This window comes from Schistosoma haematobium, chromosome 2, assembly GCF_000699445.3.
Source record: "Schistosoma haematobium chromosome 2, whole genome shotgun sequence".
In the NCBI taxonomy this organism is placed as follows: domain Eukaryota; kingdom Metazoa; phylum Platyhelminthes; class Trematoda; order Strigeidida; family Schistosomatidae; genus Schistosoma; species Schistosoma haematobium.
In genome coordinates, this window is record NC_067197.1 from 30484850 (window position 1) to 30629028 (window position 144179).

Sequence of the window (144179 nt, forward strand, 5' to 3'; positions counted from 1 at the left end):
AGAAATTTTATTAGTTGAATACAAAGTTTAACAATTCTCAGTATAGGTATTGTGGAGATTATTAAGTTTTTGATTGAGATCATGAACCGATTGATGTTAGACAACCGTTGGAAACCTGAAAGCACTGGATGGCCGGTTCGTTCTGTTGTGGGACTTCTCAGCAGTGCGTATCCACGATCCCGCTCACGGGATTCGAACCCAGGGCTTTCTGTCTCGCGCGCGAACGCTTAACCTACTGGACCACTGAGCCGGCATCCAATGGTTTTAGTGTCTAACATCAACCAATTCACGAAATTGCGCAACCATCTTCCATTGTACTAAGGTAGATATCTGTCCCTACCCGACACGGATTAGCTCCACTGGTCGAAACGGCCGTCCAGTGCTTTCAGGTTTCCAACGGTAGTCTAACATCAATCGGTTCATGGTTTCAAAAAAAAAATTTAACAATTCTATCTGTTTATACCTTAGTTCTTCGAATAATCCTTTAAATATCGTATTATATTTCAAAAGAATTTTGTTTATTCACATTTTGTGTTTCTTTTCTATTTTTTTTCTCTTCTAAATTATAGCGTATTACAGAAATTTATTTAACGGAATTTTAAACAACATCAACAACAACAAAAATATTTTTCACTCTACACTTTATTGATTTTTTGTTTTAACCATGAAATCGGATTTACTTTTATGGGCACAATTATTTAATCAGTCATCGAATGATTTATTACCAGAACAATTAACTGATGGATTATTATTGAATACAATATTTGGAATTATGTAAGTTCAAATAAGATTCTGATATATCTATTTTTTTATTTCTTTTATTGTTTATAATTTTCCTTATTGACCCTAAGACGATTGATCGAAATTATACAAAAGAACAAGATCAGATTTGTTATGGGATTCTTTGAATTATCAACACAAGAATGACTTAAAATAATTAGTTTTATGTCAAGTTATTATGTAAATGTGTATACACTTTGAGTTTCAAGTTTAATGATACATGAATTTGTCTTTTATCTAGTGGATTGTAGTTTTGAACTCTACCATAAATAATACTATTTATTGATTATCACACTAATATGGATCATAGCGTATAAAATATTGACCTATACAATTACTGTGTATATCTTCTCTTTCAAAATTGTATCTTATGAATATAACACTTAGTATAATGAAGTTAGTCAAGATAGAAACTTGATTTTGTTAAGTGTGTGACTGTTGCTTATTCATTATCTAAACTGAAATAATCACTAATTGTTATTTTTGAACTTTGTATTTTATTTTAGTGACTTTTATTGTATTAATCTTACGGAAGTCGTTTTTTTTCTTCTTTCCTCATGAAACAATATTCCTGAAACAGAATTTCATTTAATCATCCATGTATGAATATGTAGACTGAACTGTTATACGATTTCTGAAGAAAAAAAACAGTCATAAAAAATCCTATTGAGATCGATCAATGTGAACGGACTATTTCTCATCATCAGAATTACGTAGCCTATGTGATAAGTTTTTGAGGCTGCATCAATGAAGATGGTCTAAATGTGTATCACAAAAGTTCATCTACCGCTTATAGTCTTTTGTGAAATTTCTAGGACAATTAAATCAGCTCATTAATTTATTAAATTATTAGTTGGATATGTACAGAGAAATCCCAAGTTTTGATATAGAGTGCATGAAAAAGTTTTTGTTTGACCGAAAGGAAGTGACCGGAATTTGCTTTAGATGGTTGATTTACATTTATTATTTGTCTGTCTATATCTTCAAAATACTACTATTTCATACATTTTTACACTTATTGACTGTTATTACCTGCTTTGAGTACCTTATTACCTTGTATATTATTAATTTGCACCTCATTTAACTCATATCTATTTCATCTAAAGTTATCGGAAACTATCCGTTAAAAGGATGTCCAATATAGCGTGACTTGATATGCCGGATGAAAAAATACATATATAGCCAAAGTTAGGGCTTGAAATAAAATATTTAGTGTAATTTATGCATTCTCTCTTTATGTGGTTTAGGGAAAAAAAATGACCGAACACAATGAATATGACACGCTCATTGAATATTGAAAACATTGACAGAAAACCCTCAGTCTTCATTCACACCCCATATACTGTCTAGTAAAATTTGGTAAAACATTTTGGACTATACTACTCAACTAAAAAAAGACTAAAACTGAACAGAACATTCTTTAAACCATAAATCACGTGGACCATACTATTGACAAGCAAAATTGTATATTTAGTACATTTCTGTCTACCAAAAATTCAAGTTTAAAATGGTTTATTAAAAAGCTAAATAATTGATGTGTGGACAAGAATGATAATGATTGGTTGTCTGCTTAGTCAGACATGTAGATAGTCTGACTGGTGTCAGATGAGTTATGTATTCCCCTATCCTTATAATTATTATTGATTGATTGTTCATTGTTGTTGGATTGTGTCGGGTTTTTGGTGTGGAAATATATTAACGTTGTAGTCAGGCTAATCACGTGTTCTTGGTCTGAGTTATGTTGAAGTCCTGTAGATTAGACACTGGGAGGGAACCTAGTGTAGATATTCGTCTAAGGTAAATTAACGTCCCATGCGTGTAAACATGGAAACTCAACCGTCATAACATTAGACGAAGTAAAACCGACCGTTATAACAATAATAAAAGTGAACTTTTATTGTGAATTATAAACAAGTTCTGACAAGTTTCATTGTTTGATAAAATACAAATTCAGTATGTCTATATGGATACTAATATTGGATTGGAAATGATGTGTATATGAGATTTTTTCAAATTATAAACTTGAAAACACATAGATTCTCATTATAATTTTGTATATGAGATAAATTGTAACAGTTAAAATTGTTTACTTGAAATATCTTTAGTTTCACCAAACTTCTTACTAACTACTATATAATAACATTTCTTTGATAAACTATTCCAAATTATTTGTATTTGTTTAATGTTAATCTTATATATACTGAATTCCTTCATAGATCTAAATGAGGACTATCAAGTAGTTTAGTGGTCACGTTCGATCTAAGTAAATAAGTTAAATGAAATTTTGAACATATTTCAACATCAACCGATCCATTATAAAACAATCAATTTTTCTCCCGTACTCGACATATCTAGTTTCCACGTTGTTTAAAAAGGTCTTCAAGACAATGCAAGAAATCTAAAATGATAATACATTATAGTGTTTTATATCCATTTTGATTACGAGTTGACATGGACTAGAAGAAATAAAAAGAACAGAAAGATCAACTGCTCTTTTCCAATGAGCTTTTCTTAGTGAATCTGAAGTAATGGTGTAACCCACTGCTAACCATCATCCAATATTATTATGATTAATAAACAGATAAGAATTTATTCGACTAGCAAGTCATACTAGCTGATTTTCATAGATTAAAATTTGTCACCTCAGTAATTCAATGTAGAGTGTACTTACTTCCAAGAGGTAACGGTTTATTTAAGCATTATCTCTGGCGTCGCGTTTTCACACTCATCGATAGAGGAGTAAATAAAATTACAAATAGTAATTATGTACATGTTTTTATGAATTCTGTTTCATCTACTTATGAGTAGTACGTTTACTATCAAATGGTAAATATCATGAAGTACATGTACTTCATTTGTTACTGAGCCTCTGTGTATATAGCTTACTGATCACCACATTCTGATTGTACACAAAGTCCAATGGAAATTCTCGTGACTTAAATTTTTTAGACTCATCAAATGAGATCAATATTGCAGTTTTGAAAAAACTGGCTACAATCCAAGAGCTGATTTGTGTACTTAACAAATCATCATGTAATCACAAAAATCTGTTCAAATTTCGAAAGAAATTCAATTATCCTATCTGTTTACAATAACTTTTTTCACTTAAGCACTAATTCAAATCAGTCCTGTCTTTTGAGTTTACAACGTAAATGTGCTACTTATCAATAACAACTAGCGCTTTATCGCCAAATGATATATCAATGAAAGACTAAAATCACTAAGATTATTTTCAGAATTTCAATACGATCTGTGAAAATAGTGATATAATTTACCTTGACTGAAATGGATGAGTATGTAATTTCCTACTGTATGATAGTCTTCATGGTTCTTTACTGAAACATAACGTATGTATATATCATTTGTAGGATTTCAGATCAGAATCGAACTGTTAGATTATATGTTTTCATTTCCAATATCCTTCTTCTCGTAATTTACTACATTTTTCATGCTTTCGAATTCCATTGGTCTTCATTTCTCAATGAATTAATATGTGCTTAATGATTAAAGTGCTCGTCTTTTAAGCAATAATTTGTAGATCCGGTAAAAGTATGGAATAAGGACGAGCCAATCAGAATTGTGGAGATGACCTGGGTCATTTTGCATAAAATTTAAAATTTGAAAACGAACAGCAAAAATATCTTTGTATGCTGTAAAGAACTCTTGAATTTATGATAAAAAATTTTTATTATACAATAAAAATGAGTGTTAGGTGTATCTAAGGCTCAATTCTTTCTATGTAGATTTTATGTATGGGTACTTCTGGGAAATTCTTTGCTTGAATATGGAAGTCGAGAAGATGAGTGTTTTGTAGCAATATAGATGAACGTAAATTTAATTGTTTCTCCGTATTACGAACAGAAAAGCCTGTATGAGACTTAGATTTAGTAATTATGTGAAATGTCTAAAATATTACTGTTTTCCTCATAAATTCTTCATTTTTAATGAATATTGTGAATGGGTGACAACCAAGTGAAATTTTCCACAGTTATTATAAGAATCGATGTAGCTTGTTCTGGCTGAGTTCATCTGAAAGTGAGTTTGTAACACATCCGACACATTTTGGTCATTTACCTACAAAATTAACAAAAAAAAGTTATATGTAGATAGCCTCAGCTCTCGTCTATCTATTTCTTTACAGCAAATCTTAGCACTTATATAGTAATACTGTTAACCGTTAAACAAAATCTTCCAAAGCCGCAATAAATATAAACTTATAACCTGTTAAAGTTATGCAAAGACACAAATAATGTACCTTTTCTGTCAATGTTTTATGTTGAGAATTAAGAAATGTATTGTTTTGGTTACAGGGTTACGTATTATGGATGGTATTGGTTAGAAATATGGTTAAATACACACTTTTGACAATTATAAAGTTATTTTCATGCTGTCCACCTTGAAACTTGAACGTTCTAGGTTCAATCAATGGAAGCATAGCAAGCAAGTGCTACCGACATGAGTCTCGAACTAGAAAAAAATTGTCTACCACTTCTCATTAAAATCGGATAGTGTTCAGGAGTAGGACCCATAATACGCGTTTTGTTCTGTTTGGGATTCATCAGCAAGATTTACCTTCATCTATTTTTATGTCCACGATAGAGTTCGAACTCAGTACCTTTCACCTTAAACTCCAATATGTTACCCACTGAACTACTGAGTTCAAGTATCCACTAAGTTGTTCAATGAGTATAGATTTTACTTGTAGGAGTTTGCATTTCTTCATTGTTAATAGAGACTAATAAATAACTGGAAAATATAAACCCTAACTGACTTTGATATTGCATCGTTTGGTTGTTTGTCTTGTCATTGTTTATTTGAGTCTATTTAGTTCTCAATCAGTTACTTTTTCACTATTAAATCTCTTTCTTTAGTGATGAACGGATCGATCCAGATGGTCGTCTATGTAAAACTGTAACATGCGTAAAAGATAGATTAATGAATTGGAAAATTATCATTCAAAATTTGAGAAACTATTATTTGGTAAGTTATTCATCATTATTGTCCACTTTTTTTTAAAGAAGAAAATAAACGAATTCTAAATGTTTTTGAGAAATTTAAATGTGTACAAAACAAAAATTTAGACTCCCTTGTCTATAACCTCACTTACTAATTCCTGTGAACGTTGAATTTCATTGTATACGTGTAATTATCACAAGTTTATACTATAAACTAAACTGTAGTGATCGATTCTTCCATCTTGAATTAAATTTTCGTAATGGCTTATTCATTCCTGGCTTTATGGTTTCGATTACAAGACTTTTAGTTATTATCATCAAGTCAATAAATTAAAATTCTCTTGCTGCATGATACTGGTTACGAAAAGATTAATGATAGTCTATTGTTATATAAAATTTACTTAAAATAAAGGAGATAGAATTATTATTCAGCTCTAAGTTACTTTTCGTCACCAACAAGAAAATCATTGCAAACTAGAAAGTACTGAAGATCTTTTTTGTTGTAGCTTTGGAAAATGGGCTCTGTGAGTAAGGTTTTCAACTTTCAGCAACTACGTCACCATCTACCTCTGTTTAAGCAATCTGATAGTATCACCAGCTCTTACATTCAAAATATGGTTTGAAAATAAGTGCATAAATCTATAGCTGACTAATGAGTTAATAAAATATCTCCAAAACAAGTACATCAATTTGTACCTGGTTATTAAATCGCATTAAATTAAGCCTAATTATATTTCTCAGTAGAAGGTTGTGGATGTTGTTAAGTTTTATTGAAATCACAAGCCAATCTAAGTTAGACAATGAAAGAAAACCTGCAAGAACTGAACAAATATTTCTTTCTAGTACGGAACTTTTTAAAAGTGAGCATCGGTGACCCCACAACCAGGATATGAACCTAGGACCTCGAGTTTCGAGCTGAAAGACTTATTCCCTAGACTTTGTGAACCGAGACCCGGTGGTTTATAAGTTTAACTTCAATCAGTCCACGATATTTCATGACTATATATATACTTTTCACCTACTGGAGTAGTTAGTAGGATACATAAACTCCATCGCTTACAAGATCAAATTCGATAACTTCCTCATAAAGTTTATTGAATGAAATCATGTCTTAAATAAGTTAGGAATTCTCATTTTAATTTTTCACCATCTCTGTAAAATTAATATTGATTCCGATTTTTGACATTATTTTTATGATGTGCAATAACATTAAAAATTTCCATGATGTAATTTCAACTTTTTATGGAAGTATTAATGTTTCTTGAAAGTGCTTTTCGTCACAAATTGATATTATCTAAGCGAAACATTGTTCTGTCATCATAAATTGACTAAAGTCTTAGCATTCAAACAATCGAATTCCCGACTCTACTGATTTAACTACATCATATATTCATAGTCATATCTCAAGTTCCTGAAGTATCGAATGTGTACTGTTGATAAATCTCAAACTTGACTGTACCAAATGTCCAGAACTGCCTGGCTCTTATTGCTTTTTTAAGTTGACGTGAGTTTCTGAAGACAAAAATTATTTTAGAAGAAATTATTGTCCATTAGTATTCAACTATCTATAAATACTTTCTCAGGCTAGATGAAATGATATGGACAGATTTTGATAGGGTTATATAATATGGGATTATTATCATGCAATCGTTTACCTACCCAAAACCCCCACCATGAAACCTAATATTCAGTTCATTTCTCCTATGATTACCCCCTCTCTCTCTCTCTAACTCTCTTGGCTTATCCTTCTAATAAGTTATAATTTGAATCAGTAATCATATCATCTATCCATTTCGGTCTACATTATCCTTAACTGATTTTTTCCCTAAAACCTGTTTTTGAAAAACATTCTAACTTTAATTCTTATAATAAATTAAATTTTTAATGTAAACAACAATATTATTTGCTAACTATGAATCATGAAACTGTTTTTGTTTGTATGTGTATTCACTAACAATGAGTTTGTCTACTAATGCAACTGATTAAAAAATAGCATGTTGATTTTTCATGACTCATTTCCAGATACTAGTGTCTGTTTATATTGGTGTGTGTGTGTTCTTACATTTGGGCCACTGCCACCACCACATCAGCTAATCTAATGGTGGTGATAGTAATAATAATAATAAAGCGTATTAAACATGGCGAACTGATAAACGGATAAATCGACAACTAGATTCCTTATTTTATTGCTTTTTTGTCATATCCATATGTTTTTACTTGAAATACGGACGGTATTCACTTACATACCCACATTTACTTTTAAATCGAATCATTGTGTTTATCATTAAACAGATTTCTTTCGTCTTTATTACAAATGAAATGAATCTAAGATGCTTAGTCATGAATAATAATGATTTATAATTATGCATTAAAAAATAAACGAGAATTAATTCGAATTGAATTTGATACGGATTGAACAAATTCATGATTGGTTCATATAAATTTTTATTTCACAGCAGTCATTCGAATGGATTACTCATTTTGAATATTTAACAGGTCTTTTTTTCCGTAATTGGGCAACTGTTTGTAATTGGTAGTTATAACAATAATAATAATAATAAAATTCTAAGGATACTCAATAAGGAATTAACAGCATCTTCTAATTCAAATTCATTAAATAGCAAACATTCATAATTCCTTTAGTAAAAAAAAATTGGTATTGGCTAGCAATGGAATTCAGGACGCGCGTTTCATCCTATTTGGGACTCGCTAGATGAACATAGCTGCATTTCAGAGTTGATGTTCACTTTAGGACTTGAACCTAGTACCAATCAGCTTCAAATGCCATCGCGTTATCCACATAGCTACTGAGTCCTGATAGCCATTTGCTTGTGCAATGGGATAAAGTTTGAATCCACTTGGTATTGTTTATTTGAATCTTCCCATTGATGTTTAGGACTGCAATTGATCAGTCTCTTATTGACATATGTGTATACTGTGCATATTGCCTCGATCCACTATCCATTTTTGCTTATAATGCTTATGAATTAAGGTAATATCGAGGCAATAAGCACATAATGGACATATACCAATAAGAGACTGATCAATTGCAGTCCTAAACATCAATGGAAAGATTCAAATAAACAATACCAAGTGAATCGCTACCAAAGTTTGACTCGATAATTTCAAATAAACTGAGTATTTGGTAGAATATTAATAAGAAAATAATGATATATTTATGATATCTGAATTAATAGGAATTAGAGTTTCCAACATTTCGTGATTGTTGTACCCAACCTTCTTATAAATTACTCATTCAATAGATTGTACTGCAGTTGGATAAGAAAAAAAAATAATAACTAATAGCTATACTATCAAACTAGTTAGAATATTAATTTAACCATTTTGGCGCAATTTCATTAGCCTTACATAAAGTATTTATAAGACATACTACTCAGTCGATTTAAATGAAACAAAACGATTGCTATATTATTTGCTTTAATAATGAATGATATAACAAATGTTAATACTAAGAGTTGAATCAGTGTAAAATCGAATTATTAATAAGATGAAACTATACTAGAAAATCACTTCAAGCGTCAGATAACGAGATTTGAAGTAAGATTTAAACTGTTATTGTAAACTATCATTTGTTTGATGAGTAATTTTAGAAAATTTGCTTTTAGAAAGTTATTAAAAAGTCTTGAATTAAAGTATATATGTCTAATATGCCGTCATGTTGTACAAGCATTGTTCTAATGGGAAGCGGTGGCCAGTGGAGTTCAACCGACTGACCGAAGACAATGGTAGACGGTCGCGCAATATCGAGTATCAGTTGAAGTTAAACACTAACACCGTTGAATACCGGCTCAGTGGTCCAGAAGTTGAGCGTTTGTCCGCAGTACCAAAGGCCCTGGGTTCGAGCCTCACATGCGGGATTGTGGGTGAGCGCTACTGAGGAGTCCCATACTAAGACGAAACGGCCGTCAAGTATTTCCAGGTTTTTAATGGTGGTTTAATATTGATCCATTCATGATATCAATCTAAACTCAACAATCTTCACAACCGTATATTGACACATAAATTTGAAGCTAGTTTAAAAAGTATTTACAAGATAAAGATGGCAAATAATCTGGACTCATGTAAATGAGCTTCCTTATACTATTTTCTTCGATTTTAACATTGAAAAATATACTATGAACCTTGATGACTCAATTAAACATACAATGATTAGTAACAATACAATGCTGAATTATAATATTGTGTTATTGTTACTTAGTGGAATTTCATAAAACTATACTTATATCCATCTGGTTAAAATAATTACCCAGTACAACAAGTGAAAGTGACTCATACATGGGTGTGTCCAAATTTATGACAAATAATGTTTTTGGAAAATTTGTAATTAACTGTTCTACTTTATTTTAAATAGACATTTTCATTTATCCAGTTCTTTTGTATTTTTTTCTCTTCTTATTATGAAACACTTCATTGTTAATCTATGTATACTTCAAAGTTATCAAATTTTATATAATATGAAGTAGTGATTATTTGATGGGAATATCGTTCATTTATTTACGTAACCATTAGTGTAAAAAACGTTTCCAAGGTGTTTCTGCCTATCTACTGTTTACTTATTTGAATAATTACCTGATCACCGGATATTGATTTGTAGATTTCAACATTTAGACAACTAAGTAAATTCTCTGATATAAGTACGTAGTGTAGCTAAGCTTCATTTTAATTTCTTTCACATATGGAATTACTGGAAACAACTATTTCACATTAATTTGGAATTGCTTTAAGATGAGTATCTCCGGTTCCACATAGAATCAATCACTGGAACTTCCGTTCTCCAGGTTGTCGAACATTCAAACTAAATTCCCATTGTAACCTCTCAAAAGTTATCTTCAACTTATTTGTATAGTGGTTACTTAGCGTTTGAAACCCTCGATTCTTTACAACAGCTTGATTTGGACAACTGGGTTGTACTACTAATTTTCACATAAGATGTGTATTCGTAAGCCAAGTATATAAATTGGTACTTGATAGCTGAGTTGCATTATTTATTGAGTTTATTGATACCTATGTTTATTTATAATGTATATTAAACCAGCTGTAAAATTAAAAATAAACTATGAATAATTGACCTTTTTATCTAAAATGTTAATACATTTTGGCCTGAATGTAATTTGATTGTTTACAGTAAAAGCACCCTCTCTCTCTTACTTAATACCCCATCATTTCATTTTATTCATATTAATAGAGACAGATTGATTCAGTTTTTGAATTGAAATGTTACGCAAATGTCAATTTGTCATGTTAATGATTATTTAATTAGTCAAACCACTATACTGTGCCCTAATTGGTGAACAAATTCTGTCTAAACAACATAGTTTGTTGAATCACCAAGACGTTAAATATATGAGCACTAGTGATTAAATCAGAGATAGATTTGCCGAATTCGTATTTTATCACTAATGTTGGATAATGTTTAGAGTGTATCATGAATCGATTACGCAATATCACACAGTGACTGAAGTTAGAAATGAGAACAATTAAATAGTAATTTGGCGGCCTGAAAGTTAAACTCCCACTATAAGACCTGAAGATCTTTAATTCAATTTCTAATGGAATCGTCGATAGTCACTATTCAAGAGTCCCGTACTGAGATAAAATAACTGCTTCTAGTTTCAATTGATTATCTAACTAAAGTCAATCTGTGATGCTAAAATTACAATTGTAGCGATCTCTACAGCCTCCAACTAAACTAACATATTGATTGAAATGATATTATGCACCAATAGTCAACAGTGCAAAGATTTTGTATTAACTGAGGGAGCCTGAAGACCATGAATTTGATCCAAAGTGAAGTCATGGGTGCATGTTAATAAGGAGTTCGTTATTTTGACAAAACAGCTATCTAATACTCCTTGTTTTACATTAGTTCTCTCATTAATTTCATCTTATATTGAAAAGCCGTTAAAATAATGACTAGAAATGTTAATACTCAAGTTTCAATACACAAAACACAATTTTTACGTGTATACTTAAACAATAAATTGTACTATTAAAAATCTAAACTGTGATAGAAGTGCATTGTATAATTGAATAAGACTATCTGCTTGACTATCTAATAATGTTTTTTAGTACATAAATATTAATTCCAAACTGAATATGACTAATGGTACATTATTTGACTACTTAGATTTATAGAATTCGAATTAGACGAATTTACCTATTTACCATTATTGTAGTGAACGAGAACATCAGTGGGGACAACAGAATGTATTTGAATACAACATTACAGAATATCATGGTAAAATCTGAGAACCATACAGTAAATACTTCATTTGTAAAATGTCAGTCGATTGTCTCAGACTTCATTGTTCATTCGTTTCTACACATTAGAATAGTTAGAATACTTATGAATAATTCTATCTAAAGGATTGAATACTTGATAAACCAAAAAGAAAACTTCATGATCTTAATCAAAAATGTTTCCGAAGCAACAATTTTGAGGTTAATAGTAGAATACTAGGTAAAGAAAGTAAATCATTCGGTGAAATTACGAATCTCTATCAGTTGAGGTGTATGAATTATACGTTCTCACATATTTAACCATTACGTACTCTAACTTAGCTCTTAAAAGAAATGAAGAATAGAAAAAAATTTAACGTGATCAGACGGAGGTATCTCACCTATCTGATTATTGCTCTGGGTTGACAAAAACTATATCAATTTGTTTGGATGCGTCATACGATCTCTGTTCTTAACTGAAATAGTCTTGAAATTTCTAGTGGTCACCTTTGAGACAAGTTCTTGAAAGTCTAATAAGAACTCGTGACTGATGCGGCTTAATCATGTCTATGAATGAAACAGTAGCCGACCATTGGTTCTAATTATTAGTTTCTCTTTATCACAAATTAATTTAAGTAATAAATTGGATTTCAACCTAATAACGTTCTTGTTGCCAAAATTCATAGTTCTAAGTTTGTCTCGATGTTTTGGAAATCATCTTCTAATTGAAGTACTTTTCTCAATTTTTATGGCTTATTATATTATAATAATTAGGTACTATTATTTAGAGAAAATCCATAAAATAGAGAATATTTATTGACAGCTTAAAAACTAAAACGATAGAAAAAAAAGAGAAATCAGTTGTTTTGTTTGCATTAATAATTATTTCACCTTATTGTTTTAATGTTCTCATCATTTCATATCATTTAATTGATTGATGTACTTCTAAATATGACATTAATTAATATAAAAGTTAGTTAACTTTTCTAATGTCCCTGATCTATTCTCTTCCTGAAAACTGGTAACTAGTTATTGTGATAAGTTAATCACAGATTACTCAATTTAAAATTAGAAATTTGGAGCGTGCAATCGACTGCGGGAAAAAAGAAAGAGGCACGGCCGGCAGGACAACCACAAGAGAGACCGTTTAACGGGAGATGAGTGTGATGTGTGTTTTTTATGTTGACAGACATTTGTAGTATATAACACCAATCAGAAGTGAAATGCCTGGTAGCAGGTGGTTGAGTAGTTCGAATTGAAGAGAACAGGAATGTAAATAGAGAATAATTGTAATAACAACAGTAATGAAGGAACGATTAATTTTGTAAGAGACAATTGTTGGGAGATGTGTGAATAAAATATTTAATGTATGGTTTTCATATTTTGCGAAGACACTTTATAATTTGAATTCAACAATAAATCGGTTGTCTCCACCTGAGTATCCGTTCACTACAGTATGATATATGTCTAAACACGTCAATTTAAGAAGCTAAGCTGTGAGTCGCTATCTCTGATACATTTAAGCTTTTTGCTAGTCCAGTTTTACAAGAGATTGAATAATTATCAATATTAATATTTTTCCAGAAGCGTGGAGAACTTTAAGGTCATTGCGAAAATTCTCTTTCATATACAACTAGGCTAACCTTGCAAGCACACTCTCTGCCATATTTCCACTTGATTTTGTTCAGAGTACGAAAGTATTAAACCTGTGGAAACTTTGAAACTGTCAGGAAGTTCAAGTCACAGGGGTAACTTTTAAATTAACTAACTATACATATGAATGTGAATAGATCAAGTTAACTGAAATAAATTTGTTTTCAAAAGGAAGTTTTGTGGAGATTGGTTGAAATTAGACATTAATACTGTCGACTTAGTGGTCTAGAGATTATGTGTTCGCGCGCGAGACCGATAAGTCCTTGGTTCGAATCCCGAGTGCGGAATCGTGGGTGCGCGCTTCTGAGGTGTCCCGTACTAGGACGAAACTACTGTCTATTGCTACCAGGATTTTTATGGTGGTCTAGCTTTCATTGACTCATGAATTCAACCATTAAATTATAAATTCATTTCTTTGATTACTTATATATAAAGTAATGAGAACGAGTTAGGTGAAATAAAACAAGAAATAACTGAGAGTAGTATGAAAAAATGCAAATGTGATACAAAGAATAATTTAGGAAAGTTGAACATTTTCAATTATAGAATAATAAAATGAATAGCTAAAGACCTTAGTATATTAAACAGTTGGTTATGACTAAGTTTTATTAGATTTTAACAAATTCTGTATATAATTTTAAAATTAGTATATAGGTTAAATAAGTCATCTTTGTGTTCTCCCAACTTTTAATCTTCTGAATTCTTCATGTCCTTTTTCTTCTCTTTTGAAGTTTATTTCACTGTGTTATACTCCTTGAATGACATTTTCAAACCGTGATCTTTCCGATTACTGCTCATACTTTTACTATTTCTACCACTATGAGATTTGAATCGACAATTATATCTCTGTGCTAATGTGATATGTCAACTTGAACTGATTTACGTACGTACGGAGTTCTATGTTGTTGTTCACTGACTGAATCAGTCATCGAAATTGATCAAATAATCAATTATTGAAATTATAATCACTTCTCATCCAAGTTACAATATTTTTTTGTATACTTATTAAAAGTGAACATTGGTTACAATTAATTTATCTTGTTCTACTATACCAAATAATCAAACAAAACAATTGACTCATGATCTCAACTATTAAAAATTACTATAATATCTACAAAACTCCCTCTGATTATAATCATCATATACACACTAGTGACGGTCTACAAGAGGTATTTCATGCAGTTCTAGTGAGTAGTGACCAGTGGAGAGTTCAACTAAGTCTGTTGTGAGATAGTAACTCATTGAAGATAATGATGGATGTGTCGAGCAATTTCGTGAATTAGTTGAAGTTAGACATTAACATCATTGGATGCCGACCAGCTCAGTGGTGTAGTGGTTAAGCGTTCACGTGCGAGACTGATAGATCTTGGGTTCGAATGTCGTGAGGTGGGATCGTGGATGCACACTGCTGAGGATTTTTGTACTAGGACAAAACTACTGTTGAGTGTTTCCAGGTTTTCCGTGGTGGTATAGCTTCAATTGACTCATGAATTCCACCATTTAAAAAATTATATCTTTGACGAAAACAGAAAATAATCTGTGACTTATAAAAGCAAGTCAATGTTTATTTGCTTGAAAATATTATTTAGACTTAAATCAATCTTATAATTCAGTATGATTTTCTTTAATAATCAAAATAAATTTTCGTATTTTATTACAATTTTTGTCAATATGCAAAATAAGTGAGTCAACAGAAATGTCTTTTTGTTTATTTTTTTTAGGAATACTTTGTTTGGTTATATGATTTATGATAAATTGATGTTTTATTTTGTTTTCTCCTTTATCAACCTGAAGTTTTCTTCTTCTTTTTAATGAGCATACATACATTGAATTAAAACAATCTCCACTAAACCCATTTCTGATAAAACATTATTTAGATTTGTATAATTTCTGCTGTCTTTGAATAGTCTTAGGTATGTAAGAAGAGATTAGCATCGAGTTTAAATATCCGTCTATTAATCTTATTGGACAATATAATACTATACTTATTTCTCAATTACAAGTATGGTCTGATTGAACAAAATATAATGATCAATGTAAATGATGAACAGTATAAATAACTGATTAGGTCATTCGAATTCAAATCCCTTAACAATTGCGTATATTTAGTTTAATAATGAATGATTCAAGTTATTAATTTATCAATTTACCTTTTCTCAAGAATCAGTTCAAAAGATGTGTCTGTATAAACGGTACGGTGATGACATCATTATCATAAGAGATAAACGTGGAGATATTGAACTGCCTGTTAAAAAAAGACGCAAAACAAGTCGAAAGCATATTTTTCTTACATGCGAAGAAGAGAAGAATAACCAACTGCCTTTTCGAGACATAATGATTAGTAGGAAAGATGATCGTTCCATCCAACGTTCTGTAAATAGAAAGCCGACATTACTCATGTCAATATCCCTTAACAATTGCGTATATTTAATTTAATAATGATTCAATTTATTAAGTTATCAGTTTGCCTTTTCTAAATTCATATTTTGTTCATTAAAAATTATGATCAAATGAGAATAAAGATAATTTTTATGAAATTTCAAAATTATTCCTGGTAATTTGTAGTGTAAATGTGAGACTGTAAGTTGAATCTCCAGTGGTTTAAACCCGTTTAATACTCATTAGGCAGTTATTTATTTTTCAGGATTCAATTCTATACAATAACTATTTTTCTTACATTGAAATACGGTGACACTCAGTCACGTTCAATTGATGAGTCACAAATGAGTTGAAACATGTGTCCTGATCCCCACTACTCAACCTTAATAAGAACTTGTGACTAAATGGCAATATCATGGCAATCCACTAATGACACACAAAAATCAATAGAGACTGACTAGAATTCATTCCCTAACATCAACAGCTGGAAAATGCCAACCCCGTATAAATGCCGCGTTGTATATTTCAAGTTTTTTCAAGGGAAATTTTCAACAATAAAGCTGGGTTCCCTTACTGTACCAATGAATCAGTTTTCAAGTTGTCTACTACTTATTTCCTACCAATAAGAATTAATGTTCGATAATATAAAATGTTAGAAAGTATATTTCTCGGTTTATAAATTACATTCTAAAAGACTTTTGAAAGTCAATAACTCTTCAGAATAATTTCCTACTATTGTATATCAATAAATAATTTTAATAGTTGAATTCATGAGTCAATTGAAGCTATACCACCACGGAAAACCTGGAAACACTCAACAGTAGTTTTGTCCTAGTACAAAAATCCTCAGCAGTGTGCATCCACGATCCCACCTCACGACATTCGAACCCAAGATCTATCAGTCTCGCACGTGAACGCTTAACCACTACACCACTGAGCTGGTCGGCATCCAATGATGTTAATGTCTAACTTCAACTAATTCACGAAATTGCTCGACACATCCATCATTATCTTCAATGAGTTACTATCTCACAACAGACTTAGTTGAACTCTCCACTGGTCACTACTCACTAGAACTGCATGAAATACCTCTTGTAGACCGTCACTAGTGTGTATATGATGATTATAATCAGAGGGAGTTTTTTGGATATTATAAGTAATTTTAATAGTTAAATTCACGAGTCATAGTAGGACGAGACGGCCGTCCAGTGCTTCCAGGTTTTCCATGGTGGTGTAGCTTCAATTCACTTATGAATTCAACTATTAAAATTACTATAATATCCACAAAACGCCCTCTGATAATAAATGATTTGTTGTTTACTTTCCGTTCTACAATGACTAGAAACAAACTTCAATTTGAGATTTTAATAAAATTGTAAACCAAAAAAATAAAATAGTTGGGAAATCGGCTTCTTTGTTGAACGAAAGAAACTCATGAACAAAGAAAAAAAAAAGAAAAATCTATCAAAAGCGGGTATAAAATTGGTCTGACTTATTTTAGCAATTTAAGCGAGGTTATTACTATCTCTAATGTTTTATTGTTTACAAGAACTGAACGTAACACAAGTATATCGAACTGATCTAGTTCAGTAAATAACTATAATTTTATGTAATTGGCTTCAAGCTGAAATTTCTCTCTCGTGTGTATCTGTGAGCTACTAGTTAGAATTTATTTTAAACATCCAATTTATCAATTGAAGACCCGACCGTTGTTGATACCTTGACGTAGTGGTCGGGCTTGCCTATCGTGATGAAGCAACCGAGCTATACTGGCTGGAACGACCGTTCCTCAAGGTCCTACCATGTCAGACAGGTCGGTTGAAGAGCGGTAAGACTAAAAGCAACAAATCTAAGGTCCGAAGGCGAAGTTGTACTGCTGACTGTACAGAGATGTGACAGCAGTAAGGTGTTTCCTTCAGACAACCAGCAAGACAGCGATGCTGCCTTCCCACAAGGAGGAGTGGGGTGGAGTTAGAAAAGGTCGACCCTAAAAATACACACCTCGCCTTATCCCACGGATATCCGTCTCCAATGGTAAGGTCTGAACAGGTACGGAGCTAACACAAAAATTACTCATAAAAAGGTTGTGTGTGACCGACCTCAAGCAGTTATCCTTTGGGCACTGCGGTCACGCTCCTAGGTCACTAAGACCACCTCTAATCCAATTTCCTTTTAAGGTACCTCCAGAACAACCCTTCCTCGGTATGGGCAACCGGGGAGTGATAACCTCCCTCATACCTCTAACAGCATTCAAGACCACTGTATTCATAATCAACCTACCTCTTCACTTTAATTGAAGAACTATCCATTTAGATACTAATCTATCGTTTTTATTAGTCAGATATTATGTATTAATGTGATGTACACCAGTGAATTTAAAAATAGTGCGAACTTCTAAAGTTCATACTAGTAGTGGATAATGAATTATGGTGTCATGTGTCGTTTGTTGAAAATTCTCGAGTACGCATGTCCTTATGTTGCCATTTTTAGAAACTTTAATTACTTTATTTTATTTTGATATGTGACAATTTGAATCATTTATTGTAACATGAAGAGTTTACATTTTTTATTTCTGTTATCACTACTGTTTTTCGCTCGATATCATAAGAAAATCTTATTATTCTTTTATTCATCCCTTTAATTCCTTTCTATTGAGAATATCGGCTATCTGTCGATAGTAATAATAATAATAATAAATACAGTTTCGTAACTCAGATTGTACTCAGGTCAATATGCTGAGCTTAAACTTTGTCCTTTCATATAGAGCTAACAATGTTGCCTGTTGCTTGAATCTTTGTAATTAGAGAAGACTTTCTCGATAATTATCAAATATCATCAATATCAACGTTTATTTGATAGGGGAAATTCATGCATCCTTTATTGTTTGAACCCAGTAAACTCTGAGAAAGTAAATCGTGACTTTTATTAATTTTGTGATTGAGTGCTTTCAGAAACTGATTAATTAATTAATTAATTAATAGTGTTCCCACTACCTAACAATGTTAGCTAGAAAATCACAATTTAAAATATGATAAAAACATAGAAGTTTTTAACTTAGTTATTTATTGTTACCTTATAATTTGAATGATCCCGAAATTCAGTCCATTTATATCATAATATTAATATTGATTTCTCTATAATTTAATAAACTTTACAAATACTATTCAATTTACCACAAACCATTAAACTTCATTAAAACTGAACCTAATCATTTACAAATCTGACTACAGTCGATTATTGCAAACTATGCTCAAAAATGTAGAACTCTTTCATTAGTTGTCTTGCAAGTACATATATTTGTTAAACAAACAGTACTTTTTTTAATAGGAATAAGTTAGTTACTCAATATTATTATTTGATAAGATATGGGTGAGACTATAATTTATGGACGAACCAATCAGATTTACGATAACAGGCCTTAGATTTGGCTAAATAGAATCCTGGCATTATAGCTGATGTCAGTTCGTGATGAAAACCCTAACCATCAACTATAAATCATAATCCTTATTCTTCAAACTGTTATATAACCCTCATTTAGCCCTAGTTAGTAGGTAGACACCTTCAAGGTCACTTGAGCATCTCTCAAAGGTTGTCCATAAATTATAGTCTCACCAATAAAAGAGATTTTTTCATAAGTTGTCGAAATGAATGATTCTACGATAAAATATCTACATAATCATTTAGTTTTTATTGACATTTAATTTTCTATAATCCATATTACTAATTATCATTGACATTTATTCTGTTATCCTGGACGAAGTTTCAGTTCATTCAACAACAACAACAAAGAACCCCTGTCTACTTGAATGACTTTTTCTTAAAGATTTTCTGTACATTTTTTAAAGAAAATTTTGACTACTCTATGTGATATGTGACTGGAGAGAACCATTTAAAACCAGTAAGCACTAAACAAAATGCTCTGTTCTTATATAATAACCTATTCTTTGTACAATCACTTATAATCGATCAAGAGCCTGGAATAAATGTGGTTCATATTAATTTGCTATACTACAATTAGCACGGTGACAAAAAATTGACAAGATGGAAATACTGGTCGCATTAATTACAGCAAAAAAGACTAAAAATTAGAGAATCCGGTTCGGAAGAAAGATGAATGAATTAAACGTGAGAAGATAAAGAGTAAATACGTTCTCACCGCTATGATCGATTCTGACTCATACTGACCAATGTTTCCAATCACTGATTGCGTTTATCTTAAGCTGCAACCAGATTATCCCACGTACCTACACAACACAGTCCAAAAGTTAGTGAGTTCATGAAGTAGTGATGCTTTGTTTTGGTTTGATCTCTCGTAGATTTCATAAAACCTATTCCTACTCCAGCAAACATTCCGCCTTTATATATTATACATGACAAACTACCATATAATCCTTTAAAAAGCCGACATTATTATGAAGTTTGGTTTCTGGAAAAAAAAGTCAAACATCAGCCTTTTAAACATCCTACTAACTGATCATTGATTTTGTTTATCAGACTTTTGTTATTTATGTAAAAAAAGAAAATTCATTAGATTCACTGTTTATATATTCGTTAGAATTTTGCATGTAGACAGAAAAAGTGTTGTTTTGACTAATATTCTGTCTGAAAATTACAGTGTTCAAATTTGCCCAGTATTTCGTTTGTTTTTATTCACTGACGTTGCTGTTGTAAAACTTTGTTAACAAGTGAAACAATGTAATATTTAAGAAAAAAACAAAATAAAACCAGTTATTTAATCTATATGTAATATTTTGTTCTACTGTAATGATGAAAAGTAGAAACCTCACTTCTTTTATTAAACTATGTAGTACATAATATTTAAAATATTGTCTCACTCAAACCAGCCAATCACATTTCAGCATAGATTTAAAGTTCCATCTATCACTTGGAGGGGAGGGTTTTTTCAGAAGATCAACTTAATTTGTAAGTGATATTTTTCATGAATTGATTTGAGTTGTTGTGTCATTGTAACTTAGGGAGCATTGAATAACTAATTCATTCTGGTTTGGTACTTTTTCAGTAATATTATCAGATAATCGCTTAGAGCATCGATAGTCACTAGTTCTTCCATTGCATACTTCATGAATAGTCTGGTACAGCTAATTGAACATATTCTATCTTGATTGTTTTATTATTGTAGGATAATCATTCGTTACTTCTAATTCGTACTTTTTCCCCGAAAAAAACCCTCTACTCCTTTTTTTCTTCACCACTTGTTATTTAATTTCAGTGTGATATAATACTTAGTACCCTGTTATAACAATAAACATTTAGTGTCATTAATAAAGAAATAACATTAAGGATCATTAGTATTAAGAATCAATTCACTGACATAGAAGTGAATAACAAAAGTTATAGAATGTGGGAAAAGTTGAACTGTTTAGTAATTCAGTAATATTTTCACCGTTACTCTAATCCCCTATAAAGAGATGTTTTTTCTTGTATCAAATGTTAACCTAAGAAAATTACTGAAAATAACCTATCTCAATAATACTTTTTTCTTAATTTCTTCAAATTAAAACTTAAGATTTACTGATAATCATATTAAATACCAATAAATAGTTGTATTACAATTGTCCTCTTAATTACCTCTACACTCCTAATTCAATGGATTATCAAATGAAATTACTAAATAACCTGTGTATTTGAAAGGAACGAAAGTGATAATTTGACCAATATAAATTGTTTCTTTTTAATTCATATTAAATGTTTACAACCTGTATTATATGTGTATATTAAAACTGCAAATGGAATTTAATGTATATTTTTAATTCCCAGGACTAATATCAATCCTTAGCTTATTGTAAACTACTATGACGAAATAGACGAATTTATAGTAGGCTTATGTATTAATATGTTACAATTATTATTATTATTATTATTATTATTATTATTATTATTATTATTATTATTATAAGCTTTATTCAATATTATATTTTTGGTACAATATAGAATTCTCAGCACAAAGTATTCCAACAAGTTTCCGTTTCTTACTTCTTGGTCGATCCTGACGATAAATATTTAGTGATCGCCAATTAGATGTTAGCAGTCCAGTAAATAAACATCTGAATAATGTATATTTTCTCTGCATATTGCCAGCGACCACATTATCTCCTATTGGGCTTTTTGTAACTTTGACAACGAAAGGTTGTACGCTTTTCAGAAATGCACCAGGATAGGTTATGCGATTAATAGACATAATGATATATTAAAACAAACAAAAATAGTATAACTTGTTGAAATATCTAGATGACAGAAACAGGTAGCCCAGATGATGTATTCAAAGGAAAATTGAAGACAAATAACTCCTAAATGTATTCATGAGTATGTGTTGCTATGGGGTAGCCTAGACTCAAAATAAAACATTTCTTAGTCTTCCTTTCATTAGTTTTCAATAGTTCCTTGACTTATATTAAGTTATGATAAAACCAATGGTGTTTAAACTAACAGCATATTGCAATATATATTCAAACGAGAGTCTGAATTATAGGTTAAATGAATTTTAATTGTAATTCAATAGCTTGGCAATATGCCAGATATCCGAAGATGATATTCAATAGATAATAGGAGTTATATTCTCTGTGACTTAATAATACACAAGAATAATCATGGAGTCATACATTGACATAAATGTATCATGCATTTCGAATTGTCGTAAACACTCATATTAAGATAATTTTTTATATTCCATCGTTCAACGGTGTTATTCACACGTTGTGCTATAAACATTGTGCTAAATAACAGTGCACATCTTCCTACAAACAGTGCAATATAGAATTACATATGTACATGTTTTATGCCTATATTTGTGCACAACCACACACCTTTACTTTTGATGTTGTTTATACCAAAAAGCTATTCAAAGTATTAATATTAAAAGACTAATTTTCAAATTATGTTTTATTGTCAAATACACGCAAAATAACTTTAAATCTATTATTCGTTTGTTCATTGTTTCAGGTGTTATCCAATTTATTCTTGGACATCTTTTTTGCCTTTATTTTTTCTTAAGTTTTCTGTTGTTTTCACTATGAGTGAATCATACTTTTTCGAACAAAGAATACAATTAAATTCCCTTCATATTGTTTGCTTGAATCTTCTCATGGATGTGTTAGGATTGCAATTGATCAGTTTCTTATTGGCATATGTGCATACTGTACGTATTGCCTTAACTCATAAGCATTATAAGCAAAGATGAATAGTGGCTTGCAGTGGAATCCAATGGAATCCAATTGTACATAGTTTTTTTTTTAATGAAATAACAAAAGAAGCATAGAAAATAAATACTAATATCTAAATTCTTATATTTAGTTTTTTTTTTTCAAGACAAAGGCAGTTTTCTTCGGTTGGGAAGATGGACAATTTCGCAGAAAATAAGTGACATTGGTACCCTAGTTTGACTTCCCGTAAAAACACCAATAGACTGAATCTTGATATACCATGACCTTTATAAATTTGACCTTTCGTGATTTTTAGCCAATCATGTTCATAATATTTTAAGTCTGAATTCCACATATGTAAATATATTTACGAATGACAAGAGATTAAACTGACATAAATTATGTAAATATTTACATTTGTAGTTGTTACAGTGGTCTTATTCTCATAATGTCAAATAGGCCACTCACTTAAGTCTGAATATTTTAATTTTAAACCTCAGACTTCAGTTCTTTCAAATACCTACTTCATTTCTGTACATCAGCATTTCGAACAAATTATTAGCTGAAATTATGGCAGTTTGAGTGATTCTTCATTAATATATACAATGCTGAGTGAATCACTGATGAAATCGATCTCCCTCTAGTACAGCGAAATCCCTTTTAAATGTTTTGACAGTCTCTATGTGGTCATTTACACCAATGGCTACATGAGTTGTGTGTATGAATACTTCTCTTTGTCACAGGTTGAAATCATGAGTCAATTGAAGCTAGACCACCATGGAAAACCTGGAAGCACTGGACGGCCGTTTCGTCCTAGTATGGGACTACTCAACAGCGCGCATCCATGACCCCGCACCCCACGGGATTCGAACCCAGAACCTACTGGTTTCGCGCGCGAGCACCTAACCATTAGACCACTGGGCCCGGCATCCAACGGTGTTAATGTCTAACTCCTATTTGTTTCATTTTTATTAGTTAGACAATCATACTTACATTCTCACAAAACATGTAGCCTAAAGCTCAGGACTTATTCATTTCATTAATTTAAGTTGGTATGGTTGTATAGTAATGTAGATCAGTACCAAAGGTTTCCAACAAACCATGTTTTACACTTTTTCTATTCTTATTTTTAATCAAGTGATCAATGTAAAAGTATACTATACACCTAATACAAGACAAAGATACAAGTGTTAGTATTCATTATGGTTCCCCACTGACTAATAGTCATCTTACTTACGCCTCTTACCCCTCATGGAGGAGCATAGACCTTCCACCAGGATCCTCCATCGAACTCTGTCCTGGGTTATCCTTTCCAGTTGCTCTTCATTCTTTTGATGTCTGCTTCAAACTCCCGACGCATTGTGTTTCTTGGTCATCCTATTTCCCATTTCCCTTCAGGAATCCAAGTTACCGCTTGCCTTGTGATGCAGTTTGATGATTTCCGTAATGTATTTCCTATGCAACTTCAACGTATTTTCTTAATTTCCTTTTAATTTGGAAGCTGGTTTGTTATCTCCCGCAAATTAATGATCATATTGTGTTATTTAATAAATTACATGATACATACTATCTGATTTACAACAGTTGTTCACTCGACAACAACTTGTTTTGAAAGAAGCTTTGAAATTCTCATATGAGACTTCTATTTTATAAGGGTTTGCTATCTTTCTTGTCAAAACAATGCAATAGTCATTGAAATAGTTTCACATTCTAGAATATTTCCATTTAATTAATGACATTTCAACTCAAGATATTTGAAACAAAATCCGAATATATTCCTCACGAGATGTGAAAAAGTATCGTTTAAAAGATTAATATATACTACATGACTAGGTAGTTTCATAGGTTACATTATAGATATGTCAGCTAGTCCCTACTGTAATTCATCTTGATATCACGAATAAACAAAAACTCAATCATTACAAGTTGCTATCAACTAGAGAATCATTAAAAAATCAAAAAGATTTGCCCTCAAATGTCTTCTTTTTTTCAAATCTTATTCTGCTACTCGTCAACAACTTGAACTGTTGAACAATTGACATTGTTTCTCAGTTTTCCTACTTGTAATTGGTGAATTACAAACACTATTGACCTTAAAGTTATCTACTTAACAGAAATATTGATTTGCCACTTTTTTTTACAATAAAATAAATAATTATTTACTTACCTATTATTAAAAGAACACATAAATGAACAAACAAGAAGCTTCATTCATCTTGATGTTTGTATGTGTACTGAAGCTTACTTATCAATACACTATGCATTTTGAAACTCCATACGAATTAATGTATAACAAAACAAAAATCAATTATTTTGGAAGTAATTTCAGGGTCTTTATTAAACCGTTCCCTATGAGTGTTGTTAATTAACTTACTACTAATAACCATGTATAACAAACACCGTTAATCGTGACGTTTATGTTTAGCTATGCTAAAGAATATATCTAGTTTGAGTTAAATTATTTTGACCTACTTATAATAGATAATAAGTAGTACACTAGACTTTTATATTTATTAATGACTAACTTCTATCATATTAAGGAACGGTACATTGATTTGAAGATGATTTTCATTTATTATTTTTAGTAACTACGACCCATCGGTTATTTGTCAGTTGTTTATTTGACTTGTAAAACTCTTCAGTAATTAACCATTGAAAATTCTGTTTGAACATTCTATTTTTGTAGGTTTAATTACTAAGGTTTGACTTGATAATTTTGAATAAATTGAGCATTGGGTAGATTGTTATAGATGAAAATAATATATTTGTAATATCCCAGCGAGTAGAGTAAATAAATTTTCCGATGTTTCGTGCCTTAGTGTAAGCCACTTCTTCAGAGAATAAATAACCAAATCAAAATTAATTCAAGTTTAAATACTACAACGGAACAACAAGAATATTATATTATATATTATTTATCTATTCTATTTTTGTATTGCCTTTCTATGAAAAATTACATCATTTGTACTTGTCAGTATCACTAACTGGATGAGTTTGAAACAAACAGAACATTGAACAAGCCGGTTTTCACGGTACATGCGATTGCTTCAGCATTGAATCGTGTGTCACTCAGTTTCGTGGATTGGCTGATGTTAGATACTATCACCATTGGATGCCGGCTCAGTGGCCTAGTAGGTTAAGCGTTCGCGCGCGAGACTGAAAGCCCTGGGTTCGAATCCCGTGAGCGGTATCGTGGATGCGCACTGCTAAGGAGTCCGACAATAGGACGAAACAGCCGTCCAGTGCTTCCAGATTCCCAAAGGTGGTCTAGCATCAATCGATTGATGGTCTCAATCAAATATCTTGTTTTACTCAGATTTTGGGAATTTTTCCTTCTGATGTCACTTCTGTGTGATTTATTTATCAATAACGGGGTTTTATTTCCTTCTTTGATAAATAAGAGTAATTCATCTGTTTATCGAATAAAAAGTTTATTATTAAATTAAATGACTATGATTATATCTAGACTAAATCAATCGATAACTTTCGACAAACTAAGATGTGATAATCAGGTCATTTCATAAATCTAGGTAAAATTGCTTCTTGGTTTCCATTGGTTGTCTATGTTTTATAAGTTAACGATTATTTCCAATACAAGTCAGTGTAAACTCGAAAATTCACTAACAACGAAAAAGTACCATGATTTTTTTCGATTTTATTATAAGCCTCTGCTGAAATTTACGCAACTCCGTGGGTGGTCTTGTTTGTATGTACTATTGATCATTTCAATAGTTGAGATCATGAGTCGATTTAAACTAGACCACCATGGAAAACCTGGAAACACTGGACGACCGTTTCGCCCTATTGTGGGACTCCTCAGTTGTGCGCACCCACGACCCCGCCTCGCGATATTTGAACCCAGGACCTATCGGTTACGCGCGCGAACACTTAACCACTAGACCAGTGAGCCGGCATCCAACGGTGTTGGTGTCTAACTTCAAATAATCCACGAAATTGAGTGACACATCTAGCATTGTCTTCAGTGAGTTACTATTTCACAATGGACCCAGTTGAACTCCACTGGTCACTACTTCTCACTAGAACTCTATGAAATACCTCTTGGAGACCGTCACTAGTGACCATACGCTGATTAGTATCAGAAGGGGTTTTTGACTCATGAATTCAACTATTAAAACTATTATAATGTCCACAAATGTCCCTTCTGATATTACTGATAAGTTACAAAATATGGTTGAAATAGCTACTCATTTCCGAATGGTTTTAAAGCTAATTACGATTCACAGAGAAATTATTTCTAAAATATCCAATAAATCTCAACTGAAACCTTTTAACTTGATCACTTACAAATGTTACTTTGTTGAACAAACTTGACTGTCTGCTTTCAATGAGTTAATTTAATGTCTTTGCTTTAAACGTTTAACTTTTCATATTTAATGATCTTTCTTCCTATTCTAGGAAGTTCTACAGGAAGTCATTACAATTCGTCCACCAAATATTGTCCTGGTCAGTAAAATACCTGATTCTGGTAAGTACATTTATTTAGCATATGGTTTGGCAATTACTTCAAGATGTAATCTATAAGTCTCAATTAAGTTGTATTGATTATTATTAGTAACGAGCATCATGAATGACCTACAAAGCTCATATTATCTAGCAGTCAATGATGTTTTAAGTAAATTTTAATCATGTTCATTCTGTGTCAAATGTTTTGTGTTGAACTACATCATTTTTCCTGTTTGTGATATCTGACCGATTATTATGTCTCTAGACCTTCGATCATTAGGTAACTTTACGTTAATAAACTGGAATAGTAAGTAGTTGTCATTCGGATTTATTGATTATATTCTATTCTAGTAGTTGTACAATCCATATAACCTTTTTAAACACTATACCACTTATAATCAACACTGTCCACGTGGAAAGCTGTATTTTCCGGATAGTTTTTATAAGGAGATATTGTGGATTTGAAATTTGTACAATAATCTGTTATGTGATCCCGGGTAATTTTCATCACGAACTAACTTCAGCACGAGGAATCATTGGATCTGAAGTCAGTTTATAACCAAAGCTGTCGCAAAAATTGCAATAATCTTTATAGCTAACCAGCATTATGTATATATGGTTGGTGGATTGTAGCCAACAGTGGGATTCAAAATACTCGTTTCGTCTTATTGGGATAGTTGCAGTTTCAGTTTTGAATGTTAACAACGGGATGGCTCAAATACTTAATAATAACAATATACATATCATACGCCTTGAACGAGTCAGTGGCTATCTGCACTCAGTAGATAACGCTTTGGTGTTTGAAGCAAAAAGTGCTGAGTTTGAGACCGACATGGACATCGAAACTTGGATGTAATTATATTCGGTTAATGGATTCAAAAATTAGACGAAACTCACGTCCTTTATTCCATTGCTAGCCACAATCCATTTGCCATACTGAGGCAACCCAGATTTGACCTAAACATAGAGACTAAGATGGATCAAATTTCAGTAGCATATATCATGGTGGCGTAATTCGAGCCCTTATGTTACAAACTTTATAAATGATATTATTATCCCATTGTGCCATTCATTTACACTAACACAATCGAATCTTGTCAATACATACATACGCAAGCATGTTTACACGATAGTGTCTGGATTTTGGGTGTTACCCTCTTATTTTTCAATCCATAGCCTCAATTTAGGCTTATAATCATGTTAACTTACAATCATCTATGGCATACATTGTGGTATTTTTTTCGTGTTATAAGATTAGGGTGTGGTTATTTCCGTTTTTATCCTAGGCCTAAAAACAATGCAAGTATGAATCATTTGGCATACTGCATAAATTTACGTGAAATTTTCTCTTGGCTAAACATTATAGGTTGCTAAGGCATTCTAGAGTGTATTGGGAAGGCGAGGTGAGCTTACCTAGATCTTAACAACATATGACTAAGGTTATCATTTAAAGCATGAGTTAATTATGTGTTTATACAGTCACTCATTAAGTTATACTTGCTTGGCTATTTTACAGGTGAATAAATAATCTTCCAGATTAAAACACATAAAATAATGAGGGTGATAAGAGATTTAGATCTCAGTTGTGTGTTGTTTTTCTGCTTTGTTTGATACTACACACATCATCTTTGTCTCCAGTAGGAATTTTTTGGTAATTTTTATTTTCTTTCCATTCGCTGAATCATTACAGTGTGATATCTTTCTAGAATTTCCTACATTCTTTTTGCTTTCCTTTTTTGGTAATAAAATCCATGGTATGTACATTACAAACAAACCAAACACAGATGTTCGTGGATTTTTCAAATAAATTGTTTCATTTACGTTTATCTATTTTTTGCAAGGAAATATTTCATTTTTTTTATTGAGATTATGAACTGAATAATGTTAGACCACCATTGAAAACCTGGAAGCACTGGACGGCCGTTCCGTTTTATTGTGGGACTCCTCAGCAGCGCGCATTCACGATCCTGCCTCAAGAGATTCGAACCTAAGGCCTTCAGTCTCGCGCGCGAACGCTTAACCTCTAGACTATGAGCCGGCATCCAACGGTGTTGGTGTCTAACTTCAACTAATCCACGAAATCGCGCGACCATCTTCCATTGTACTGAGGTAGATACCTGACTCTATCCGACGAGGATTATCTCCACTGGTCACGGCTTCTCACTAGAAACCCTGGTTTCGAATTCCGCTAGCGGGATCGTGGGTGCGCACTGCTGAGGAGTCCCATACTATTAAACGGCCGTCCAGTGCTTCCAGGTTTTCAGCAATACCCTCCTGTATACTTGCCAGTGATCGAGGCCGGGACCTGAAGATTTAATACGTACTAGGTTTCAATGATCATCAGTGCCGGATATCATATTCGTCAAACATTTCACATCATGTTCATGCAGTTTGCCACAATCGCTTGTTTTATAGATGTCCGGTGTGGCACATCCCGACATATTGTATGAAAAACGCAAATATAGTGCGATTTATGGCTTAAAACAAAATCTTTAGTAAATATTGCTACCCAATATGTAGTAGTACTCACCCACTAAATGATCCAAAGAATGACTTAAAATTCTGGGAACGACACACTAGTAGACATTTCAAATACTAAGGCTATTATCAAAACAGAAAAAACCGACTATGTAATCGACCCGACCGAAAAAAAAAAACAAATTTCTTGATTTGATTTTGGGGCATGTGAGATCACGCCTTAATTACATTTGTTCAATTGTATTGATCTAGTCAATGTGTTAGTTAATTATTCGTCTAGACTATATTTATCTGGTACCAGTGACCTTAGACTTACCAGTGACACTATGATAGTGAAATAACATTAGAAAATAAAACTTAGCGACTGTCCGTTCAGAATGCAGTTCTCCCACACACGCTGATACAGTAGTCAGGATAGAACACAACACAGTAGGTAGAAACTTCTAATTACACAGTTCACTTCATTTTGCAACTCACAATAAAATAAAGAAACTCTAGAGCACATATAGATATTGGTACAAGGAGGCACCAAATAGATATGCGCCACACAGATCTCATTTGATACGTGTGAGGGCTGTAATACTGCCTGGGTCCCCAAACAGAAGCAGGGGAGCACACACCAGCAGTAATAAAAATTTTAATACTTGCATAACTATGCCATTAGTGGAAGAGGCTAAGCAATAGGTCCGTAATAAGGTAACATTAATTTAAGAAAGATGCAAAACCTACGGTTTCTGCATCACCGTAAAGCTTACAAGTAGGAGAAAACAAAAACACGATAATTTAGGTATTTAGTAGTAATATGACAAAAACGTAAACGATAAATTCAGGTAGGACAGTTCCAGAAATCCAATTTTTATTCCTATTTATCTTGTTATAGAACTCAGTCAATCAGCTACAACGTAGAACCAGGTACATATATACATCGGTCCAAGTTGCCACACCTCATTAGCACAACAAGATGAACACCGAATTCATAGGAGTAGTTACTTCAATGGTAGTAATATATAAAAGAAAAATAGCATATAAGGATATAATACAGGAAGAAAGAATTAGTTCGTAGAAAGAAATGCATAAAGTGATTTTCATCTCACGATTTAAGGGAAGACAGAGTGTATATACCTACGCCATTTTGATTGGTTCTGAGCCATGTCACGCAGTCTCCAACCATTGGTTACGATAGTCACGCAGACCCCAACTAAGTAGTCTGCATCTACCAACATGGCTCAGACCAGAAGTTAGTAACTTTATAGACTGATTGCACGTTTTGCTTTGGCTGCCCCTAACTTTCTTCCAACCGTCTCCAACGCCGTGGCAATCGGTGTCCAGGCATACGTAACACGTGACCCACTAATAAATACATATTAATTTTTCCTGAGTTTTATGCTTCAATTTACTCACATTTAATTTATAATAAGTCTAAAATGAACAAATAAAAATCTGGCTTGCGGGGTCGTGTATGCGCACTGCTGAGGAGCCCCGTACTAGGACGAAACAGTCGTCCGGCACTTCCAGGTTTTCAATGGTGGTCTAGTTTAAATCAACTCATGAATTCAACTATTAAATAAATATTGTTCAAACGGTACCAGAATCAATATTTGCATGATACAGCAACCTCTTTTTTAATTCATATCACTTAATTGTCTCATAGATCCCAATCAGAAGTTTTTATTTCTAACTGAATAGAACTTAAAATCTTGAAAATAATCTTACTGTCGCTTCATAGACGATACTTTGATAGTATTAGAAAATAAACATGAAAAGAATAATTTACTTAATAAATGTAATAACATCCACCTATCTATTACTTTTACGCTCAAGGAAGAAGAGAATAATAGCATATTGTTTCTAAATATCCAACTGACAAGAGTAGATATAACATTAAAAAGAGGGATACGAAGAAAATATATAATTGGACAATATAATCGTTTCCATAGTTCTACTGTCTGACTGATAGTGCTGTGCCAACCATATATAGAAAAGAAACTTAATAAAAATTCTGACTCATTGTGCCAGAATGATTTTCTCTGATGACATCATTGAAAATGTGTAGTGTCGGCTATTGCGTTAAGCTCATATACCTTATTCTAGCTTTCGGACAGCCCAGTCTATTCATTCTACTTGAGTCACATTTTGACCTTGTTAATTATTCGCTTATCAATCTTGACTGTTTTTATATGAGCGCGTACATGTGTGTACATATCTTATCCCATTATTCATCACATGTCTGTAGCTTACTTTTGCGTAACTATAAATATTGACTAACGCTTGGTTAAAGGGGAGTTGGCTTACCCGCCATCTCCACTGTGCGTCGTTTCTCTTCTCTCTGTTCCATTCACTTCGTATACAAAATATATGTGTTCAAAAGTCCATTCTCGTTATTTGACTTATTTAATCCCGTTATTGACCAACGTGATTTAAGTCGATGATGGTATACGAGAATAGGCGATGACAAACATTCATACGATCTAATTGGAGTCAGATCCATGGGCCACTAAAGTGGAGAGCCCGTCAACAAACATCGTCCGATCTAAATGACGACAAATAAAAGGGCCCCACTAAAAATAAATCAAGTAATATCTGTAGCCTGCTTCTTAGGTGTGGATATCTAACAGAAATCACCAACAAACACATGAATGTAATGAAAAGAAGACCAAACGTAACTACCTCTCTGAAGAAGGTGCTGTTCTTAAATGACGTTTTCGAAGAAATTGTAACTCATAGGTTAAGAAATGTGCAGAAAAAATTTACTGCAGCCAAGTTTAATACGGTCTTCTACAATCGTCCGATAATGAGAATTGCCAATCAAAACAGACTGCCTAAATCCTCCATATCCATGTGTATTTACCAAGTTAATCGCACCTGTGGAATCAGTTTTATAAGGTGTACAATTTTGCAAGTACATCATCGCATAGCAGAACACCATTCGTCTTGGTTGAGCAAATGATAGGTAAGAGTGCTTAAGAGTTCTATTCTTGTTCATTTGATGAACACAGGTCATTAAGTTGACTTGGATAAAGCTCTTGATGTTATACACCATATTCCTTCCTATTTACCACATTGTTTGCGAGTTCGTCTTTTGCATATTCCTGAATCTACAGGAATCTATGTTCACAAACCTAACTTTTGCATTCAAAAGAAGCTTGTGTAATCTTACTAGTAAACGTTTCAGTTACCGTATGAAACATATTGTTGCTTATCCTTCTGTATTATGATGTTGACAACTGATGTTGTTGTCGTTGTACGAAACTTTCAATTGATCCCAAAAGACGATAATCTCTAACGCGACCTTGAGGCAACCCATCCTGAAGTTAACAATTCGCGATTTTTTTTTGTTTTTCCATCGAATATTTTTTACATTAGTAGATTAGACCCATAAATTGTCGAAATCGTCTGGTTTGAAAAATGTCTCGGAATATAAAATGAAGTATTTGTCAAATATTATGTAATTTCCTTCGAAAACTTCACTACTGATATTGTCGTATGACTGATTTTTGAGTAATGAAATTTATTATGTTTTTTACTTGGTTTGTAGTGAATTTCTGTGTTTTCACAGACACATTCACATAGAGATATATGTAAATACTTATATAACCATCTGTTTCGTGTTTGTCTACATTAAGTGAAAAGGATACATGTTTTTTGTACTCTACGTCTAGAATAAAAAAGTATGTTTACCCCCCTCTCTCAATGTTATTATCAATCGTTATTTTGTCATCTTCACTGTACTGTTTATTATTACAATCTCTACCAGTATTATTGTTGTTAGAATTGTTACTTTCCTTCCTTATATCTTGCTTTGATAATCGTAACTTGTGTTATTTCCTAGACTTAATGGTTTACAACTCTATTTCATTTGGGATATGTATGAGTCATCAGAATTCATTGCAGTTTTTATGTTGCGTAGACATGCATACACATATGTTCTTAGACCTTGTCTGTATGTACATACGGTATATCATTTTAGGAGATATGGTTGTTTATTAACTTTATTGTAGCTACAACCAGACAAATAATTGGAGAGAAATTATGTCGGATTTTTGGAGGTCCTGTATAATTTAAAATATATTTATTTCGAACTAACTAGAACTGGAAAATCAATAAATATAAGGTCACATTGAATATAAGTCTCACTGCAGCCTAGGACGCATTAAAAACAGTACATATCCACCAATCCTTACAGACTCATATCTCAAAGACAACTCAATACCGTTAAACTACGTAGAAGGAATTTATAATTATTGATAATTTCAGTGTTAGACCACAGCTAACTACGGTTAGCTATGAATAGTTGTCTGATTTTCAATGCTTCAGTCCAAAATGAGTGTTATTTTCAAACCTTGTTTTCTAGGTTAGAATATTTTTATGGTAATCGTATTCAGTTTTACATTTACTTACTTACGCGTTTTACCCCCCCCCCTTCAATGGAGCATAGGCCACCAACCAACATTCTCTAACCCATTATATCCTGGGCCTTCCTTTTTAGTTCTATCCAATTGTCTATCTCCATTTCTCGGCGTAGTATGTTCTTTGGTCTTCTTCTTCTTCTCCTTTGACCGTGAAAATTCCAAGTAAAACGCTAACCAGCAAAAAAAACTAATTCAATGATTATTAAAGATCCCCATTTTGAAAATTAGAACAACATATATAAGCGGACAATTGTTTTCAATTAGATCGTCATCAGGCTTTACTCTAATATACATGAATATTTATACGAAAATGTTAAACCGATCAAGGAAATTTGGGTCTATAGTCACAATGAAATACGATAGGTCACCACACATAATGAGTAAAAATACAAGTTGATAGTAGGAAGACAGGTGTACTGATAGTAGTAATAATAATAAAATATGATCACAAAAGTCTTATCAGTAGTTAAACGTTGGTAATAGAAGGTCAAACGTGGGTAAATAGACTTAGAATAGTCATCACAAAACATTAAAATCATTACGCGATAAGAAGTGTGTAAATAATTAAATAGTGAAGAATACAAACGAAAAGAGGCGGAAAATTACAAACAAATAATAAATGTGTGTTGTGGATGCGGAGGAATAGACCAATAATTATCATGTTAAGTCCAATGGTGTCCTTGGACTTTAAATGGATATTTCCTATTGGTCGATATCTGTTCACTTGTTGAATATTGTACAAAATGTTGTTTTCTATATTATGGTACGATGTGGTATGCTTGATTGGTATATAAACAAAGTATGTTTGAAATATAATGATTCATATCTCCGAGGCTGTGGCTTGTGTTCTGGACTCAACTGGCTGGGCTGGACAGGGAGGCAGGACCGATCAGAACTGTAGGCCGTTCGTTCGTGTTTACGTGTCATTGTCACCGAATCGATCAATAAACGCTGCTTACCAAAACCTGCAGTCACACCCGTCATAACAATGTGAAAATAAGGTTAATGATAGCAAAAATAGAATAAAATAAACAAATTATAATCATTACTAGTTTAGGGGTTGTGGAGGTTATTAAGTTTTTGATTGAGATCATGAACCGATTGATGTTAGACCACCTTTGGAAACCTGGAAGCACTGGGCGGTCGTTTCATCCTATTGTGAGACTCCTCAGCAGTGCGCATCCACGATCTCCGTTATAACTGGCCATGGAAGTGATAGGGGGATTACAAATTCCTTCTGTACATATAAATTGGGGTTATATGTACGAATTCCTATGGCTTCAGCTATACGTAGGAGGCGGGAACGAACTCCGTTGGGAAATGACGGAGCTATACGATAGATCACTCGAAATGCATCCGATTTATCTACAGTATGACCGCTATCAATAAGATGATTGATTGGCTTAACATTTTCATATAAATATTCATGTATATTAGAGTAAAGCCTGATGACGATCTAATTGAAAACAGTATTGTTCGCTTATATGTGTTGTTCTAATTTAATGATTGTATTCAGCTTATTGTTAATTTATTCGACATAATACCAATTATCAGAATGGGTTTTATGGAGATTTTTAGAAATTTCACAGGTTTAAATCATGAGTCAATTGAAGCTAGACCACGACGGTGGCGCAACTTCGTGGATTGGTTGAAGTTAGACATTAACATCGTTGGATGCCGGCTCAGTGGTCTAATGGCTAAGTGCTCGCGCGCGAAACCAGTAGGTCCTGGGTTTGAATCCCGTGGAGTGCGGGGTCGTGGATGCGCGCTGCTGAGGAGTCCCATACTAGGACGAAACGGCCGTCCAGTGCTTCCAGGTTTTCCATGGTGGTCTAGCTTCAATTGACTCATGGTTTCAACCTGTGATAATACCAATTGTATTTTAACTATGAAATCTGAAGTTTTTTTCTTCAGAAATCTAAAGTAATTTAATGAAATTCTGTTTTTTTTCTTTTTCATAAAAAGCAATAGAATAATACTTGAATTTTTAATGAATAAATACATGAGTGTATGTGTGTGTGTGTGTGTAATGTATCCGGACATAATATTGAATCCCGTTTATGGAATTATTAATTATTCTTTGTTGTTTTGACTCAGAATCTAGTAAGAGAAAAACAATAAGATAATGTGTATGGTTATTATAAGACAGTAAATCCTCTCATGTGTGTTTGTGTGTGCAGGCTACAAATATTAGTTTCTACAATTAAAAATCGATAAACATTAAGTTTCAATTTCTTTCTTGTCTTTTTTTGTTTGTTTGGTGTAGGACTGGTATTATATATACATGAGTCATACTTTCCTTTAACTAGTCACTAGGTTCTAGTATTAATTTGGCCATTTACAAAATTGAATCTAATTTTATGCATTAGGTTACTAAAAAATTAATTGTTTTATTTAAAAATCACTAAGACATGTATTATGCCTACAAAAAGAAATTCTACTTTTTGATATAACATTTCTGGCAATCAAAAATAAATGAGACGAAATGTGCGTTCTGGATTCCATTACTAGTCACCAACTATCTTTGCTTATAATATTTGTGAATTAAGGTAATATCGAGTCAACATGTACAGGTTGCACATACGCCAATAAGAGACTGGTCATTTACAGTCCTAATCATCAGTGAGAAGATACAAACAAACAATACATAATGAAATTTCAATAGTTGAAATCCTGAGTCAATTGAACCTAGACCACCATGGAAAACCTGGAAGCACTGGACTATTGAAATTTCTAAAAATCTCCACAAAACCGCTCTTGATAATAATCATCTGCACACTAGTGACTGACTTCAAGAGGCATTTCCTGGGGTTTTAATGAGAAGCCGTTACCAGTGGAGTTCAACCAGGTCTGTTGTGAGGTATCAACTCACTGAAGACAATGGTGTACAGTGGCACAACTTTGTGGATTGGTTGAAGTTAGACATTAACACCGTTGGATGCCGACTCACTGGTCTAATGGTTAAACGCTCGCGTGCGAGACTGATAGGTCCTGGGTTCGAATCTCTTGAGGCAGGATCGTGGATGCGCACTGCTGAGGAGTCTTATACTAGGACGAAACGACCGTCCAGTGCTTCGAGGTTTTCCATGGTGGTATAGCTTCAATTGACTCGGGATTTCAACTATTGAGATTTCTAAAAATCTCCACAAAACCCCTTCTGATAATACATAATGAATTTAAAAACATGTTCACTTGACCTTGAGACCAACGTAACCATGATGATCTAATTTTCACTCATTATTTGTTAATTTCTAGTTAAATTAACTAATATCTCTTTAATGTTATACAATTCGACATTTAAAAACACTTTACTTCTTAAGAAAATTACACGATTTCAACAGTTATTTTTGTTTTTATGTAGAATTTCTATCAGGAACCTGTTTCTCTGATATGTAGAAAGAAATTGATCTATGTAGATTTCAACTGTCAACCAGTAGTAGGTCAACTTATTTCATTTAAGACCTATAATTCCTGTCACCATAAGATCTTAAGTCATTAATTAAATTAGTATTTTGATTAAGCTCTCAGTCAGAAAGTTCACATTCACTTTGTGAATAAGTATCGTGTGTTAGTATGATTACATCCGCCTTTTTTCTACTCAACATTACACTTCTGTATTGATGCTGGATTAATCTGCTCTACATAGTATCGAGTCATTTTGGCTATTAAAACTTAATTCGTCAATCGAATGACAGCTTTTGCTTGCCAAGACCTCAAATCGTCATTTTCAACTCTTTAACCTTCTAATATTATTAACCTCTTATAATGATCTCACAAATGTAATTTAACATAGCAATGTGTTACACAGTGTACTTGTTACTTAATGCTTATTGATATATTATGCTAGGCACTATACTTATGTGGATTGTCACATGCCAATAGAAGACATTTTATAGTTGGCAATTTGAAGGGAATCTTTATAAAAAATTACTAAAAACTGAGTTTGACTCAATCTTATATTTTAGCGATGTTTCGAAATATAAAAGAAGCTAGTTATGTCAGTATCGAAGATAAAGGAGACACTGAAGGTACCTCTGATTTTTTTAGCTTTAGTGTATGAAATGCTGATCGTTGGATCCTGATTTAGTAATTCAGTAGTACGATACTAACGTAAATGTAGGAATTTCCTCATTTTAGTTCATTAAGTAATCTAGAGTTATAAAGATTCGGTCATTATCAAATTACAGTAGTTCGATTCATATAGTTCGAATCGGTTATCACATTTTTAATCCATTCCATATCATTATCATGTGAGTACTGAAGCAACTTAAATTAACAGTCTAAGCTTTAACATACTCTTTTAACCGTCTAATGTTTAATTAACGTGTTTTGTAATTCTGAAGTTCTAGGCGTGATTTTGGGGTGAGAGAGTGAAATAATATCGCGCCGGTAATCTTGGGTTAATGCTGATGAAATTTATGAGAGTGGGTTTTAGACCTAAAGGTACCAGAAGACCTAATCCATGCAGCGAGACATACAGACCTTGGTTTAGACCCTAAATTGGGTGGTGGATGCACACCGCCATATAGTACGAAGGTTAAACGAAACAACTGTCAAATACTCCCTGACTTTGAATAGTTTTGAATCCAATATTAGTTCTTAATGAAAATCGCTTTCAATCAATGATACATTTCTGTTATAAATTCCAAAATAATCCAAATCATTCATAGTTTTTTTCGTTAAAATTTTAAAATTTCCCTCATAATGAATGGATTAATCGACAGTTGTATAAATGGGTGTGGAATCGTTATATTGTGTTTTCTGTTTTGTAATACTCCTTTATAATAATACTTCGCTGCCCTTTCACTACCCTGTTTTATTAATTATGGTTCGGAAAAAGAAATTAAAATTAAATATTGTGTTCGTCAGTTAAATTCAAGCCAAATATTATTTATCTGTCTACCTAACTGCCTACCCATCTGTTTTTTTATTATCTATATATGATTTTCGGACAAATCGATATTGGTTCTAAGGTCAATCTTTGAACTGTTAGGTTGTGACCTTTCTATAATAGAAAATTTACTTAATTTCACTTCCAGACTTGACTTTAATTTCTTTACTCACTACTGTTGATTGTCTTATTAACGTTGTACAAACCTCGGATGACTAGTAATTTGAAACATTGATTTCACCGTAATTAATTAAAATCGAAAAAGCGATGGGAAGTGAGTGGTAGAGAGATTTCTGACAAATTTGACATTCATTTGTCTACTATAGAATATGAAGAAGGAATACGGAAAATTGATTTTATTCTTATATGTGAAGTCTAAACACTTCTTAAACATTTCAAGGTGAACACTAGAAACTTGAGTAAACACTAACTTTTGGGCCGTCACATAACATTTAACTCATGTTTTGACATTACTAATCTTTTTCTGTAATATACATCACTGGCGTTTAAAAGCTTAATAATAGTCTTGATAACCTGTCACCTTTAAATGTTAAACTGGTGCATATATATATCATATTCTTGTATTTTGTACGCTGTTAATAGGAAGTATCACTCGATGAAATCTTCAGTTATTTATGTACACCTAACTGGATTGAATGATTTATTGCTCTTTAGTTTTACTGCAACTTATATGGGAATTTCAGGATTGTGTCCATGACAAGAAGCTAGAAAGGGCGGGTGTCTATACATTTGTTGACCCCACTGAGAACTGAAACATTTATTAGAATGCCAAATTGATATGATATTGATGATTTTCTTCTCCTTTGTCGATATATCCACGATTGAATTCATTAGTCTTTGTTGAGATATGGGCATATGTTATTGAATTTAGAGTTTAAATTATAAAATAATAGTGTGTGCATATAAGGTAAAATAGAGCATTAAAAAGAAAGAGAGAAACCAAATATTGATAACATAAAACCATAGTACTCTTCGGCTTTATCTGTTTTGTGAAAAAGGGCGTTTTTCCACAATCACTGTTCGAATCTAGCTTCAGATTCACTGGATGATTGATTCGTTCTAGTACGAGACTCTGTAGTAGCACGAATTAGAAAAAGCTTCACAAGGATAGCTACCAGAACTATCCAATCCTTCCCTACAATCCATTTACCAGTATAGGACCCATTAAGTTCAAATCCTACGATTCTCATATTTCCAAACTCAATTATTTCATAAATTAGTATAACCATTACCTATTTATTTAATTAAACAACATTTAGTCGTGATGCTATCAGCAGTATGTGATGCACATATATATTAGAAACTAAATTTGTTGCATTTACCCATTTTTCGCCTTTTATACACGTATTGGACATTGGTTGGGTTTTATTCTCTGAGCTGGATGGTTTGATCGTGGAGCTTTCATCGTTCTTCTGAACGACATCATCAGTACAAACTTCAGATAGAAGTGAAGTGTTCGAATTTCTCCATATATGTTTCACAGCTTGTTCTGTGCACCTCGATGTTGGTTGGTTCTTATTGACCTTAAATTTATCATTGTTTACTTCTTTGTTTTGGTTGTGTCTCCCATTGGTTTGACTTGTGAAAGTAGGATATAGAAACTATTCCAATACTTCTTTGATCTTTCAATAATTTTTATTCCTTTCGTAAAACGACTTTCACATTGGATTATGGATAAAATTTAAGTGAATTTTACTATTATTTGGTATTGTGAAACAATAATAAGTGTTCAATAATAACTAGTAACTAGTAACATTGGAATACAAGTAGTGTGTTTTGGTGCATGTTAAGTATTTCCAAACTGGTACCAGTTTGATATTCGCCTTTCTCATCACAAGTACTTTGATAAATTCATTTCGATAGATGAATAGTTAAAAAATTCAAATCATTGCCATAATTAGTTTCTTCTTCTCATTGTTTTAGTAAATTTTAACTACATAATTAATCTGTGGGTTATTTAGTTATTTTTTTAAAACAACAGGGAATGTATTTGTTTTGTTTAAATCAACAGTTGTGTAGAAAAATCGGTACCAATAGTTACATTCAATTATAGGAAATATATTAGTTTCAATGTAAACTAATTTAAAGGTAACTCAGAAGGGTTTTGTGGAGATTTTAGAAATTGCAATAGTTGAAATCATGAGTCATTGAAGCTATACCACCATGGAATACCTGGAAGCACTGGACGGCCCTTTCGTCCTAGGTTCGAATCTCGCGGCCCTCCAGTGTTTCCAGCTTTTCCATAGTGGTATAGCTTCAATTCACTCATGATTTCAACTATTAAAGATAACTGACAATTTTATTTCTTACAGGTAAATTCCAGTCATTAAATAATTCGTCGATAATAAATCTCCGGAAACGACTCAAAATAACAATGCCTTAGTTTAGGCAGTAAACGTTTCCTTTCAATCTACGCTTGGATTAGTCAGTATATTTGAGTCGAACTTTCTGAATAGTAGGATTAATTGACTATTGAGGTTTTTTGATTTATTATTACTATTATTATTATTATTATTACCAATTACTTTAGTAAATTGGTCAAAAATACAACTGCGACTGACAATTTGGATTTTACTGTCATTAGATATCAAATAGCCAGGGAATAATAAAAGTGAACATTAGTTTGATAAGTTTTGTCTTTTAACTTTTTAAATATATATAAACCATACTACTGATTGCGTGTTAGTTAAGTAGTAAAAACAGCACATAAAAACTGTAATTAAATTTTTGCTTTTCAGCTAATTGAGAGGAAATAACTTTGAAGTAAGATAGCAATTGCCCTTGTTCTAATGAAAAATAATAAAATTAAACAAAAAAACGTCTTATGATTAACTGATTCATTTTTCTGCAATTTCGAAATCCTTTCTTTTACTCCCTCTTACTTTAACTAAGTGATATTGTATACTTTTGATTTAAGGTCAGAGTTTTGAAAGTTGCTTGTATCAATTCAAGCAATAATAATTACTAGGGTGCACTTTTGTTTAACCAATCATGTGTTCAGTATTAATGTGTTATTAACTTTCAAGTTGTTAATATATATTTGATATTGTTTTATTGCTAAATTAAATCTCTGGTGAAATATTCGAGAAACATTAACTATCTTATTACTTGTTCAGTTCAGTAGATGAAAATTGGTTAGGAGCAACCATCAGAAAATCCTAAACCTGGATTTCATGTTGATTGGTACTTATTTAATATAGTAGATTTGGTAGCCATTGGAAGAAAGGATATTAATTTCATTTCATTCTAGAACTTTTCATCAGTATTCCGATATACTAATATTTTCAAGGTCAAACCTAAGTTTATACAGTGATTCTAGATGTTGTAATGGAATAACAGATTAGTATTTAATGTATATGACTGTAGGGTTACCTATTCGAACTTCATTCTACCAAATATCGGTTTCTAAAAATTGATTGTATTTTAGTGAATGAAAACTTGGTGGAGATAACCAATTTAGTTATATAACGCAAAATTACAGAGTTTTTTTTCCGGTAAAATGTGAAAACCATATATATTAAATACTTCATTTGCAAATCTTCCATCAACTGTCTTTTACATTCTTCATTATTTTCTCACTTCTCAGTTCTTTTCTGTTCTCTTCAGTTCAGTCTTTTCAATCTTCTTTTGACAGGCCTTCCACTTCTGGGACTATACTAAAAAAAGATAAAGTATTTACTGTAAGGTCTGAGGATGTAAACTATGGTCTTTACTATTATTTTTGTCCAATATTTACGAACAAACACGTTTAAATCTGTTGAAGGCACATCTTTGTTATTCATTACAAATTCATAGTGTAAAATTTTTCGTTTGCATTGGCTATACTTACAAATGATATTGATTTTTCGGCATAATTAATGTCGGAATTTCCTAATGTATTAAAAGCAGAGATGTTTTATTGACTAATTTACAAACTAGATTTATTCATTGTTCTGTAATAATTTTTTTGTTTTCTGCTTTCAATACCATTTAGGCGCCAGGATTAGTAGTACTGGGAGTAGAAGTTTTGAATGATTGTAATATTTTTTATGCTATTTGGTCAATAAAAGGTTAATACAATTTTGATAATTGAATGTCAATTACAGGGAAAGTAACTATGAATAGTCATAAAATTAGAGATGTATATATACTATGATTAAATGTACTACAAAATAAACTTATCGAAATAATAGATAGTGAATTAGATGCTTAAAGCTGTACAATATTGGTCTTTCTTAGTGATAATATTCTTTAGTGTTTGGAAAGTCAAATCAACCAATATGTTTTTTTTTATATTCTGTACATAGCAGAAACTTAGAACTTCAGTTTTCTATTTAATAACTCACCAGGTATAAATTTATATATTTCACCACGAGAGAGAGAGAGAGCTAAAGATACTGCCAAGACAAACAAACAATAATAATATTAATAACATAGATGACGAACAATGTACTTCTTCTGAATGACAATCTATGTAGTTGCTCATTGTATTCTAGTTGGAAGTATGACACTAAGATAAGAAAATTACGTTTCTAAAAACATTTAACGGAAAAAAGTGGGGCTGATCAAATTTAAATTCTAAAGTTGATTTTCATTATAAACTAATCTGAACAGGATTTTCGAAACCCTCCCTATAGAGACACCTTCAGTTTGCCTTCCTTAATCTTAACAGTTACGTCGAAGCTGTCAGTTTGTTCTAATATGTGTCGCAGCATATACATACTCATAATAATGGTACGTCCCTGACCTTTCTATATGTCTCGCGAGCCTTTAGCATAGTATCACAGGTCTATTGTTACAGCTGCCGAATGATTCGGAGTTCCTGAACTACTCTGCTGCTATGTTAGTAATTGCTATCAATTTTTTCAGAGTCGTTTCACCAACGCTGAGTGTCATCTAATGTGTGGTGTGAAACAAGAGATCCTGTATTTCCACTGTTACTCATAATGGTCCTACATGAGACTCTAGAAAGCCTTGACCTATTAACTCATCTGAATGTGGACGGAGAGGCCCTGTATTACCTTGCCTACCCAAACGACCTTGTCACATTTGAACCATATTCAACACTACTCCATAAGAAACTAGGTAAGATCATATAGTTACTGGAGCAGGTGGGTTGGTCTGTAAATGATAGAAAAAACAGAACTATAGAACTACATTCTGGGAGACATTATAAGTTAACGGCGCTTGTGCGCATTTAATTCTCCACCGGTGGAACCTATATCCCTCAGCTAACACCTACTACTAATACATTTGAATACCTCGGTGTACTCTTTAACTACAAGGGCCGTGATATGACGGGATAAAAAGGTAAAATTACATTTTGACTCATCGTGGTTTTTCGTGAACATTGCTTCAGTTTTTAATTCAGAATGATGATTATTCGGTGTAATATTTGTTTTATTTTCAGTGTGATATTTTATTCAGTATAACATAGATCTATTTCAGTGTAATGTTTATTCATGATATGATTTACTCATATTATATAAAAATGAACTATGCTCTGGATGATATGCAAATGGGATTTTGCTATAGCTTCATATATATGACTTTTTCCTAATTAATAATCAACTGAGTGTACAAATCAATGTATAAATGAGTGTATTTTCGACTAGCATCATCGTGTTTTCGGGGTGGAGAGATTTTCACTTGTACCAGTCTTCCGTGTTCTTGCTTTGCCTCATGGTAATTGCAATCGTTCTTCGTTTTCAAGTATAAGTAATAAGCAAAGATAATATAACATGTCATTGTTCAGCAAACCACCTAGAGTTGCTACAAGACTACTTGATGAAGGTTGCTCACATAAAACAAAACAGCGAATGAAAATTCTTAGAGGAAATTTATTCGGGAGACTATTATATCTATTGACATAGGTTGCCGTTCATAAGGAGACTTTAAGAACTGTGGATCGGATGGCTCATGCTTCGGTGGGGAAAAGGTTAGGACTACCTTCTAGTACTACAGTAGCCTATTTATATACTTCAGGTGCTGTAGGTGGTCTGGGCATCCCACATTTCTCCACTTCTGGCGTCAATGTCTCGGAGCTACCACTCATTTACTTCGAGGTATGCCATTATTACCGGCTCTGTTCTCATTTAGCAAAGTTTTTCGATTACTTATTTACATTCGCTGAGACAATACATTCCAAAAAGTAGGCCTTTAAATGCTAGACAAAACATTTCCACACTTCTTGTGACGGAAAAGGCCTAAAACTTGCGAATGATAGTAATGAATCACAACATGTTAGGATTTCTATGGGCTGTATACCCGAGGCTCTATATCAATACATTTAAACTCAGAGTTGTGCATACATGAGAGACTCTTAATCCCCTAGACTATGAATCCTGATACCTATGGTTATTTTTGAATTCATGTCTTCTCTTGTTTTCTCTTTAAAAGAAGTACACTGTTCGTCACCTATATTATTTTTATTGTTATTGTTTTTAAAATTTTAATTCAACAATTTTGATAACGAACAGTATTTTTTAAGCTTGTGGAATTGTTTTAATATTTATAACATGTAAACTTCGTGGGTTCATTCCAAGCAATGCCGTAATTATAAAGTAATCATTCTTTACTTATTAATTTTCCCTACCTGTTTAATTAATTTCATAAGATGTTACAAAGATAATCACATAATAATATACACAATGCTAATCTTATCGAAACGTCCACTTGCACGATTAAGATACGCGCGAAACCAAAGTTCATAAAACAACGACTTGTCTAAAAACGGTTCTTTATTGTGGAATATACATAAATTAGTTACAAACATCAACTATCGAGATATCTGTGATGAATAACGGCTCTGTATGTCTGTTAACACAGTATGTTAACAACAGTTTATCAACACTAAGAGAACTAAGAGCACACAAATATAGAAACCATTGAGTTTAAACCAAGAGTCAAGGAATGCAGGAAAGTCAAAGTAACTGTTAGAAGGGTTGAGAGATAGTAATTTATGATAATAAATACAGTAAATGTTATTAATAATTATGATTACTTTAGTATATTACACAATAAATAGTGTTACACCATACCCTTAGAAATTATAAGAAATAGAACTGTTTACTTAATAGTAACAAGTAGTATAAAGCAATGCACAAAAGGCAAGTTGGATGAGCAGTGATTTGGACCAGAAAATACAACCAAACTTGACAAGCAATATCACTCTTCTTATGTTTCATTTGGATTTATCAATTTACTTAACAATATTTTTCATTAAATTTTATCATTTGACTTGTTTTCTTGAGATGTCAAGATCTATAGATATCTGTGATAAATAAGTTTCAGTGATAATATTAAAATATTTGGTCTGATTTTGGTTTTTAGTTATCACCAACACGTTCTGTCATTTCCTTTAGTTAGTCAATTAAAAACAACATGGGCACCCGAAACAAATAAGATTTGAGGTATATTGTACCCACCTCAATTTAGTACAGAGATAAATTTAACTGGATGTATATTAAGAATGATGGAATAATATTAACATCAGTGGCGGCATCTTATCGTAAACGGATTTAGAATCACTGGGAAGGTCTTACAATATTTAGGTTTTTACTTCCATAATAAAAAAATGGTGTGGTCTGTGCTACTGATGTTGACAAATATAAGTAGTATGTATGACCAATAAAATGTGAAATGTCTGGCGGCAGAAGGTGAGGAAGATCTAAGAAAAAAGAACGAGAACAGTAAGTGATTGGTGTAGAAACGAAAGATTAATGAAATCTGAGACGATTAATTGACATTTTGCAAATGAGGTATTCACTGTATGTAGGTGTCATTACCAAGGTTTGACTTGGTAACTTCGAATAAGTTGGGTAGATTGTTATAAATAAATCAATATATTTGTAATACCCTAATGAGTAGAAACAAAATTTTTCTATTGTTTCGTGACTTAGGCCACTTCTTCAGAGAATAAACAACTGTGTGGTTCTCAGATTTTTCAATGATATTATATAATGTTGCATTCCAAAACATTCGGTTGTCCTGATTGGCGTTCTCGTTCACTACAATAGTGTAATAAATTTTAGTTCTGATAAAACACGAAGTCGTCAGTAACTTTCTGGTGGATATTATCCTAATGACTTTTGCAATCATCTGATCAGTTACTTTCGCCTTCAATTTGCTATTTTCGTTAAATATCTCAACGTCATTGTTGTTGTTGTCTAAACAAGGTTATTATATCACAAGTTTAACCTCTTGAAACATTTAGCTTTTCCTAACTTCTTATCTTCTCTCTTCAATCGTATGGAGGAGATTAATTATTACTGAAGTATTAGCAATTAATCATAGACTTCTCTAGAACATTCAGATCTTGCTTTATATTAAGCGATATCGTCTAACTATTTATAATACAGAATAATCGTAAGCTAACTGAGAATATAATGATACCAGCTAGAAAATTCTATAATCCAAAGATCTAATTAGACCACCAGCTATAGACCTGGTATTACTATTTAGAAAAATGGTTAAGTACACATCTTTAATGAATAAACAAATTACCATTATCCATAGCAAAAATCTGTTTGTTGAACATTCATCTTATTTAGGTAGACTGGTTTCCCTTCTCTATCTCTCTAACCCTTCCTCACTCCCACATCTATACTTTCCTTCAACACTGAATAATAAATATTATTTATTTTTAAGTTAAAGACATCAGTTGAACATAATAAGTATTTTTAAGAAATAATAATAACAAAGGTATTTATTTCCTTTTTTTGAAATTTTCACTGGGTGGTCATCATGGTTGTATCAAACGATTCGACTAATCCATTCTGTACGAAAAAATCAAGGCGAATTTTTTTCATTACTTAATGGCTTTTTGGTGTATTAGTTCTTGTTGTGTTTATCATTTTCTCTGTTACTTTCCTTTCTCTACTTTGAAAGATACAATTTAATTTGATCGAATAAAAAGTATTTTTGGTCATTTAGTGGATAGTGGTACTGAATATTAAAATGTAATTTTAAATGGTTGGAACTTTTTTGAACTGACTGCTATCAACATGTAAAGTGTAGTCAATCCTAAGATAATGAAACTAAAGAATTAAAGAATGAAATCTTTAATGAAAACTATACACTTTAATATTCAGTATTCACCGATTAAATGAATGAGCTTAGTGTACTATAAAGCCATAGCGGATAACCTCGGTCAAAATGAAGCATATCTGATGATTTTAGAGAATTGTTGGTTTTTACGCTGCATTATACGTATATAAATAACTGGTGTTGAAGGAAAAGCTTAAGTTTTTACAAAACTATAAATTGCAGCATTTGACGTATAGAGTTATTGTTTTACACCGGTTAACGTACTGGATTATTCTATCGATATTACTTTCATTCCAAATTATCTTCATACAAAAGTGACTTGTATTTTTTTAGGAATAATTTCAGAATTAAGTAAAAATTCTTAATTTAAAAAGTACGTTTTCTTTGTATGCTTTATATTTTCAGCTCAAGCTGATCAAGAATTAGAAAAGATTCTACTTTTCTTATTATGTGCAGCTGTACGATGTGATCGTCGTGATTATTTTATCCGTCAGATTATGGAAAATTTAAATCCTGACGTCCAAACTGGTATAATGACATGTATTAAAAATGTAAATAAAGTAACAACTTTTATCTCGTTCTTTCCGATAAAATCTGCTTTCTATAATGAAGAGTTGTAACTCGGGTGGAGTTATGTCCTCTAAGCTGGACAGTTCTATCGTGTAACTTTCATCGTTATTCTGAACGAAATCATCAGCACAAACTTCAAGTAGAAGTGAAGTGTTCGAATTTCTCCACATATGACTCCCTGCTTGTCCTGTAGACCTCAATCTCGATTGGTTATAATTGACCTTTAATTTTTCTACAGTTCCTTATTCAATAATAAATTAGGAATATTTTATTTTTACATCCATATATATATTCAAATGTAATGTCGCTTGTAATTCAGTGTCTATCCAAGATGTTTTTTATCTCGGAAAACTCATATTATTGCTTTGCTTCTGTATTTAGTCGGAGATTTCGTAGTTGTATTCATGGTTTTATAGACAGAAGCTAATTTGTTGTGAAGAATAAACAATATGGTGGAGGTATATTCCTACATTATCAATTTTCGAATAATGTTCACTTCTAGTAAAATCATATTTAATTATATTACATGTATTAAAAAAACAACTCTGCATATTAAGGTTGGCACTAACATAGCTAACTCTGTGAAAATAGTCTTTCAAACGATTGGATATATCAAGTTATTTTTACGCACCAAAAGACCAACCTACATATTTTTTTGTTAGGAATTCGTTCATTCATAAGCTACTGTTGTATCAGATCTAACTGTTCACAATGCCGAGATTCATCCATAGCTTTTTGAAAATAGAGTGTAATGTAGCTGTCGAATACGCATTTCATGATACACGGTGTGTGGTCTGACGGCTGATTACTTTATATTTTAGATTCATACTACTACATAGTAGCTCAAAGCATCAGATAAAAATAAGTTAAAATTTTGAGGTTTTTGGCTTTTTTATATAGTTGTTAGAATTGTACGTCAGTATTATCAGAAACCATAGATAAAGTTGGTCCAGATTAATCAATCTTCAGTCGTTTCACTTCATTTTTTCTCTTGAACCTTATAGAGCAGGTTGATAGTTTCTCACATTCTTCACAACATCAGTTGATCAGCGTTCGTTGTGTTTTCAGTCACACTGACTTTCTTCGTTTCCATTAGTATATCACTTGGACGGTTAAAAATTGTTATGTTCAAAGTGTTTTCAAAAGCAAAGATTCACTTTTTTCGACCGTACATCTACGAGTGATATCTTTAAGTCCACTTTGCCTAACAATACTAGGAAGTGATTGTACATATCAAAGTAGTGAATATTCAGATACAAAATATGGGATTCAAACCACCGTTTATTCTTCTTCTTCTTCGATAATATAGATTGTAGAGGATTATTTAGGACTTAAAATAGTGGATAACTTTTCTTTTAACTAGATTGGAGAGTGACACTATACAGAATGTTTAAGATAGGACAACTTGCTCAATTATTGAGAATGAATGCAATTTAATACGAATATATAGATGAGTTACGGTCTAAGCATCTCATTACTTATAGATTACATTCGATGTCCGTACTACTATTAACATTTTTGTTTCAAGTTAAAATTTATCATGAAATATTCTATTTTGTAATTTACAGGTTACTGAATGTCCGGCAAGTATCGTAAGTTTTGAAAAACTTCGATCATCTGATGCTGATATTTTACGAACTTTTCGATCTGTAGTCAATCAACTTGAAGATATTTATTTAGAGGTATGCTATTCTAAAAAATATATGATGATGAGTTTCTGGAAATCAATTACCTATTATTTGTAGATTATCATTGAATTCAGGGTTGATAAAGTTTAATTTTCAAAGAATAGTTACTTTCGACATTTGTAATTAAGGTGATATATAAACGAAGAATAGATTGGCTTTGCATAATAACATTTGCAACATTTGTAGAAGGATTTGTAAATGAGACTACGCAAATATTACTGACTTTGAATCCTGTAGGTCTACTTGGAAAATTTTAGTAGCTTATCTGTTGTAACAGAAATGTGCCACACGACTCCTATATTCATTCCAGAAATTCATGAAACTGTGATATATTTTATGTTGCTAACATATTTGGTCTGAACGCAGAAAACGATCAACAACCCAAGATTTATTTGATTATACCGAAGTACTGCGTTATTCTGCATAGTGTATGAAGCTTCTTTGAGTTAACCAAAATCGTCGATTATAACAAAACACGATTTTTGTGCGTAATTTTTGTGATACTATGTCATGAAAGCGAACCGTATAAAAAAAGCTCAATGGTATCATTAACCCACCAGACACTTAGAAGTTTCTCTGAGGCAAAATTACTGCCTATAGAGAGGAAAACGATCGATAAATACAACTGTTAAGTAATTGTGGATCAACAAGAAGGTTGTTAAAAAACTGAGATCGAATTTCTGTCTGCTAGAATCAAAGTGGTCAACAAACGTTTCTAGTAAACAGTTAGGGTTCAACAACAACCAAACTCTGCTCTATAACCTTGAGTTCGGTTAGACAGGAACTTATTATCGATTGTCGGGGTTTATATAACGAAATCGAGTAAATAAATGCACATCTTACTTACTTGCTCCTGTTACCCCTCGTGGAGCATTAGCCGTCTACCAGGATTCTCCATCCAACTCTGTCCTGAGCAATCCTTTCCAGTTGCTACTCACCCTTTTAATGTCTGCTCCTATTCCAGTCGCATTGTGTTACTTTGTCTTTCGCTTTTCAATTTCTCTTCAGGTTTCCAAGTTAGCTCTTGCCTCGTTATGCAGTTTGGTGGTTTCCGTAATGTATGTACTATGAACTTCCAACATCTTTTCCCGATTTCCTCTTCATCTGGAAGCTGGTTTGTTCTATACCATAGTTGGTTGTTGCTGATGGTGTCCGGCCAACGGACACTGAGTATCTTGCGTAGACAATTGTTTACAAATACTTGTACCTTCTTGATGATGGTTGTAGTAGTCCTGCAATTTTCAGCTCCATACAGTATTTAAGATCCTCACTTTAATATTGGTTGACAGTTGTCTTGAGTTCTATATGTTGTTCAGCTGTGGGGATGTGGTCCTTGTTTTGCCAATCCTTGCCTTTACGTCTGCATCAGATCCTACTTATTCATCGATGATGCTACCCAGATACCTGAATGTTTCCACATCTTCCAGAGTTTCTCCATCAAATGTGATTGGGTTAGTGCTCTCTGTGTTGTATTTGAAGATCTTGCTTTTTCGCTTGTGTATGTTGAGGCCTACTGATGCAGAGGCTGCTGCTGCACTAGTTGTCTTCATCTGCGTTTGTTTGTGTGTATGGGATAGAAGGGCTACATCATCTGCGATGTCCAAATCATCTAGTTGAATCCAAACTGTCCACTGTATTCCGTGCTTCCCCTCAGATGTCAAGGTCTTCATAATCAAGTCAACCACCAAAAGAAAGAGAAAGAGAGAGAGTAAGCAGTCTTGTCTGACTCCGGTCCTCAATTTGAATGTGTCTGTCAGCTGTTTCCCATGCACGACATTGTTCTATAATCCGTCGTATAAACTCTAGATGACGTTGATGATTTTCTCAGGTACACCATAATATCAAAGAAGGTTCCATAAGGTTCTATCCACACTTTCAAATGCTTTCTTAAAATCTAGGAAGTTGAAGTATAATGAAGAGTCCTATTCAACTGATTGTTGAACAATGATCCATAGTGTTGCAACTTGGTCTATACACGACCGATTCTTACTGAATCCGACCCGTTAATCTGGATGCTGAACGTTCACTGAATCTTTCATTCAGTTCAATAGCACTCTGTTGAAGAATTTTCATGATATCGGTAGTAGTGTGGTTCCACTATAGTTCTCACATTTGCTCAGATCTCCTTTCTTTGGTATCTTGATGAGGTATCCTTCTTTCCAGTCTGTCGGCATTAGTTTTTACTCCCAAATCTTCCTGAATAGAAGATAGAGCATCTCTGCTGTTACCTGTATGTCTGACTTCAGTACTTCAGCCTGTATGTTGTTTGGTCCTGCTGCTTTCTCACTTTTGATTTGTCTGATGGTCATACTGATTTCTTTGATCATTTGTGGAGTGAAATGTATATGAAGGTTCGTAGATGCCGCTTCGATGTCTGGTGGTGGGTTCAGTAGGGCTGGTCTATTCATGAACTCATCAAAGTTTTCTACCGAACTGTTCCTGTGTTCTTGAGTTTCCGTGCTTGGTTTGTCTTCTTTGTTCTTGACTAATTACTCTGGTTTGCAATATTTCCCGTTAGTTTATTCGTTTTATCATATAGTTGGTATTTGTCACTGGATAACATTCATTATGATCCTCTCCTCTGTCTTGAAGGATGCTTTGATAATGATAACCATCCTACTGTATCCGAACTTAGGACTGGGATAAACTCTAGAATAGCTACGGGATCAGTTAAACTCACACCTTAACCAGGGTTAACTAATAAAGGTTTAGTTAAAAGAAATTGAAAAATATGAAAAGTGGCTACTGTGAAGTCTAGAATAATAGTTAACAAACAAATCAGGGATAAAAATTTAAGAACTAATAATTCTGTTAAAGAGGTACTCTTGATGGGATTTTCAGAGCATTCATTCCGTTACAACACTATAAGTGTAATTCTTTCATTTTTTAAATGTTGTTTTAGGAAATTATTCAGTTATTAGATGAATTAGCATCATTACAAAACAAATTTATCACATTACAAGCAAGGTACCAATTAGCTTCGCGATCTAAAACATTAGGACCTAATGGATTAAAAGAACGATCTGTTTCTACCATATCACTCGGTGTTGATAATTCACATAGTAATAGTAATGGTCATTTCGCTATATCTACACCTAGGCTCGATGAACAACCATTTTTATCACGTAAAAAATCGGATATCAGTGATTTAAACGAATCTTTTGAACAGACTAATGAACATTTAAATGATGGAGTTTTTATGAATGATAATAAGGTTAATCAAAATACTACGACCAATAATAATATCAGTAATATAAATGAATTATCAGAAATTGGTCGAATGGATTCTGGTTTAGAAGTGGAAACAACAGAGTTAGACTCAATCCGTTCTTTATACCCACCAACTGATAATTTAACACCTGAAATTCTTGTAATGGATACGGATAAGCATCATTTATCGGTTGAGTTGGCTGAAACCAAAGCTAAATTACGTCGAGCACATATTGAAATGTAAGTTTGTATTCTTTGTTTAATGTCTACTTTATGTTTATCCATTTTTCATTAACAAGTGATGAGTTCCAAATAATATGATATCTTGATTTATGGTTATATCCCGATTGTCTCTAAGCCCCTAAGAAAAAAGTATGTTGCCATTTAGATCACTTAAACGTGTGGCTACATCCCAACTTGATCGATAGAATTTTGTCAACACGAAGGACTAGATATGACATCATTTATCACAGAATAATCAATTAGCCCAATTCTGTTTCTTTATTTATTGTCTTTACAAACTTGCTGATACACAAGCCATCTTACTGATCAGTACTCATCGGTGAATTGTCTTATGATAGATTTCTGAATGTCTTTTAGGAAACGTGCGACATATGGTGTTAACCAGTCCAGGGCTGGGGAGAGATACTTAGTAACTATATTTGGTAAAGCTCACACTTCTGTGAACCATATGACGTAAGATATCGATCATTATTATCAATATTATATCTGATTCTTAACCAAGTCATGGTTCTACACTACATGAAAGTCCAAAACAAGAGGATCTCTCAAATTCCTGGTTTTTCACTTGTCTTCCATCTACTATCAAAACTTAATCAGATATTTACAGAAACTACATTAGGCTTAGGGAACTAATTGAGATTGAATAATAATTTATGACTGGTTTGTGTGTGATTCACTGAAAAGATATAAACAATTTACAGTAAATTTATAGCCAATCAGTTCCGAAATTAACGATAAATACTCAATGATAATATGTCAGCATTTACAATTTAGCATATCAACAATATCATGCCATAGTTATACAACTTAAATACTCTGTGCTGTTAATCTCTGAAATGGTTAAAAGTGTTTGTTATGCAAGAAATATTGATGATAGTATAAAAAATTAATTCATCTCTTTTATTTGGAAGCATGTAATGAAAGCTCTCTTTGAAGCTAGTCAAGTCCCAATTCTAAATCCATTAGTTAATGTTGTAAATGAAGAAAATTTTGATTTATGTAGTTTTAAGGCGGAAATAAAAATTGAGACAGTATTATTATCACTGAATTACGAATGAGGTTAACTACAACGTTCTTACTGTTCAATAAGTGTATTTTGTCCATCACTTTCGACCATGTTTTTTGTGCATTAAATAAGTGAATACTGCATACTAGTTATTTTCACCATAAATTTTAGTGTAAACGTTCAGAGTTACCTGTAGCTATCTATTATAAACATCTTTGTTTGGCTGCTTCTGACATACTGGGTGGAAAACTCAAATATGGGGCAATTTAAGGTTTGAAAAAAAATTTTGTAACTACACTTACACACTAATAAATAACACTCATCTAGTAAATGACCTACGAACTAACGGAAAATGATGAATAAAACATACTTATTGAATATGGGAAAAGTTGCTGATAACCTTAACCCTGATCGACTGTAATTGAATTAAAAAGAATAGAAATTTAATTCATAAGTTATGGTTTCAATGGATCGTCTATCCAGGTTACAATTCTATTTAAGTTTTCTTAGTGATTGACTACACAAAACCTTTTTTGAATTAATCTGATTAAACTATTCCTAGATTTAATTGGTTTTCTATGTATTTATGTGTATTACAAGACAAAAAGTTATGATTTATACTTTATCTTACGATACAAATAAATTCACAATTGATTGATCACTAGTTGATGATCAATATCATGTGTGTCAGGTCCTTCTGTGTGCAGATTGAATCCTATCGAACAAGTTGCAAAGTGGCCACCAATCTAGGTGACTCGATATTGCGACTGTAATTCACTGTGCCTATTTTTGTATTTATTGACTATGAAGTTGTTGCATAATCATATTAATCTACAAGATATGACTTATACTAAATTTTCTATTAAGATTTTGAAGAAAATCGTTGAGAAGCATATTAATCTATGTTGTTTTAGTGACAAAAACCTATGATATTCTTTCTCTCATCTTATTTTAAGTTATAATTACTTAGTGATATAGTGAACTAACAGAATAAAAGGCAAATAATTTGAAATAATAATATCAATTAGTCATCCATAGTCATAATTGATATGGTGTCTGGCACAAATGTTTGTTATCTTAGCTTACCATACGACCTTAGCATGATAATTTGAAATAAACAGAATGAACAGAAACCATGTCAAAATAGTTCTTATCAAATTGTAATTGTGAGTTTCAAGTATTCCATATTTTTTCATTACAATTCTTTCATTTTTTTTTATAGTGAAGATCAAGCTGATCAATTAGTCGAACTACAAGATCATTTATTTGAAACACGTCGTGAATTAAGTCAAGTAAAAGAGGAACGAGCACGTTTAGCTGATGCAGCTTATACAGCAAGACATTGGCAGGATGAAGTGGATGCATTAAAACAAACAGCAGAACGTGTTATTAACTTAGAAGCAGAAAATGAAAAACTCAAAGAAAGACTACATGAAATCGATTATTATAAAGTAAACTAATTTTTAGATTTATTTCAGTAATATCTAGTTTCGATTGTAATTTACCTAAATAGAATATAATTTTATAAATTAAGGTATTTTTAACCAACTTAAAAGTGATTACTAACGTAAAATAATATCACTCGGATAGCTTTCAACATTTTAACATTAAATAGCAGTTACTGAAGTGCCAGCTCACCTAGCTTAGTGACTATCTTATAAATTCTATTGGGAAAAGAAGACGACCTACCACAAAAAATACTTTGTATGTGTTTTCGTTTGCTTCGCTGTTAACAGCTTAGATTTCTCCTTTTCACATATAGATTGCCCATTTAATTATAGGTTATAGTACTTATGGTTAAGGTATTTGGCCTCAGTTAGCTGAATATGTTGTAAATTTGTCAGTTAATGTTGAGTCCATATCATAACAGTTGCATGTTGATTGTTTTTAAATGAAGAAGTTATCTTTGTTTTTTTTCTTCAGTTAATTGCCATCCTAATTGAGATTGGATGGGTCGTTGAATGAGTATCAAGTGATATATATAGAACTCAGATCGGCTTTATCAATGAAAGTGAATTAGTTACATGGGGTGTTCCTGATCATTGATTCAGTCAAGCGTGAATTGTTAATATATAATGTCAATCATGAGTATAGCATCATTATTGTTATCATTCGATTTGAAGTTAATGTTTTGACCGTGAAACTACATTGCGCTTGTCATGTAACGTTGTGTTCCTGGATTTGTGTACGGTGATGAAGAAGAATCCGAAACCAGGATGAAGCAGATGCCTGATATTGCATGGTTTACTATAATATCTTAGCCAATATCAATTCATAATAAATAGTAACTTCAAAAATATTACGACATTTATCATTATATGAAAGTTCTTAGTTTACCTTAAACGAAGTTATTTTATTAAAAATATGACTGAATTTATGCCGTATATAATAGACTGTTATCAGTTGGGAGTAATTTCCTTGTTTATATATGTATGTGTATTTACGTTGCTGCCTTCAATTCAATCATGATAGTTTGTAAATGTAAGATACGTTGTTATGTACAATTAAGCAAGGGTATTTAAAAAAATCTTATCCTTTTTTTGACAGGCTCGATGTCAACAACTTACTGAAGATTTAGAAATTTTATCTAATGAACATTCACAATGGGCAGATAAAGAAGAAATCACTCATGAATATCATCATAAAATTACAGATTTAGAGAAAGAATTAAATAAAACACGATGTCAATTGACAGAAACAGAAAATGTATGTTTTTGTTTTCCATTATAGTGTCCTATCATGTTAATTTTATTCCTTCATTGTTTAATTTTATTGTTTATGTAATAGTTTTTAGATAATAGACAGTAGTCATAGATTTGAAACCATTATGGTTTTTTTTATTTTATAAGCTAATAAATCATTAGCTGATATGCATCTTAACAATTTAATGATGACCAATGTATTTCTAATTCGATTGATTCAGTAATAATAATAGTATCATTAATGTCTGTAGTATTATTTGCATACTCTAATCTCAGTGAAAACCTGAGTGTTTTGTCTAGTATTGTTGTTAAGATGGGTCTATTGAAATAATTCTTATCAATCTCAATTCGGAAACTATGATAATATTTGTGAGTTATATCTTTCACAGATTGATCTCAACTTCCGTACCATTGGAAACCAGGGAGCACTACATCCTATCCCAATATGAAACCCATTAGTAGTACACACTCACAACCCCATAACGGACTGAACCAGAGATCTTTACGTCTCGCTTACAATCATTGATTATTATAGCAACTGGGTTGGTGTTGAATAGTGTAATTTCAATTTGAATCAATTAGCGACATAGAGCGTTAATCATTCAACGTTACTCAAGTTCTAAAGATAAGTCTCGACTAATGAAATTCAGATATTTTTTGATTGGAATAGTAGTCCCTATTAGCATTATTATCAAGTACTTTCTCAAATTGTATACTTGTTTAAACAAAGAGATTTTTTTCAGGAAAACAACAAACTCTTCAGACATTCACGTTTTAAACTGCTTACTACGCATCAATTTGAAAAAATGTATTCATAATAGTGTAGAGGGATAATTCATGAAATTCAATTGACTTCATTGTCTCATTTTCAATAAACAGGTACTAGGTTATTTACTTAATAGTTTAAAATTAATTAGATCAATTGAGTTTAATTTCATATATCCAATGTATTATACCGAATCGTAGTAGAAATAGATAATTTCATTGGTGTTATCTCTAAATACAGTGATATGAATAAAACAATGAAGTTATGTAAATAACTATAGAACATTATGTTACTGATAATAGTTGCTTGAATGAAAACATTTCCCTTCTATATAGAAGTAATAATTTTACTTACTGATACTCACTTTAAAGTTTCATTTCTTCCCTTTAATTAAACTTCTTTTTCTTTCTTTTTTAAAGGCTCGAAATTCAGATTTGGATTTAATTAAAAATCTTCATGAGGAATTAGGCAAACTTAAGTTAGAACATTATACACATAAAAAGTTTATGAATTCACCTAATAAACTGGCTAATTCAAAAGACATTGTAACTAATAATAATAATAATAATAATAATAATAATAATAATAATAATAATAGTGAGAAAAGTAATCAAATTATACAACAGAAACAACAAAATCGCATTTCATTTGATGCAACTGATGAAGACTTGACTACTATCGACATTTCAGCGAATAACCATCTACATCAGCACCACCAACAACAATTCTTATCACAATCAAATGGATTAAATTGTAGTTTATCAGATCAATTATCTGAATCAGTGACCAATCGTCTAAATCATTTAGAAGAAGTGAATCGACGTTTAAATAAAGAACTTGAAATGACTAAAATGTTATTAGTTAAAGCTCAGTCCGTTAATGAAGTTAATATTGAAACAGAAGCATCTTTAGCTGAAGTGAAACGTGAAAATCAATTGTTAACTAATAAGGTGAGGTTATGATTAAAGAGAATTAGATTCAAATTAAATGTGATATTATGTTATAATGCATGAGGATTTTATTTATGGTATGGAATTTCACTAAAAATATATTAATGTCTATGTATGCAGTTAAAATGATGAAGACAAAACTGTTTAACATTATTATGAACATGATTGTTCTTGGTATTATTGCTTTCGAAATAGATTTCATTAGTTATCATCTCATTTCCATTTCGAAACCGAATACATACACAAATATCTAGAACATTTTCGAAGATGCTAACCCCCAACACAATTGAGTGACTCATAATATGACAAGATTTGTCTATCATAGTAGACTGTCGAATTGTGTGATATTTGTGCTTCAGTTATGTCGTTTAAAGCATTATTAAATAGGCGTGTTATTTAAATACGTAGGTAAAAATAAATTTACAACACATTATGAATCAACAGACAATCCGCAACTATGTCAAACAGGTAATAGCTATTAACGTTAATAAATTAGTCCCCATGCTTTTAAAATAGACAAGGTGTTCTGTTATGACATAAATACTTCAAAATTGTGTTATCTGTAACTTAGAAGGTTCATTTAGTAGAAGTCAGAATCATTAATATTAAATATTAACTACTGAATATTCATAAGTAGTATGGTATAATACACATAAAGATGGAGAAGAAAGAAGGAAGCTTAGTTGCTAGAACAATGTAGTGACGAGTCGTTCTTTCACAAAATATGTGACTTTTTGCAGTCAGCACAAGTCTAAATGGTGTTATGAAAAATCAACATCACACATTACTGACATACTAGGCTGATCGTTCTAATTTCACGTTATTTAGATCAAAGTGGTTCCATAGTATTGTTCCATATGTTCCATATGTATTGTTAATTTTTTAAAAATAAGAATAAGTGAACGATAATATTTGTGATGTAACCGATTAGTTTAAACTATCTATTTCTATAGTGGGGCCTTGAATAGGTTATATGTGACTATTCATACAGATTTTCCAAGTTGGTTGAATAGTTAGAACTTCCTTTTCTATTGGATGCAGCGTGATTTAGCAATATATATGTATATATGTTATAACATGTTTGAATGCTGATTGTCTTGGCTCTTTTAATGCTACTTTTTGTATCTGGTCGTCACTGATTGTTATACTGGAAATGCTTATTACTTGTACTCGGAACGAGGGACCTCCGCAATTCCCACGATGTGAATGTAAGAACACAAGACTGGTATAAGTGAAGATTTATTAACCCAAAAACACGACGAAGACAACAACCTTAGTCGAAAAACACTCATTTATATATTGATTGTACACCTATTTTGATTATTAATTAGAATGTAATCACATATATGTAAAATACTTAGAGTTATAAGAAATCACAGACTGAGAATAGTTCATGTCAATGGAATACAAGAATATCGCATATTGTACAGAATACCATACGAGAAAACAAAACAACTACTGCAATGAATAATCATCACATTGAATCGAACGGAAGTAATATTGAATAAAACACATAATGAATAAATCAATCGAAAATTGACTTTTCTTTCCATCATAGCAATCTAGTGCTTCAGCTACTCACTTTTCTTTATGGCTAGATGTCTTTGAATTATTCGGATACTTTTAATATAGACTTGACAGTAGTTGAATATACCATGTGTTGCTATTGCCGTTTTTATTCGTCGATTTTTAGGTTCTACAGGATTATACGGAGATCTTTTCTTGTAGCTTAGACGTTCCTTGACATGAGTCAAGATTTTCACGATAAGATTTTCCAATAAGTCGCAGTCGACATAACCTAATCTCAGGTAGTTAGTCATCTTGATAAACTTTTGAATACTTTATGTAACAGACATTGTGGAACAAAGCGGAATCATTTCATTTTGTGTTCTTTATGTCTTCCGTATAATCACTAAGTTTTTCTCCTTAATATGTTTTGCGAATGTAATTCACTTTACTGTTGAGGAATAATCACAATGTGTCAAGGAAGTTGACTGTGAATAAATTCAGACTACCCAGTTGCATCCTTTTTAACATAGTTCAACGAAATGTTTGACCAACTATCGATTGAGCTATCCAATTGTTTGTATTTTCTCATACTACCTTCAGCTATTATTCTAAACATTATTTTCGTTATGGTTATTATGATGACTTAACTATTATTTTTATAATTACTGTTCTTCTATTCCCTCAATAATAATTTGTACTTGTTCTATGTCGTCGATTAAGTTGTGATCTATCTTTTGTTTATCTTGTTTCTCTATAAGTTGCGCTTATATCATTGTGGAAAACATTTAACGTTTACTAGTGAGCTGAATTTATTCCATATCTTGATAGTCATTTCAAGAAGTTCCATAGTTATTTGTAATTCCTACCATATATACACAGCGTACTACTCTACTAACTGTTCAAATTTAAGTTAAAACGAGAAATTATCCGTTTGAATCAAACATAGGCATAAATACGTAGATTTTAATTGTATAGATCTAGTAATCGGATTCAGTTTTAGTTAATGATTTAGGAATTTTTCAGGAATTTCAAAATGGGTTTTCAAACATAAAATTCCCTATAGTTGAGGACTACTGTAAAATAGTTATGTTATTCTCTATGAGTTTTCAATAGTTATCTTTAATTCATCTAATTATTTATCATACTGTCGGCTTATAACAGTGTTCATTTTCCTTTTCCATGTTCTCTTCATCAACAACTATCAAATTATTTAGCTTGAAAGACTTGAAACAGCTTTGTCAGTTCAAGATGAACGTTTATGCCAATTAGATTTGGAACGAATGAGCTTTGAAACGGATGCAAGAAAAACAAGAGAATCGTTAAATACATTTAAAGAAACTTCCGAAAGACATATCAATGAGTTGTCACGTGAAAATGATTATTTAACTGAAACTATCAAGGTGAGTTAATAATTATCACTAGGATTAATTGTCCATATATTTGTTTAAATACGTTAAAAATATTTCTAGTGATTTTGTTTATATAATTTTCATACTGAATACCAGTAATTGCTTTCAGTATTTATGACCATTAGATGACGGCATATGTGTTACCTTGAAACCTCTGAGTCGGAATCCAATGTTCGACATTTTTAAATTCAGACAATTTATGATATAGCATGACCACCATCCAACATGGACAATGAAACTTGTACATTCTCTATTTGGTTGGTTATATAAGTAATATTTGATTAGTTTATTTCTTAATGGTAAACGACTCTCACTAATAAGTCACAAAGGATGAAATAGAGTTTTGAAAATAAGTTTTCTGGAGCATAATTAATATAGAATCTGTACATGGATTCTAACTTAACGGTTACATTAAATAAAAAAAATGCAGAAATAGAAAGAGATGGACTTCTTCAGGAAGTTTATTCTTATCGTGGAAAACACTCCTGAGAAAAAACCTGTTACTGGGAAATTAGGCGAAAGGGATTCAAATATCATGGAACGCACCATTCCCCTCAAAATTACAGATACCCCTTACTTAAGGAGTACCTATTAGCAAAAAGTCCAATCATCTAACGTCAAACCGGTCCATAAAATTGATTGTTTTAATTGTTTGTGGGATGTGTCATTTTAAATTGGTCTCGATATTGTCGAATTTATTTAACATATATCCTACTCTATTCGATAAATACGCGAAATAAGGTCGTGAAAGATTTATTTAAGAAACTTAATACAACATCAGTCATATATCCATGAAAAAACCTTTTTCTTTGTTTCTATTGTTTAAAACATTCCTGGAAGTTCACAGAAATGAGATTTTTCTTCAGCCTCATCTTTTCATTTTTTACTGAAGTCATATGCACTGACTATGTTCCCAAACTCACTTCATCAATCATCATCTGAATGTTGAGTAGACCACAGTAAAACATAAACGGACGCATGCATTCTACGATCTAATCAACACAAGACATCAGTGGTGACCCTAGCCATGCGTCACTCTCGCAGTTTATTAAGATGTTGCTTCCATTTGAAAAGACCTGTTCTCCTCAGTGTATTAAATCCATTAACGACCTCAAACTCTATGAATTTCCTGATAAATTTCAAATAAAAACAGAAGTTACTTAATTTATGTAGTCATTGAACAGTCCGTATTGAATCTTGACAATTTACCAGAGTTTCTTTTTTATTTCCAGAACTTAAGAGGTAAAAATATCAATGATGTTTCATCAGATGAAAGAATCGCACGTCTAGAAAAAGAAAATAGTGTGCTTGGTGAATCCGTTCAAAATAATGTGACATGTTTAGCACGAGCTGAGCTAGAAATCAGTCAATTACGTCATCGTTTGACTAAAGCAGATGAATTATGTAAACGTTTGGATTCATTAACAGATGAACGTAACCAATTAAGTGCTGAATTAGGAGCAGCAAAGCGTGAAATTGCCGCTTTAAAAGAAGCCTGTTCAAAGTAGGTCAATTTCTTTTCTTCACTATATCAGAGAACTAATTGATTGAATAGTTTTATTGTAATAGTATTGGTGTAAGTTCTCATTTTAATTAACTTTTTAATCAGTCAGTTTGAATGGTAATTAAAGTAGAAAATATTTAGTTTCTTTCTATGCACATCAAAACAAGCACAGCATTCGGTGTTTAAATTTTGAACCATGTGGCTTAAGCTATTACTTACGTTTATAAAGAAATCTATTACTATTGAGAAGTGAACACATTTGTTTGATTTGATCCATGTATTCTAACGATTATTTTAGGCATGTAGCTTCCCCGTCTGTACTTGATTTTGCACACGTTTAGATCCGTCAGGCCCTTTCATTAACTTACTTGATAGACATGTCATTTGTGTTGGTAACAATTTACCTAGATTTTTACGTTATTGTCCCCATGCTTCTATAATCCTGTATGCTTAATCGTGTGTTACAACTCATACGTATATTCCTCTTATAATGTAGATGCTGGTTATTCAAATCACCCAATGACTCTTTCGTTTGCTAACATATATATGTTGTTCTTAAATCCTATTTATTTATTTATTTATTCATTCGCATTCGCGTTGTGTGCTTGGTAGTCTTATAGTCTGTGCTGTATGATAATAAACTGTGTTCATCTCTTCATATTGTCTTCTGGAATTTAAACGCCGTTGGGAGTTATGTAAGAACAGTTATCAAAACGATTAATTTTTCAGGTTATGGTATTATCTCACAGGTGTTTCACTAAAACACATACTGGATGATATATTTTCTTTTAATCATTTATTTACCCATTCAATTGTAGACAAACAGATCTAGAGATAGCTCTTGTCTCAGCAGAAGGTAATTGTGCACGTCTTCAAACACAATTGTCAACTATCCGTGCAACATGTGAAAATTCAGTAAATATGGAAAATGAATTGATAAGATTGAGGCAAATTGAAACTAAATGTGAACAATTACAAAATGCATTGTTTACTGCTATACAAAAAACAGCTCAAGTAAGTGAAGTATTTACTAAAAAAACACGTTTTATTCTATGTGTAAATATTTGAACTGAAGTTCTTTGGACAAGGATTTTGATCAATTACTTTTAAAGTATTAAGCTATAAGTCACTAGTGTTTATGTTAACTATCTATACATCTGTATTAATGTATCATTGCTTCTTTTTTAATTTAATATCTAATTAGGTTGAAGTGGAACGAGATAATTTATCAGCACGTCTTACTAATTTAAAACAAAGTCTTCATTCTCAAAGGTTATTAGAGTCAGAAAATGATGAAGCTGATGATGAAGAAGGTGGAATAGTTGGTTTACATGACGAAGAAGTTGATAGCGGCAATAAAACAGGTGATTCAACAGAAGAAACATCTCCTGAATGTTTAGGTGTAACGAAATTACGCAGAAAAACTATAAGTATGCCACCGAATTTACGTCATCGTGATCGACGACGTAAAGGAGGATATATCAGTTATGAAACAGAACTTGGGAGGTTGGATTCAGAAATTAAACGTTTAGAAGCAGAAAGAGATACATTGCGTAAAAGTCTGGAAGAAATCCAAGCTAAATTGACAAATGAAGAGGTAGCTCATGAGTAAGTTTATTTTAACAAAAATGTTAGCTATCAAAGTTTTTATTGATTTTAACTATGCTGAATAACATGTTAAAGAAGACTTTCAAAAGGGATATAGTAACTCAAGTTTGTTTTTTCCAAGTGTGTTTTCTTTAATTGTAATGATCTCATTCTTATTCTTCGAAACATCATCATGTCCAACTTTGAAAGTGATATAAAACTAAAGAAATTGTTTTGCGTTCGATGATAGATAATACGACTTTAGACTGGGCACACTAGACCACGATACTAAATAATGCATTAAATAATTAGCAGGCTAAATACAAAGCATCGACCAATGGTTGAGAACTAGAATATAGTCACAACTAATCGCTTATTGACAGTTTTATAAAGTGGAATCCGGAGTATAGAGGAATTTGCAATACTATGAAGTACCATATCTAGTAAATTTAGATATCTATATTCTTTCACTAACTGATCACAGCTAAAGCTAGAATGCGAATCTGTTTTTTACTGTGATTCCAGAAGACGCATCTGTTTGTTTCCGAATGACTTTAAGGCTGATTTACTTTTATTTTAGTTACTGTTGTATCATGGACTTTAGCCCTGCTTGGGAACTGAAAAAGCTTAAAATATCTTGAATGTATTTCAATAAATGAATTTTTTCCTCTTAATACTTGTAAAAAAATCTTAAAGAACGTACCGTTTTACCACAAAAAAAAAATAAACTGTCCTGAAAGTTGACCATATCGTTTAGTTAATTATCGGCAGACTAATCAAAGTATACAGAGTAGTTAATTGTCAATTGGTGAACAAAATCAACTAATGTCGTTAATTAAAGCAAGGGTCACCCATCCCGAAGGTCATCAAAGTATGAAATCTAATCACTCGTCGAGAAAAAGTGAAATTCACGTCTTTTTGGGCTTGTAGGTTGAATCTGTTTTATTCCCGCTTCATCGATTCAAATTTAGGTTGATCAGTTTGTTATTTAGGTTTTTAAGCAGAATAGTTCGTCAGAAGAGTGCAAAAAATAAGTTAGACAGGTAAGCAGAAAATATGTAAGTTTGGTGACATCGGTCATTCAGAATTATGAAAATCTCAAACGAAGTAAGGAAGGATCATTAATTACTCACAATTGATTAATCACTGGGAAGTGACCAATATCATGCGTGTCAGGTCCTTCTTAGTGCAGATTGAATTCTGTTAAATTGTAATGTGGTCGCTAGTCCAGATGACTCGACATCGCGTGCATTGTGTTACATCCGCGTCGCTGATTATCCATACTTGAAACGAGAAATCATTACAATTACCACGACACGAAGTAAGAACACGAAAGACTGGTACAAGTGAAGCTTTATTAACCTCAAAGTATGACGACGATTCTAGTCGAAAATACACTCATTTATATATTGATTTGTACACACACTTGCTTATTAATTGGAAATAAGATCACATATTAAAAATACCCAGAGTTATAGCTAATTGCATTCTGTATATCATGCTGAAGATAATTGACGTTCATTTAATACAAAGAATATAAAATATTGTTTTATATATTTTATTTATTTGAACACATAAATATTGGTACAAGAGTGCACCAAATATATGGGCGCCACACAAAACAAATATTGAATAAAAATCAGGCCGAAATAAACCAGTGTTATATTATATAATCATCATGCTGAATTAAACACAAAAGTGATGTTGAACAAGAGTCACAACGAGTCAAAATGTGATTTTGTCTTTTGATCCTTTCATATCACCATGTTGATATATATAAGGTGGTGGTTGGAGCGTCGCCTTTCAACTACCTCCAATCACTACCTTATATCTCAACATAGTACACTAGATCTCGTCACCTGGACTAGTGGCCACGTTGCAACTTGATCGATAGGATTTAATCTGCGCTAAGAAGGACTTGACGTTAATAATATTGTTCATCATCCAGTGATCAACCTATTGTAAATTACTTACTTACGCCTGTTACTCCTCGTGAAGGAGCATAGGGCGCTCACCAGCATTCTCCATCCAACCCTGTCCTGGGCAATCCTTTCTAGCTCCGTCCAGTTGTAATTCATCCTTTTCATATCTGCTTCTATTATCCGACGCAATGTGTTCTTTGGCCTTCCTCTTTTTCACTTTCCTTCAGGATTCCAAGTTAGGGCTTGCCTCGTGATGCAGTTTGACGATTTGCGTAATGTATGTCCTATCCATTTCCACCGTCTTTTCCTAATTTCCTCTTCAGCTGGAAGTTGGTTTGTTCTCTCCCACAGAAGGCTATTGCTGATGGTACCCGGCCAATGGATGTTGAGTATCTTGCGTAGACAGCTATTTATAAATACTTGTACCTTCTTGATGGTGGTTGTTGTAGTTCTCCAAGTTTCAGCTCCATACAGTAGAATTGCCTTGACGTTCGTATTGAAGATTCTCACTTTGATATTGGTTGAAAGTTGTTTTGAGTTCCATATGTTCTTCAATTGTAGGAATGCGACCCTTGCTTTGCCGATCCTCGCCTTTACGTCTGCATCGGATCCTCCTTGTTCATCGATGATGCTTCCCAGGTATGTGAAGGATTCTACATCTTCCAGAGTTTCGCCATCAAGTGTGATTGGATTGCTGTTCTCTGCTTTGAATTTGAGGACCTTAGTTTTCCCTTTGTGTATGCTGAGACCTACTGATGCAGAGACTGCTGCTACACTGGCTGTCTTCATCTGCATCTGTTCGTGTGTACGTGATAGGAGGGCTAGGTCATCTGCAAAGTCCAAATCGTCTAATTGGTTCTGAGCTGTCCATTGTATTCCGTGTTTTCCTTCAGATGTTGAGGTCTTCATAATCCAGTCGACCACCAGAAGAAAGAGGAAGGGAGAGAGTAAACAGCCTTGTCTGACTCCGGTCCTTACTTGGAATGCATCTGTCAGCTGTCGTTCATGCACTACTTTGCACTGTAGTCCGTCGTATGAGTTCCGGATAATATTGACAATCTTCTCAGGAACTCCGTAGTGTCGAAGAAGTTTCCATAATGTCCTCCTATCTACACTGTCGAATGCCTTTTCATAATCAATGAAGTTGATGTATAGTGATGAGTTCCACTCAACTGATTGTTCGACGATGATCCGTAGTGTTGCAATTTGGTCTGCGCATGACCGATCCTTACGGAATCCTACTTGTTGATCTCGAAGTTGGGCGTCTACTGCATCCTTCATCCGGTTCAGCAACACTCTGTTGAAGACTTTCCCTGGTATTGACAGTAGTGTAATGCCTCTGTAGTTTTCACATTTGCTCAGATCTCCTTTCTTTGGAATCTTGATGAAGTGTCCTTCTTTCCAGTCCATCGGCACTTGTTCCTCCTCCTAAATCTTTTTGAATAGAAGATAAAGCATGCTTGTGGTTGCTTCGATGTCTGATTTCAGTGCTTCAGCTGGTATGTTGTCGGGTCCTGCTGCTTTTCCGTTCTTGATTTGTCTGACGGCCATTCTAATTTCTTCCGTCGTTGGTGGGTTGACATCTATAGGAAGATCTATGTGTGCTGCTTCGATTTCCGGTGGATTCATTGGAGTCGGCCTATTCAGGAGTTCCTCGAAGTATTCTACCCATCTGTTACGCTGTTGTTGAATTTCGGTGATTGGCTTGCCTTCTTTGTCTTTGACCGGCCTCTCTGGTTTACTGTATTTCCCTGCTAGTTTCTTCGTTGTATCGTGAAGCTGTTTCATATTTCCTTCTCTAGCAGCTTTTTCTGCCGTCGTTGCTAGTTCTTCAACGTATTTCTTCTTGTCGGCTCTAATGCTCTTCTTCACTTGTTTGTTTGCTTCTATGTATTCAGCTTGTGCTTGGACTTTCTCTGCTCGTGTTCGGCTGTTGTTTATTACTGCCTTCTTGTTCTTCCTTTCTTTGATCTTGTCCAGTGTTTCTGTAGAGATCCATTCCTTATGATGGTATTTCTTTAGACCGAGAACCTCTTGACACGTTGAAGTTAATGCTTCCTTGATGCCTTTCCAGTTGTCCTCCATAGTAGTTTCTTCTTTCAGTAGATCTTGTAAGGCTTGGAACCTGTTGTTGAGAGCTATCTTGAATTCATTGAGTTTGTCAGTATCTCGAAGGAAGGCTGTATTGAACCTTTGTATTGCTGTTTGTCCACTTGTCCAGTTCTTTTTTAGCTTCAGTTTTGAATTGGCTACAACTAGGTGGTGATCTGAAGCTACGTCAGCACCTCTCCTGGTTCTCACATCTTCCATTGTCCTTCGGAATTTTTTGTTGATGCAAATATGATCTATTTGGTTCTCTGTAGTGTGGTCCGGTGAGATCCATTTAGCCTTGTGTATACGCTTGTGTGGAAATATTGTGCCTCCTATGACCAATTTGTTGAATGCACATAGATTTGCAAATCTTTCTCCATTTTCTTTTCTTTCTGCCAGTCCATGTCGTCCCATAATATCTTCATATCCAGTGTTGTCTATTCCGACTTTGGCATTTAGATCTCCCATCAGAATAGTTAGGTCCTTTCTTGGGCATTTCTCAATGATTGACTGCGGCCGCTCGTAGAACTGATCTTTAATTTCGTCGTTGCTATCATTGGTGGGTGCATAACATTGGACAATATTCATTAAGATCCCCTCCTTCTTTGTTTTGAATGATGCTTTGATGATTCTGGATCCGTGAGATTCCCATCCTACAAGTGCATTTCGCGCTACTTTGGACAGCATAAGAGCGACTCCCTGAGTGTGCGGAGCATTGTCCTCTTCGTGACCGGAGTATAGCAGCATCTCTCCCGTAGCTAGCCTTTTCTGTCCAGCTTGGGTCCAGTGGGTTTCGCTGATTCCCAGTACTGCTAAGTTGTATCTCCTCATTTCCATTGATATTTGACTGGTCTTCCCGGTTTCCCACATTGTTCGAACGTTCCATGTACCTATAAAAATTTTTGCTCTGGTTGTTAGAAGAGGCATCGGCCTCGTGGCTTCCGAAGGAACTCGGCTTTCACCATGAAGCGTCATAATTATTCTAAATGAAGACCTTCTAACTCCCAGGGCAGAGTTAAAATGGTTTGAATTATTTTTTCTGGTAAGCGTTTTTTTAGCGAGTTAGTTTTCTACGGGATGGGGACGCTAACCCCATGCCCAACCCTCCTCCGTTACCCGGGCTTGGGACCGGCAGCAACCCTATAAGAGCTACAGGCGGAGTTAACCTATTGTAAATGCAGATCATTATTTCAAGAACTCAGTTGCGGCCTCGATAGCTCAGTGGTAACATCTCTGATCATGAAGCTGGGTGACAGGATATCGAATCCATCAGCGAACATCAGTTCTCTCATGATTATAGGTACGATTTACTGACGATTGCCAAATAGCACGAAACATAAGTTCAGGATTTCCTGTTGATTGCCTTCAACCACCACCTTACAGGTTTAAAAACAGAATCGGAAGGAATATGGAACATACATTGGAATGAAACTGTAAATAACTGATTAGTGTCAAATTAAAATGTATATTCGAAGTAACTTGTAGTAAATTCATTAGACTATTGTACTGATAAAGTTCAATCAGTTCATATATCTCCTTCTATTCAAGTAATTTGCAAGCAAATATTTCAATTGAGTTCGATAGCAAACTAATGATATTAACTTAGAGGACCAACTAGATATTTGAAAACCATTGATTTATATTACTTATAAATTATAAGAATGAACCTTCAATTTTCCATTTTAATTCTTCAGTTTATCGAGACTTAGAAAATTACAAATTAACAAGCTAATTTAGTACATTTGAAAGTTTTCAGTAATAAGAAAGTTAATAATTCTTAACTAAGTACGTATGGACAGTCCTACGTATCTGTTTGAATACAGATCACTAATATAAATACACAAATGATAAAGTGTTTTTCATCGAACGTTTAAACACTTTTCACGTCTAGCATATTAATGGATCGTGGTTAACTCTATACCAGTAATAGTCATAATAGTTGTAACTGATCTAAATGATCTATTATTAAATTCTCCAGCAGCTTTCAATCGGAATTATAAGTAAGTAACATGATCCTGAACTTAAATTATATTAATTAGCATCATAAATTTCTCTCTACCAATTAGGTCTGCTATGAAAGAATCAGACGAGAGATCAAGGCAGAAGATTAGTCAATTGGAATCAGAAATAAATCATTTGAAAGCATCAATTCGGCTATCTGATCAAGAAATACGAAGATTACGTAGAGAGTTAAGGGATTCTGAAACAGATCAACATTTATCTGATGCAATGGAAAAGATTAAACAATTAGAATCACAAATTATTAGATTAAATAATACAATTAAACAAAATGAAACACATTTGAAAGATGGTGAACAACAACGATCTGAATTATGCCAACAAGTATGTGATTATTCCATTCATTTAAAAAAACAATTTTTAATAGAAGCATTATGTTGGATGTATTATTGTCAAACCTGATAATCCTATCAATTTTAGGATTCTTAATTGTGAAATAAAACATGCATTTAACTGTTATTGTAATTCATTTTAGTTAATACTAAGGTTTATGGCTAACTTTGACCATTGAATCAAATGGTGATAACTGATCATTTAAACTTGGCTTAGAAATCTCACTCTTATTTGCTAATTACTAAACATGTTTCAACAGAATAACTCTATGACTGGAGTGCTGAACGTAATTAATAATAGTGTTCATTTTTAAAGTTCAAGTTTGTTGTATTTATTGAAATTGCTACTTTTCTTATGCTGATATATGAGAATGTAGTAGTTCGGATTGTTATATGAATATTCAAGGGTCAATATTATTTATATCCGTCTGTATTTCATCTAGAATTGGTGGGAAAAAAGCTAATTATTGAATATGAAGAAAATTGGCAGTAAAATTTTTTACTGAATACTTTTTAGATATTACTTATTCTATGAACGTTAAGATTACTGAAAATCAGGAAACACTGAACATTTATTTTATTCTTGAGTTAGATGCTTCAACAGTTCACACTAAGACCGGTAGAGTTCAACCATATTTGGACAAGACAGAAATAATTGTTGTCTTGCTATATCATGAACTGACTGGATTAGGAGATTTTAGATAATGTATTTGCAGTAAGATATATGGGTTTGATTTTGATCACCTGTAAGAGTTGTTGGTGTGCACTATTTCGGACTTACAAACTAGAAAAAACTAATTATTCAATAATCCCTACCTTACAATGATTCTGCAGTCGATATCACTTTGTCACGAAAATGTTTTCAAATACCTTGCTGTTTTTTTCAGTTTAAAAATGGTTTGTAAAATTTTTGATTATCAGTAGGTTTATTCGGAAGTATTTTGCTACTTCTATGAGGAAATGACTGTAAATCAATAGATTGGATTTGGTTTTTCATATTTTTACGGAATTTCGAATACAAAAAGTTACTAATAAAAGTTTAAGCACTCGCCTGAAGACTTAAACATCACGGGTTCAACCTCTATAGGGTCGTGGATTCATAGTGCTGACAAGTTTCACACTAGAACTAAACAGCTATCCAATAGTTGTATAATTTAAATCAGCCATGATGTTAGTCATAAAATCTCCAGAAACCCCCCAATATAGTAAAACTGATGTAATAGTTGATCGAATTGATAAATTTCTCTGATATCATTGTGGAAACTCAATGAAATGATTCTATACCAAAACAATAATGATAATTCGAATACAAATGTTGAAAGAAATATTATATAACAAGATTTAAAAAATACAATAACAAATTTATATTCATTCCACTGATTGAAATCATGAGTCAATTGAAGCGCGACCACCATGGTGGTTCAGCTTCAATTGACTCATGGTTTCAATCAGTGAACTTTCTAAAAATCTCCACAAAACCCCTTCTGATTATATTCATTCCTTTTAATACAAGTTCGAAAATAGTTTATAATTTCAAATGTCGAAACATCAGAAATTCAGTAGTATTTAGGACTGCAATATAATTTATCGTCCTATTTCATAAAACGCAAGTGTTATTTAATACACAGAGAGTTAAAGAATTTAAGAGAATAAAATTTTACTGATTACTTAACATCATAAATATATGGTTACATTGGCTTGTAATATTTTCTTGCAACCGTTTTTTGAATCGTACATTTTGTTTAATTAAATTCGGTTAGTCAATTTGTACAATTTAAGCCCCTCCCCCCCTCCAAAGACGAATAATACAACATAAGTAATAAGTAGTTTATTATAATCGATAGTTTAAGAAATCATCTAAAGTTGGACTTTCGATGTTGAATTCTTATTCAATAACTCAATAGACATACATTTACTACTAAATATATTGTATTGTTCACGTGCATGAATGATGACTACTAAATCATCGAGAACAGTAAATCTAAGAAGTAGTAATTGCTAAAACAAGCCTTTTAAAGTTTCAGTACATATGATATCAGATATAGAATTATGATTATTATCACTATTTACTAATTGCTTTTGTTTTTCTATTTATTCTAGGTAAATATTGAACAGAAAACAGTTTCAGCTTTACGTAACGAATTAATTATGGAAAAAATTCAATTACAAAAACGTAATTCTGAATTGAAATGTATTCAAGTTTGTTTAGAAAAGTATGGATTATCAAAAGATTGGTTCAAGGAATTAAGTTCTAAAGAAAATAGCATAGAGTGAGTTGAGTCTTATTTTATATTTTACAGTTTAATAAATTTGTATTTTATTAATTGTTCACTATTGAAATTAGAAAAAAAATTCAGTATAATAGATATAACTTTGTTTAGGTAGATACTTTTTCTAGTACTGTGGTTCTATTTTCACAATGAATAATGATTCCATGGAAGGTTGAATTCATCATCTGTTCAGTGTGATTATTTTTAGTTGTGTTTGAATATATAGGATTTAAGATATTCTGTTAATAACCAATGATACGATCATTGATAAGGACAGAGACATGAATTGGACGGCAACTTTCTACTAAAGTTTTTAGTGTTAATGTTTCTGCACTGCAGGATATAGTTGTGACATCCATTTTAGAGGTTGTATAGTATTTAGTTCGTTTAAAAATCAATATCGTATAGACTGAGGTTAGAAATTAGTTTTTGACAATAATGATGTTACGTTGATTTATGTAAAAAAGAGATTTGATTGTGGTTTTCAGTGTACGCTTCATTAGTTTAATCATTGAATTCTATCAATATCAGCAACAGTGAGCGCGTGACAAAATTTACGAAGCAGGTCCATAAACTTAATAAATTTTAATTAAATGACCTTTTATTGTTGCTACTATTGAATACTGAAATAAATGCATCATTTATAATGATGATGATAAAATTTTAAGCGTATGTGATAAAATGAAAATTATTTCCTAAGCGCCAATGTCTTTTGGTTCATTTTTGTATGGGTTGTTTCGATCTTTTCATGAACGTGTAGGACTGCTGTTGATCAATCTCGTGTTGGCATATGTGCATCCTGTGTGGATTGCCTTGATATTGCTTTAGGTAACAAGCATTATAAACGGAGGTAGAAGGTGGCTAGCGATGGAATCCATGACACTGGTTTTGAACTCGTCAACTGGATGCATGTACATCTTAGTGTGTGTTCATATCTGAGCTCAGTAATGTTCGCTTCAAACGCCATCGCATTATCCATTTAGCAGTCCTATACGCAAATCGTAAGATTCAAACAACCAATATAGAAATGAATTAAAGTTCATCCGATTGCACAAGCTAGTAGCTATTTGGACTTAGTAGCTAAGTGGATAACACGATGGCGTTTGAAGCGAACGGTACTGGGTTCGAGTCCAGATGTAAAAGGACACCGAGATGTACACTCCTTCGGTTGACGAGTCAAAAACAGGACGAAACGCGCTTCCTGGGTTCTCCTGTTAGCCACCATCTACCTCTACTTATAACGCTAATGCCATTTATTTAGCTTATCAAAAATTGATGAAATCTACTCTCTGTAAATTTGTCAGATACAAAAATGTATGTACTTGATTGACACATCAGTATAAATATGTAAGTAATTTGAATAATTTAGTTGTTATGCTAATAAAACTAGCAAACAGGAATTAGAGGAGCAGAATTATCCATAGGTATCTGTTGTGGACATATCCAGTGTAGCGTAGTCTAAAATCTTGGATGCAAAACACAAATATAGTAAAAATTAGAGTCTGAAAATTATACCTCAGGATACACCAGCCACTTATTAAACGAATTGAAAATAACTGATAGTGTTGGTTAAGACATACTTAGTGAATATTGTAAATGTTAAGGATAACTTTAGCCAGTTCAAGTATTCATGTTTAATTTTATAACCTATGAATTTTACAAATATGCTCCATGCAAATTATGCATGATGTCAAGCAGTTATGCCACATAAGTACTGTTAAGTGATCAGATAGATATGTATTAGCATAGTTAACGTTAATAATCGAGAATTCCTTTTATAAGATACGGTAGTGGGATTACACAGTAAGAATTTATTTGATATTTTGACATTGTTTTCAGCATTTCTATTTCATTTTGTTGATATAGGGTTCAAGAGCTAGAGTAATAAGAACTGAATAATTATTATTGTCAGTATGAGAATTTGAGGAGATTGAATTCACGAGCCGATTACCATTAAAAACCTGGAGGCATTGAGCGACCTGCTCAGTAATCAAAGGTTAAGTGTTTGCACGCGAGACCGAAGGTCCTAGTTTCAAATCTTACTTGTGGGATCGTTGGTGAGTACTGCTGAGGGAGGAGCCCAATACCAGGATGAAACAGTCGTCCAATGCTTCCAGGTTTTAAATGGTGGTCTGCCTTAGATCAACTCTTGAATTCAACAATGAGAACTAATTATTGTGTTTAACGATCGTAAGCAATTTATTCCATTTGACTGAAATGATTCAGCTTATATCTATTTTTTATTTAATTATTTAGACAAACAAAATTAATAGATTCATTTATGGAGAATTTTATTGGTCAATTAACCAAAAATATAAATATTAAAAATGAAGAATTTGATTTAATTAAACAACAAATTAATGGACTTCAATTAAAAAATTCCGAATTAATGAATCAATTAAAAATAAAAAGTCAAGAATTAGAAGAATATGAAAAAGTAAAAGCTAATAACTGTACTACTAATAATACTACTGATAATTCAATAAAAGAAAATTCTTCAATTTTAATACAAATAAAAGATCGTGTCATTGAACTTGAACGTGAAGTAAGTTAATTATGTTATTTATGAATTATTATTTGAAATGATGCTATAAAAATAAATAAATATAATATATATTTGTCTTGTGCATATTAATGAACAGTTAATCCATTATTATTACTGTAAGTTAGAAAACTGATTGTAGATTCGTTGTGCTCTGCGCCATTCTCAAAAAAGTGTGCAAATACTCCAATATCAATAAAATTTTTGTATTTGTAGTGGTAGTTTAATGGTTAGAGCACTGGATAAGTCATTGGCATGAACCCTGCTCTGTATGCTTCAGTTTAGGCAGTCAGGTTGTCTCAGTGGCTCTCATACAAAAAGTGTGACTCTAAATTCACGTGGTATTGTTTACTTAAATCTACACATTGATGTTTAGCACTGCAATTGGTTAGTCTCTTGTTGGCATATATGCATCCTGTTCGGACTGCTTCGATATTGCTTTAAGTTACAAGCATGTGATTATCAGGACTCAGTAATTATGTGGATAACGCGATGACGTTTGAAGAGAACGGTACTGGGTTCAATTCCTGGAGTGAACATCAACTCTGAGATGCAGGTACATCCAGCTGAAGAGTCTCAGATAGGACGAAAAGCGCGTCCTGGATTCCACTGCTAACCACTATCCATGTTTGTTTATAAAACTTCTGATCCATTGATTTGAAGATGATTCATCCGTAGATAGACTTCTATAATGCTCGGAAGTAGGAAGAAATAGCTTTTTTCACTGCTTCCCCAACGCTTAAAGCTCCTCAAGCGATAAAATTTATGTATTTTTTCAATTCATAAGAATATTTTAGAAATAATAGTAATGATTGTTATTATTACAGAATGCACGTCTTAATGAAGCGCTACAAAATGAAATTGCACACAATGAAAATATTAAAGCAAATAATCAAAACTTAGAAATACGTATTAATACTTTTCAAGAACAATCTGTTTCAATACAACGACAATTAGCTGAATTAATTGCAACAAATGCTCGTTTACAAGTTGAAAATACTACATTACATAGTCAGTTAGATAGTTTTCAAGGTCAAAATTCTAATCTATCTGCACGAATTACTGAACTTGAATGTAAGTGATTCAATGTTTATTTTGTTTTATTCACAGGAATTTTGTTATAATTGTATTAAATATTTATGACTTGAAGTGTTATTGTTTAAAATTGAGTTGTTCTCTCTCCTAGACGTTTACATGAAAAACATTTCGTTGTCATGCAAAATAATCATCTATAGTAAAAGCTGAAAAAGAGTGTTTTAATACAAATGTACTATGGTAATAATAATAATAATACTTTTCAATTAATGTTTGAATTTTTTGTCAACCGATATGGAAATTTATCGAATAAGTCGATTTAAATCTAAGAAATAATGTCATTTGATAAACAAAATGAAAATTCAATAACTGATTGTTGCAAAGATCTAGAAAACTCGAAAAAAAAAGCTTAGGAACCGAATCTAGCGTTCAGTTAGAAGACTTATCATTGATATTATGAATAGTAACTAACAGTGGAATTAGGAATATACGTTTTGTTATCATAAAAAACTCTGTAATCATGTATTGGTTTGTATAATCGATCAGATTTTGCGTTACATTTTGTGTGTATGTTTGTTGGCAGTGATATTTCCACTTAGCTGTTTAGAAAAAAGTGAATGATGTGGGGTTTGAACTCCCTACTAAATGCTGAAAAATCAAGTGCTTCAGCAACTAAGTAACCTCTCTACAACTATTTTATTAGTTTGTATTTCTATGGGAATTTTAAAAGTTCAATCAAATGTATAATATTTATAATCAAAATAGGATCTCAATTAATAATCCTTAAGGCTTATAATTAAACGTTGTCACTATTTGTAATATATTCAATGTTATAGATAATTTTGTTAGTTAAAATTAAAGGTATGTAAATCCCATCAAATTACTTGGAACGTTTCATTTACAACTGAATCGATCAAATATAATCGCAAAACCATTCGCTTTAAGTGCTAATAAGAACTTTAGGAAATTTCTGTTATGACGAGTTATCATTACTATAATACTTGTTTAGTCAGTCATACTGAATTGGTTGAATATTTTATGTATAAATAATATCTTGGGTTTCTCTGATATATTTATCCAAACGTGTGACGCATATATATTTGGTGTCCCCTTGTACCAATATTTATATGTTCAAATAAATACATGTATCCATACATTCATTAAGGTATGTATCAGATCTGTTTTCTAAAATCTAGTCACTGGAAGATTTGGAAATGGGTTTCTTGGGTCAACTATCAATCCAACTTGTTCACGGTTAGTTCAATAAATCATAAAAACAACTGGATCGTTATAACAAGATTATGTTTACTATTTTTGTATATCGATTCAGAAAGACAACTAAGACAATATTTTGAGTGGAATAACATTCCGTCATTTCTATTAACAAAATATAGTATTTATACCTAAAACTTTTACATGAATTTACCATACATTTATTTTAAGAAGTGAAACTAGTCATCAATTTAGCATGACACTAAAATCAAGAATCAATCTGAGTTAGAAAACCACTGACAACCTAAAAGCATTGGACAGCCGTTTCGTTCTAGAATGAAAATCTTTATATAGGACGCATCTACGACCTAGTAACCGGTAATGAAACTCAAGACCTTTGGTCTTGCGCTAGAATGTTTCACCTCTAGATGACTAAGCTGGGATTTAATGATATACAGGTTTAATTCTAATTACTTTAGCAAAAAAATAACGTTCCAAGCAATATACAACCCAGAAATAAGAGTTTTTCAATATATTATAATTATATATCATATTCAAATGTATGTCGCAGATCGTTCGGAAAGGGAGGGAAGAGCTTAAAACAAATGGTTATGTAATTAAGTAAATGAGAAGTTGGCAACAATTAAGATATGTGTAAAATTTGCTAATTTAAGCTTTATTGATTAAAAAGAAATATTGTTTTGAACTGGAGAAGTTGAATTAATAAATGACTAATAGTGATAGTAACAACTAATAGCTTTTACAGTCATCTTGGTGATTATATATGTTAATGAAGTGTTAAACTCGAGATAAAGTGTGTTTACATAGAAAACGGTTGTAGTGAGCTAGTTTGGATTGACTTTTCGTAGACAATATTAGCTTGATAGAGTGAGGGAGATTGATTTTCTTAACAGACGTTTAAGGGATATACATAAAGGAACTCGACAAAATCAACGTTTAATCAAAGTGACAGTAAACACTCAGTGAATTTAATACTTGAGATCATAAGTCGATTAAAGTTAGACCACCATGGGAAACCTGGAAGCCGTTTTGTTCTAGTATAAGACCCCTCAGTGGTGCGCATCCACGATCCTGCTCGTGGGACTCGAACCCAGGACCTATCGTTCTCTCGCGTGAACGCCTAACTTCTAGACCACTGAGCCGGCATCCAATCGTATCAATGTTTAACTTCAACCAGTCCACGAAATTTCACCACTCAGTGAATTGATGTGCAAACATTCAACATACAGAGATTTTCTCATGAATCAAATAAATGAAAGCGAAAATCTTCAGATATATATCGTTCCCGACAGTGCAACGTTTTCAATACTGTAATTATATTGGGTAGTTAATTGTTAATGTGTTTTACATGTTTCATCTACTAGTTTCATATATTTATTATTAATCTAGCTGAAATTCATCATTTATCAAATGTACTTGATACAATGCATACATCTAAATCACAATTAACTACTGATTATGAACAATTACAATGTTTACATGAAAAATTAACACAAGATTATGAACAATTAATTGAAACATTGAAAACTTCAAAAGAATCTCAACGTCAATTAAAATCAGAAATACAATTAGCTAATGAACAGGTTAATAAATTACAAACTGAAGCAAATGAAGTACAACGATTAAAAAATGCATTAGAACAAGAAAGAGGTAGTTTAAAAGGTGAGATTTAATAGAAAACAAAATGGAGATGTTATAAATCATATTTTGATCTCGTTAGTGTTTTTTTTTGTTGTTTTAAGATCAAAGTGACTAACTGCTATCAATACTAATAGCTGAATTATGATAGCATTTGACATCGATGGTTAATGGTAGGATTTTTTCAAGGTGTGTGAGTAGTTTTAAACAAATCAGTTGACGAAATTATAATTTATGAACAAACCAATCAGATTTAGGAAAAGAAGTTTTAGATTTTTGCGCAAAATTCATTCATCCATTTGGCTAAATAACGTTTTGGTATTTTAGCTGATTTCAGTTCGTGATGAAAACTTTAAATCTAATTCCTAACCATCAACTGCAAATCATAATCTTTATTTATCATACTGGCTTATAACCCTCATTTAGCACTAATAGATAGGTGAATATTCTCAAGGAAAAATGTTAATCTGAAATAATGTTACACTGAAAAAAGTAAAACTTATTATTGTACTGACTAAATTATTACACTGAGGATAAAATTAATATTGAAATATCATGAAAACTGATGTCATGAAATGTTATACAACATTAGGGAAAAATTCGAATTTGTCTACTTATCCTGACTTGTAAATGTGTTAAATTGAATGAATCTTAATGAAGTACATCAATCTTTTGTCGAATTCAACGAATTCACTTTCTATTCTAATAATGATATTAAGTAAAAAATTTTTATGTTATCAGTCTAGAAATTGATTATTCTAAATTTCTATTGAAGATTCTATTATTTATTACACTTTGCAGTTTATTTAATATGATGGAGGTATCGGTTTTGTAATTTGTTCAGTTATCTATATATTACTCGTCATTCAAACTAGATATATACATGAAATTAGAACATATAAGTGATAAGTCTTGCGGATTGAACACTATATTCGTCTCCTAAGCTATTCTATAACCCCCAAGCTAGAACTATACAGCGACCTGAACACGAGAGAGAAGACTCAAAGTATGCGAGAAGTAGTTTATTCCAAAGTTCATTTTAATCCAGAAAATACAGGGTTTTTATAATATTTTAAATGTTCTTATGTTGCTAGAAGATTCTGGAATAGCAGTGTAGCAGCCAGCCAATCAGAGCCTCTACATGTGACGTTTCGCTTCCTTGATATCTTTGGTTAAGACTTCAAGTGAACGCTGATTGGATGAAACGCTTCTTAGTGTTTCCTGATGCTTGCTTGTCTTTTGCAAGCAATTTTCTGGATCACCCCAACAATAAGTAACATTAGTGTTCAATGGTTTAGTTGAGTCGTTTCAACACTAAATTCATATTTTTAAATCTATATGCATATGTATAAATATATGATTAATAATAATAATGATAATAATACCATTACAATTTGATGATAAATAATTTATTATCAGGTGAAGTAAAACAAATTGTTCAATTCAGAGAAGAAAATGCACGTTTACAATCGGAATTAAATTCTTTAAATTCAATATTAACTCGTGAAAGACATGAAAAAACTAATATATTAGAACGTAATCGAGAAATTCGTCATCAATTACAAGATAATGAACATAGAAAAGAACAATTAACTAATGAATTACAAAAATATCAAAAATTAGAACAAACATTAAATAATGAAATAGAAAGTTTAAAAATACGATTACAAGTAAGTTCAAATGAATTGTTATCTGACAATATGGATAATTTATTGATATTAATGTATATCCAACTATAAAATCTGGGAAAATCAAGTTGAAATTTTACATGTGATCAATATATTCTTTTTGGTGGAAATCTGAATATATTTGGTTAATTGTATAATGGACCGTTGATTAAATATCTGTTATTCAAAAGCTGGAATGTATTCGACAATAGTAGTAGTACTGAATGGTTATTGAACATCAGTTTTGAAGTTCTAATGGATGTTTAAGTCAACGGTATTCAGTCACACATATATCTTCTAAACATAGCTCACATGTGGTGAAATTATCGAGTGAGTAATGAGGTAGTTATACGTATTTCTAATCAAATAAACACAAGGAATCAAGACATGAATTCACTGATTTTTGTTTTAAGGTTTGTTAAGAGACACAAACTTTACTTTGTTTGGGTACACACGATCGTTATTGTTTTTTTAGTGTAGTCATCAATTGATATGGCCTGAACTCATTTATAAATACATTGCTATTTATGGAATTTTTCTACACGTTTGTTATGATGGACAGAAGTAAAGTATCTTTAGTTACTATATGACCATTTTTTTTTTTACCAATATTTCTGATAAATTGATTTATACTATTTTAATTGTACATTTTGATGCATAATTAAGTGCATTAATTACTTGAGATGTGTACTCATACATTCAATCAAGTTGATCAATGATCCTTTTTCATGGAATCTATTCAGTTAGATGATATTTAATGAATAGTTTCATAAAAGAAAGATTAATTTAATCATTTCAGTTCTTTCATTAATTGTATTGAGTTAATCTTTTATGCATAAGATATTTTATTATATTGCTTTTTAATATTTTCTTTATACATACCATAGATGTTAACAGAACTTAGTTCAAAATATGAAAAAGAAAATAAATCATTACTTAGCCAATTACAAAGTTTATTGAATCAAAATCAAGAGATTTTAACATCAACTTTGAAAAATTGTGAAAATCATGTCAGTCAAGAAGGTGTACTTAGGTACTAGAATTTTTATTGATTTTTTTTAGAATAGTTAACTTCATTTTTTTTTTTAGTGTCATAACGTGTAATTGTGTTGTTAACACTTCGTTTATAAATAAATCAATTATTGTAATTTCATATTACTGAGATCTACTTTAATTTTGAATGTAGGGATCTTCCACAGATCCACAAACTATTGACAAACAATTGACTCATGATTTCAACGATTGAAATTACTATAATAACCCTTCTGATATTGATTATCAGTTTAAAATCTGACTATAGAATTGTATATTTGTTAGTAGAGATTTAAATGATAAAATAAATGTATGATTGAAAGAGACCTTTAATATCTAACTTATAATATGAAATCATTTCAGTAGCTACATCTTTCAACTGTGCAAAAAAGTTAATAAAGGGATAAAGATTTACATAATTATTATCAGAATTGGAATTTGTAGAGACTGTATTAGTTTTCATAGTTGAATTCATAAGTCCATATAAGCTAGAATTCAACTATTAAAGTTACTACAATCTGCACAAATCTCCATTCTGATAATAGTTATGTAAATCACGAAAGCACGAAACCTAGACCCAGAGTTTCTTATTAACTACCTCTAATCACTAGTTCACATCTCGACATAGTTCATAAGATGTTGAATCTCCAAGACTAGTGACCGAATTGCAATTTGATCGACAGAATACGGTCAGCACTAAGAAGGATTTGACATACATGATATTGGTCACTACTCAGTGATCAATCAATTGTAAATACATGGACATATACTCAGTAAAAATGGTACACTATTTTATCGGATCCTATGTTATTATCACTCTCTATTGATACACTAAATCTAGGTATGTTATCAACAACATTAACTTATCAAGTATATATATATATATATATATATGTATATATATATATATATATATATATATATATATATATATATATATATATATATATTTGATAGAGTCACTTTAAAACGTTAAAAATCAAAATCCTGTACTTTTTCTTTTTTGTAGAGAACGTTTATTATCTATGCATAAACAAAAACAACAACTGGAAGAAAAAGTTATGGAACAATATCGTAATGGTTCATCATCTAAAAGGTATTTTTAATGTTGTTAATTAAACAAGTTAATTTCCATTTAAATTAATTTTACATTTTATTACATAAATTAAGCTATCAGTTATTTGAATCAGTGTGCTCTGTTATCTCTGTGTTCTTTTCTTTATTTATAATTGCTCCAGGATTTAAGAAGTGAAATTATTAAGATCTACTGAATTACTTTACAGTAATTATTCGTTATTTTTAATTAAGAGAAGGGAAATGATACTAAAAGTGAATATTATTTTATATATTTGGACTTTTTCTCTTTATTTTTCACTTTATTATTGATCAATGATATATTCTGTGTCTATAAATGCTGCGACAGCTTTCAAAAAGCACAACAAAGCCTCCAGAGGTTTTGAAAAGAGACGTAGGAGTTTCCATCTAATTAGAGCCTAATGGAGCATTCTAGAATATCAATGTGGCACGCTACGATTAGACGGTAGCATAACCTACCTTCTTGCGGATTGGATGAACTATAATGATGTTGCAGCTAACGCTAATCACTATAAATACTCAGGTTTTTCTGTACATTTTTGATTATTACCCAATAATCACATCCACTGGTTTTTCCGTCTTCCGATTTGTGACTGTGGGGATATACACATTCAAGTACTGTTAGTTGTATATCGTATTCTGCCTTAATCGAGTAGAGGACGTAACAATAAGATTTTTATCAGAAGGGGTTTTGTGGATATTATGGTATTTCTAATAATTGAATTCATGAGTCAATTGAAGCTAGACCACCATAGAAAAATTGGAAGCACTGGACGGCCTATTGTGGGACTCCTCACTGAGAACAATGGTGGATGTGTCGCTCGATTTCGTGGATTGGTTGATGTTAGACACTATCACTATTGGATGCCGGCTCAGTGGTCCAGTAGGTTAAGCGTTCGCGCGCGAGATCGAAGGCCCTGGGTTCGAATCCCGCGAGCGGGATCGTGGATGCGCACTGTTGAGGAGTTCAACAACAGGACGAAACGGCCGTCCAGTGCTTTCAGGTTTCCAGCGGTGGTCTAACATCAATCGGCTCACGATCTCTATCAAATACTCTTTGTTTAATTTTCATATATCTGTAGTTAGTTCTCGATTAATTTTATAGATTAGAGATTCTTACTACAGACTTCGTGACATTGATCTATACATGAGTTATTAGTTAAGTGAAGATTAGATAAGTCGTTCCGTTGACTTTGTTACTTTGGTTAACAGTTTTCTTGAAGTTTGTCATAGTAATTTATTTTCAAAACGGTCAGTCTGGTTAAGGATGGATTAAAAAAATTATCAATTATTATATTTTATTCATTCTAGTGATTTGACTAATCAACTGCTTTTGGAGTAAGTAATAGGGAGAACGCTCAAAAAATATTGAAACTATATTCTGCTTGCTTTACCTCAAATTTGCACATTTTACTTATATAAAATGCACTTTGTCTGTAAACACATGTTATGCTATATGCACGATTATTATTTCATATGTAGAACTGGCTTATTTATAAGAAAATATTGAGTATTTTATGAACCTTGGTCTAGATCGTCTTAGTTACTTCAGATTGATTTGTGATGATTTATGGATGAAGGGGAATAGAAAATTTTGAGGATATATATTATATAAACGCCACTTAATGATCACGTTAGGATCATGCATTCGGTGTTTTAGCCATACCTTTTCCTTTATGGCTAGTGATACTAAACATAAGTTCATGATGGAATAGGGTAAATGGGTTGAAAATCGAAAGCTTTAATCACTGCTTTGTATGAATTAAGTGTCTTATACTAGATTGTAGACTACATCAACGCCATGGATTTCATTCTAATATCTATTTCCATATAATTTCTTAGTACATTTATATCAAGTAGTCAGAAATAGGATAATACAATCCTCATTAATCTATTTGAAGGCATAATTATCAGTTGGGGTAAATTCCGTTTACAGATTAACCTTATTCAATTCATGATTATTACAATAATTAATTGGCAGTTATTTAGAATATTTGAATAAGTTGATGATTCATTAAAACAAAATGAATACGTCGATCAAATTCCAATCTACTATGAACATTAATTATTCATAATATTTTGTTTAAAGAATAATTTACTACTCAGTTTGTTTTCAGTATATATTTTAAGTTGGAACAATGAATATTAAAGCTTTTTAATCTGAAATTTGTATTACGTAATAGTTCCTAAACATAAAATTGCTTACACAAGTATTTTGTTTTACTTTCTAAGTAAAATAAAGCTATAAATATGTTTATGTGTGCATGTACAACTGCATTATGTTGATATTTTCTGTTTATCTATTCAGTTGTACAGTATTGTGTTAATGATGATTGTAAATGCTTATGCATGTCATAATTTGAATATTTCTATTTAATGTTCAGTATGTAGTACAAACAAACAAACAAAAAAAAGAAAATATCAAGTCAGTGTTTATTTGTGGTCGTTTATCTTTTAAGTAACAGGTAATACGTTCAAACATCGCTACACTGACTTTAATTAACAAACCTAAACAGTTCAGGTAGCTTTCAAATAAAATATATAACTTGAAGTAGAATATACGAATTTGTACTTTGTCACAGATTTCCTTAATTAGTGGAGTTAAAGTGTATTGACCACTTGAACTGGTCTGTCATTTGAAAAAAATGTTTTTATATTATTTAATTTGTATTTCAATCTTATTTCACAGCCTATTCTAAACGGTTTTACAGAACACTTGACATTCTTTCACTATTTAAAATTTGTTTTATTTGTTTGATTACTGAAATCTTGTGTAATCAAATTTGTGCAATTTGTGATGTAATCTGTAAACAGTTTGTGATATAAAACACATTATACAGCTAGAAGTACATAGTAGTGACTAGACAATCAGGTTCAAAAAAGTGATTCTTCAATTTTCGCACCACCCCATACACACTCATGTTTGATTAGTATCTTGACGACAAATTCATGATTTTCACTGACTGTTTATTCATTGGTTAAAACAAGATATAATCACTTTAACATTATTCATAGAGTGGTTTATCATCGTCGATCAAGTATAGTTTTACCAGTATAGCTTCAGTTATAATCTGTATAGTGTATTTATATGATCTATGGTCTCATACAGTTATCTCTCTCATGATATCGTATTCATAAACACACACAGGTCAATAATTTTATCATACCAAATGTATAAGTAAATTTAAATTATATATATATATATCACCCATCAGATTTATTTGATTCTGCTATTTTGTTTAATTTCTACCTTGATTTCTGACTCATTTATAGAAGTCAAAGACGTTTGACGCTTATTCAACGAGCTCGGGCAGCATTGAATAAAGTAAGTAAATACAGTCAGATAACTTTACACATGTATGAGATTTTATGAAGATTTATTTTAGTCGGAAGATGATTTCTTTTTTAAATTGAAAACTGATCTCAGCTACAGAATTGATGAAAACGAGGGGATATCAGTCCGTTGTGAGCGCCAAATATGGTCGTAATAATCTCAAAAAACGCTAATGTAAATCGTAATTGTATGATTAGAAGTGGCAAGCACTGAAATTGATTTATCAGTTTTATTGTAGAGTTAATGTGAGTAGGAATAATGAGCGAATTTCTCATTGAAAAAATCACATAACTAGTCAAATTGCATTGCAAAATAACTGGATTTTTGACAGTAGTGATCATTGGATCCCCAGTGGTCAGGAGAAATAACTTGCACACTGTGAAATCAAGCACAGATTCTGATTTCTACTCCATACTGAATCATAATTTATGTTGTAATTTAGCTTAATTCATCAAATTAAATAATGAGATTACTATAGTAGGACAGACCGATCATTTGGGTATAGATTTATTCATTTATTATTTAAACACATAAACATTGGTACAAAAAGGCACCAAATATATATTCGCAACACAAATCATTCGATTTTTGTAAGGGTTGGGGTACTACCCGGGTGCCCAAACCGAAGCGGGTGGTTTTCCTAGGGGGCCACACCCCAAGCCTTTGGCCTAAAGATCTAATCTACAAGGTAGTGGAGCAACGTTACAAGATGGCAGTCCCATGGTAGCCAGTGACCAATAATTGATTCATGCGCCATTTGTTTCTTTAGGATCTTGGAGCCCATGTACACCATTGGTTTGGAATCAGTGTTTTCCAACTCCTCTAGGTAGGTCCTCCGTGTCCGGCAACTCGGTTAAAGTGCCGTTGCTATGTTTAAAGCGATTACGAGTTCACCTAGTCTGCAAAAGAAACAAAGACTGTGACCAAAGACTAATAAGCTAGGTATTCCGATGCGTCCCAGCCCTGCTAACTAGAAAGAGAAGTCCAAATTTGAAACGGGGAAATATATTCTGTAAGCAGCTAGAAGCACGAGCAACCACGAAAGTCACAAATCAAACGTATATATACAGCATAAAATTGCCCTTTGGAAGCGTTACAAAATAGCATACTAAAAGATACAACGAACCAATAGCGTTTAACATTCTCACAATGGGAAATACGACATGAAGGTGAAAATGAACGCTTTTGGCTGGAAAACAGGAAATCCAAATTTTCAAAATAAAATTACAAAAACAAGGTATTTACCAAGTGAGTTCTGGGGATCTAACATTCCCAACAGTCGGACATTCGCTTTCCGTCCTCTCAATTTCGTAAACAACGCCCTCGCTGCGAGAATTCGGTGAGTAGAACTTTCCTGGCAGTCGTTGTATGCAAGTGGCCATATAAGAGCATTTCGAGAGGAAGAGCTGACTCTCCCCACCTTCGTCCGTCCCAGGAACACTTGGGGGTTTGGGTATAAAATCGATTATCTAATCCACAAAAGAAAACTGAATTTTAAGATAGAACAATCGACCAACTAGTTAAATGGATAATTGACTTTAAGCTATCATTTATATTATAAGATATTCAAACAAAAAAGTCTGACTATGTATAGGGCAATAAATATTAAATTAAGAATAAGAAAATTGGTAATCATGTCATAATGAATAGTCATTTACATTTACTTATATTAATTTCAATAATAGTTTAATTCATCAGTATTCAATACAAAAATGTAATATTGGACTTGTTTCACTAGTTCTGTTCCTTTGGGTTGGATCTTACAGAGAAAAAAAAACTCACTAGATTTTTTGTTTACCTTTCTATTAACCATCTTAGTTAATCATTCAATACTCAATCTTTTGGTTGTTTTTTTCTTTTTAATAAAATGTTTGCTGAATTCTTCTGTTAGCATCATTTTCCACACAATGCTGAATACAATAAAAATAATTTAGGTAAGCTGAACTAATTAAAACAATTTTTTTGTAAGTTTTATTCTCTTGATATATTTTGAGTAGTATAATATTTTCACGTTAAAATAGTATTTGATTTTTGAGAAAAAGAAATGCTTTTTTGTTGATTCTTGATTGATATTGAATAACTATCGAATGCATTGATAACTGAAAACACTGATTATTAAACAAAATTAGTGTAATATTCTGTCAAAGGAAAAAGATGGATGCGCACTGCTGAGGAGTTTCATACAAGGACAAGACGGCAGTCCAGTGCTTCCAGGTTTTCCATGGTGGCCTAGCTTCAATTGACTCATGAATTCAACTATGTAAATAAAGTTGTCATATTTATGTATATGACCGTTGTTGCTACCTTGACGTGGTGGTCGCTCTTGCCTATTGTGATGAAGCAACCGAGCTATACTGGCTGGAACAACCGTTCCTCAAGGTCCTACCATGCCAGACAGGTCGGTTGAAGAGCGGTAAGACTAAAAGCAACAAACCTAAGGTCCGAAGGCGAAGTCGTACTGCTGACTGTACAGAGGTGTGACAGCAGTAAGGTGTTTCCTTCAGACAACCAGTATGGCAGCGATGCTGCCTCCCCACAAGGAGGAGGGGTGAGGTTAGAAAAGGTCGACCCTAAAAATGAATACCTCGCCTTATCCCACGGATATCCGTCTCCGGCGGTAAGGCATCAACAAGTACATAGCTAACACAAATATAACTCACAAAAAGGTCATGTGTGACCGACCTCAAGCAGTTGTCCCTTGAGCACTGCGGTCAGTCTCTCAGGTCACTAAGACCATCTCCAATCCAATTTCCTTTTCGGGTACCTCCAGAAGAACCCTTCCACGGTGTGGGCAACCGGGAAGTGATAACCTCCCTCATAACTCTAACAGCACTCAAGACCACTGTATTCATAATCAGCCTCCCTCTCCAATTCCTATTATTCCTCCTACATCGATTGACTTGATCAGTCACAAGTAAACTGAAGTTCGAAGTGTGGACTATTTAAATCTGATCTAATGTTCTAGAGATATCAAGCTCATTGGAAAATTTGAAAGTTCCAATTTTACTCTTAAATAGTATTGTATTTATATACTAATGAGAAGTTCTAGACCAAGAGAACACTTTATGCAGAGTTCTCTTATTTTTAGTCTTCTGTCTGACGTCATATTATGGGGAAAATTACCTTCATGTCAATATCCGAACACATGTACCTCGCTGTTTCTGTAAAATTATATTAGAGTTGAGAAAATTTATGGGATAAATTAAGAGTTTTTAACATTTGTATTTGACTGGTATGATGACTACTTTGAAGCAATTCAAATGGTCGGCAGATCATAAAAAGAGTTCTCATTAGCATTTAATCATTTTATTTTCATTATATGGTTTTTTCCTTCCCTCTTCAGGTTATAGCACAGTTTCGACTTTACATTCTCAATCTTCCTGGTTAAATGATAGTTACAGATCAATACCAACCATTGGACAAACATCGTCAACGTTGCATCGTTGCGATAAACGTCTTGTACCTGGTTCAGTGTCCATTTATGATCGTGATCCAGATGAACAAAGTCAGGAAGCTTTAAAACAATTTTTAAAATATTTAGATGATTCAAGTGGAACTAACACACGAGTCAGTTGTTAATATTAGTTTATCTACAAAATATTCCTTGTTATTATTTTTGTTCTATAAAGTAAACTTAATTAACTGGTTTATTTGTTAGTTTATTGTTGAGATGTGTTCAATTTTAGATGGTTTTCTTCTTACATTGATTTTCGATAATCAATTATGGAGAAACGGAAAACACTAATTATTTGTTTCATTCTATTTTGGAACTTACCAATATTGTGTATCCTTCTAATCAAACAAAGAATCAAATTGAAAAAAAACATCAGGCTTATGGCGAATGCGTTGCTTTTAGATCACTGAGTTTGAAATTTAATGGTTTATAATTCTGGTAACAGTTGGTTTATGGTGTAACTTGACGATCATTCAGTGCCATTGACAGATACCTCTTTCACTCTAATGTGATTGGACTCAATCCGTTATAGTTTTTTACTTGAACTTCAGAAGTTTTCATTAAAGTTTATCACTAGTTAGTACATGATTGTTATTTATTTGTTTGACTATGATGATTAATTGGATTCTGAAATATTATTAAATAACTGCGATTTTTTTAGTCTTAATAAGTATAGACAAAAACAGGATTTATGGTCTGAGCAACCGCCAATATTATTCTCATTGTTGAATCGGAGAAAAAATCAGGGTTCTATTTTCATTGATATTGCTCCTACACCTTTTTGAAAAGTGTCAAAGTGAATAAGAACTGGTTTTAGAGCTCTGTACCCAGTGGTCTTGAACTACTTAACGCAAGTTTCCTTTCTTACATCAAATTCTATGTAATCTCCGATGTAAGAACTGGAGAGTTGTTTATCAACCCCTAGTTCTGTAATTACCATCATGCTTGATGAAAAATGTTCCCAAATTATATTATTCTTCACAAACATTACTCTTGATGAAATATTTTAAATTAATCAAAAGGATAATGTGGTTGCATCCAGAGTATTAGGCTAGCTTTGACGCACTATAAATAGTACTGTGAATATCATGTCACTTAGAAAACATCAATAAAAGATTATTTTACTTTATAATCAGTCTTCCATATTTATCCACCATTTGTGTATATTTTACTTAGTATTAGTTCTTTGTTGCATGCACTTTTTTAATCCTAAATTTGACCCAACTATAAACTCAAATAGTTTCATTCACTAGTCATAATGATGTGTTGGTTGATATATAAAAGGTATCTGTCGAAGTTTTGTATATCATAGTTCTGCATAATGTGACTGTGCCGATATTCATTCATATTGACATCTTTATTAAACATGGGTTTCGAATTCGAATTTAGAGGAACTATTGGCGGCCTGTTTGAATATTTGGGTAACCTGTTCCTGTCATCTAGATATTTTAAAAATTTATCTGATTTTTATTTGTTTTAAGACATCATTATGTCTATTAATCGTATAACCTATTCAGGCGCGTTAATGAAAAGTGTACGACTTTTCGCTGTACAAGTTACAGAAAAGTACAATCAGAGATATTACGGTGGCTGGCAATATGCATCGACATGAATAAACATTATTCAGATGTCGATTCCTGAGTTGCTAACGTCTAACTGGCAATCACTCAATGTTTACCATCCGGATCGATCAAGAAATAAGAAAAGGAAACTTGTTGAAATACTTAGTACTGAGAATTCTTTATTGTACCAAAATATAATATTGAATAAAGCCATTATTAATAATAATAATAATAATAATAATAATAATAATAATAATAATAATAATAATAATTTAAAGATCAATAGAAATGCATTAATTTCAACGACAGCTTCCAGCAGAAGTATATTTTAGTTGAAAACTTATTCAAGGAAAGTAAATTGGATAGTTGTTGTTTAATACTTCTTGACACTTTAATTAATGATCTAACTTAAGTAAGAATTAAATCTGTATCGCTTGTTAATTATTCGGTTATTATACATTGTAACTATGATATTGATATGAAGTTTATTAACTATGACTAATAAGTATTTGTCAATACTTTAACACTTGACTGACTTCTTAATTCACTGTATTTTTTTCTCTATCAGAAACTCTGAGAACTCACCTTTCAGAGGATTCATTTTGTTACTTAATGGGTGGTTTGAAATTTACTGATGAAGCACCAAAAACGTTTGACTATGCAATCATTGTTTAATATGTCTTTTTATGACACTATTTTGTCATGAAACTATCTGTATTAATAAACAGTGTAACTAATTTAGGAAGTACAATTTTAACCATTCAGTTTTGAGCGATATGTTTGATGCCAAAGTTAATAAAGCTACTAGAACCTAACCAAAACGGATGGAGAGGGGTTCAAACTTACAAAAAAATGTGTTTTGACTACAAAACCACTGTAGATCATTCAACCCTTTAAAAGTCATTAATTAAAATCTATTTCCACTAATAAATTAATGTTTCTTTTTAACCTTTTGAAAAATGTTTTTAGATGAATTCATTTCATTATCAATAATTATATTTAAGTTTTAATTTAACCTTTCAGCCAAGTTCAGCTGTTCCTCCTCAAATTTCAAATCATAAACAATTTGGAAATCATGATTTCTTATTACCTGTAAGACCAAATTCCGGTGGTTTAACAATAAGTCCATGTATAGAGAAACGACCACAATCAAGATTAAGCTCAGATAGATATACTGAATGTATGGATTCACCAATTTCTGGTCGATCTTCTCATTCAAGTTCAAATGGTGTAAAATCTCAATTAATTAATCAAACTCATCATTTTCCACACCGAATCGATAAACATATTCTTAATTTCACAGAAAATATAAGTACAAATGAAAAGAAATTTCATTTAAATAACACAAATGGTTGGTTGAGTAAGTTAAGAAAATGTAGTTTTCAAAAGTACCATTATTCTTTAATAAAATAGATTTGATATTAGAAGTTTTGAAGTATTCTGTAAAACGATCTATATTCAATATAACCAAAATCAATATTTAATTACAAATCCTAGGCTAATTTATCAATATATGTAACAGAATGATCAATTTATCGATGACCAAGCTTCATCGAAACTGTGGATAGACAAAACAAGTTAAAAAAATGCAAATTATTTACTTCAGCTGAAATAAACAGATTATATATTATAAATTTTAAGCCACCGTCTAACTTGATATATGATGTTTCTAGAGTAGAATAATGTTTGGTAAAGAATAAAGACATGGGACTGAACCATGATATTCTTTATATAGTTTGGATCCGGTTACCTTAGACACAGAAGAGCTTATTATTTGTTTCCGAAACTTAGAACATTTTATCACTTCATATCCATCTCCTCTCTTATTCACTGCCGTCTTTTTTTGTTTATTTTACTGCTTTTCTTAGTTTTTTTATATTTTAAATAGTATTGTCGCCTAAGTTGAACCATTTTGTTTCGAGTTGCATGGTTATGAATCTGAGTCAGTCCAAAAAACTCCCAATAATCACTATATATATATACGCTCATTGATTTGCGTATCCATTTGAGTAGATATACATTCGGAGGAACACATATTTAGTATAAGGGATTTTAGGAGATTATAGTATTTTTAATAGTTTAAACTACGAACTGATCTTAATTAGACCTTTACTGGAAATGTGGAACCATTAGATGACCATTTCGTCCTAGTATGGGACTACTGATCAGTGAGCATCCACGACTCTGCACCCGAGAACCGAAACAAAGATATTCGTTCACGCATGCAAACACTTAACCTCTAAACCATTGGGCCGGCATCCAACACTGATAATGGGTAAATTCAATCAATTCACGATATTGTGCAATCCTCATCCGTCGCCTGTGGTGGATATTTGTCTCATAATCGAGATGTTTGAACTCTACAGGTCACGAATTCTCCCTGGGCCTGATTCCAGAGTGCGGGGTTGTGGTGGTTTAACTAATGTCAGTTCGTCGTTCAAAATGGGAAAACACCACATATTTGATATTTTTATCAGTTATCTCAATACATAAAACTGAGATTTCACTATGTCAAGTTGTGTGCTGGCCTATTATCAACAAGTTTATTTCTCGATTTTTGACTCCAAAGATAATAATTACTAATCGCACTATCAGGTAGGATAATAACAACTGAAGGTCTTGATAGACTTTCATTTCAACATCAATTCATTGAAATCTAATTATTCTCATAATTATATAAGGCGATTACAGAGTTAATTTATGACATTTAACTGAAATAGCCCATTTTTATCTGTCTTGTCAGTATATATCTGCTAACATTGTCCTTACGTAAGAGCAATGAAACGACTTGAAATCAAACATTAAAGGTTATATTAAAAAAAAACTTATCTGGTTTATGTATTAACTTCATGCTCAATTAAGTAAGTTTGAGTTTAAATTCTCAATCAGTTACCTTTCTATTGTCTCATTCAAGTAGATTTTGTTCGTAACAATGAATTAAGATTAAGTTGGATAGATAGTTATGATGGTTCATATATTCTTTATTCATCTGACAACTGTTTATACATGAAATAAAGAGTACATTTAGCCGCTAGCTAACATCTTTTCAGTCTAGATAGTAGAATATTGGAATAGTTGTTTAAACGCTAATTAAGTGGAGTTCAACTACCACCAAGAATATAGATATATATACATATATATATTAGTTTACTTCTAACGATATACACATTACTATTTGTTTGTCCTTCTATTTGAAATACTTTCTAGGTAACGATGATTCACATGATCGTTCAATATGTAGTAGTAATAGTAGTAGTAATGGTATGAATAGTCAAAATCTTCCATCAACAGAAAGATGCGAAAAACAAATTAGTGAGATTGTACAAATTAAAGCAACTACTGATGAATCAAATATTGTAATTCATAAAAACATTATATCAGACAGTAAGTTACCTTTTTTTATTTCTATTATATCATTTACTGTTTTGAAATATAAACAAATAGAAAAAAGAAAACAACTTGATATCAGCTTCTTATTATGTGACAGAGATTATGTAATTTGGGATAGAGATGTATATCAGTTGAAATGTTAGATCCAACTAACCATGATTTATCTAACTGGAATTTCTATGGTTTTTTTCTGAAATTGAAGTAGATAAATCATATGATGAGATCTACTACTGGAATGAATGAGTTGGACAATCATATTCAGGTATTATTATTATTATCATCATCGGGTTTTAACAGCTAACTCAGAAGTGAACTGTACAATAAGAAAGGATTTCATTTGTCTTAAACTGTTTGTTAATTCTGATCATGCTAAAATGAACTGTTCGTAAACTATGCAGCGCCCAAAGGTATCCTAATTTGACTAGCTAGATTTTCTGTACAGTATTCATGACTTAAAAATTTTGATTTTTCAATAGTGTATCTTGCCCCAAAACTCTGGATAATTCATATAATTTGGAAAATTTAATTTATTTTTCTTGTCGTGTTTAGCACCAACTAATATCAGTACAAGTTCACCGAAACCATGTCTATCCAGATCCTCATCGTTGTGTTACAATAAACTCAATGATCCAATATACGTGCAACGTGCTTTGAATAGTATGGCTAGTAGTAATGCTAATAGTTGTCAATCTACTCAAATAATAAACAATCCATTGACAAATAGATGTGATGATAATCCTACCAGTAGTGGTACCGTTGGATTGAATAATTCCAAATATTTTAACAACCCTACTTATATCCAACATACAGGAAAATCTTTCGAGTAAGTGATCTGTTAAAGTATGACAGAATTAACTAGGTGATGGTAAAATGTTAGGCTGAAATATACTTTATTTGGTCATAGTTCGATAGCAGTCTGTTAGACCATTTAACTGGAAAATAGTATGAGAGGAACATTTGAGCAGCATATCTTTTCATCCTTAACTGTTAGCATTTTTTGTAGAGAATGAATCCGTATTCCTCAAATTTACCTTTTGATTAAGAGAAATTTAGTGAAAAATGAATAGCCAAATAAATTTTCGTCTGTAGTTTCATATCACGGATTGAGCCTAACTAACAAAATCAACGATTATTAGACAATTGTTCCGTTCTATTATGTAACCCCAGTGGTTTGCAGGTAAACAAATCGCATCGACGTTTGGTAGTTCTAGGTTCGGTGTGTAGTGGGACCATGGATGTGCAGTGAGGAGTGTCTTACTAGGACAAAAAAGCTGCCCACGATTTTGGGCTTTGATTTCTTGTCTAAGATTAACAAGTGATATAAAACTACCAAATCTAACAATTTATACAAACTCCTAAGCTAAAAACCCTTTATTCTGAATATTATAGAAATAGATGGTAGAAAAATTCTGGAGTTAATTGCATTTGTGAATATTATTTTCTGTTAAAATTAAGTACTTTGACTGATGTCAGTCACCCTAGTCTGAAACATCTTGTTTGCTTTATTAATTTATCTTAGAAACGTAATACTCTGTCTGGTTATTCCTTAAGGTTATTTGTTGACAACTTACCGAATAACAATTTTTTTAGGGGTGCCGAAATCAAATTTTGTCGGTAAGCTGGGTGGCTTAATATTATAATTCACTGTATTTATTTTTAAATGAATAGAATCTTGGACATAAATCACATACTATTTATCAAGAAAATAAACATATACAATCTCCAAGGCACTTCCGTTTCCATGGCGACTTTAACCAGTATCAGTCAATGATGCGGCCAGACATGATACTTCTATGATAAATAGATTGAGGCTATGTTTTGCAGTAGATCAAGTACACATCGGTTATTCCTAAATAACAACCATTATTACAGCAGTGTCTAATATTTAGTGTTGATCGAATTTTATCCTATCGACAGGCTTCGTCATGCAGTAGGAAATAAGAAATTTAACAATAATTATTATACAAAGACTAATTTAATTCGACTGAAAGTATCTTATTAAACCTTTTTATTGCTTTTAGGTTAAATACAAGTTCAAAATCCGAAAACAATAAAAAATCTATGCCATCAACGAATAGTAGTTATAATATAAATAGTATGGCTAGTAATTGTACTGAGTCCATCCCAATATTCGACCATCATAAAACATCGAATATGAGTAAATCCGCTTTATTACGAGAACAATTCTTCAGTTCTATGATAGGTGAAGCTGATCGTAATCAACAAACGCAACAACATCAGTCTTTAGAATCTTCTTCAGAGTTGCCTAGGAAACCAAAAGTTCTACTGCAATACAGAGATTTGTGATTTATATTAGGGATGAAACATTCTATGTACATCGTTTATTTACTCCATTTTTACTTTTTCATAATACATTTGTGAATATCCACACATAGTATATAAAAAAAAGTTATTTCTTATTATCTAGTAACTATATATTTTTTATAATATAGCTGTGCACAGTGTTTTTCTCTTTTTTTGAATATTTAATTGCACACTTCTTTGATCTCACTCTACTAAACATAGATACACGACCCATGTCTTCCTTCCGCACTGTTCGTAATGCAAGGACAGTCATTATGACTGGTTTCGTTTTAAATCTTGTTTAAAAATGCGTGGTGCGTATTTTGAAATTTCTTACAATAGACTGAAATTTGAAACTTTTTAAGAATAGTGCATAAATCACTTTATTATTATATTTGAATGCACTTGAAATCATATTATCCACAGAATTTCCATGTACAGTTAATTAATTATTATTGCTTTTGTTTAATATAAAGGATATTATATACTTACATAAATATTTACACGCTTTTGTTCAATATCCAGTTTAATAATCATGGGAATTTTTGTGCTTCAACTCTGAAGATACATTTTGAGTAATTGTTATATAATCAAGTACAGACGAACAAACATTGCACTTAGATCAGTACGTATTTTGTAGTTACAGACAGAACCGTGTTGTCTAAACCAAGATAGATGAATTCTACTGAGATTATAATTTCAGTTGGTTGAAAATCAAATTCTAATACCATCAAGCCATATCTCTACACATTTATTAATATGTACAAATAAATGATACTACTTGTTTGAAATAATTAAAACGATAGCGTTGCACTAATGTAAGTGAAGTGAAACACAATGAAGATGGTAGTGATAAGATGCTTTAACTTATCAGAGTAGTATGTCTTGTTACATATGTTCATAACACATAAATATTGCCATCAAAATTCATTAAAACTAAATGAATATTTTTCTCACTGAATCCAAAGTAAAAACAATGTTACGGTCCTTAAAAAATTTCAGTAATATTAATAGTATACTACGTGGTACTCATGTAAAAGTTCACAAATGATTCTTTGATTTGTAAATATTGTTTAGAGGTGAACTCTGAAGTGGTTTTAAATTCACGAATTAACAATCTAAATTCCACTTCTTTGATATCAACTAAACTATAGTAACAAACAATAGTAGAGAACACTGATCACGAAAAAAATGTATTTATACACTTTACAATTAGATTTGGTAAACTTTGTACAAAATATTTGTTTGTATAAAATAGTAACATTGATGACATAATCCAATATAATGGATAGAAGTTCATTTTAAACTACTAGCCATACTACTTGTAAGCGGAGGGAATGGTTGCAATTTGCTAACAACTAATTTATGTTGTTGATGTGCCAGATAACCTTTGATTTTTCCCTACAAACACGAAAAAATAATGTACAAAATGGTGTGTTTTAGCGTTGACTATTTAAGGTTATTTGGAAGAACGTTCTAAATTTACCTTTCAAACTTAATGTTTGAATTACAAATTAACAATTTAAGTCCGATGCAATAGAAGTTTCTCCTACTTCAGAGTGCATCCAGCCTATCACGTAGTGTGGATAACCTTGATAGGCAATTTGTATTGCTGTCGAATTAATCAGTATACATTATTCTGAGAATTTTTCGTCTGACATTGGATTGGTTAGATAAAACTGCATATCAAGTTGTGTTTTTACTAGATAATGATTCTTCACAGTTATGAGTCAGGTGGTTCCTTCCGAAAACTGAGTGAGGAAAGAGTAATTGTTGCCGATCTGGGTTATTCTACAAGTAATGTCGGTTTTATCGCTAAAATTATCAGTAAACAGTATCTGCTATCTTGAACGGACCCATGTTTCTTCTTTAAATGTATACACACTACTCAGCTTCGCAGTGAGAGGTGTTATTATGGAAATATTCAGGCCGCTCAAATTACGCGCAACCGATCAATTCAAGATTCTCATTAAATATTGAATTATCAATGTGTTGACATTTCCTAACAATATATTACCCTTCAGTAAGTATCATTCATTGTATTAGATGTTAGGGTGTACGATAATCATGAGCAAATCTTAAAATACGATGTTTGCGCCAGTAAGGACCATTTGACCTAGAAGTAGATCATTTTATCAAGTCTAGAACTTAATCAAATGCAATTTGGGTACTCACTTAAGTTTGACTGTGTGATTTGTACAACAGACTTAATTTTGTGATAACAGTATTTTTACATGGCTGAAATGGGAAACCTAATATCCTTGTGAAAGATATTTTTGATAGATGAGTTAACTGATTTGAGAATATCAAACTAGGTATTTTGTACTTAATTGGCCATGTAACTTCTGCTTAAATTTTGGAAATTTGAGAAATAGATGTTTGATTTGAATGTTTTTAAATTTTTGTGACATGAATACAGAAACACTAAAAAAGGTAGTTCAGATCATAAATCAAAAGCTGTCTTCGCAGTTACAGCAGCCTAGTACTGATCATTGAGTTGGGGATTCGAAATTCATGTCGTCTGCTTTAGTTTGCATTATGGATTATCATAAGAAAGATGTGACTTAAAGCCGAGTATACAAATCTTGGTTACGGAATTATATAATATTTCCTTTTATTCAATGGGATATAGACTATATTTTATTGAAGATAAATTATGGCTATATTATGGATTTGGTATATAATGATAGTTCTTGATTGTTTCGAAGTTTTCGTGTCATTAACCTATATATTTCTTGGAGTATATTAGGCATCTGAGTAGATAATATCATTTTAGGAGACCAATTAGATGAACTGAGTAGTGACTAACGTTATGTTTTTCGAGTCCTTTTGGTGCTGAGTAAATTCCATCGATAGCAATGTGACCACTAGCCTAGGTGACTGAATATCGTGTACACTATGCTGAGGTATTAGTTGGTTAGAGGTAGTCAACAGGAAATCCCGACCTAGGGTTTGTATTATTTAACACTCATTATTAAGGTATATCTGTAACATCGAAGGGGCTGACACCCTCTGGCAAATTTGATTCCGTGTCACCCATATTATAACCCAATCGGTAAAATTCGATCAGCGCTAAAAGAACTAAACAAACATGGCATTGTCCACTACTCAGTGATCAATCAGTCGTAAATATCTCAGTCCTACAGGCGGTCAGTCGCAGCCCGAATAGCTCAGTGGTAATGTCTCAGACTAGGAAGCTGAATGACATATGGTCGAACCCATTGGGAAGCACCTGTCTTCTGAAGATTACGGGTACACCATGGTGATAAGTACCAAATAGCACGAAGTTTTGGTTTAGGATTCCCTGTCGAGCTTAATTATTTATCCAATAACTGCAAAAGTAGTAGGAAATTATTCTGAAGACGAAGATTTCATTGCTGGACGATTGAAATATGCCAGCAAAAGATCATTATCACCATTTAAATACTGTCATATGATTTCGTCACATGTAAGGTTTAGATGAAAGTTGAGCTCCCACTCATATTGACTCCGTAGATGGAGATGAAATGAAACATTCCCATTAGCTAGCACAGTTCTTAATTATACTCATGAATTTTGCTTCGAAAAGCTCGTTTGAAGTGATTATATATTAAACAAGATGAAAAAATTCGAATTATGGTATTAGATGCTACTTACTTCATGAATGAGATTGGCCAGAATACACTCTGTTTCGTCTGGATCTATATCTTCAACCTGTTCAAATAAGAAATTGTTACATAGTAAATAGATTTGAACTAATCAGACTTCTAAAAAGATCATGCAAGTTTGATAGATTCAATAACGTAACTAAAGTGGCGGGACCGATCCTTGGATCTTAATGTAAAAGATTTCAAATGATAGAACTGACTGAGAATGTATGAACATATATTAAAAGAATTTAAGCTGACACTTATGCTTAAAATATTTAATCACGATAGTCTGTTGACTAAGTTACTCATAGAACGACGAATGATTAACCAAGGATAAAAGTAAAAGTTATATATTATCTAATGACTGTTCATTTGTGTTTATCACAATGAAACGATTTTCTGAAATAATTGTTCAGTGAATAATAATATTAGTGTGTCAAGTTAAATCCCTCAATTCGACGTTTTGCTGTACAATAAAGCCATTTAGTGATGAAGTGATTAGTTTCGACTTTAAAATTAACCTTTTTTATAGAAGATGCAACAATCATACTAAATATATTATGCACTTATTTGAAAGTTTCTGAACAAATTGTTAAGTAAACGTCTAGTTTGAGGACTTTATAAAGTCTATGTAATTTTAAAACAAGATGTCATATGAATTAGGAACATGTACATTGTGTGTGGTATGATGGAAGTTGAAATATAGCTACTGACATACTAAATACTAATTAACAGAAATGAATAAATCACGTCTGTGAAATTAACAAGTTTTTTCTTTGGATATCATTTAAGAAGAATAGATATTTTCAACGGACCAAGTGATTATGGTTGGGAACCTTAGCATCAACATAGTCGTATTAACATTGAAAACAGATTGAGAAAAAAAATTTCCACCAGCTGATATGAATGAAAACGACACTCGATAAATATACTAGTAGCAGATTAGCCACTGCGATACATTTTTTGATCACTTCCAGGATGAAATACATTACTTTTCATTTTTAGGAGAAACGTAGTCGCTACACGATTGAAATCTAACAACTGATATTAATTTAGTTTTAGAGCAAAATGAATAATCAGTAATAAGTGTTTATCAGTGAATTATTTTAGAGACCTTTACGTGAATTACCAGGTAACATGAACAAGGAACAGTCACAGATGATAACTTAAGAGATGGATGCATGTATTGTACAGGTAAGTAGTAGAAAATTATTGGTAATCGATATCTACAAACTGATTTAAATTAAGTTTATCTACTCTGAAGATCTTGGGGAAAAAGAAGGTCCATTCCAGAAACCATTTAGCAAATATATTTTATGAATAAACTGGAAATCAGAAAGAAACACAATTCAATACTTCCCTAATGGATACCTTTGTATTATGAATATAGTCTTCGACATAGATAGATTTCCAACAAGAACTGGCTAGGTTAGAAGTAAACATACTAGACTATTGTTATTTGATGAGGTAAAAATTTATCCATTCTAGATTTTATTTATACTGAAACACAATTTGGCGTTGTACTAATCAATATTAAATCATTTTAATCATATTGCCACTGTAATTTTAGATTTATAAAAAATGTACACGAAAAGTTGTAGTTTAACTGGATTATTCTTCTTCACAATTACAGATCAGGTGTTGTCTTTTGATATTCTCATGGTTTAATAAGACAAAATATTCAAGCGAGTTATCATATTGGCTGTGTATTTGTATGTTTATAAGTGAAATTTATCCGTATTATTAGACCAATCCATTCGGTTATATCAATACCTTTTCCTCAAGAAAAACTATGGACAACAATCAAAAACACATAAGTCACAGGCAGTAGGAAAAGAAAAACTTACTCCCATTAAATGTAGTGCAGCTGTAAACACTTCAATCGGTAGTAGATGTGTCTTCATAATATGACAACTATAAAATTGAATGAGAGAACAGAAAAACAACAGAAAAGATGGAAACCGAAAAATTCATAACAAAAATAAAAAAGAGTGAAAAAAACTTACACTCGTTTAAATAAACTTCGATAAACAGTCAACTTGAGCTTTTCCAATATCAGATATACACCACAAGATAGGAAAAAGGCTTCGTGCTCTTCTAAGGCAGAGTCCATTTTACGTAAATTTCCTGTTCTATAGGGTAATAAAATAAAACATTAATGCACGAGTTTTTTGTCCAAATCTACTTGACTGAATCAGCAATGTCTTGGAATTGTTTCAAATTATATTTACATAAAAGACTTTCTTTGGGTAGTACTCCCTAAACAGAGAAGAGAAAAAGTTTTTTTAAAATTCAGTCATATGTGCAATAAAATAACAATGCTATGAATACTTTGATTAGTACACAAAAGATTAATCACTGAATAGTGGTAACGCTGTGAGTTTAAAACGTCGAGATTTACTGACTATTGGTTTCAATCGAACCGTTAAACTAGGTGATATGGTCATTTAGTGTATTTGCTTCATATATAAGTTTTTAATACTGGACCTCTAACAAAAATAATCTAGCCCAAAAAGAGACCACTTGAAGACCAATCGACCAAGTTATTGATTAGTTTTTTAACTTCAGCATTGAACGATGGAGTGAGGCAGTGGCTTAATCGTTGAACCATCTTATTTGTAGCCACTAAGCTGAGGGTTCAAACCGCACTAAACCTATTTCGTTATACGCAATTGGGTATTATGATTAGCTATCACTCTTATAGTGTGAATGGAAGCCAACTGCACAAAAATTCACCTAGTAAAGTAGATACTCTTTCAGATTTCAGCAAGTATGAAGATAGATATTCGAGTAAGAAAAAAAAAAGAAGTAGTAAATAGTAAAAAATACAACTTACCAGTAACATTTTTACAGGAATTAAATAAATCAATATTAAACGTTTGTTATTCCATTTCGTCATTAAACAACGCTCAAAAGCAAAAGTCAGTGATTTATCGGCTGAAATTTAAACGAAAGCATAAACAAACATTAGAAAGGACATAAAATAATCACGTAACCTATAATACTGATAAACATGGAGTCGACATAACGTAGATTAAGAAAAACTTGTTGTACAAGATTTAATGGCAATGTAGCTCGGTAACTCAATTGTAGTTTATGTACTTATATCAAGATAAGATACATGGTCACTGTTTCTTCCGAAATATTTTATATTGTATTATAATTGCATACTATTTAGACTATAAGGTGTTCATAATGATCTGAACAGAAATAGATTTTGTGTTACGATTTCCCAATGTGACTGTCATCTAACTTAGTATGTAAGTTATAAACTAAATAACTACGTTCAGTAAAATTTAGCACTTCATGGAATTCGTTTATCATAAAATCGTAAATGCAGGTGTGTTTCTGATTGCTTTATCTGTTATTAAGGATAACTAAGAATTTTTCAAGAGCGTATAAATGGTTCGAAAAAATCATTATGACTAGTGTTAGGCTATGATTTGCATTAGAGTGTCGATAACAACATTAACTTGAGCAGAATTTTTTTAAGGAAAGTAGGTGTAATTTATACATGTTGAGAACTCAAATAAATTCTCATACAACTTACCAGACACAAAATCACCGTCAAACATTGCTTTTCTTCCAACATAATAACAATACGTTACACGTTGTGCCAGACTAAAATGATCATTCATACTTAAATTATCGATTGCGCGGATCATAGATTTGCATAAATTCAGTTTGTTAATCTAAATAATAATTTGTAGGGATAAAATAAAGTGTTCTCTCGTTTTATTTGTCAAATATTATGCATACCTGGAAGTAAATTTTAAACAGTTGATTGGCTAAACCCATCATACCCAGTTTTTTCGAATCTTCAACTTGTGCACGACTAAAATAAGAATTCAACAAGAGAGTCAGGTATATAGAGGCAACATGGTGTTACAAAAAGTAGAGAAAAAGAAACTAAACTTAATTTTGATATTAAGTAGTTGGAGGCTATTAGCAGGAAACAATGGACTTAGAGTTCGTGCCAGTTGACGTGGGTTAAACTCCCAAAACAGGGATCAGTCCTTTGAACAAACTACGGACAAAAGTGGATAAGGCCTAAATCCAGAGCACCCTACAGACTGCGTATAGCCACTTAGTATCTAGACAGTGCACAAGATATCGAATAACTTAAATTAGTGGCCACAAAGCAGCAGAAACAGTATACAACCAGAACTAGGAACTAGACAATATAGTATCAGTCGCTAACCAATACTCAATAATTGCTACTGAAAAATATAATATATACAGTTCACTGAAGTACGCAGCTACATGTATCAGGTTCTGGATCAAGAACTAATGTGGATTATGATGCAAATTTATTATGTATACAAGATAACTAAGTAGTTTCGGAAAAAAATTACATAGTTTCTTCATAAACATATTACAACTAAAAGCCTAAAAAGACAACGTATTACAACTCCATACAATCTTAAATTGTGACCGCACAACGATAGTGTAAAATCGACGGGTATTTTGCGAAACTTTTGAGAATCAAGCACTAACGCTGCAAGTTTTGCGACATCATATTCAATATTTAACGCTCAATTCAAAAAATTTAAAACATGGATTTTAAGAAGTTTTTGATCTAGATCCAACATCCCTGGAATATTGTATTTCTCAACAGAGACATGTCACGATTATCAACTAACGTCGCCCATCTATATCCATCTTCTGTTCAACCTTGGGTTTTCAATTGGTACTATATTCTATCTTTTAGTTGTTTATTTCCTATCCAATAGTCTTACTAAATTTAACATTTGTTTTATAAATTTAGATTTGAATCTTTTTAGCATTATTGATATGAAATAAAACCAATAATCGAGGAGAGGACTTGACAATTTCTCCTCATACTATGAAAACCCATTTAAACTAAATTATAGTTCATATTGGTAAAATACTTACCTATCGCTTGCACATATTTGAAATAGCCTTAAAATAAGTTGAGCAGCATTTTCCATCCTTCTTCCTTGATTTCGAAAACTATCCGATTGTGGTGTGAATCTTGAGTCCAAACCGTGAGCGAACCTTCTTAAATCAATAGCAGCTACATGTACAACAGGTAAAATCCAGTTGTCATCTTTTAATTCAGAGAGTGCTTTGGCAACAGTCGTTTATTCAGAGATTCGCAAAATGTTATCAATATCAAAAGTTAAGGCGAAAGCAATCCGTTAAAAGAACTGAATAAATAAACTATTTCTACGAATTATTAGAAAATCGATTGTTTGAAACTATTTTATCCACTTTTTAATTTATTACTGCGTAAGAAAATGGCATCTTTTTTCTAAATTATACCAAACTCCTTTTTGGAGAGGAATAATTAACATAATTTCCCAATCGTATTTCACACAGTAAAAATGAAACAATCATGTTGCTGTATTTTCCTTTGTCCATGATTGCTTATCACACTGATTTGTTTAAATAGGTAAATATTGGTGCAGATAAACACCGGAATAAATATGGATCATATAATAAGAAAATAAGATTCTGAAGAGACAGAGGAAGAAGGGTGAGTATTATTTTTTTTAAATGGATAAAAATAAGTCAACGAGAGTGGTATATAGTGCGAAAACCAGTTTCGTTAATAAAAATGCAACCGGAAAGAGCCCTTTTAATTGCGGAAGTTTCTTTCATTTTGGAAAAACAGTAAAAAATTACAGCATGATCGACACTGATTTCTATTCTGAGCCATGTTTGATAACGTCTCAGGCCACTGAATTGCACTTTCTCTCGGGCCCAAACAGATCCACTTCAAATCCTTCTTACGTAATTAGAAACAAGAAATAATCTGGACGAAATACACTGAAGAACCACACTGAGTGTAGAAGTAGAAACATAAGAGTTTAAATAATAATTGCACATATTCAGTGTTGGAAGATTAATCACTTACTCATAAAAAGAATAAATAAGCTTGCTCATATCATTCGCCAAACATGTGAAGCTATTTTGTTAGGAATCACTTCTAAGACATTCAAAGATAAATACAATAGACTATGGAATAAATACACGAGAGGTGGTGACAAAACTACCCTACCTAAACTTCATTGAGTGAATTTTATTGCAAGCAGAAGATTGACTGGTTAAAGGCCAAATACTCAAATCAATGAGCTCAGCTTCCACAGTTCTCATTGAATTATAACACAACCCAAGGATTGGTGCGCATTGAGTGTAAACATCTGTCATGTATACGATAGAATTAAGTACGAAAAAAGTTGAAACTTGCTAAACACACGTAGCTTAGTGAAATAGATTATCAGCTAGGCATTTATCTCATTAGATCCTAGATATTCAAAAGAGTATAATAAATAGGATTTGAGGTTGCGATCTACTGGTCTGAGTTTAGTTATCAAGATTGTTAAGCTACAGGTTGATAAATAATTTTTAAAGGATATTTTACTAATACTATTTGACAAGCATAGGCTTCTTCGAAATCACGGTTACGCATTGCCCATATACATCTGAAAATGGTTGTTTTACAAGTTACGCGATTAGTTATTTTATTTTACCTCACATGAGCAGAAACTATCTCATCCCAAGGTGATACAAGGTACGACACAGCAATATTTTCTGGGTCTGGCACTGCTAGACGAGAATTATATACATGAGGATCACTACACATAAGGTAGTGCTAGTTTACATGTGCATAAAATAATAAATTCCCGTTTTAAAAACTTACACTCAATCCTCTACCGTTTCGATTATTGATACAATTAGTAATCTGGAAGTTTTTAGTTAATTCACTGCCGGATAACTTACATCTTGCAGATACATTTGAAGGGTAACAGGAGCCATTGTTAGAGGGATAGTTAATAGTTTAAAAAATTAATCTAAAAGGAATTAGAAAACTGATAGTGACTGATGCATTAAAAATCCACACATTATAAAATAAACTGATTAAAATATAATTCGAAATAATTTAAAACAAAATATTGAACAATAGTCGAGTTTGTGTAATAATAATTCATTGTAATAACGAGAAGTGCAATAAAACACTCATGCAGAAACAGGCATTACTACTAAGCATTGTGAAATACACAATACAACGACCGGTGACAAAATAGAAACTGAGGATTCAGTGTAATATCAACATATACGTTGCAGAGATTGATTTCGATCAATTTCTTATGACTTATCTTTCATTTATGATAAACCGAAAATCGAACATACTGATGTTTAGTGAAGACATACATGCTTTTTATTATAGAATAGCGTTTGCAAATTCTATGAACCTGGTTAGTCCACAACTTTGACATTTTTCCAGAGTTATCGGGATACCACTACCTAAGAAGTGATAGACATAGATGTAGGAAAGGAGGTGGCGTCCTTTTATACGTAGCCAATAATATAAATACCCTCCCCTTTGCCTGCGAATCCCATGATAGTGGAACTTGTGAAGTCATTATCTGTGAGCTCACTATCAGATTTTATACATTCATACTTGGTGTCATCTATCGTGAACCAATCTACTTAGCTGATGACTTTATTTTAGATCACATTCAGCTGAGTGCAAATAACAGATGCTTGATATTAGGAGGCTTTAACGCACCTGATATTAGTTGGACTGATATGGTCACGGTAGGATCTATAAACCTTGATAGTAGGTTCTTGATAACGGTGATGAAGCATACATTAGTACAACATGTATCCAAACCCACACGTTTTGGTTCAAACCAAGGTTCTTCTTTGTTCGACTCGGTAATTACTAATACGACTGAGGATATTGCCAATCTAGATATTCTTCCACCGTTGATGAATAGCGATCACGCTGTTTTGTCACTCATATTTAGAGCTAGTGACATGATATATGGTCAGGTTAAGCCTCGCCAAAATGTATGGAGAGCTAACATATCAGCCATTCGGGAGTGTGCTACTGAGACAGATTGGCCGGTAGAAACTAGCTCACCAGTCAAAGAAGCATGGTCTATATTTAAAGGCAAGCCTAGTTCAGTTATGTCCTCGTTTATACCATGCATAGTACCACATAAACCGAATAACTGTCCACCATGGATAACTAAACAAGTTAAGAGACTTCTTAGACGTAGGAAAACGTACTGGAATATATTCATCTCAATTGGCTTAGAACAATACAGATCCAGTTGTTGTAAGACTACGAATGCTTGTAAAGCGTTGATTAGTAAGAATCGACAGTTATATGAAGAACAATTGGTTAGGGATTGTAAAAATAGTTAGGTACGGTTATTTTCGTATATAAAGAGGCGAACTCAGAGAAGAGATGGATTCCATCACTTTTAGTACAAGAAGATCCGTTGATATTGGCAAGAGCTGATGCCGAAAAAGCTTAAGCTTTACCGAAATATTTTGGTAAAGTGTTTTTTATCAGCAATGAGGAACGACAAACGAGTGTGACGGGCGGTTTGTTGATGGATCCTATAGTTATTGAGTAAGGTGCTGTCCTAAGACTACATCAACATCTTAAACCTGATAAGCCCAGTGGTCCTGACGATATGCAACCCAGGATTATGAAAGCCCTAACGGATCTAATTGCTGGACCTATAGCCATACTGTGTGATGTCTCTGAGGCAGTCCACACTGCCAAGAGACTGGAAAGACGCAATAATTAATCCGGTGCATAAGGCAGGGAGCAGAGAGTTAGTTAGTAACTACTGACCCGTTAGTATAACCAGTGGAGTTATCAATCTAATGGAAAAGATTATACAGATGGCTGTAATGAACTACGTGAAATGGCATCATCTCTTATCCAGGGAACAACATGGCTTTCGAAAAGACCTATCATGTTTGAAAATCTGCTCATTGCAAAAGAAGATTATGCTGCAGCAAAAGACGGAAATATTCCTGTAGATGTAATTTCCATAGATCTAAATAAAGTCTTTGACAAGGTCACCCACTCGGGTCTTAGATTAAAACTAGAAAGTTTTGGAGACCCATACATAGTATGTCAGATAGAATAGTATTACAAGATGATCTAAATTTACTGGTGGCATGGTTGGGAGGATGATCACTCGAATTGAATTCTAACAAGTGTGGTGATGCAATTAAATATGATTTGTATCACTACACAATGCGTGGAGTTGCGTTATCCAAAGTAATGGACTATTTAGGATTCGTAATAAGCAGCGACATCAAACTACGAGCGACTACAAGGCAGCTGCTACCAAAGGCTTTAGGGTATGATGGGCTATTCGTAGGTATTTTCAGTCAGTCAGTCAGCTACAACGTAGGACCAGGCACATATATGCATCGGTCCAAGTTGCCATACCTCATTAACACAACAAGATGGACACCGGATTCATAAAAGTAGTGAATTCAGAGGTGGTAATATATAAAAGAAAGATTGTGTATAGGGATATATTACAGGAAGAAAGAATCAGTTCGTAGAAAGAAAGATATGAAGCGATTTTAATCTCTTAATTTGAGAGAAGACAGAGAGTGTATACACCAACGCCATTGTGATCGATTCTGAGCCATGTCACCAAGAGTCTCAAGCCATTGGTCATGATAGTCACGGGGACCCCAACCAAGTAGTCTGCATCTCCCAACACGGCTCAGACTAGAAATTAGTGACTTCAAGCACTGATGCCAAGTTTTGGTTTGGCCGCCCCTAACTTTCTTCCAACCATCTTCAACACCCGTTAGCATTGCACGTCGTGGTAATCGGTGTTCAAACATACGTAACAAGTGGCCCAACCATCTCAGTCAATGAAGATTCACAACCTCATCGACTGATTTACCATCATTCCCTAATACCCTGTGTCTAACCTCACTATTACTTACCCGGTGATCCCAGCAGACGCCAGCAATATTTCTGAGGCATCTATGGTCAAATACTAATAGCTTACGAGTGTCTTCTACTCTTAATGGCCATGTTTCGCTGCCGTAAATTAAAACAGAACGGACTGCCGCGCAGTATAATCGTCCTTTTATTGATAGACGGATATCTCGCCTTCGCCATAGGTGACGTAAATTGGCAAAAGCCAAGTAAGCTTTTCGAATCCATGCTGAGATTTCGTCAGACACCAACCCATTAGGGCTGATCAGACTTCCAAGATAAGTGGACTTTTCAACGCGTTCGACTACTTCATTCCCTATCCTTAGTTCAGGTGTTGATGCAGACCAGTCCCGAAGCAACAACTTGCATTTAGAGGGAGAGAAGCGCATTCCAAACATTCTGGCATTGTTGCTCAGTACTACCAAAAGACTCTGCATTTTATCAGCGTCCTCACCAAACAGGACTATGTCATCTGCGTATTATAAGTCGATAAGTGGACCTCCTGGAAGGAGATCAATACCCGAGAATTCAGTCGACGAGAATGTTATTTCCATCAGTAGGTCTATGATGAAGTTAAACAAAAATGGAGAAAGTGGACAGCCTTGACGGACAACACTTGAGGTTGCAAAAGTAGATGACAGTTCGCCATAAGCTCTGACTCGACTGGTAGTGTTCGAGTAAAGAGCCTTCACAAGGTTTATGTACTTCTGAGGTACACCTTTCAATGACAGACACTGCCACAGAATCTCGCGGTCTACCGAGTCAAATGCTGCTTTTAAGTCGAGAAAGACCACCATTGTCGGACGCCGATAAGTATGCCTGTGTTCTAGAATCTGACGAATGGTGAATATGTGGTCGATGCAGCCACGACCAGGTCTAAAGCCAGCTTGGTTCTCTCGTGTTTGCAGTTCACGAGTCTTAGTTAGGCGTCTGATAATTATCGAGGCTAGTATTTTAGATATTATATTAGTTAAACTAATCCCTCTGTGGTTGTCACAGGATGATTTTGACCCTTTCTTATATATTAGGACGATAAGTGATTGTGACCAGTTAGATGGGATAACGTCTAACTCCCAGATTTTAGCTAAAATATTAGTCAACCTAATCGCTAAAATTGGACCACCATCCTTAAAGACCTCTGGAGTCAATCCATCTGGACCAGCTGCCCTTCCTCGTTTCAGATTAACTATAGCCTTCTCAACTTCTGCTAGAGTTGGGGGACCTACTTCAATGTTCCATTCACACTGTCTGGGAATGGAGGGTAGTTGTAGAGTAGCTGAAGGCCAGTTGAACTGTTCTCTGAAATGTTTCGCCCATCGTTCTAAACGTCTGGACTGGGAGCAGATCAAAGTGTCGTCTTTTTCCGAAATAGTCTGACTTACACTTGATTTTTTAATTCCAGTTTCTTTTATTAGTCTGTAGAGCTGTCTTGTGTTCCCTATAGCCGCCGCCTTTTCCCATCTCTTTTGCTTTCGTTGCCAACCATTGCTCACGGTCGTTCCTTAGACTTTTGGTTAACTTAGATCTGATTTGTTTTCGCTCTTCATCATGTTCAGAGCCTGATGGGATGAGTTTACGAGAATTCATCAGTGCAATAGACCTTGAGGAAATCCATTGATTCTTTGTAACCCTGTGGTTTAAATCATTGGTAGATGTCACTGTGGTTTCCACAGCTGTTTATATAGCTTCCCAAGCAACATCTGGGTCAACCTCGTTTTCAGAACTACCTAATCGTGACCTCAGTTGTTCCTGGAACCTACTTTTGGTTTTATCGCTGCTCAGTTAGGTTTTAATGGGTCTTTCTACTGAAGCTTTTTTGCGTCCAGTGAGGCGCAAGCAGATGCGTGCCCGTATTAGGGCATAGTCGGAGTCCAAGCAGGTACTTTAGAATGGGCGACAATCTTCTGCCGACCCTCCCCAACGATGAATGATGGCAATATGGTCTATTTGAGTCCATCGTTGGTTTGGACAAGCTTAAAATGAGTCACGCGTGCAACGAACACATCTCCTCCCAAAATTACATTTTATGCAACTATGAAGAATCTTTTTTATAACAAAAAACTTTGAAAAGCAGCGAGCAGGTATGTGTAAAACAATAATAAGACTACTTATAACATGCGATGAAAAATTCAGAATATGAACTGAATTTATATAATGGAATCAGAAACGGTAATTATCACAGTAACAACTTACTCACTAAATAAACAGCAGTAACGACAATCCTCAAATCCAGCGGCAACTGGTTTTGGATGGACTAGATGAAGCTTTCGCATTGGAACCTAGGTATATTATCAATAAGAGGGGAGAAAAAAAAGTTGGTAACTCATAGTGACATACTATCCTTAGTCCTTGAGAATGTCAAGTTTCCTCTTAAATGATTCCTGAGAAGTCGATTGAATCAGCTCAGCCGGCTGTAGATCTCAGCATTTGACTACTCCTAAGGAGTAGGATGAACGTTTACAGTCTGTCGCAGTTAACGCAGGACTTCAAATGATAGGTACCAACACTCCTAGGTCTTTTTCATCAGTATAGAAGCATGGACCATATTCGGACGAGATGCGCCTTTTTTTAAGTGCTGCAGCTTCCAGTACCCCAAGTCAGCGCTCAGGTTCGCTTCTGAAAGTCCTGTGAGGTTCTAGATGAAGCCTTCATCGGTAAAGTTGGTGTGGGTTGGCTGAAATGTCCGAGAGTGCTATTCTGTCAGACGGTCAGTGGCATCATCGTCGTTGTTGGTCGGGCCATTAGGACCAAGCAGTTCGGAAACTCCGGTTTCGGCTTATCAAATAGAGGTTGCATGATGGGATAAGCTTATGGAATTGAAACAAAAGTCTCCAAGACGTTGCACAAGCTCTCTCATCTAGGTACTTAAGGGACCATCAAGCTCATAAAAGAGCGATTTCGTTGATCTGATAAGAATAAATATGCGAGGGTGTAGACAGGCACTTGTGTAAGCTGCCAGAAGTTCAGGGTGAATAGAAACAATAAATATACCTTGGGCTCGTATAACTGGAGAATCCCCCTTGCCTGAAGACCATGGTTTATGGCTAACCAGTCTCTGTTAATGGCTTAGGAATGGGATGAGCGCTAGGATGAACTTTCACATCGTTGGAATCAGGCAGCCTTTAATAATCATATACTGGACCACGCTGTGACATCGACTTTAGTCAAACAAGACCTTATTGTCAATGGTCCAGCAACAAACAAAAGTAAATGTAAGTAATGAAAGGCAAATCTTTAACCAAGATCATACAATAAAAACCCAGACAAAGGAGATTGAAGAACATCAAGTGTGGCTAAAAGAGACCTGACTAAAGATTAGAATGCAATACAGGGAAAATGAACAAATGAATACTACCCAATAAAATGCCTTGGAGGGATTTTCAGCGTATTCCTTCCGTCACAATGATCAAATCGTCAAAGATCTAATTCTATGTTTCGAAGGTGAACAAGAACTGTTGGCAAGAGTCTTGAAGACAACTGTATCATCTACAAATATATTTGACTCACTCTGAAACTAGACCTGTTCACACAGTGAATTAAGGTGCTATTACTTTATAAAATGTCAGATATTAAGAAATGGTCCTAAATGCTTTCTTTCTATTCCAACTGAGTTTGAGCACTAAGTTGGTACAATCAAAGCGACCAAATGCAAAAAGCAAGCAGAATCTCTGCGATATACTGGATTTTTTTCAATTCGGATTCAACCACAGAAAACTATAATATATATTATAACCGACTCATTCAGCAGATCAGACAATGGAAAACTAAAAATGACTTTCTTGAGCCTTCCGTAAACTGAAAATCAAAAATCAGATAAGTGACTTAATGTTTTGAAGCCCACTTTGCTGTGTAATGGGGTATGGGTTTTTACTTCGAAAACATGACTCTCAACACACTTAATTATATTCCCTTATGTTAATTTATCTAGATTAATAATCTTTATTTTCAACTGTCGTTCAGTGCACTTCGCAAAAGTGTTCAATTTCTAGTATTCTCTATGTTGACTGCTCAGTGGAATAAAATCTCCTAAATGTTTACAGCAAAACACTTTACAAGTGAATATGTTTTTAAGTTCGGGAGTCCTCTTTACCTCACACTAACATTTATGAATAGGACTGATATATGGTAACTATTCTGTGCTTAGAACTATTGATACAAGAACCGTTTGAGTTATAAATCCATCAAAACTTTGATGGCTGAAAGAAATTAATTATATCTCGTGTTAACATAAAAGTTCCAATCTCCAAACGAGTTGTTATGTGTAGTAGCATCTTGTATAGACAACCGTGACCTTGCATTAGATCATCAGCACCACACCACACGAGGATTTTTCTAGACTGTAGATAGACCAATCGTCCCACTCACTTTAGGTTATTATTCATGCATATTTGACCTTGTCAGCTACTCGTTTGTAGCCTTGATTGTCTTTATATGAGCCCTATGTTACTGACCCACCTCGTTCCTCTCCTGTCTGTCTGCGGTAACCGATATACGAAGTATGTATCTAAACATCACCTACGCATTAGACTTGTTTTATTCCGCATTTCACCAACGCAAATTAACCCGATAAATATTTACGAGGTTAAGTGGGATATGTATTTCGTTAAAATCATCCGATCACATAGACAGTATGTACGGGGAAAAAGTCCATTAGTATATTTCACTACATTTTTGTTGATAGTAGAAGACTACAGAGTCTGTCGGTAGGGATTACAACTGTTCATTATTGCTTTATGGCATTAAAAACAAATACCAACTTGGGCTTCAGGCAGAATCAATATGATTAACTGGTCTAAAGAGTGGCTGATGCCTATCAACGCGGCAGTGTGTCTACATGCACTTTGTCGATTCAAAAGCTAATAGGTACAACATAGGGGAAGAGCCATTACTCGCGGTCCGGTCGTATAAGAATCTAGGGGTGACAGTGAGTCATGATCTTAAGATGACGGCTAATTGCCGGGAGGTCGTAGCTACGGGGGTTTCGGACCCTCTGAGCTTTAAAACGGACATTCACTAAGTTAGATACTACCATGTTCATCACAAAATACACATCCTGAGGACTAAGCTTGAGAGCTGCGTTCAGGCCGAAAACCTTTGTTTAAAAGGTGACTCGGACATCCTAGGGAAAGTACAGAGGACAGCGACCCGTGGAATCCCAGAACTCCGGGGTTTACCATACAAAGAGGCTTGGAAAGTTGGACCTCTTTACTCTGTCCCTTCGCAGATTAAGGGGAGATTTAATTTTGATGTACAGAATACTTATAAATGATTTTGGACCCAACTTAATCTTTCTTTTTCTTCCCACTAGATCGGGACATCTCAAAGGACATAGCAAGAGAGTAGAAAAGCCAAGAACGAACAAACTACCCGTGGCATACAGGTCCTCACATCAAGTCATCAATACTTGGAACCTGCTGCCCGAAGCAGTGGTGTCCACACATTCAAGAGAAGACTGGACATTCACAGAAGCATACTAGAAAAGGAATAACATGGGCCGTAGGCCTTCTGTCCTTACTACACAAATCTGAATGCACGGGAATGCGAAAACCTATAATAAATTTATCGCCCTTCATTTCTTCTAAATTAACAACCCGTTATGATGTTCCCACTTTGCTCAATAGAATCTGTGATGTTTTACCAAACTGTAACTGTGGACAGAATAGGACTGACAGTACTGTAACACCAAGATTAATCGTAAGGATAGTAAAAGACTGAGACACGCGTGAACGTATGGTACTAGAACATGAGGAAATTATGTATCAAACATCTACTCCGTTGGGAGTAACAGGCATAAGTAATCTGCTATTTAGTTAAACAACATAATATCCTTGCACTCTTGAAAACGAACTCAATATATCATAAGGATTTTTGTTTACACTGGACTTATATAGTAACCACCTGCTATATTCGAATATTTTGTGAGCATACATTTAATAATCTCCAGAAAAACTGCGAAACTTTTGTCCAAACTAAATGTAATTCAATAATTGCCGTGCGAAATACAGTGAATAAGGCCTCACGAAATACCCAATCTACCTTCTGAGCTGAAATCCTAATTTTATTACAAGTAACACTCAACCCTTAGCATCAGTTTTAAACCATAATCTCGTCCCATGATGTGGTCCTTCTGTTTGGAACATTTGAATAACAGACTTACTTCCATGTTTGTTTTAGTCCTTATACTCTGAAGTTATAACTAAACTACTCAATTGAGCTCAAGACAAAGCATTTCAAGGAATTGGTTTTCATTGTCAGACGATAAGCATTGTGACGTGATGACAAACCTAGTTAAAGTCTATTAGTTAAGTGTTTCAGGTATAAGAGATATTTGATGCACGGTCACTTAGTCGTTACTACCCCGTGTACACATTTTTTTACTACGCTAGTTTCAAACCGATTCCCATACTCATGTCTAAGTGTGAAAATATCGTCTCTTGTGACAAATAAACTAGAAGGTAAACCGTTTGTTATGAAGCCAGTAAAATCTAACTACATATAGGAACAAGATAAATAAAAGCTTAGTTTAAAAAAAACAGCACCATACAATCGAAAGTATGTCTATACATTATATACAACAAAAGTGAATGTAATTCGATGTATGAAAATATATTTCCAAAAGATAAAAAAGTGCACATATATGCCATGACGGTATGTAAAATTTTACATTAGAACAGTGAATAAAAGCTATTTAGTCCTTGTCCTATCTCCCAGATAGAAACACCCGTACCTCTGGATAGTATAGTTTGTAGACGTTGTGCTATCGACATCAAGGTAGGATAGAAGGCCAAATGATCTTGCGATTTTTTATCCCTACAAAAAATATATAAGGTATTTACCAAAAATACTTGAAGTAGAATGAAAGACAAAAACAACGGAAACTGGCATGTGATGGAAAACACCGGGGAATAAATTAAAGTTGTACTCTAAAACAATTTCAACGGAAAACAAACAGGTTAGAATGAAATAAACATGTTTGTAACAGAACAGGGGAAATATTGATTAAATAGCTTGAAATGTTACTCAAAGACATATTTTTTTATTGATATTAACTAACAGCCAAAGTACAAGGTTAAATATTTCAAATTACTGACAATTTTCCACCCTTAATGAACCTTATTTAGAAGGTTGAACCTTCCCAACTATATTAAACTAAAAATCAACGAATGAGAGAACGGGTGCCATACCTCGAACTGTGATTTAGAATAGAGAGGATTTACAAAAATTTCAAGTATTAAAAGAAATCTTATGAAAAAAGGCGAACACTGAAGGTTTTTTATCTGGTGAAAAAAAAGTAAATGGATGTACTAAACAGGAACAATTTAAAGACCAATTCAAAGCATACATAGGAATTAAGATAGATAAATGACATTAGCAACACTACCTTAGATAAAAAGTCACCAAGTGAAGATGACAGTGACTGCTGAATTGGACGTTTCGGACTCCATTTTAAGAATGTTTTACTATTATAAGTTTTTTCCACAAATAATGCAATGTTTAGAAAGTTTGAACTCATATAATATAGGGATGAAAAATTTATAGTATTTTCAGAATGACGATCGTATGGTAATTGTTTCACTGAATTTATTGAGCAACGAGAAGAAAAATAATCTTACTTGTAAGAGAAGCTATGTTCAGCCCATTTTTTATCCCATTTAAAATCCGGTTGATACTTTTCAAATATTTCAATAACACTAAACAACAGAATAAAGAAAATACAGTATCAATTTATAAATGAACAAAAATGGCTTTAAAAGTTAGTGACATTCAAGTCACCCGAGGTATTTCACTGATAATTATCTTTGCAAAAACACTGAAGAGTTGTAAGAATGAGGTTCCCTGATTTTGTCTCCAACATTATTGATCTAACTTTACATAATCGGACAAAAAATGATATATAAATATATGAAATGGTTGTCATTACAAACAGGCATCAGCTGAAGACTCACTTAATGCCAAGGAGAACTAAAAAAACTGCTTGTTTTTATAAGAGAGTACCCACCATCCCAAGCTGAATCAAACTCAGGATATATAGGTCTCGGGACGAAAATGACTTCTTCGGACCACTGGGCGGGAAGCCAACGGTCCGTATTTTTAATTTCAGTCACTTTTGTGATACACCAAGGTTTTTATCTAATGTCACCGACTAGTTGTTTCGATTCCGTTTTGATTACCCCTATAGATCACGCTTTCACACTAAGAACACCAGAAATTCATTTTGAAGCTAGCCAGTAATGAGCTCACAAGTATCCATTTCAAGACGTTTTTGATAATTTTAGACCCCTAAAACGGAGACACAGAAGCTTATAAAACTTAATGAGACTTTATATTTGCAAACATAATACCTACATACTAATAATGTAATTCATTTGTCAAGTATAGGTTTATGTACTACTTTTCTATTTATATTTTTCGTGCGAAGGCTGGTGAAACTATTTGGCTGCCAAAATAAGATAAACTGATTCTAAAATACGCTAGGCATTGTTTGAAATACTCAGTTACCTATAATATTTGTACTTTCGTGTTTAGCACTTAGTATACACAACCGTAACGGTGATCTTAGTTCAGTTAAACCATATTATTAGTATACTTTTAAATGTTCATGTGTTGAATAATTTGTTTGGAAAGAGCTTGGTAGTAAATTTGAAATAGTCTGACCAACAAGGACATGTAGAGCAATCCATTATTGCTAACATAACTCGACTTTCAACCTCGGGATTGTGATATCTACTTTGGTTCGGTCACTAACCCTTAATATGAACATGTTTGAAGCAAAGCCCAATTACCCGTGCTTAGTTAAAATGGATTACCTGTATTATCACTAGAACTCATATTACAGACAGTACACATTTTTTAGTTTAAAAGTAAGTATAGATGATGAGCACTAGAAATTATGCTCAACCTGGGTTGAAAACTTCTTAATGAAAAACTTTAACTGAGCTAATAAGAAAAGTATAATATGTTGATAATTACTAGGTTAGCTATGGTCAAATTAGTGGATAGAACAATAAATATGTATCAAACTACTGACACAACTGAGCAGTAAATCGAGGTTTTAAAAGATACTTCTCCCTATTAACTTTACGAAAGCAAAAACAGAGGTCTAAGCAGAATAACATGAATTTATTTTATTCATCTAAGTTGTCATCAGCTACTACAACCTAGAATGTTTTAAAATCAAAATTATATATAGTAGTTAACGTACTTAGAGAAGTGAACTGTGAATGTTTCATTTCTCTCGATGTGTTTTAATAGTGTCTAGTATTCTTTGGACAGAATTATTAACTTCAGTATGGCTGAAGTTATGTATTAGTTAGCGATACCAACTATTGTGGAGGCCAATATTGTCAAGCAACCTAGTGACATGAACGATTTTGAAAAGTTATTTTTTTGAAAACTTTCATACACATAGTTCGAGTCATTAGCAAGCAGAATATCTAGAGAAGTGACTAACCTAAGGTTTTATGATGAATGTCGGCTTTCGTTTATGATTTTAATATGGTGCCAGATAAAAAGCGTTAGTCTTATCCATAGTCCTTCAAGAAAGGTATGCTATAATTTCCATAGATCTCTGTCAAAGACTCTAATAGGGGAGCAATCACATGGAGGTTTCTTCAGAAAACCCTGAGGAATTTATTTGCAATTTATTCGGTGGGAAACTGAATTAGGTAGAAACGAATATCCTACCACTAGGATCTGAATTCTATATCTTAAAAGGAATTACCGATAGTAATGATACAATGGCTCGATTCGAAAATTTATTTAGCCACTTTAAGGATTTGTAAACAGTGAACACGGAAAAGAAAGCTTGGTTTAAATTCGAATTAGCTGATATAACTAATCAGTACGTTAACTTTATCAACACTGAAGTTAATAATTCTGTCCAAAGAATACTAGACACTATTAAAACACATCGAGAGAAATGAAACATTCACAGTTCACTTCTCTAAGTACGTTAACTACTATATATAATTTTGATTTTAAAACATTCTAGGTTGTAGTAGCTGATGACAACTTAGATGAATAAAATAAATTCATGTTATTCTGCTTAAATCCTTGTTTACACTTTCTTCAAAATAAATTCACAGTCAACGCACTAAACTTTAAACTACTCATAATATGTAATAGTTGGTTAGTTCAATTTATTGAGTCAGAGTGGGTAGGTTGAGGATCAAATTTGTAGATTAAATAGTTAGAAGTAAAGAGCTTAGATAAATGAAACACAGTCCCACTGACGAATATGATATGAGAAACATTCCCGGATAGCAATAAAATCAATAAACATTTTCAACAAAATGAAGCGAAAAGGAAATTCTTCAGAGGAAAATAAAACACTTACTCATTGCCTTTAATAGGTTCACCGATTAATTTTTTAGGCAAGTAATCGATTCCATAAAAGTTTAAACCCACTAAAATTTGTTTACGCAATTTTGCCTGGTTTAAAGAATTCTTTGGAACCAAACGATTAATGCATTCTTCTACCCAACTCAAAGGACTATTAGGCCCAGGTCTGTTATATGGTTCATAGAGAAAAGAAGAGCGATAATAATTACACAACCAAAATAGAGTCGTGTACACTATAGTTTAAAAATCATCATTAAACGTACGACCTGCCAGCAAGAAGTGAAACAAAATCATTATGCACGTTATATATATATAGCAACCAAGCGAAATGAATAGTCAGATGGTAACAACACATCGGTTAGTTTGATTAGACTAAAAAACAGTAATACTGTATTATAAGAACATTATATCAATGATTCATTTTATTGATTTCATTTGAAACTTCTGACTCGGATTACAGTGGATAGTGGAAAGTTGTTCATTTTCCGAGTGTGTATTAACTCGAACTATGAGATTTTTGTATTTTTATAGAACATAGCCTATTGATGACAAAATTTCAAAGGCTGAAAAGAAATTACATTTGTAAAGAATTGATGGGAGATATAAGGATACAGAAGATGTTTACTTGAATAAGAAATAAATAAGGAGATATGTAAGATGAAGGTTGCTTGGTACTAGATCAATTACTCACTTGGAAGGCCTATATACGTTTTGGAGGTTGAGTAACTCGGCATTAACCAACAGGAAACAGAACTACGCTTCAGATTACTGAAGCACGTGTTGATGAAGAACGATCGATGAATGAATAAAATGCTCGACTGTGTAGCACAAATTACAAGTAAAATTGACGGAATAAATTTACGAAGACAAGCATTCCTTCCATGGGTCAGTCTTAAAATTTCGCCTGATAAACTTAGAAGTGTTTACATAATTCTTCGAAAATTTACATTCATTATCAGTTGAACGGTTACTAAACTAGGCCGTATTTATTCATATTTGAATTGTTAGAATACATTCATGTGCAGAAGGAAAAAAGTTCAAGTTTCTTTTGTGGTGATATGGATTCTTTGTCATACATTTCATTGAAGCGACGTTCCATAAAAGCCATAGTAGTTGTACAAAAGAGATGCTTTGAAAACACTTGTGATTAGAAATACCTTTAACTTTTTTATCTTTTTTCAGAATGTTAAACTTCATATGAAACGCACTAAGACTCATTTTCCAGGAAGAAAAAAAACTTCAAACTCATGAATAATTAATTAGACTTCACCAGACTTCAGAAGATAAAAATATACGAAATTATTATTTAGATAAACTCACCTATGAGGTGAAGAATAGTCGTAGGTCATTAAGCTAAAATAATCAACGTAATCGGCCAATATTTTAAAATTTTCTTCTTTAAATCTTCCTTCTATGCCTCTAACAATTCCAGATTAATTAGGATAATGCACGCATTTACAAAATAAAAGATCTTACTCATAGTAAACAGGAGGTGGGATAACGAGCACAAAAAGCTTGCCGTTTGAATGTAAATTATCAGAAAGTCGTACTATAAAATCTATTAGTGATTGTAATTCTACACCAGAGAACTGTGCCCATATTTCTATGACTGCACCATCAAAATTATATTTCTATGAAGGAAAAATTAGGAACAGAAGAAGATATATTCTTCAAAAACGATTCGTTTACAGGGTGAAAAGTCAAAAGGTTATTTGAAACTATCGCAAAATAGGAGTGAGGTGGATGATTAGAAATGATAGTGAATGGCTGCCATAAATTGACTACAAAATATGAACCATGAACTGAAAAGTGGGATCGTGGGTAACAGCTGGTGATGAATCCGGGGTAAGAAGTAAATAGTTACTCAGAGCTATCGTGCTTATAACAACTTTAAAAAACTGCTTTAAAACAAGAAATGAACACAAATTATCTCTCTACCCTATTATCTATGATCTGTTTTATATCAATCTGAATTCTCTTAATATCGTAGTTAAATAGCAAAAAAACCAGACTTTTTCAATTAGAGCACAAAATTGCTTCAGGTGTTTATATTATTACCGACAAAACCATGTGAAAAACGTCTATCCTAGAGAGGTAAAAACTAGAATTGTTTTGCTCTTAGAAACCAGGCAATTATACGGTTGTGTTCCAAATTTTATGTCAATGGTGAAATTTAAAATTGCCAGGTCCAACTTTTGCATCACAATGAACATAAAACAGCAAGCAAATCTAAGACGCTGTAAAACTACGCTACTAATATGTTCGGTATTTGGAGAACCTATATTTAAGATTCCAGTGATCTCTTGTGAATGTATGGCAGTATTTAAGCATTAAACAGAAATTGGAAAAGTGGACAGCGTATCTACGACCTGACAAAAAATGAACCTGCTTCTGTAGAGTCCGTTTTAAGCGATAATTACTATTTGATTCGTTCAACGACAGTTTTAGTAAGCCTTCATCAACTTATTTGTACGATCGATTTTCCAAGGTCACAAGAGAGGCCAAGAAAAGCCTGTTATATTTCAATTACCTATTTACTGTAGTTTAGACGTATAATCCACTATTTATACGAATGTGACAGTTTGATTAAAAGCATATCTGAATCCTAATCTTTATCTATTCTCCCACAGGTTGCAAATGCAGAAAAACAGTAACTTTAGTCATGTATTGACTAGCACTCATAAAATACAGATAGATTCTTCACATATTCCCCAGTGTACTTATGAATTTAATTAGATATTAAGAACACACGCTTTCCAAACGTAACTGGTGTTTCAGCTTCTGAATATTCCTAAATGAATTCAATAGCGATACAAAGAGAATTAGCCTGCTAAAAAATACACAGTTAACGGGTCATTAGATTTCGGAGTCAAATTTGGGAGAACAGTCTCTACAAACTGGTAAGCCCTACTTTGGACTTAACGCAACCTGGAGAACCACATCGACGAAGAACCTTACGAACCCTATAGATTCGGCCAACGAACTCAACAGAGCTGACTCAATCGACAAGAAACGCAGATGACAATTTGGTGAGCCAAAAGAAAAGAACGCGCATCATATTTTCAAAAGCAGTGCTAAACATTCTCAAGTCACACAGCAAATAACATCCTGTTGGGAATTACGTCATCCATAACACTTCATTCGAATTTTCGATAAACGCTATCATAAGATTTTCATTGTGGAATAATCGTACTATATTTTCTTACATAAATTCTAAATGCCAGTCATTTTCGGTATCCATAAACTTATATTTTAATAGATCATTTATCACTTTAATTTCTTGTTCTCCTCTGTATCAGTTCACTAGATAATTCCGTGACCCTCTTACCTAAGTCTGCTTCCAAGGGTGCCTTTTCTGGCTCAACAGTAATCATTTTACGATCAACTGGTGGTAAACTCATACTCCGATGATTGTCACATACATAAACTAGACTGGCCTTAACGGTGTATATAATAATAGAGGAACATTTCCTATTTGTCATTACCACGCTGATCAAGCGAAAAATTAGCGTTCGATGAAATGCATACAAATATTAGTGCAAGGAATGCTAACGGTATAACCACAGTGTGATGGAGAACAAATAATTAATAACATAACTGAAGTTGTCTCACAGAGGAGATAAATTACAAGAATAATCACAAAACGAAAGGATAAATAGACATTACTATTACTCATAGTGAGCTTCTGAATGTCCTACTACCTTTTACTTAATTGTAACTGTCAATAAAGAGCTAGCATTTGTTATAGTCATCAAACTCGGTCATATGCAGCACTCATTAATGATACACAAGGCGAATACTACATATCAACAGGTCATGGGATCATATGTTATCCAATGAAATATGAACGCTACCGAAGATTCCGTTCATTAACAATAACAAAGATTCTTCCACTATTATGAAAATAAAATAGTGCACACTACATTCTGACAACAGAACAAGTCAAGCACAGCTTCCAGAGGGAAAAAGGAACCAATCAACTATGAGCAAAAACTAACCTTTAAAATATTGATCACATTTCGAATACATTTATCTGTTTTAGGAACATCTTTTAAAGTTGCGGCATAATCTCGGTCTTCCCATGGACCGAAGGAAAATCGAGGTACTATCTTTACATCAGGATTCACAGTGCGAATTTCACTAAGCCATTCTGAGAAAATATAATAATCCAGAAAAGGTGTCAATCAAACCAGTGTTAATTTCAGGGATCCCAGTAACTGTATATGCCTTTTTTTCACCTTGGACTTCAAACCACACAGGAGCAATAAGGTTGAATTTAGCACCGAATATTTTTGCTACTTCGTATCCTAGTTTATTCCACTATATATATGGTTTTTAACACAGAATAATGTCACTTACAGGCGTTACATATGCTAAAACAGTTGCGTTCAGATTCTTTTGGGAAGTGGTGTACTTATTATATGATGAATGTGATTTCAGAAACAAATCAATATCGATGCTTTCTGTAGGGACAGCATACGCCTGAGAGGTTTTAGTTAATGAATACATAAATACCATTTCGTCATATTCCTCTAAAGAAACTGAATATGTGATATGTAATAGTGTTATCAAAATCACTTTAACAATACATAATATAAATCCAAGTGAGGTATATGATTGTAACCTATTTCCCTGAAATGAAAAAAAGGCAACAAAATGAAAAGATTCAAAAATGAACTGGCTATATAACTAGATACAAATACAGTTGTATTTGAAATCTATTGGAAAGTCAAGTAAAATCACTTCAGATTAGTGGATTAGGTAGTTTGGGTAAATTAATGATTTGGCATAAACATTTTATTTACCTGTCACACACTACACAAGAAAAAGTGAATTGGAAGTATGGAAGAATGCTATCTTTAAAATGGGAAAATAAAGATGATTGCAGCCATACTAGCTTGTGATAAGAATTGGGAAATCACGAAAAACCTCTAGTTGGTAAAATAACCTAAATCTGATTTCGGGTGTGATAGCTATAAAGGACAATCGATGGCAAGTAGACTGAGAAATTCACCCTCAATTTAATATAAGCGCTTACTGGAATTCTTACTAAACACAATCTTTGTGCTACTGGTCAGTCTATCTCACAAACTGTCCTTGGAATTTTTAAGCAACCTCAAGTCAAACATAGTCACCCCACTTGGAATGCTAGCACTGAGAATATACTAATACTGGAGGAAATTTAAACGAACCAGCAACGATCGATTTAATCATCCGTGTTCTATCAATAAGCTTAAACCATCACAAGACTTAAACATATGGTTACTTTCACTTTAGTATCTATAGTTCAAGAAATATTGTGTAGCCAACATTCTGCTTCTATTTTCTATAGAGATCGTCCTATGGATGAAGTCACTATTCGAGAGACAACAGAAAGCCGGCTACTTTCATTATACTTAGGACCTGTAGTTCTAAAAAATCGATTATCTTTGGAACTTTATGAAAATTTTTATCGCCTATCGCTGTTAATTTACTTGTCCCACCTTAAGACACACACCGTGTTTGAGAAGTGTGGGTAGAAACTTGAATTCTTGATAGGATACGAAAAGTGCTATAAGATCGAGAACATAGTCTACAATGCGAATAGCTTAAAGTCCATTATTGATGATCTACAAAAAGAGCTTGAATTTGTTCTCTGAGTCGTCGCCAGTCAGTAACAACGTAGAACTTCGTACGTACGTACATCAGTTCGAGTTGCAACACCACATTGGCACAGAGATGCAGTGGTCGATTCAAATCCCGTAGTGCTAGATGTAGTAAAATTATAAGCTGTAATCATAAAAATTAGGGTTTGAAGATGTTATTCAAGGAGTGTAATCCAGTGGAATAAGTTTGGAAAGAGAAAAAAGAAAGGGGCATGAAGAATTCAGAAGATTAGAATTTAAGAGAACACAAAGAGTGGATGCACCTGCGCCATTTCAAACGATTTTGAGCCATGTCATTCAGGGTCTCTAACCATCGGTTGCTATCATCTCGCGGTCCCCAACCACGTAGTCTATACCTACCAACATGACTCAGTCCACTTGTCAGTGACTTCATGAACTTGTGCCATGTTTTGGTCTGGCCGCCCCTAGCTTTCTTCAAACCTACTCCTATACCACTGAACATAGCACGTCGAGGTAGTCGGTCGTTGGGCATACGTAACACGTGTCCCAGCCATCTCAACTGATGAAGTTTCACTACGTCATCAATTGATTTGCCATCCTTACCTAGTACCCGTTTCCTAACAACTGCATTACTTACTCGATGGTCCCAGGATATACGAGCAATATTTCGAAGACACCTATGATCAAATACTAGTAACCTATGCATATCCTCTGCTCTTACCGGCCATGTTTCACTGCCATAAAGTAGGACGGGACGAACTGCTGCTCAGTAAACACGTCCTTTGGTTGATAGACGGATATCTCGCCTACTCCATAAATGACGCAAGTTGGTAAAAGCTAGTTGAGCCTTCTGTATCCGCGCTGAGATTTCGTCACACACCAGACCACAAGGGCTAATGAGACTTACAAGATAAGTGAAGCGATCGACACACTCAACTACTTCACTCCCTATCATTAGTTCGGGTGTCAATGCAACCCAATCCTGAAGCAACATTTTGCATTTCGAGGGGGAGAATCGCATCCCGAACATGCTTGCATCGTTGCCTAAGGTGGTCAGAAGACTCTGCATTTTGTCAGAATCTTCACCAAATAAAACTATGTCATCAGCATATTCTAAGTCAACAAGTGAACCTCGTGGTAGAAGTTCAACCCTTGGAAATCTAGACGAGTAAAATGTTATCTCTAAAAGTACGTAAATGACAAAGTTGAACAAGAATCGAGAGAGTGGACAGCCCTGACGAACACCACTTAAGGTAATCAATTCTGATGACAGTTCGCCATAAGCTCTCACTCTACCAGTTGTGTTCGAGTAGAGAGCCTTTATAATGTTAATGTACTTCTTTGGTACTCCTTTCAGTGACAAACACTGTCATAGAACCTCACGATCAACAGAGTTGAATGCCGCCTTAAGGTCGAGAAATACTACCATTGTGGGGCGTCTGAATGTGTGTCTGTATTCTAGAACCTGACGTAGTGTGAATATCTGATCTATACAACCACGTCCAGGTCGAAAACCGGCCTGGTTTTCTCTAATCTGCTCTTCACGAGTTTTGGTTAGGCGTCGAAGTATTATTGAAGCTAATATTTTAGACACTATATTAGTCAAACTGATTCCTCTGTGATTGTCACAAGAGGACTTTTGTCCTTTCTTATAGACTGGCACAATCAGTGACTGAGACCAGTCACATGGGATTACGTCCAGTACCCAAATTCTACCTAAGACCTCAGGAATCGCCGCTGTCATATACGTGGAAAATTAGGACCTCAGTACATTGTAGACTTGCCGCAGCTTAATAAGCAGCACAGTGATTTGTCGAATAAGTCTACTTAGCCATGAAATACTACTTAATGTAACTGGGTCTTTTGTAAGTGATAGTTTCTCGAAGGAAGTCATCACATCCTAAAACTCGGTTTCCTACTGACAAAATTGGTAATATAATAATACCAATTATTTATTTATTTATTTATTTGAACACATAGATATTAGTACAAGGAGGCACCAGATACATATGCACCACACAAACCGCATTTGATTTGTGTGAGGGCTGTGATACTGCCCGGGTGCCCAAACCGAAGCAGGTGTTTTTCACAGGGGGACACACCTGGAACCTTCGACCTACAGGTCTGACCCACAAGACAGTGGAGCAACGTAAGGAGATACAGTCCCATGGTAGCCGGTCACCAATAACTGGTTCATACGCCATTTGTTCCTTCAGGATCCTATGTACACCATTGGTTTGGAGTCAGGGTTTTCCAACCCCTTAGGTGAACCCTCTGTATCCACCAACTCGCCACGAGAAGACAGTGAGTAGGACTCCCCTGGCAGGAGCTATATACGCGTGGCCATGTGAGAGCATTTCGAGAGGGGGAGCGGACTCTCCCCACTCTCGGCCGTACCAGGGCATTTGGGGGCAATAATACCAAACATAAAGCCTGGGTTTATAAGACAAATTAGTGGAGAATAAGTAGGTTTAGACCTTACGCTAATCCTTCTGATTACTTTACCGAGGCGCTTCCTTTCAGCAGTATCGACGCCTTTAGATGTTCAGCAGTAAGCCACGAATTTGAGTAGATTTCTACGAGTTATACTTCGTACGCGCATCTCAATCTCTACACGAAACTAAGATGTTATCATTTCACTCGTACGTACGTTTGCATTAAATTTAGTGATATTACGTCTCAAGAAGTGTACCAGTAGGAATAGTTCTAGATTAAACAGATTTACACAATGGCTGAACAATCGCGACATTTTCAGAGGGTGAGATTATTTTTCCACATAAATGTATAAATTTTGCCTTGGGACGGGTCTGCGTCAACACCTGAACTATTGGTTGGTAGTGAAGAAGCTGAGTGCGTCAACCACACAATTTATTTTGGAGGTTTTATTAGGTTTGAAGGGTTGTCCGACGAAATCTCTGTGCAGATTCAGAAATCCCGGTTGGTGTTAGCCAAATTGTGTCATTTATGGCATAGGCAAGATGTCCACCTGCTAACTAAAATGTGTGTATGCTGCAGAGCAGTCTAATCTGTTCTACTTTATGGCTGTGAAGCATAGTCTATAAAAGTAGGGGACACGCATAGGCTGAAGGTCACTGATCATAGGTGTCTTCGAAGTAATATTCGTGTTTTTCGAAACGACCGAGTGAGCAACGCTAGGGTTAAGTATATGGTAATTCATAAATCGGTTGATGAGGTAGTGAATTTTCAATGACTAAGATGGATAGGATATATGTTACGCATGCCTAACCACAGCCTAGTGTAAAAACAGGTTAGAGGAAAGCTAAACAGACAAATCAAAAAGCGACATCAGTCTACGAAGTCATTGGCTGTTAGGTTGAGCCATGTCAGTTGATGCAAACTATCTGACTGAGATCTACGTGATAAGCGAGATTAGTGGCTATAGACCGAATGACGTGAATTAACACATACAGCAGGCTGTAAGTTGATTATGTCTGTCTAACATATCGGATAACACTTTTAGATAATGGCAGCCTATTTCACAAGTTAGAGTTATCAACAATGTTTTCGAGTTTTCAAATGTAACTTTTAAATTTCAAAACACAATTAAATTTTCCTTTAGCATCAACTAAGATCTTGTCATTATCAACGTCATGGAGAAATGAATGTTTGTAGGACCCAGCATCTGGCTGTTCAGCAAGCACTTACGCATACAAAGAGGGCGTGGTATCAAAAGAAATTATGGGTAGGATTAGTCTCGATGCTGATTGATCTTTGCGGATATACAGTTTATATTATTGTGACTAGTTGTGGAAACACAAAATATTTTTTCCAGGTGATTTCCAATTAATTATCGATTTCAAGATAACATTGACAGAAATCCTCACTTACTATACGATCAATACCACTGATGATGATACGTTACTATTTCAATCTAGAAAGTATATGAGGTAGAACGGTTATATGCAATATAAAGTGGTTGTCAGACAAGTAAAAATCATGTTGACTATATGTACACATCAAAAGAGTTGGAGGCTGAATACTTTTCGGTTGTTTTTCATAGTGTTGATAACTTGACGGGTCAATTTTCACTAGTCACAAAGTATTCATTTGGTGTATTCTTATAAATTAGTTCTTCCAAAACCGATATTTTGATATCACTGATAGGATGTACATCAGAGAACCTGGTCACCGAGTAAATTGTACTGAGGCCTATTTTTGTGCTTACAAGTGTCAGGGTTATCATACCACCACTGATATGATAATGTCAGTCATCAGTGATTTATCAAATCAGATAAATAATTTGACCGCTTATATTAAGGCTCACTCATCGAAATTAAAAAAACACATCCAGCATGGATCACTTACTTTGGAAGTTCCACTTCAGACATCAGAAAAACTGCGTACGATAGAAACTGCATTAAAGGATCAAAACTCCCTGGTCAGTTTGTGAGTTGTAACTGTTAGTTTTTGCAAATAAGGTTACAAAATTGTCAGTGGTCACTGAAAATGATTTTTGTAAGTCAGCAAAACTAATTTTTGATTACGCAATGCTACTGGAACTTGCAACTATTCATGCTCTCTACGGGACAGACAACAAGTTGGGTTTTAATAAGGACAGATTCTCCCATTAAGATTTACAGTAAGTTATAGACACAGCAAACACTACTGTCCAGGTGTCTTGTGTTCTAGGCTCAAAAGTTGTTCCTTATCTGAGACATTTGACAGGTCAAGTATTTCGATAGTTAAAGCTTAATGCACTATGTGAGAGATAAAATAAACGTGGTCTAGTATCGAAAGAAAATGTAAGTATAAATCAATCAAGACTGTTTATTATATTTTTATATGCTTAATATTTTTATGTTGATGTTTCTAGTTCGTAGGTTTATGTAAAATTTGTCAATTAATAAACACTTTCAACAGGCTTCTAAAGTACTAATTGGATTTACAGCAAGTCGCTTATTTTGCATAAAAATTTCCGTGCAAACTATCCTGGTAAACATTATTTTCTTAAGTCCATATGCACACTTGATACATGTATCGCGTCAACAAAGCCTGGGGATGAGACTTCATGATATTTACTAATCTATGGAGTATTTTCCCTTTTCATTTATTCCTTTAACCGGCGTATTGTTTCAGATGCTTATGATCAAAGAGATATAAATATTGATAACTTCGTCGTATCATTGACCAATATTTTATTTTTCAAGAGTGCTTTCAATCTAAGTTAGAAGCAATGCTAAAAATTATTTTAATTACTTTTCACAAGGCAATGTAAGAGGAATTTACGTGAGATGTTTTGCATGTGTTCGGTTCATTTAAATATATCGACATTTATGATACGATACTTCTTGTTACAGCATAACATAAATAAGATGTTAGGTACTTCTAGTGTTGACTGCAAGACTACTTTGATAACATAACTATTGTTTCTTGTAAGTAGATAATATGCCATCTGGTCAGAACCGCCTATTTTTATATCAGGTACCAATGATGTGGTGTGATATAAGCAACAGCTAACTTTTTGAAGTTACTAGACGACCAGATTTATAAAGGCACAAATGAGGGAAAAAGATGTTATAACGATCTAGATTTCTGAACTTTAAGTAGAGACATTTCCTTTTGAGAATCAGGAGATTCTTCCAACGTCACTGAATATATGGAAGAGTGATTTTATACGTTTACTGTGCCTTCCGAAATTATGAGCGAACTAATAGCACATTTTGGGAATCTTTATAAAAGCAAAGGAAATTCTGAGTTTCTCTTTTTTAAAAGTCCTGTTTTCGCCTGCAGGAACTTTTATAAAATGTGTGGATTCGAGGGATAAAATCCGCAGCATTACATATACAGGTTTTCGATAGTATTTAAAAAAACCTCCAACAAGTTTTCAGTAAGATTTCTTCGAAATGATTATATTCTACCAGTTTATTCTGGTGAGTAATAGACCATGCTATGAGATTCAATAAATCGAAATTTATACTTGAACCACAACGACTTACCATGACAGTAATAAATACTGAGGACAGTTGCTAGAGTAAGTACACCAAGCACACTACAGGTCTAGAGATTCGCCCTTGAGTTCAGACAATCGACAAGGTTGATAGCGTAATAAAACACTTTCACATAACAGTTATTCTTTGTATTTTTTAGAAAGAGAAATATACACATATACGAACACACAAGAAAAAAAACATGTTTGTTTTTCTTGACACATTAATACGAATGAACGAGATTTAAGAAAATGGTATGCAGCTTCCTATGCTCAGCAGTCGTTCAAGTGTTCTGGAAACCTGACCATACAAAATGTAGTCTAGTTGTAGAGACTGTCGAGGGGAGCACTTGTCGAATGACGGGCTCGGAGAGACTTTGAGAGGTTTATGGTTAGTGAACAGCGTGAACTTTCGTCCTTCCACATAGTGTTGTATGTGCCATACAGCATAACGAACGACCATGAGTTCCATATCAAATGTGCCATACCCCGAATCGGTAACTTGCAACCGTCTTCAGAAGGATGCTAAAAAATTTCCAGTTTTCACTTATCGATCGTTGTAAGTCTCCTCCGATTCCCGAGTCGGATGAGTCTACTGCTATACCAATGGGTACTTTGATGTCCTGGTGTGCGAGCACAGCTGCTTTTGCAACAGGTTCCTTAACTGTGTGGAGTGCTTTATTGAATTGATAAATTTCACGTTTCCACGATGTTGGTCTGTTAAGGGTCCCATAGGAGATGTGCAGTTCAGTACGAACCATCAATAAAACCTTACCAGATCGTTGGACGCACGTAACTGCTTAACTGCGGTCAGTTCTGGATAATACAAAACAGTCGCCATGACTTTTCACAGGGTGGATGATCTGAGCATCAATAGAGTGTTCGACAAAATTCAGGTAGTCGGTTCCAATCTGACATTTCTGAATGTTTCAGTAATGCCGTGTCACTGCAGCCGTTCGAAAACACGGTCAAGATGCTGGAGATGAGATTCTCCGTCCTTACCTACTCTCAATCAGTCATCCACAGATTTGTGTACGAAGTTGAGATCATCGATGAATCTCTGGAAAGTTTGTACTGCATTCCCTAAACCGAGAGGTATGAACAAAATTTTATAGTTTGAAGGTGGTGATGGTGGTTTTGGAAATGTCGTCGGCAGCCATATGAATTTGGTTGTATGTTCTAACCAAGTCGATTTTCGGAAAGACAGTTGTACCTTTTGAGGTAGCTATCAGGTCGTGAACGTGTGGCAAGTGGTAACAATCGACAATGGTTATCGTATTCTGTCGTTGATGATTACTAGTTGAACGTCAATCAATAATGTTCCTTTTAGGAATCGTGTGCAAGAGAGATGCTCATGAGCTGTTCAACGACCGAACAATCACCAAGTTTACAATGCGCTTGGATTCATTTCTAGCCAACCTTAGGTGTTCTGGAGCTAGTCAGTTCGCTTTCGAATTTACAGGTGTTCCCGTAGTTCTGAGGCGGTATGTAACTTTTCTGGGTACGCACGGCTTTTTGATCTCGTTTGTTAAAGTCTGGCGTATTTTCGAGTATCCGCTGGTCGAAAGGGTCGATTATCTGCCTAACAGTTACTGGGGATAATTTACAACCAGTAGATGAAATTCCACAAACAGATAATTTAGTATCACCGTCTACTGACCTCCGTTTGCTCGAGTCGATGAGTACACTATGGTAGTGTGGCAGGTTTACGTACAGATATATGCAGTGGCAACTGGATATAATGTTTGTTTTCACTGTTGTCGAAATAGTGGTTCTTACCTTGTTACTGAGATAATTAACGTTTCTGATTCTATGATATGAGTTCAGTTCATATGCAAAATTCTTCATTGCATGATATGTGTAATCTCATTTTTGTTTTACACTTATATTTCCACTCTGTTTTTTAAATTTTTGCTTAAATAAGTTTTCACAGTTACATAAAATGTCATTTTGGAAGCATATTCGTTCATTGAGTATGTACGTCCATTAGAACTGATGAAGTCAGCATCATACGTCGAAGACTTACAGATCTATTTATTTTGGGGATTTATTTACCTCTATAAATGCTAACGGTTCAAGAATCAGTAGTGGAATTCAGGGTCATAATATGCGGACTCAGATTTATGTATTGAGGACAGGTGGACCACGACCTGTGTTAGTCATTTTCTATTAAGCTTCTGAGCGTGTTCAGCTTACTCTTGAATGAGTCAATTGAATGGGCGGGTTACAAACCAAAATAATTGGTGACCCAGTGTGAAAACCTGTATGACACGAATATTTTGTTCAGTCTTGGCCTTTGTACTCGTCTGTACTATACTCTGAATTGTCCTGATCTGATATGAAGAAAAAGAGAGGATGTATTGGACCCAGAACCACTTCTTATTATCCCATAGAGTAAAATCAGCTCACTTCCTACTCTGTGGTATGACCGAGTAAAAGGGTCTTGGCTCCCAAACTGCAGACGTAAATGCGAGGATTGGCAAAGCAGAGACCGCATTCCTACAGTTTTAGAACATACGGAACTCAGAACAACTGCCAACCTATATCAAAGTCACAATCTTCGATTCGAACGTCAAGGCAGTTCTACTGTGTAGAGCCAAAACTTGCAGAATTATCACAACCATCATCAAAAGGGCACAATATTTATCAACAGTTGTTTACGCAAGGTGCTCAGTATCCGTTGGTCTGATACCATGAACAACAACCTACAGTGGGGGAGAACAAACCAGCTACCAGCTGAAGAGGAGATTAGGAGATGATCGGTGTGCATCGTGAGGCGATCGCTTACTTGAAACCCTGAAGAAAAATGGAAAAGTGGAAGACCATAGAACATAATAAGCCGGACATTGGAAGCAAACACAACTAGGTTGAATAGCGGCCAGAAACAACTGGGAAGGTTTGTAGAATTATGGTCTACTATGATATTAGTACTGCTCTAATAATAGACCTAGTCCTAAAATCTTAGATTTGTCATGATATAACTGCCTAATCTATAAGATCTTACGTGGAAGTCACATCATCGTCTACACCAACTCACTGTATCGTAACAACTACCAATACATGATGAAGAACAAGCTTAGGCTAGAGAAAGAACAATATATTTAATATGAATAAAAGATATAAGGTAATATTCAGAGGGACTACGCATACATGGCTGAGCCATGCCACCCGATTAACTTCAATTCATTCAATTCCTTGTTCGCGCCTTCCTCGTCGTTAGGTATCTCTCCGCGTTAAATATTGAATGTCTATTTTCCGAGTAGTCTCGCGTTCAGCTTTGAGGATTGTGTAATTATAGTCTAATGCCACTACACTACTCTCCCACCAGAATCAACGTGATGTTGGTTCGATACCGAATTGGATGGGATTGTCGTGCGCTGAAGGTTACCGAGACTAGTAAGAATCCTCCGGGTAATAATAAGCTGAAAGATAAATAAAAAAGGCGGCAGCATCTGGTCGGGAAATATTTGTAATAATTTTAAAATACCTGCCTTCATGCTTAACACGCCTAAAATGAAAATTTGGGTGAGGATTATTTGAGCTATAGAAAATGGAATTACAATAGTAATAATAAAACGATGCATGTTAATAGCCGTTGGTTAATAACTTAACTCACACGTGGTATGTATTTTGTGTTTAGAAATATTAAAAGTAATCAATATTGTAGAAATGTTAATATCAGTATTAGTTTTGGTTTAAATTATAAAATCAAATAACGTTCATGCTAGTAAGTTGTCCATGAGTTGATTTTCAATTGCATTTGTATTAGTAGGCTAACTGAAGGAACAAAAGTATTACCGTAGAGGAGAATTCCAAGTAGTGTTCCAGTTAGTTTGGTAAGGTTTATTTAGTCACGGGGGATTTTCTCGATCTCATTTTTACTAGAATTTAGTAATACTGTGGTGTGTGCTACTTATATTGATATAAGTAGTATATGTCGCGGGTTAAAACGTAATATCTGGCAGCAGAAGATGAGGTGAAGATCAAGGAAGGAAGAGCGAGAGCACAATGGAATTTGTAAGAAAACGCATGTACAATGGAATGGGAGACAATGGATTACTGTTTGCAACGGAAACAGTCCAGATTGATATGATGCATTGATATTTTGCAAATTGACGATTGCCTTTATGGTATTCAGATTTTATTGAGACAGTCTGTAATTTTGTGCTAAATACATTCGATTGTACCCACCCGTGTTCTTGTTCACTACAATACTACTAATACACATGAATGGTGATCAAAACAAAATTTAAATACGTGAGTGATAATTATACGAATTTTGGACAGATAGCTAGGAACAAATCTTTAAACATGAGTGTATTCGTAAGAGACATGCTCTAGACTCAATGTTCTGAGTTGCCATAGACTATTTATACATATTTATACCTGACATGCCGATGATGCATACAAGTTAGTTGCAAGTATGCAGTTTATCATAAGGCGGAATACGATTCGATTGAGATATAGTGATTATAAGTTACTGAAATTAGTTAAGTCTATATGCTCCATTACTAGGTGATGTGCTGTAAGATGTATTCAGCTAAATAAGTTTTTACAAGATAACTAACAGTGAGTGAAGCTCATGTGATTATCAGGGAGGAAACAAGTTGTAACCAAGGAGAGTACACTCCCAACTCATGTCTATGATAATGACTTGAACCTTAGTCAGTGTTGGGGTAAATTCGACATTCATGTTTTCAGTTTGCAGGAGATTTGCTCGACTGCTTATACTGATTATTTGCATGTATGATTGTGTCACCAAACCATCAATTAGACTGACAAGGTTTTGAGATATTTACTGAATGAGCAACGTATAGAGAAACATACTATAATCATCTGTAGTGAATGAAGATAAAAGAAAAACAACACTAGTGATAATTATAGGTCAATTTGCTGACCGATTTTCTTGATAATTTCATTAATTTCATCAATCATATTACGTGATTGTCAAGTCGTGACAATGTTTAATGACGAAATCCTGAAACTATTATGTTTGACTAGCTATAGTGTTGAGTGAGGATTAGTCAGTGGAAAAATAGGTATTGTTGCTTTAGGTGATTCGAAATTATCAGAAATTTGTAGCGTTAAAGAATCAGAGCTACCTTACTATATTATAAATTTTAATTCGAAAGTATTCGTCAAGTGTTAATTTTAGTAGGCTCCAGAGTTTTGATGTTAAACATCTATTTAGCCAAAAACTACCTGAGAATTTAGTTATTTGACTAGTGTAGTTGATAGTCTCTAAATTTCTAATTTTATTATCTAAACTATGTCCGCATTTTAGGCTGCTAATATGATAAACCAATCCATAAACCCAAATACGATTAGCAACAACGACTATGATGGGTTTATTGATAAATGTTAAAGGCGATTCAGATGATTTCTAAATTTAAAAGACATGAAGATATAGTGCAACGTATGTACGGGCCAGGTTAACATGCAGGTTGTTGACGTATATGACAATTTAAAAATAATGAACATCACCAGAAAAATAATCTTAAAGCTAAGACTGCTTATGAAACTTCAGGCAGGAATATGACGCATTATAAACATTCCATAAGAAGTAAAATAGTTGAACTCGCCTGGGTTATTTTTGAAAATTAGGTTATTCAATGAACGACATATATAACGCCATTCGTGAGGAGTAGTAATGAATGAAAAGCATCCAGAATAAAACATGCAGTATGGCAATCACTTCCAGGGTGCTTGATGCCGTTGACGTTTTTGCCACTCGCCCAAATCAGAACGATGGAATGAATCCAGATAATTGTGTGGTTTCCATTGAGTGAGCCATCCAAAATGATTGCAGAAAACTTATAGATGAAACTCACCGTATGTTTTTGGAGTAGTGTCCCTGTTGTTTGACAATGGAACTCGAGAATATGAAATTAGGCAGGCAGTGGTCGGAAGAAAAGATATTACAGGATAGTGCATAGTTTAGAAACAGGATGAGGTGTTAAGTGAAGGAACACTAAGAATTAGATCCAGATAACTATCTAGTCCTTGATTGCATTGTTAGTCGATGTATATTCACGTTATTTTTAGATAGAGCTAGATGTTTAAACAAGCTTATTCCTCAGAAGCATGTAAATGCTATTAAAGCTTGTTAATGAACCATCATAGCTAATTGATATAGATAACCGGTTATTGGCATCGATTGAGTTAGTATGTTATGAATAATAATCAATATAACATTACGATAATACATGTGAGCATTAATCAGAGGACTATTAGAATACTGGGTTAACATAAATATAAAATCGATCGAGAATTTTAAAGTGGAAATAAGGATTATTAGTAATAGGTTGCGTTTCAGTTTCAGTTTCAGTTTCAGTTTGGGAAGGACAGGAGGCTCGATGGCCTATGTTAGTCCTGGCAATAGTGGTCTCTCAGTTGATCCAACTTTCTTTCGAAAGAGTCGACGGATGGAGCCTCAACCACGTGCTGAGGTAGTGAATTCCACTCGTTGATGATTCAATGGGAAAGTTGATAGTCAGCTGACAAGTAGTTTGTTCTCGGCTTATGAACTTTTTTGGAGTGTCCTCGTAAATTCTCTGTTTTGGAAGACAAGAAAAATGAGGGCATATCAGGTGCGAATTTATCACTAAGCAATTTGTAGACTGTAATCAAGTCGCCTCTGGTTCTGCGATATGACAACGGGAAAAGGTTCAGCTTGGCCAGTCGAGATTCATACGGAAGCTTCGCTATACCGGGAATCAGCTTAGTCGCCGTTCTCTGAACCTTTTCCAGAAGCTCACTGTCTTTTTTAAAGCAGGGGCTAGCCGCTTGTATGCAGTACTCAAGTTTAGGACGAACGCACACTGTATACAAAGTCAAAAACGTCTTAGCGTCGACATGACTTAAAGCTCTACGCATTGATAACAAGGTTCTAAAACCTTTGGCGGCTATTGCACGGCAGTGTGCAGTAGTCTTTAAGTCTTGGCTAACGATAACTCCTAAGTTGTTATATGTCTGGACGACAGGTAGCTCAGTGTTATTCATCGTGTATGTATCTGTGCCTTGATGACCGATATGCATCACAACACACTTGGAAGTATTTATCGGCAACTGCCATGTTTGAGACCATTCAGATAACTTCTCCAGGTCATTTTGAAGTTCTAAGCTATCACCCTCACATCGTATCGTTCTCCATATCTTGACATCGTCAGCATATAGCAAGACCGATGATGATAGGAGACAAGGAAGGTCATTTACATACAAGAGGAATAGCACTGGCCCCAAAACTGTACCCTGGGGCACTCCACTAAGCACAGTTTCCCAGCTAGATAACTGTGAGTTCACCCTTACTCTTTGTTGACGCCCAACTAAGAAGTCTTTTATCCACATCAATAAATTGCCTCCAATCCCGACATTTCTTAACTTATATAACAGCCGGTTGTGCGGAACTTTGTCAAAAGCCTTACTGAAATCAATGAAGGCGACGTCTACAGGTAGCTTTTGGTCCTTAAGAGCACACCAGCTTTCACGAGCCACTAATAAGTTAGTGAGACAAGAGTAACCTATTCTGAAGCCGTGCTGCTTCTCCGAGAGGATCCGGTTTTTATCAAGATACTTAAACAGCTCCTTCCGAATAATCTTTTCTAAGATTTTAACAACCACACTAGTTAGGCTAACGGGGCGGTAGTTCTCAGGTTTGTGTTTCGTGCCTGTTTTGAAGACAGGACTTACTATGGCGTTTTTCCAGTCTTTGGGTAAACGATATATACTTAAAGGGTTCGCAACGGAGTCAGATAATTCCTTCAGTAGCCTAGGATGTAATTCATCGGGCCCCGTGGATTTACCTATGTCAAGCTTATTTAGCAGACCAAAGACATCGAGTTCTTTAATGGTCATGCTATCCAGTGTATGTATGGGGGGATCTGTATACACTGACGAGAAGGGCGCTTCTATGGTATACACGTTGCTAAAGTAGTTCGAGAACACTTGAGCCTTACCAAAGTCGTCTTCCACTAACGATGAAGCAGTACTGTCTCCCCATAGAGCAGGAATATTTCCTCTTCTCTTTGTCCTTTCGTTTATATAAGAATACAAGCGTTTAGGACATTCTACGGAGTCCTTAACAAGTTTTTCTTCGTACAATTTTCTAGACTTACGGAGGGTCGAGGCACAAGTGTTCCGAGCCTTTCGATACTGAGATTTTGACTCATCAGTCCCCAGTAACCTAAATCTATCCCACATTTTCCTTTTCTTACGGAGAAGGATACGGACCTCCCTACTGAACCATGGTGGTGAGTTTTTCGGCCCCTTTGGTATAGTCCAAGGGATGTGAGGTGTGGTAACTTTTAAGTATGAATTTCGAAATGCGTCCCAGGCCGTTTCAATGGAGGACTCTGGGTCTATTGTCCAATCTATTAACGATGCTGAGTGCATGATGTCTGGTATGTTTGCTTTCCAGACGTTAGGTCTGGACTGGACTGACGCGTCGTCGTGACTGGCAGTTATATGGAAGTCGAAAGTTAAAACTGTGTGGTCACTTTTACCTAGGGGTGGCATATGATGGAGGTTCGCAACATCAGTATAAGATCTAATAAGGATGATTCAGTGTCCGGATCGTACCTTGTCGCTTCTTTCACATGTTGCACTAGAGCACATGTGATAACCCCATCAACTAGTTCCTGCTCGAAAGAATTCTCCGACGATTTAGTTCGCAGATTTTCCCAGTCTACCATAGGTGGATTGAAGTCCTCTAGGATTAGACATCGACTACTTTGGGACCAAGTATTGAGACTGCTTAACAGGATCTCATTTGCCTCACAGCTTGGACTGCGATAGACCAAACCAATCACCAGCTCTTGTCACTTGCATTTTAAGCGAAGACTAACTAATTCACACGTCCCACTCCCATGGGATACACTATCGATAATGGTAAATGGGATAGCATTCCTAATGAATAGAGCTACTCCCCCTCCTTTGCGCTTTTGTGTTCTGTCGGCCCTTACTAACGTAAAGCCCTCGAAATCAAGTTCTATACTATCTATAGCCTGTGTCAGCCAGGTTTCTGTTACTGCGATTATATCTGGCTTTGTAGAGTCAATCTGTACACCTAGTTTCGATTGCTTATTAAGTAAGCTTCGTGCATTGGTGTAACAGATCCGAAGCCTGTTTAAGTGCCTTCGTGCTTCACCCAGAGTGGCTTCGGCATCATTCTCTGTCGAAGTCTTACAACCCGAAAATTTACAATTTTCAGGTCCTTTCCGCCAGCGTCTAACCTATGTTGTAGTTCTTTCTCGGCTTCCCGTCTTTTAACACGGTCTGCCAACGGTAGGTCCTTTCGGATAAAGACTCCTGAACCCTTTAATTTGTGTTCATTCTGTAAAATTAGGTGACGTTCGTTCGAAGAGCCGAATACTACTTTAAGCAGTCTGGAATGATTTGGTTTCGAGTCCGTTAGACTCCCTAGTCTGTACACCTTTAGCAAGGTGACCCCAGTCATATTTTGAGGCATGAGTTGATTAAGCAGCTGCCTAATCAGTACAATGTCATGCTCCAAACGAGCTTTAGGTTCAGAGCTATCGCTCTCCTTAATTCTATGAAAAATAGCTGATCTGTCGCTATGATCAGCTTTCGATTTTTCAACCACTTTTACGGGGGCAGGTTTCCCTTTTATATCAATACTTTTCTTCCTTACAACCTGTACCCATTCGTCAACGGTGCTGGTAGAAGCAATAACAGTTGCGTCAAACCTAGTGTTGGATTTTGGAGGGTTGTCGACGACCAGGGAGGTCGTGTTATGTTTACCATTTGAAACCGATGGAGCCTTGCGATTGCGGCTTCTAGGTGTTTCCTGTTGGATCCCATCTGGGAGACGGGGAACAGAAGACCCTACTGTCCTTGAGCTTTTGTTTAAGGCATTCCCCTTTGGAGACTTCTTTTCCTTCTTTGACGGGCGTGAGTCATCTATCATCGGACTAACCTTAGTTTCCTTCACGTTGATTTGCGTGTCGACAGATCGAGTGCTGTTTGACGCGTTCCGACTATGCTTGCTAAAACACTTCTTTGCAGCATCAACCAATGAGATGGCCTCGGTTAACAAGCTGTTTGCATGCAAGCAGCACTGTTGACAAAGCCATACACAACCCTTCTTACTGAACCGTTTGAAAGCAGCAGGCGTTAAGTTCGTGCAAACTTCGTGGTACCAGCCTTTGCACTCGTCGCACTGCATGCCGCTTTCAACTGAATAACGACAACCCGGACGTTGGCAACTGCTTTTTTACACTGTCCGGTCATTTAGGGTGGGTTCTTTTTCGAGATGCGATGATACTCAGAAACAAAAAAATAATCAATGACCAAAAAAGTGAAGAGCTGTAGATTGCTAGGACCAAAAGTACTAACAGATACAGATGAAAAAGAGGTACTCGAGAGTACCAACGACAAA

General features: G+C 33.5%; 4 protein-coding genes across 8 annotated transcripts; 2 read left to right on the plus strand and 2 right to left on the minus strand.

The window, feature by feature from the left end:
• Positions 1 to 568: 568 nt before the first annotated feature.
• Positions 569 to 82422, plus strand: CCDC88B_2 (Coiled-coil domain containing; the record flags this gene model as incomplete). The annotated part of the gene is made up of 19 exons (XM_051219210.1): positions 569 to 774; positions 5652 to 5760; positions 27584 to 27653; positions 48863 to 49008; positions 50596 to 50709; positions 53618 to 54165; positions 56397 to 56625; positions 57722 to 57880; positions 59062 to 59592; positions 62316 to 62501; positions 63743 to 64014; positions 64833 to 65028; positions 65219 to 65622; positions 71681 to 71957; positions 74066 to 74235; positions 76492 to 76780; positions 77605 to 77851; positions 80435 to 80707; positions 82103 to 82422. The coding sequence occupies exons 1-19, from the start codon at positions 665 to 667 to the stop codon at positions 82420 to 82422; spliced, it is 4650 nt and encodes a 1549-aa protein (XP_051068090.1). The 5' UTR covers positions 569 to 664.
• Positions 82423 to 83237: 815 nt separating this feature from the next.
• CCDC88A_1 (Girdin) lies at positions 83238 to 99327 on the plus strand (the record flags this gene model as incomplete). Of its 2 annotated transcripts, XM_051214906.1 has the most annotated exons (9): positions 83238 to 83383; positions 84392 to 84478; positions 87751 to 87802; positions 89703 to 89745; positions 91155 to 91378; positions 93851 to 94187; positions 96035 to 96211; positions 96767 to 97040; positions 98239 to 99327. In XM_051214906.1, the coding sequence occupies 9 exons, from the start codon at positions 83238 to 83240 to the stop codon at positions 98522 to 98524; spliced, it is 1626 nt and encodes a 541-aa protein (XP_051068091.1). In that variant the 3' UTR covers positions 98525 to 99327. The 2 variants fall into 2 exon arrangements, with proteins under 2 accessions (XP_051068091.1, XP_051068092.1); XM_051214907.1 differs by lacking the exons at positions 83238 to 83383; positions 84392 to 84478; positions 87751 to 87802 and having other exon boundaries at positions 88395 to 94187.
• Positions 99328 to 99477: 150 nt separating this feature from the next.
• PCID2 (PCI domain-containing protein 2) lies at positions 99478 to 114147 on the minus strand. Its single transcript, XM_051214908.1, has 12 exons — positions 114083 to 114147; positions 108898 to 108968; positions 108648 to 108859; positions 107047 to 108599; positions 105910 to 105985; positions 105701 to 105842; positions 104987 to 105087; positions 104336 to 104409; positions 104157 to 104282; positions 103998 to 104064; positions 102158 to 102214; positions 99478 to 99922 (listed from the first exon to the last, which is right to left on the minus strand). The coding sequence occupies exons 4-12, from the start codon at positions 107100 to 107102 to the stop codon at positions 99818 to 99820; spliced, it is 804 nt and encodes a 267-aa protein (XP_051068093.1). The 5' UTR covers positions 107103 to 108599; positions 108648 to 108859; positions 108898 to 108968; positions 114083 to 114147; the 3' UTR covers positions 99478 to 99817.
• Positions 114148 to 118405: 4258 nt separating this feature from the next.
• Positions 118406 to 133890, minus strand: CHID1_1 (Chitinase domain-containing protein 1). 4 transcript variants are annotated; one of them, XM_051214909.1, is made up of 12 exons: positions 133794 to 133890; positions 132342 to 133744; positions 132163 to 132297; positions 126746 to 126862; positions 126590 to 126712; positions 126421 to 126550; positions 126229 to 126380; positions 123707 to 123861; positions 123551 to 123649; positions 122226 to 122396; positions 119503 to 119580; positions 118406 to 118699 (listed from the first exon to the last, which is right to left on the minus strand). In XM_051214909.1, exons 4-12 carry the CDS (start codon positions 126746 to 126748, stop codon positions 118555 to 118557), a joined length of 1056 nt encoding a protein of 351 aa, XP_051068094.1. In that variant the 5' UTR covers positions 126749 to 126862; positions 132163 to 132297; positions 132342 to 133744; positions 133794 to 133890; the 3' UTR covers positions 118406 to 118554. The 4 variants fall into 4 exon arrangements, with proteins under 4 accessions (XP_051068094.1, XP_051068095.1, XP_051068096.1 ...); XM_051214910.1 differs by lacking the exons at positions 132163 to 132297; positions 132342 to 133744; XM_051214911.1 differs by lacking the exons at positions 132163 to 132297; positions 132342 to 133744 and having other exon boundaries at positions 118480 to 118699; positions 126421 to 126712.
• Positions 133891 to 144179: the final 10289 nt, after the last annotated feature.

Bases quoted from the DNA above. Each gene is read 5' to 3' on its own strand.
- PCID2 (XM_051214908.1), bottom strand. From the start codon at position 107,102: ATGGAAAATGCTGCTCAACTTATTTTAAGGCTATTTCAAATATGTGCA. The intron at 104,065-104,156 runs GTAAGTTTTTTT...TCAATTTTATAG, and splicing joins CGAAGTTTATTTAAACGAGT to TTGTCATATTATGAAGACAC. The intron at 99,923-102,157 runs GTAAGTAGCATC...TCGTGTTTGTAG, and splicing joins TGGCCAATCTCATTCATGAA to GGAAAAATCAAAGGTTATCT.
- CHID1_1 (XM_051214912.1), bottom strand. The intron at 123,862-126,228 runs GTTAGTTTTTGC...TTTCCTTCATAG, and splicing joins ATGTGATCAATATTTTAAAG to AAATATAATTTTGATGGTGC. The intron at 122,397-123,550 runs GTGAGTTTATCT...ACCATATAACAG, and splicing joins GACTATTCTTCACCTCATAG to ACCTGGGCCTAATAGTCCTT.